The 144,179-nt window shown below is 43.9% G+C and overlaps 4 protein-coding genes and 1 long non-coding RNA gene across 5 annotated transcripts in view; 3 read left to right on the top strand and 2 right to left on the bottom strand.

The window, feature by feature from the left end:
- Positions 1-23,007, top strand: part of LOC149285815 (caskin-1-like) — a 55,288-nt gene extending 32,281 nt beyond the window's left edge. The window contains exons 3-20 of the mRNA XM_089494979.1: positions 2,583-2,680; positions 3,442-3,587; positions 3,729-3,824; positions 4,424-4,554; positions 6,448-6,556; positions 7,951-8,059; positions 8,718-8,812; positions 9,463-9,580; positions 13,638-13,736; positions 14,534-14,649; positions 15,193-15,262; positions 16,367-16,461; positions 17,062-17,172; positions 17,733-17,834; positions 18,164-18,302; positions 18,595-20,629; positions 22,299-22,688; positions 22,911-23,007. Of these exons, the coding sequence (XP_089351105.1) occupies positions 2,583-2,680; positions 3,442-3,587; positions 3,729-3,824; positions 4,424-4,554; positions 6,448-6,556; positions 7,951-8,059; positions 8,718-8,812; positions 9,463-9,580; positions 13,638-13,736; positions 14,534-14,649; positions 15,193-15,262; positions 16,367-16,461; positions 17,062-17,172; positions 17,733-17,834; positions 18,164-18,302; positions 18,595-20,629; positions 22,299-22,688; positions 22,911-23,007 (4,156 nt within the window). The remainder of the gene's footprint in view (positions 1-2,582; positions 2,681-3,441; positions 3,588-3,728; positions 3,825-4,423; positions 4,555-6,447; positions 6,557-7,950; positions 8,060-8,717; positions 8,813-9,462; positions 9,581-13,637; positions 13,737-14,533; positions 14,650-15,192; positions 15,263-16,366; positions 16,462-17,061; positions 17,173-17,732; positions 17,835-18,163; positions 18,303-18,594; positions 20,630-22,298; positions 22,689-22,910) is intronic.
- A 6,258-nt stretch (positions 23,008-29,265) lies between these two features.
- On the bottom strand, positions 29,266-38,832 carry LOC149285814 (E3 ubiquitin-protein ligase TRAF7-like). The gene is made up of 20 exons (XM_089494868.1): positions 38,755-38,832; positions 38,253-38,310; positions 37,310-37,401; positions 36,062-36,178; positions 35,590-35,682; positions 34,312-34,345; positions 33,892-34,075; positions 33,551-33,685; positions 32,957-33,174; positions 32,238-32,311; positions 31,847-31,895; positions 31,563-31,690; positions 31,382-31,464; positions 31,220-31,259; positions 30,977-31,093; positions 30,492-30,614; positions 30,174-30,293; positions 29,852-29,983; positions 29,544-29,663; positions 29,266-29,280 (listed from the first exon to the last, which is right to left on the bottom strand). Exons 1-20 carry the CDS (start codon positions 38,830-38,832, stop codon positions 29,266-29,268), a joined length of 2,010 nt encoding a protein of 669 aa, XP_089350994.1.
- Positions 38,833-46,479: 7,647 nt separating this feature from the next.
- On the top strand, positions 46,480-47,739 carry LOC149285813 (uncharacterized). The gene is made up of 3 exons (XR_016277753.1): positions 46,480-46,521; positions 46,856-46,882; positions 47,651-47,739. It is a non-coding gene; the product is annotated as an uncharacterized LOC149285813 (long non-coding RNA).
- Positions 47,740-50,076: 2,337 nt separating this feature from the next.
- Positions 50,077-50,883, top strand: LOC149285812 (E3 ubiquitin-protein ligase TRAIP-like). Its single transcript, XM_089494867.1, has one exon. It carries the CDS (start codon positions 50,077-50,079, stop codon positions 50,881-50,883), a length of 807 nt encoding a protein of 268 aa, XP_089350993.1.
- A 6,855-nt stretch (positions 50,884-57,738) lies between these two features.
- LOC149285811 (ras-related protein Rab-26) lies at positions 57,739-122,151 on the bottom strand. The gene is made up of 9 exons (XM_089494986.1): positions 122,095-122,151; positions 113,713-113,823; positions 74,178-74,219; positions 73,498-73,564; positions 73,166-73,218; positions 59,256-59,321; positions 58,906-58,962; positions 58,080-58,156; positions 57,739-57,841 (listed from the first exon to the last, which is right to left on the bottom strand). Exons 1-9 carry the CDS (start codon positions 122,149-122,151, stop codon positions 57,739-57,741), a joined length of 633 nt encoding a protein of 210 aa, XP_089351112.1.
- Between the last annotated feature and the right edge of the window lie 22,028 nt (positions 122,152-144,179).

Raw genomic sequence — 144,179 nt, 5'->3', positions numbered from 1 at the left:
ATAGTTTAATTTATGGTATATATATATATATATATATATATAGTTTTAATTTTTGGTAGTTTTGGGAGGTTTTTTGTAATTTTTCAGAAAAGAGAATATAAAAAATCTACACTTTTGACTTCTGCCTATTTATGCTGCTTTTTTTTTTTTAAAGCAACCTGATTAATTACAACAAGATGCACATTTTTATTTTAGATTGATGTTTTAAGGGTTAAATTGCCGCCTCTGTGAGAAGAACCAATTTTGGTTCTTTTGCATCTCCAGACTTTATCTACAGGGATCTTCTGTAAATTGGTCAGTTTGGGAAAAACTTTTTTTTTTAATTGTTTTTCCCTCAATTTCGGATATTATCGTCGATGCTAATGGTAGGGTGAGTGATACACGATGTCTTCTGTAAATAAGGAAGGTAGTTAATAGTGATGTGGGGGGGGTAGGTTTGGATAGAAGTGGAATCAGCAAGAAACTGGCAAGAAAGGTCAGAAAGTTAAAATAATGCATTACGGGAGTCCAAAAACCCCCCAAAAAAGTCCTGACTCGGGTGTAGGAGGATGAGGAAGACTCCTTCAGCCTCCAGATGGTCACAACAGAAAACTTGCTGATCTTTTGGTCTTCAACTAATAATAGACTTAATGACAAGAAGGGAGTGGCTGGCAAAGGTGGTACGTCGGCAACTAGCCCGGGGCTGTTGCGCATGGACTGGGCCAACTGGGTTCTTCTTGATTGATTGAGTGATGCGGCTCAGCTAAAAAGTCTAGTTTGTTAGCTAGACTTTTGGGGTTAATACTTTTATCAGCAAGATATGCTGTTCACTTATTAATGTAAAAAAATAAATATAATCACTATGATGATGTCATAGGACACATGACGTTTCCTGAAATGTCATGTTAGCGTCATGGGTTAATCATTGGAACTTGGACACCCATAAATCTGTAGAGCCATCTAAGACTGTGAAAATGTCTTGGCTTCGGCGCTGATCCTGGGTTTATTTGGTGGATTTCTGTCCGATGCGTCCAGAGCTGCTCTTGATCCAGGCTGTATGTCTGCGACGTCAAACTCTTCATCTTTAAAAGCCACCGGCCTTCCGGGTTTTTTTACCTCAACGTTCAGCTCTTTGGCCCAACGTTCTCGCAACATAAATCGCGTGACTACGTGTTTCTTTGAGGACACTCATGGGATATATGAACCCATCTCAGCCGACCGGTCTTTAATTATTACTATGACTTGGAATAACCACCAGATATTTAGATATTATGGGGGGAAAAAAGAAAATTATTATTCTTTGTAATAAAGTTGAGACTTCCATCTTTCCATCAAGGTTCTGGGATTCTACTGGATTGCTCTGGAACCCGCCCCAGAATCTCCAGCGCTATTAATCTGTCTGGCATTGCCTCCTGGCTACTTAACGTCGAGCGCTGTACCTCCCGGCAGGGCCGTGAGAAATTCCCCGCTTGTTTTCCGGATGGTTTTGGCTCTGACATTACACTTTCAGGCATGGAGGGCGAATTTCCATATGCATTTCCCGCTTGAATAAGCAGCTCGACGTTACTCAGCCGTGGCGCTGAACGTACTAACATCTTCTCTGATGTTCTAATCAGCTCCGGAACGGCAAAGTCAGGTAACCACGGGCTGATTAGTCATGTAATTATCGGCGCTCATCCCATATGCCAGCCACAGAGGGCAACACGAGGTCCAACTATACATCTTTTTCTTCCCCTACTCGCCGGCTGCCACCCAACCCATGACCACCTGCCTTGCGTTGCACGTGTCTTTGTAGCCATTGTTCTCCACGTTCCGTGATAAACATACCTGGGAACTGAGCCGAACCTGGAAATTTACAAATATTAACCCGTTGATAGTCCATCGCAAAGTTTCTATTATAGAGATTCACTAATGGTGGCAACCAAATGGTTTTAATAATGGTCCTCATGAAAAGCATGGTTTGTCGGGCTTTCAAGATATTCTGGATTGTCATCTGTGTTCAAGCAGGGATTTCAGATATGACATACCATTGGGAGTTAGGTACTCCTAATATGCACTTCGAGGAACCGTTAGGGTTGGACCTTGAGTCTCAGGGGTTTTACCCCAATCTCAGGGTCTCGGGGTGATTGGGCAGATCCTGAAGGTGACACAGCATGGAGCGGACGTCTTCATATTCTACTCGGTCCACTTCAATGGGATCTAAGGATACCTGTTTAGTGACCTGACCCGTTTCACACCCATGTGGTTTCAGAAGTCTACGAATAAAAAACTGACACCTCAAGAAGGTTACATCCGAGGTATATATATTTTATATATTTAATTTTTATATTTTATACTAAGTTCTCATATGGAATATAAATTCAGCGTTTAAAAAGATCGCCTAAATTCCATTCCAAATGCTCTAACGAAGGGGTTAAATGGGTGGATATCAAGGCACTTGGAATCTTAAACAAGAATAATAATACAATTGATGATGTTTTCCCAAAAGGAGTATATTTAAGGTCCCGACGCTGCTTATCTGGGTCTGCGCAGCTGGTTTTGGGGAGACAATCACTCAGTAACCTTTTAATTAAATGTAACTCCGAGACTCCTGTTGTCCGCAGCTTCTCGGCTCTCCACCACGCTGCACTTATCGGGAACACGGAGCTCATTACTCTACTCCTGGAAGCTCAAGCTAACGTGGACATCAAAGATAACAAAGGTGAGATACCAACACCAGGGCTTATCACAGCAGCCAGGGTAGTTACTGACTTACCGCTAATACATATACGGACGAGAACTGAATCCCCAAACAGATGACGAACTATAGTAAAATGTAACTTTTATTCCAAAAAGAGGCGATATACTGGAGATCAGAATTCTGAGGAACACATCTTGATCAAAATTTAAATCAAAATTCTGATGGATAAATACAGAAAAAAAAGTGTCCCAAAAAGCTAAAGACCTGAGCCCAAAATAATTATGATTTATGATTAAGAAGAGAAAGTTCACACTCAAAGAAAACCCAAAGTGGGGGCTTTCTGACTCTTTTTGGAGGACAGGAGGCTCAAAATAAAGTAAGATTATTGCCCCCATTTACACCCCCTGTACCAGCCCGACGTGTTTTTTTGCCAACACTCCGTTAGATTTTCCTACCTTATATTTTAGATAAATTAAACAAAAAGTTTGTCTTTTGTTTTTCCTTAAGGAACGATGGCATCAAAATTTGGGGGTTTTTTGGGTCTCCTCCCCTCCAAACATTAAAAAAGTATTAGTAAAGTCGGCGAAATAGTCCCCTCGCCTCATTATGCCAAGTGTAATTATTAGAATTAAAAGGAGAAGGTTTGATATTATTGATAAAAATTAAAAATATATATATATGAAATAAAAAATAATTTAGGCATGAGCGGATAGAAAAAAAAAATGTCCGATTGTTTAAATGTGTGAAGACGCTCGTCTGATATTTAATTTGTTATTCTCCAGGGATGAGACCTTTGCACTACGCTGCCTGGCAGGGCAAGAAAGAACCGATGAAAATGCTTCTGAAGTCCGGCTCGGCCGTGAACATCCCGTCGGATGAGGGGCAGATTCCTTTGCACCAAGCGGCGCAGCACGGGCATTACGACGTGGTAAGGGAGGACCACCTAATTAAAGACGTCGTCATTATGACACTTCTGAAGACAGCCAAAAAAATAGGGTAATTTCGGAATATTTTGGAAAGACGTCAGAAATTATTATTATTATTATTATTTTTTTTTTTTTTTAAATAGTCCGAGATGTTACTCCAGCACCAGTCCAACCCGTGCATCATGGACATTTCGGGGAAGACCCCATTGGATCTGGCCTGTGAGTTTGGAAGGGTTGGGGTAAGTTCGACTCGTCGTTCCGTGTTTCAGCTCCATTTGAAATAAACTCCCCTCCAGTACTTAGTTAAATCCCTTTATGTATTTAAATGTCTCTCTCCCATCCCCTCTTCCTTGTCTCTTCTCCAAGCCGGACTTATTTAACCCTTAGTCTTTCTTCATAATTTTTTTTTCTTTTTTATTTATTTATTTATTTATTTTTTAATTTTTTTTATTTTAAACATATATAAAAAAGTAAAAAAAATACAAAAAACATACAGACAAGTCAATACAGGACAAACATCATAAAAATCAATTCGTCATCTCAATAAATCAATTGATCACGATATCAGAAATAGAAAGGGGTAGCTCTCGGCTAATGCAGGGGCGACCACAGCTATTACGTAAAATATTGCTCTTATTTTCCCTCAAATACTGATTTCTAAATTTTAGATTTTTCTTTCTTTCTTGATAATTTTATCCTCCAAGCTTTTCGCCATTTGAAGGTCCGCTCTTGGGCCAGGTGACTGCATTGCCCGAGACACAAATTGCCAGGACTCTCGGGTGGTCTGAATCCTGTGTTTTTAGTTCATTCTTTTGTCGTTCTGTCTCTAACGTTGCAGGTTGTGCAGCTTTTGCTGAACAGTAACATGTGTGCGGCTCTGCTGGAGCCCAAACCCGGTGACAGCACCGATCCCAACGGCACGAGCCCCCTGCACCTCGCGGCCAAGAACGGCCACATCGACATCATAAGGTAAGTCTGATACCTCGCAGCTTTGGGATTCATAGAAACATAGAAGAATCAGCTGGCAGATTGGCCCCATTCGGCCCCGTCTAGTCTGCTTGTTTCTCCTTCTGTAAACTCTCAGACCTAAATTATTGTAGATTCCGGAGCTGTATGTCTATGCCATGCATGTTCAAATTCCTTTACTGTATTAACCTCTACCACTTCTGCTGGGAGGCTGTTCAACCTAAATACCACTACTCCCGTAAAATAGACAGAATATATTTACAAAATAGCTTAAATGGTAGCTGGGATGTATCATTGTATTTATGTCGCGACCGCATTGCTCTGTTCACTAGTCCCAAGCCGTATGCTTGTAAGTTGGCAACACTGAGCTCTCCGAACGTTCCCAGCTGAGTTCAGCCACGGCCCATCTGAGATCCGCTGCCCGGGGAGCTGCTGCGATGGTGTTTGGGTGCTTTAAATAGCAGCGTGACAATCCCACCGTTCTCAGTGGGCCGCCTCGGCAGCCAGATGTCTCTCATGGGTATAGCTGTGACGCAGTACAAACCAAGCAACCTGTGATCGTATTCCAAAAGGCTCGGTTCCGGGATCGGTGATTAGGCACGTGGAATAAACTCCCCTGCGCGCCACGCGATTACACACGGGTGGCTTTTTGAGGTTTGGTTGGATGTTCACTGCGGAGCACATGTGACTTTTTGTGTTCTTTAGATACGGAAGGAGTCCACAGAACGTTCAGAGTCATTCTTATTATTAGGTGCTTGATACATTGTTGCCCTGCTTGAAACTGGCCACCATGGACAATATTGGTCTTCTCCAAAGATACGCTTGAAAGATGTGAAACGTGAAATGTTTTCTGACCTTATTATTTAGTAATATGTCTTAAACAGCAGGATGGCGGAGTGTCTCTCCTTTGATCTTGGCTACATTGTAACTTGTATGGCTTCATCTCGCAGGTCGTAGACATGCAGGATTATTAGTTATGTGCCGTCGGCAGGCTGTTGGAACATTTTGAAGGACGGCGTTCTTCTGGTTCCTGCTTTCAGCGCAGAGACATTTGGCAACAAAAACAAAGAACATTTCTATTAAGTACAGGTGTTCCTTTATCAAAACCAACGTTCTCGGGTGACAGAGACAATGCCGGTCCTCATACCGCAGGACGGTGTGCGGCCAATAACTGCGATGTGCTGAAAAGGCTCTTAAAGCCCGAGCAACGCGTTCTCTGCTTTGAAAAGTCTTATTTATCAACGCAAATAAGGGACGCATGAATCTAAAATCTTACATTCCCACGTCTATAATTTACTTTTAAGCAGGAAATAGCATATTGTATGATTTTCGTAGGTACATATCTGCGATTGCATGAAATTTAGGTTTCTTTGTCATGCAATTCTATGGCCCTTAGCGGTTGGAGCTGTATAATGTATTATGCTGTTAACAACGGTACAAATTAGTCCCATGCTATGCAAAGTACATAAAATTGATAGTTTTAACCTCCTGTCCCTTTAAACCGGAGGTAGCCAATAGGAAACTCTCCAGCCGTTTGGAACTTTCATATTTGGCTACTGGAGGGCATCTGGACCAATTCTAAGGGAATATTGTGGGTGATATTAGGGAGATTTTGCCAGTGTTCAAGGCCATGTTCTCCATGGTAGGGAGAAGAGGTCCACCAATACTTGGCTGGGCTGGAAGCTGCCAGCCGTCCCCGAGATTCTCAGCCATATCCAAACCAAATACTGGCTAAGAGTCATAAACATTGGAGGGTTCCCTGCTGGCTTTAAGCGAATCACCAAAGTTCTTGCAGAGTTTTTTGGACAATCTCAGGTCACCTTCTAGGCTGGAACCCAAGACAACCGAAGTATATATTTGACTTGATGATGTTGACCTGTGTCTATCTCTTGCTAGGCTCCTGTTGCAGGCTGGCATAGACATCAACCGGCAGACAAAGTCCGGCACGGCGTTACATGAGGCTGCTCTGTGTGGAAAGACGGAAGTTGTACGGCTCCTGTTGGATGTAAGATTTCTTGTGCTTTCGTTAGAATTCTTATTTTCATTTTAAGACGTGGTACTAATCCAGCTACCCCCAAGTCAATGCCAAAGCCAACGTGATCAGTGAGGTTCATGGCATAAGAATGGGCTTTGGGGGCCCACTAGTGTTGGCTTGCCCAGGGCCACATTATCATTAAAGACTGCCAAAGATGGCGGCCCGAAAATATTCCAACCAGGCGCCAAACAGTCCTGCCGCTGATTTAAAGCTACTCAAGTCGGTTAAATTTCAAATTCAGACTCTTGGGGATCTCGTGAGCGCTTTTCTGCCGAGCTCAGTAACTCTCGGGTAATGTTTAAAGCGTAGAATAATAACTCTCAAATTAGCTGCATTTATTTTCAAATTAGTCATCACAGAATCCGCAGCCAACTGAAGACGCAGAGTCTGGAGGCTCTTCCAGCGCTTACCGAAAAATCATTAAGATCATTAAAAAAAAAAGGCACTGGGAGTGGAATTTCAAAAAGACGTGATTTACCCCAAGAAAATGCCAACAAAATAAACAGTACACATTACAGCAAATTAACCCTTTCAGTCTTATAAATGGCTGTTACCATCACTTGGAACACAATCACATCCTGGCTCAGTATCCAGACAAGCTACAGACACGTAAAACCTTGTATTATTATTTTACGACGGATACCCAAATATTTCTCACACCGCATTTTATATTCAATGAGGAATTGTGTATTAATGTGGTTTCTGAACGCACAATCCTTTAGTCTGTAAGGACGGCCCGGGGGGGTTTAAAGTTCAGAAGAGGGAATTTTCTTTTTTGATGTGCTAATCCCAGGAGGGGCGAGATTCCCTCTTGGTACGGGGCTGATGTTCCCACATCAAAAGAAACGCCGGAGGGATTGCAATACACAAAACCATTAGATCTCTCCGTGCAACCATCGCCCAACCAGAGCCAAATACATTTTCTGTCCGGTACTTTTCAGGTTAACACATTTCAGGTCCCCTTATTTGCTCCAAGTTCACAGGGGGGCGTTTCATTTTAATGGTTCCCGATGACTTTGACAATACCCTGTGTTGCTTCCGTCCACCACCTATCCTCCACTCACAAAGGGTTAATCAGGTACCCCATGCGTATGGTTAAAACACTTTTGCACCCCTACAAATCCCATATATTCATTGTGCGGTCATTTAGCTAGGTGTAGCCAAGGGATGGCAAAGCTCCTTTCCTCCAAATTCGGGACAAGGTCTTCCACCTCCTAAACCCACCAACGACTGGATCTAAAAAGCCCACCGATAGCTCCTAATAGCTCCGTTGGGTTCAGAGCCAAAAATAAAACATTCTGCGCACGCGCCGGAAATGCAGCTTGTTATTATGTGTCCCTCGTATGTGTTCTTCTTCTTTGTAGAGTGGAATTAATGCCCATATCAGAAATACTTATAACCAGTCAGCGTTGGACATTGTGAACCAATTCACTGGCACCCAAGCCAGCAAAGAGATCAAGCAGATGCTGAGAGGTGAGGGGTATCTTGTAAGATCACTTCTGTCTATACGTTTCCTCCCCGTTCGACGTTACAGCCCACGGATGGCTTCCTTAAAGGAAATTTAGACCTAAAAGATAATTTAGGCATTATTAACTTTCTAAAAGGTTTCGTGCCCCCCCCCCCTGGTGCCAACCTTATGATGTGTGCAATGGAAACAAATAAACCCATTGAAGAAGATTGGCGGGGGCCGCCATATTGTACTCAATCCCACTCTTATTGAGAATGTTGCTATTTCAACATATGAACAAACTTTATGTCATGTTATGACTTTGAAATGGACTTAAAGCATGACATTTAAAGATTTACACTTATTTCTGCCTAACATACCTTATTTTGTGAATTATATTAACGGGGTCAACATTGAGAAATCCCAACCTCACTCCAAATCAAAGGGTAGAATGGCGCAGGACACGTAACATTTTACAAAGCCAAGTTATGCCTACTTTATTTTTTGGGTTAATTTTCCCTTTAAGTTCTATCAAGGTATGGAAACTTTTACACATACATTTTTGGTTACAATACGTGCTTTTTAAAGCCGCCTCCAGCTGTTTCCCATAAAGGATCAATGAATGACAGCTTCTATTTGATACATTTTTATGTATTTTTTTTATACACATCTCTTTCGTCGTAGATGCTTCCGCAGCTCTTCAAGTCAGGGCTGTAAAGGATTATTGCAATAATTACGATTTGACCAGTCTGAATATAAAGGCAGGAGACGTTATTACGGTGAGTTCCTGCCCACAGAGGCGTTCGTTCAGGTAAAACCACTACTAATATTTGGGGGAAACTGGCTATTGTGATTTTAAAACTGATTTTTTTTTCAATATCACTTAAAAAAATAAATAAATAATAATAATATTAATAAATAAAAAATAATAATAATATAATAATTGTTATTATTATTATTATAATTCAGTATTCTAAAAGCATATAGGTCAACTGTCTTTCACCACCAACACTTACTATATAACAACAACATTATTATTATTATTATTATTTTTAATGTTAAATGTATTATTATTTTTAATGTAAAACATTTTTAGTGACAGGTCTAAATTAACTCATGTTAAACACATACAAGGTGGTACCATAAAGCTTAATTGCAATGGTGTTGGGCCCAGCCGTGTAGGACTAGTGGTCGGGGAAAAAAAGTCACCAACATTCTAAATAGTGATGTCATGGGACATGCAATGCTTCATGTTTCCCTACCATATCCTCAGGTGTCAGCAGGGGAAAAGTAGAAAAGTAATGAGGTATTTCCTTTTACGCCAGCGCGCACATTCCTTAAACACTAAAGTTCTTAAATTAAAGGAGAGGGGTACAGGGGGTGACAGCCCAGCCGTTCCTGAACTTCTCTTCCTCTCCCCCATGTGAAGGTGCTGGAGCAGCATGTCGATGGGCGCTGGAAAGGATGCATCCACGACAACCGGACGGGCAACGACAGGGTGGGATACTTCCCATCCAACCTGGTAGAAGCCATCAGCAAGAGAACAGGCAAAAGCTCTCATTTGCTATTTTCTAATAGTCACTTTATTCAGATTTTATATCTTCATTCAGAGTCATTTCTACAGGGTTCGAAACGAATGTAACCGGATTTTATCTATGATCACTGTCATAGGAGTTTGGTTTTTATGTTAAGTATCAAACAAATCTCCATAGTAACAGCAAATACAAGAAGAAATATTAAATCCTATATATTTATCATTCATTCTGGGTCCCTTAAGACTGAGATTTTCGGCAGGCCTGTCCTAAATGTAGCAAATTAAAGCCTCCACTTTCAGGTGGTGGATTTACTTTTAAAGTAAACCAGAGTAATCTCTAACTTCTGATAATAGTTACAGCCCCTCGGGGGCGGTCCTTAGAAAGGCAACATGATCCCACCCAGTTTATGTGTATCTTTCAAGACATTTGTAAGTATATACGGCTGAAAACCTAGATCAGAGTTAAAATGTCTAAAGAAATATATATAAATGGCACAATTACCTTATACGTTCTCAATATTTTTGTTTTAAAACGTTCCATGAACACAGAAAGAAAAACACGAGCTTTATAAGCTCCAGGGTTGAAACATTTCAGAAATTACTTATACCGTTACCCTTAGTTTTAGATAATCATTTTAGTTTTTTAAATTAATATTAAAATTAGGCATCTCTGTTGGGAGTTTTAGGAAAAATTTGTATTTTTTTAATTTTATTTTAAATACAAAATGATGACAGAAGAACAATTACTTTAGAAGAAGAGGATGGTTCTAGATGTCAAGTAAAACCAGTATTTCTATTATTACAAAGGGTACGTCCAAAAAAGGACAATTTTTGTGTCTGAATAAAATATATCAAATATATGAAAATTTATATCATTGTCCATTTTACATCTCACCCCAAATGCCATCAGCCTTATGCTTATTTTTATTTTATTTTTTGCTGTTTTGATTTGTTTTTATTTGAAAAGCATCATTTTCATTCTGTTATGGTCATATTATGTTCTCTCACCATTAGGTTCTTGGGTTCTATTTCACCAAGAGAACCCGAGGCCGCAGCACGTGGCCCGCAAGGTGCCGGTGGGTAACGGTGACTCGTATTATTCCTTCCACTGCCTGGTGCCACCGTCCCACTCTCATCCACTGCTTTTCAGTTCGTTTGGTTATCATAAACCTTGCAGTAGCGCAGGGGAGCGGCACTATGCACCAGGTAGCTCATCAAACCTCCATTCTTTGGTTTCACTTTTTATTTTTTTTTGTCTTTTTGTGTAATTTCATATTCCTTTTCATTTCTCTTGTTCCATATTTTCTTTAATTTTATTTAAGGCTTAATTATCATATTATAGCTAATATTCAAGGTAGGAAAGCAAGGCTTATGTGTGATATGATTGTCATATTTGACTCTTACTGCTCAGACTGGCTGGTATAACTGGGTCCTCCCCAGAAGGTTTACCTGTGTTCCTTGGGATAGTTTACTGGGTCCTTTCTTGGGCGAGGACTGTATGTTTTCTGGGCTGGTTAACTGGGTCCTTCCTAGGGGTGAAGGTTGTTTTTTCCTGGGTTGTATCCTGGGTCCTTCCTAGGGTCAGGGCCGCATGTCTCCTGGGATGTGTCCTTCCTGGTGTGAGGGCTGTGTGTTCCTTGGCTTTCTATGGGGTTGTTCCTGGGCTGAGGGCTGCAGGCTCACTGAGTTATCTCTGGGATCCCTCCAAGGGTGAGGGCTTTGTGTTTCTTGGGCTGGTTTACTGGGCCTTTCCTAAGGTCAGACTTTTGGGTTCCTTAGGTCCTTCCTAGGGTGTGGGCTGCACATTCCTTGGTTTTTCAATGGGGTTGTTCCTAGCGTGAGGGCTGCATATCTCCTGGGATGTGTCCTTTTTAGGGCTGGTTTACTGGGCCCTTCCTGAGGTGAGAGTTGTGGGTTCCTTGGGTTTTCTATAGGGTTGTTCCTAGGGTGAGGGCTGCATGTTCCTTGGGTTGTCTCCTGGGTCCTTCCCAGGGGTAGGGGCTGCATGTTCCCTGGATTGTCTCCTGGGTCCTTCCCAGGGGTAGGGGCTGCATGTTCTCGGGGTTGTATGCGGGTCCTTCCCGGTTTGAGGGCTGCTTGTCAGCTGGGCTGGTTTATTGGGTCCTCACCATGTTTTGTAATTGCGTGTTGGGTTGGAGAACGTTGGTATCCCTTGGGGCGTGAAATAAGGTCCTCCCAAAGGGCAATGTAGGTAGATGTTCCCTTGGCTGGTATATCTGGCTGTTCCCAGGTTTTTGGTAAATTATTTCAAAGGGGTGAGGTAAGTCCGGAAACACCAGCGTACCTTGATATTTCCAGATCAGTTTTACACAGGTCGGAATAACATAGTCTTCCTCTTGTCAACATACTGTAACTTGGTGAACGGTCTCTTTTTTTCCTATAAATAATTTTCTTAAATAATTTTCTACATAAAAAATGTACATCTTTCCATCAGAATCTTACCAATGAGAAATATCTGTTTGTCCGAAGTGTTTCCATCTGGTGTGAGGGTGGCGGTGACATTGTCTCGGCGTCTGTAAATGGTTTTATCGGACCGTGTAACGAGCTGTGCCTCTGTACTTTGTATCTGTCGCCGTGAAGTGCTGCGCGCTCTGTTTAGTTAATTGTTTGTGCTTAACGTTCACTTTAATGTGCATCGCTTGCATCTGTTAAAATTACCGTGTAGGGAGCCGATAAATGATGTACATATCGTATACAGATGGCTGAAATCATCCAGAACCCTCAAGTGGAACTTTCACTTTAAAAAAAAAAACTTCACCTAAATTAATAGAATCTCACATATTTTATCCATATATCCTTTTTATCCCTGTTTATACCCAGAGAATATATTCCAACTTGCAATGTAGGAAAAGTCATCCTGTGTAGCAGTTTGTTTTGGAATTGTATTTTTTTGTTTGTTTGGCTTCTTGGCTTGTCTTTGACGTTATAATCGGTTGTCCTCCAGGTCTTGTTGCGTTTACTGTTCATTGGGGGCTGTGTAATTAACGGTGGGCTTACCTTGCAGCACCCCCTTTTCATGGATGTTTTTTTGGGGGGTGTATACATGAATGGTCGTGTTTTCCTTTATAAAGCTATCCTAAAGAATTAATAAGTTAAATTGTGATCCAAAAAGTACGGACTGGGTTGGCCAACGAGTTGTCTTCTGCTGTCACTATGTATCTGTAAATCTAACTGAATATTTTCCGCAGAGCTGGATTTTTCGCTTGTCCAGATGGGGTCACAGAAACGTAAGCATAGAATTTATTGGTAATTTTGTTAGGTGGGCCATAACCTGTGCACCTGAATAATATGTTCTCTATAGAACACTACGCACATTATTCACGCTCACCTACAGTATGTTGTTTAATGCCCTAAATCTGAAGTCTTGATCGACTGACCACTTATTTGCCTCGGTGACTAGCTGTTTTTACAAATGACTTGCCATACCTTGCCATATGGTTTCCATACCTTGACAGAACTTAGCTGTTTGAGATTGTATGTGCTGTTTATTTTTTTTTTAGTGCCGTCTGGGGGAACACATTTTTCATTGCGCCTGATCCATTTGAGAACTTCCTGTTTGTTTGGCAGGAAGTGGGAAGTGCCAAAGGAAAACTGCTCCCCTTTGTGTATAGCCTGCTTAATGTAGTTGAGATTTTCTCGTTTAATTGGTCGTTTTCTTGGTGTGCATGACGGATTTTCTTTCCTGCTCGGGATAGTTGGCCGTTTTATCGATCTGTTATACTCGGTGTCTCCTGGTCTTTTATCATTTGCTTGTTTAGCCCTCTGTGACTACTTTTTGTCGTACTTGGTAGCTGCTCGTTCTATCTTTTTGAAGCCTAAGGGTAGGTCACACGTATCTCTCTGGGTGATGCTACAAGGAATGAGTCCCAGTGAGCCTTAAGGTGACGGCTGCTGGGGCGCTATCTGTTGACTATTCCGGTGTATGATGTGTTTGCGTAGGGCTTTAGGACCCCGTGTTTTCCTTCCTATTTTCATTTATTCCTTACGTGCGTTATATTTGCTCAGAGCCAATGCCCTGCCTTCATTCATGTATTTTGTTGTCCCTTAAGGTTCCAGAGGATCCGAGTCCAGCCCATCTCATATGTCTCCAGGCCCAACTGCGATGGCGCCAGCTGAGGAAATATGGGTGCTAAGGAAACCGTTTGCAGGTAGCGAGAATCATTAATGGACCAACCCAAAGAGAATTTCTGATGATCCTTGTATGGTAGACAATGGAGGCTACCCACTTAGCGTGACCATGTGACTCAACTAATTAAGATTCTTTTGGGGTTGATGCTTGTTACTTAGTTGCAGTATCCATTAGCGTACTGGGTTGCATCATACATAGCACAAAATGTATACGTGGTCATGTATCTCTACCCTGGTCCATGGTACCTACAGGCATGATGCAACATGTGGTTCCACCATCTCCAGCCCTTCACCTCATATAATCTTCATAGCTGCTGTCCCGCTATGTGTCTTTCATTATACCACCATTGTGTTCGCACCGGCACTCTTTTATGTAAAATCCCCCATTCTGGACATTGTTACAGACACTGGGCTTACACTAAATTATACCTATGGTCAAGTAGGGCAGGAGGTGTAGGGTTTACCATTGGCTGGAATCTAGATTATGTCGGTCTTGGCATCACCACTAAAACAACCAAGAAGAATTTAATTTACTCTCTTGTTCACAGACCCTTTTGGGGAAAAAAAAACTTAAAAAACATAATTTATATAGATATCGAGGGTGCCTGTGAAGGGCAAACTTATTTAGATTACTTGTTACATTTAGTAGATTTGTGCCAACATTAGTTTCGAAAATCAGACTTAAATAGATTCACGGAGAGCCGGTTTAATATATATAAATATATTTGCACCCAGGCCGACTGGGTACCAACGGGCCCTGGCGCTCAGCCCTCCAACCAACCTGCTTAACGAACCCTTGTTCTTGCTCCTGTGTCAGGTGGTGACCGCAGCAGCGTGGGCAGCACAGGAAGTGGCACCAGTGGGCGGAGCTCTGGGAGCGGCCAGAGTGCGGGCAGCGCCCACGCCATCCACGCTGGCGCCGAGGGGGTCAAGGTATATGTAGGGCGACTCTTTCTGCCCCGAGAAGTGGGATCACGGTTGGTCGTGGCCATGCAAACGGTCACCACTTGTTATCCCACCAGAACGTAGAGTGCCTTTAACATTTCTTGTGTACCGAAATGAATTTAAAGTCAGAAAATGTAAATTAGGGTGATAACCTGGTTGGTTTTAATTCAAGAAGGCTATATTTGGCCTCATGCCATGTCTCCTTTAGACCTCCACTCTCGGAGATGTCTCTTTTGGCACCTAAATGTGAAAACACAATACTTGCATTGAAATAATAAAAAGGGTGAGGTTTACATTTTTTAGTTCCCGACCGTAACAATGTGCTCCCAACCGCCATGACCCTAAAAACACCCTTACGCTCTCCAAGTAGCCATTAAGTCTGGGAAACCGTGATGTAACGGGGGCTTCCGTGGATAGAAATAAAAAGAAGCCCTAAGACATCCTCGTTTCCATATTTTCTTCATCTCTCTCTTTTTTTTTTGTCTTCTACATCCTTTTCTTTGGGTTTGTCCGCTTGTCCTTCCATTTCAGCTGCTCGCCACTGTCCTTTCCCAGAAGGCATTGGGGCAGGAGCCCGGAAATGCCTGCGAAAGCCACGCAGGTGCGTAGTACAAAGAACGTAACCCAAAAGCAACCCTCTGTTTGATGATATGGAGTAACTCTATGCACTTCCACCATCGTTGGTCATGACAGATCTAGCATGATGATACATTGTATACCGACAGCGTATCTTTCACCCCCCCCCATATGCCGCCAGGCATGCACACTAATGCCAATAACCCTTCAATATGTGATAAGTGAGATTAAATCACAGAAAACACTGGCTTTCGGGCTTTGCCATAGTAAATAAGTCAAGGCAAAGGAAAGCAATAGATAGATTTATTTATGGATTAAAGTTATAATGTAGAAAAGTCATTCAGAATGAAATCTGGAATAAAAAAAAACACGTTATTTTCAGATTTAAAGAGAAATTCTATGTAAAAAGCATTAGGATGGGAGTGCATAGTCATACTCAGCGCATTTTGTTACTTACGTACAGAATGCTAACATCGCCCGTATTACATTTGTACGGAATATTAACATCCCGCTTTTAACGCTTCCACTGGATTATTGTCATGCGGGTGGAACTAATGCCTCGAATCCCGGTCGGTAATCGCTTTACGCATTTAACGGCACTGATCCTCCGCTAATCTCCTTTCTTATCTAACGCTGGGTTCCTCCGCCCCGGAACCCGCCGGGTGCCGCAGAGCTCCGGATTTTTTAATGCAGATTTTAGCATGACGTGTAATTCCTGCATTGCTTTGCTTCGTAGTAGGATACCCTGCATCACTTTATGTAGCGGTACGCTGCTTTATAAATGATTATAGCCGTGACTGTGCAGACTGCAGTGCCTCTGCACCTATGTGCAGGCAGGGCTCGGTTTGCCACTAATGCAGAGCGTTATCTTTGATGCATTTTATGGCGTCTCATCGGGGAGATCGGCCAGATCGGCCGTTTAAAATCGGACCCCTATGAATTCTACATACAGCGGCTCGTTGAGACGTGCAGAGTGTCAGCGTGTAGAATGTTATACACTAACTTAATAAAATTATTCCCGGCTCGCATGCAGGAGAACCTTTTGGCATCCAAGATGCCTTCCTTACACGCTGAACCGCACTCCTCTGCTCGGCTCTCCAGTCTCACGTCTTTTATTTGATCGTTTAAGGAACCCCTCGGCCTCAGAGCGTCGCAAGCTGCCCGTACAACGAGCAATCGTATGGCGACCCCACCAAGAAAACAGAGGCGCAGACAGAAGGGAAGGTAAGCAGGTTCGCTCTAGTGTCACCGCGGTTAACGTTGGCTCCTTTAGTCGGTGACCGGTTGGGTCGGCACATAACACACGGCATAAAGGGGGTCTCGGACATAGGTGGGCACGGGGCAAGGCCGGGGATTAAATAAGGTTATACAGAACAGAACAAAATGGGCTGACGCGGTGGGCAGAGTGGATTTGTTCTAGACTGGAATGGATGCATTGATTTCCCAGCTATGGTCACTCGCCTTATATAATGGTATCTGTCTGCCTCCCTTTAACCCTTAGACTTCTCCTTTCATATTCATGTTTTTTTATTTATTCATTTTTCCATGATTTCCCTAAAACTTACAGTTACGTGATGAGTGATCCCTACCCCCGCGTCAGATTCTAGACACTTTAACATCGTAACGAGTTGGAATTTTCTAATAGCATTCTCTTCAAGTTATTGCAACTATTTTTATTTATTATTTTTTGCATCTGCCAGCTGTTCTCTGTTTTGATGATGGGGTTGGATATTGTCCTGGGGGTGACAATAATTTGTATATTTTGCGCAAGCAGTAAATTCCCCATTTTGTGGATCTCCTCCGTTTCTTTTTTCCCCCTTTCAGAGCTCAGAAGCGGTGTTTCAATGGCTGTGCAAATTCCAGCTCCAGTTGTACGCTCCGAACTTCATCAACACCGGCTACGACATCCCGACTATCAGCCGCATGACTCCCGAGGTGCCGAAGCGTTACCGTGGAATGATTTACTCATATGTATCACCCGTCGGGATCCAAAAATAGGAGAATGCTGGGAATTATTAGTTTGTGTTATATTTGGTCTCTTACACCTGATTCCATGATTAGCCAACCAGCTAAACAATATGACCCCATACTTTGCAAGTGGGACAGACATACGACGAGACCAACGACTGATTAAGGTTTGAGTCACGGGCGACTAGACGGGGGCCGGATGGGTCTTATCAGAAGCCTGACTTTGGCATAAAAGCCTCACGGAGGATCTTGGAAGTTATGTTAGGTGGAGATGTTCTTCTTGGATATTCCTGATGTACGGCGTTTAACACATAAAAAAAATACAATTCTTTTTGTGATATAGGATCCATATAATATGGGTCACTTAGTAGGAAAATCCAAGGCATGTACATCTTCAGGTCTACTCAAACTTCTCGTGTAGCCATGATGAAGTAAACATTTGAAGTTGATCTCAGTACCTTGCATCTCCTGAGTCAGGTTTAAATGTAGAAACAAATTGGTTACCATGGACATCTCTTTTCTTTTAGGACCTAACGGCCATCGGGGTCACCAAGCCCGGACATCGGAAGAAAATCTTCTCCGAAATCAACAGTCTGAACATCGGAGAATGGCTTCCGGAGTATAAGCCGGTGAGTTGGCTTCCTCAGAGAGAAACATGTTGAAAGGACAACATATCAACTTCGGGGGTGTTTGCCTCTATGAAATCGGTACCAACCACAAATAGATCAATAGAAGTGGCTGTAGGAACCCAACCTGACATCCCATGAGACATCATACTTACTGTCGGTATTAGGCTGGTAACTGTTTGCCTCTAAATGAACTTTTAAGAGGATTATGAGGATTATATTATTTATGGTAGGGTTTGTATTGACTTTACCTTAGTTACAGACGGGGTAACTGTAGCTTCTGACTCTCAGCATTCACAGCCGGCAACCCCTCCTCTTTCTGTCCTCCTCAGGCAAATCTCTCCCTGTGGCTTTCGATGATTGGACTCGGCCAGTATTATAAAGTACTGGTGGAAAACGGCTACGAGAACATTGATTTTATTACGGACATTACCTGGGAAGACCTGCAGGAGATCGGGATCATAAAACTGGGTAAAAAAAAAAACTTTTTCTAAAAAATTCGAATTTGGGCCGCGGGAAATTAAAAACATTAATTATACTTACAAGATTCCAAAAAGAAGTAGTGGTTTTATGTTGATTATGACATCACTTTATTAGCCTTTTATCCTCTATGTTAGATGTTCCTTTGCTTGTCGTAATAAGAAAGAGGCTCATTTTCTTACATACTTTGCTAAGTGGCAGCTGGCCTTAAAGTGCTGAGGCCGATTTTCATCCCAAGCCCGGACTCGGATCACCCGGTCGCTCACTGTCTTCTCGTTTACAGGTCACCAGAAGAAGTTGATGTTGGCCGTTAAGAAACTTGCCGAGATCCAAAAGTCAGAATATGGCAAGTATGAATCTGGTAGCATGAGAAGGAGAGGACCTCAGAAGAGCATCGATGCAGTCTCCATAGAATCTCCTCCTCCCGATGCAGATTGCCAGTCTCCCAAAATGAAGACCTTTCAGGAGAGCGAGTTGAGTGACGAGTTGCAAGCGGCCATAACAAGCGAGGGCCCTGAGGGTTCTGAGAAGCAGATAAACCATGTGACCCACCAGAGAGAAGGATCTGGATATAGGGGGCCATCAGGGTCCCGTCTTCACCACGAGAGCAGCCTTAGTGGTCGAGCTAGACACATGAGCAGCTCCCAGGAGCTCCTTGGGGATGGAGGCAAAGGTCCAAGTGCAGTGATGTCGAAGAGCCAGGAGTACTTAACAGATGAGGTGAGGAGGGAAGAGGTGAGTCGAGATTCCAGGCCTGGTAGACAAGGACATTCCATAAAGAAAGCAAGTATTCCACCAGTGCCTGGAAAGCCAAGGCAGTCGTTTCCTCCTGCTGGGGCAAAGAGCTACACTCCACCTCAAACTCCTACCAAGGCAACTCCATCATCCCCACAAGCAACTGCTAAAGTGAAACCTACGCCCCAACTTCTTCCACCCTCGGACCGTCCCATGTCCCCCCGCTCACTTCCTCAGTCCCCCACACACAGGGGTTTTGCTTATGTTCTTCCACAACCCATCGAAGCTGAGGGTGCTCCCACACATCTGGTTCAAGCAGTTCCAGTTCTGCCCGTGTCTGTGCCAGTGTTGTGCTTACCGCCTGCAGAGAGCGATGGAGAGGATAATGATGAAGACGCAGGGGAAGGAGAACGCGGGGACCATGTGCGGCCCAAGAAACGAGCGCACAGCCTAAATCGATATGCAGCCTCAGACGGGGAGAAAGAGGAGCTGCTGGTAATAGATGGGGGTCCCTATGGCACTGGCCAGAGACGAGTGGGTAGAAGCCATTCGGTGAGAGGACAGTCAGGAGTAGACAAAAATGTGAACCGCAGCCAATCCTTTGCGGTACGGCCCAGAAAAAAGGGGCCACCTCCACCACCACCTAAACGATCCAGTTCAGCCATTTCTGGGACCAACCTCGGTGATGGATTGTCTGGTGATTACATGGGAGAGGGATATCGGGAACAGCGGAGAGCCAGTGATTTTGGGGGGGTGGTGGACACTGGTAGTGCCGGCAGTGTAAAGAGCATAGCTGCCATGCTGGAACTCTCATCCATTGGTGGTGGGCCAAGGGCACTATCTGGACAGAGACCTAGGGGGTCAGAGGTTTATTGCGCTCACCTCTTACCCCATCCTGGCAGCCCCGAACTTCACCGGCTTCCAGGCATCGTGGCTGGCGTTAAGCATCGTGAAGCTATTGGGTTGGATGGAGAGGTGGTAAACCGCAGGAGGACCATCAGTGGCCCGGTTACCGGGCTGGTACATGCAGCACGACGGGAGCGCCAAGAGGTTTCTAAAGCTCCAGACTCCCCTCGCAGTCCCTCCGATGTTATGCCCTTTGCAGAAGAACGCAAGCAGACCGTCAAATACCGCGCAAGGCCGGCCAGGACGGAACACCAAGACTCGCAGGTGGCAGAATCGAAACAAGCAGACCTTTCGTCAGTCGAGTCCAGCGTGACACTGAAACGTAGGATAAAAACCAGACAAGGCCAGCACTCTGGAGATGTCAAGTTCCTGCTAACAGAATCTGACACGGTGAAGCGCAGACCCAAACCTCGAGACAAGGACGGCGCAAGCGGTGGGGTAGAACCGCTTTCCGTATACCAGAATGGAATGGGTACGATGAAGCGCCGTCCTGTGTCCGAAATGGTGGCAGGAGGAGGCAGCACACGGCAGGATAGCACAGAAAACATAGCACAGACCCCCGAGCGCAGCAACAAACCCCCCGTATCGCCCAAACCTGCCATCCTGCCGCAGGCTGGGAAGGGTCATGCGCCCTCTACGCCAACTATCGCAAAGAAGCCTGGTCCTGCAGGAGGTACGAGACAAATTATGATACAAACGTGTCGTTAACATATGTTACACGCGGGGCATACAAATACTCGCCAAAGAGTATTAGAGGAGTTGTAGGCAATGTGTTTTGAGTTGTAGCACCAGTGTGCTATAATAAATGTGTGAACTTACTTGGGTATAGATAATGTATACCTTAAGGCAGATCCAATAAGAATAAAAAATAATAATGAAAACGATCTGCAAAACAATAATACATACAATAGTGTAGACTGTATAAATAAATAATACTAATTAAGTGAGGAGGGGTTGCACTCACAAAATGAGCGTGGAGCAGTGCAACAAGCAAAGAAATTCCAAAGATGCGGGCTTCAGTTGATAAAAAGATTCCAGAGAGGTTTTAATCTAGAATGATAAATATAAATAAAAAGCAGCAGTCCACAGATCCGAAATATAGAATGCTGGGGGAAGCGAAGAGGGTGTCTAACGTGGGAGAACGCTACAGTCCCGTTCGCCAAAGAGTAGTAGAAATCGCTCCGTCTTCAGCACTTACTTCTTTGAGGAATCAGGGAAACGGGTATTTTGGGCCCAAAGAGGGTAACATAGAAGCTTTCACCACAGAGGATGTGGGGCCATGATTCCCACGCCACTCAAAAGTCATGAATCAGAGGTCCACGCAAACAGCCTCCTCCCCACTCTCCTTTTCTTGTTAAAGAAGGGACTGTTAGAATAAACGGATCACTCCGGGTTCTGCTCATATTAATCTTTTCAACCCGGCAGCCCGTGAATAGTAATTAGATTCATTTAATTGTGCGGCTGCACGTCCACTACGCTTATGGACTCCGCCACCAACAGTCGTCATGCAAGCAAACTGGTTGTTTTGTTGTTCCAAAGGATAAAATAATATTGTTGGACGGGTCAAGCCTCTCCATTTAACCCCTCTGAGTGCCAATGAACTGCTACAATACAGTGAAGTATTAGATAAGGATTAATGTGTCACCTAAGCTGGCAGGAGTACAAAGGGCATCAAACTGTCATCACAATACTAATGTAGCCAGAATTACAGGAGATTGTACATTTTTTGCAGTGACTTTAATAAGGCAAATATGTGTTGCATGTTTAAAGGAAAAGTCTAGTCCCCCAAATTGGGGGCCAAAGTTTGCATTTGCAAATCCCAGGTTAATGATTTTGCGAGTTGCCTGCCTTTTTGTATACTATTACATACAATCCAGGTTGTGAGTCATTTTTTGGGCATGCAATTCTCTTGAGTCAATTCAGTAGTTCAAGTGGTCAATGGAGTTAAGGTTTAACTCGACTGATAAGACTTGGCTCTGGTTACATGCCTTTGTATGATAACACTTGCAAAACAACTTGTGAATTCACCAATCTGTGAGTTGTTTTCAAGTGCCTGCAACTTTACATTTTGCAAGTTAGAGGTGAGGGCATGCGAGTTGAATGTGAACTAGCATGACCTTGCTTGTCACTCGCGAAATCCCCGCTACATGACATCAAATGATTTAAAAAAAAAAAAAAAGAAAGCTAATGATTCCCCCCACAATTTCACCATCCCTTGCACGGTGGGGTGGGGGTAATTAACTCAAAGAGGAGGTATGTGCAAAGATTATTTGTTTATGTAGTGTGAAAGAAAATAAATGTTTACTTGCTTGAAGTTGGGTTTAATGCAGTTTTTCTCCTTCTTATTCCAGAAGTAAAGAAGGTGATGGGGACTCCTCCTCCTGTCTCTCCCAAACCCACTCCTCCTCCAACAGCCCCGAAGCCCACCAAACCTCATGCGCTCATCCAGTCCTCCAGCGCAAGTTCAACCCCAGCACCCTCTCCCGTCAAACAGCCAAATAATGTCAAACCTTCCAGCACACCCCCGTCTCTGTGCTCCAGTCCTGCCAAGCCCCTGTCTCCGGGTCACCCGCTGCAGGTGCCAATCAAACCCCCCAGACTGTCCATCACTAGCTCTTCCATAGAGGGGGGCAGCAGCGAGGCTGCACAGCAGAAGATAGAGGAGACCAGTGCATCGCTGGCGGCTGCACTACAGGCCGTGGAGGAGAAGATCAAACAGGAGGATGCGCAGAAAGAGTAAGTAGAGGCGGGTCGCGTGTGTGTAGAGACAGGCTGCATGTATGTAGAGGCAGGCTGCATGTGTGCTGGGGAGGCTGTGTGTATAGAGGCAGGCTGCATGTATGCTGGGGAGGTGGCATGTATGTAGAGGCAGGCTGCATGTATGTAGAGGCAGGCTGCATGTGTGCCGGGAAGGCTGCATTTCACAAACCTCATTAATCCCGTTTCGCTCTCGCTCAGTACATCCCTGGAAGAGAAGAGCACAGTCAGTATTCTGGATGACATCGGCAGCATGTTCGACGAGCTTGCGGACCAGCTGGACGCCATGTTGGAGTGAAGCTACAAGGCCTGTGTGTGGTGGTAGCCTCACGGCGAGATCACATTGACTGCTTCTTGCCTTCTCTCCCCTTGCTGGGTCCTGTACAGACCATTCTCCTCCTCCTCGGACCCTTCCGCTCTCTCCAGGATCCTCCATGTCCCTGAAAAACACTTTGAAACTCAGCACAAACGAGCAATGCCTAATACCTCAGGATTGTGCCCATACCCTTGGGGGCAGCTCGGGGGGAGGTCTGGACGAGATGTTTGAACGCCAGCTGGAAGTTGGCGGAAGATTCTGGTTTATGCCGAGTCCCGCGTTAACCAAACGATGGGGTTTCCGTGCGGTGTGTAGAGGACCGAGATGGACTTTAACCGCTTACTTGGTGAACACGTAGATGTGCAAAGCACTATGGGAGAAAATGAGGATGTCCGCTAGCAAAAGAAAACCCAAACATATTTACGACTCCCAACGCGCCGAAATCTTCCTGTTATGTTTCAATCTATTCCGTCTCATTGTGAGGTTGTATCGGTGAAAGAAACAGATTTCATTGGATGTCTTTTCATATCTTTTTCTGTAAAAGTGAAATCCTGGTTAAAAAAACTAAAAATGCCCCCAGCCCTGGGTGTAGTAGGTACAATGCTGCAACCCTCAGATTACCTGGTCCGGGGCACCATAGTTATACATTCCAAGGCAGAGCTTTAATCGAAATTCCTTGGGGACCCAATCATGTCTTTAATGGCCAACATCTCTTTTACAACCAGAATTTACCTACTTTTTTAACAACCCCGCCATGTATCATCACGACGTGGCCCTCTGAGTCTAACCGTAACATCAAAAAACTGCAATATATTCAAAAATAATGTTGAAGGGTTAAAATAATCCAAACAAAAAAGCTTCGGGATTTACTCTAAAATTCTACTCCTTCCATGATAATATATTATGATTTTCTGCCACCTGGGGGGCAAATTTAAGCATTTAAGAATTTTCCCACCAAGCGATGAATACATTTATTGACGCGTGGAAGTACGGTGATCGCAGTGATGTATCATAAATCCCTGATACAGCCTGAAACCAACCTTATGAATGTGAAACGCGTTGGAATACAGAGGTGGGGGGGCTGAAAGATAAATTGGCGATCTCGCTGTTGCCAAAATGCGTGTATGTATTTTTTTAATGCCACTAATGATTGGTGTATTTAACAGATTTTATTATTTTCACTTTTTGATCAAGTATAGAGCTGGAAGAAGAGCTCAGGGCAGGACTGGTGGAGGGAAAAAAGAGGCCCAGTCTATGGCCGCACTTTTAAGCCCCCGATCTGCCCCGCAAGTGGCAACAAAATTCATAGACCCGTACTCCACTCACCTTATTGAGTGCTCCAGGGTACAGCTGCCCAGCCATACACTAAGTGGGCAAATAAACATAGCATGCGGCCGCGCTTACGTCATCAGACGGCCTCTGGCCTTAAAGTGCCAGGGCCGCTACATCATCACCAGTCTAGCCCTGCCTGGAAGAGACATCTGAGGTCCTAAAAACATATTTTTTTCTATACTGGCCCCCCCCAAAAAAGGTATCTCGGACTAAAGATCCCATTGATCAGGAACGTCCTAAGCATAAGATCCGCCTAGTGCTTTGAAGCCGTAACTCCTGCTGCTTTTTTCCGCGTCCTGAGATATCACCGAAAAGCACAGAATTAAGGATTCGGGTGGACGAGCCCCAGTATGGATCGATGACGAGGAGGAGGAATGAGAACATCTTGATTTACAAATAATAGGAAATCGTTGAACGTTGTCCTTGTTTTAAATATTTGCATGAAATAAAAAAATAGATTCCATGGAAACGAAACCCAAGAACGGACTTGAAAGCTCGTCCCAGAACGGTTTCTACAGAGACAGAAAAATAGCACAAGTGACAGATTTAAGGCCCTTTCTGTCCATCTGAATATATATATATATTTTTTTTTTAATTAAATTAATATTTATTTTGAATTTTTTTGCTAAAGCCGCATTTAAAATTTGTTGAAATTTAAAAAAAATCTAAAATGCACCCGCAGTAGTGGAGAAAGGGACGAATGAATAAAGTAACCCCTGCTGCTATGGACGGGGTGAAATGTTTTTGAACAGCAGAGTAAGGAGAGGGCAAAATTCTTCCGAATTTTAGGATGGAAAAAAAGAGTGCAAATATATGAGTGGCCAAAAATAAGACATTTTGCCTAATAAAACGTACAAATGAAGACTTGCTGACCTTTTAACGGCTTCGTACAAAATCTATCAAACTGGTCAAAAAATCTTCTTAAAATATGTTTTTGAGAAACGCTTTGGAATTTAGGAAAAAAAATGGAAACCACGCATAGAAAAATTACATTTAAACCCGATATTACGATCCATAGGAAAATTCTGGCATTTTCTACACAGATCTACGTATTTTTCATCAGAATTTTTTTTTTTGCAAAAAAAATATTACAAACCTTGTAATCACAAAAATTTTCATTTGTAAAATGGGTCAAAATTTTAAAATATGTGATCGATAATTTAAAATGCTTGTGGTGTAATCCCCCCCTCCCGGAAAATAACATTTAATTTTGTGAGGGCCAAATCTAACATAACTGTCCTTAAATAACAGTCACAAACGATATACAAAAATGCCCATTTCTGCTGCCTGCGCGCCGTGTGTAAATCCCTTTTTTCCAACATTAAGTCTTTTTTCTGTGTATGTTGAGTGTACTGAGAATTTTGGGTGGGATGGGGAATAAGGGGTATTAGGGGCAAAGCTTGTGAATTTGTTGTCCGCAAAAAAACCAAACCCACGTAAATCGCATTTGTTCTGGATGTGAGCCAATTGTCTCATTTTAATGGTGCTTTTGTTTGCTTTTTTTCCTCCCCCTTTTAATTGCAGATGGTAAAAATGTAACCTCTTTTCTGCTGGGGAGAATCCACAAAGGACCAGCAGAGAATAGGTTTATATTTAAAATAAGATTGTAAAAAAAAAAAAAAGAAAAAAAAATGAAGAAAAAAGTGTTACCGTGATAGAAAAAATGTATTTAAAAAGTTGGCAGCAAAATTAAAAAAAAAGGAAAATATTCATTAAAAGGTCTACATGATTGATACGTATATAACATATATAATATAAATATATATATATATTTTTTATGATTAAGTTAAGAAGAAATCTGTACTGTATTCCTGTTCTGTGAAAGCTATGCATCTTGGTGCTTTTTTCCCAGCAGTGATGTGCTTTTACGGTTAATTAATATTGCATTTAAGTTGTGGTCTGTGACGCAGTATAAATACGTCTTGAACTTTTTTTTCTTCTTCCACTTGTTGTGTGTGCGTTTATACACGTGCATACATCTCCAAACAGACAAAAACAAAGATATCTCTATGGGAAAGAAAAAAAAAGAAAAAAAAAAAAGAAAAGAAAATTCTATTGTTGAAGAGATCTGGAATTCTCCTGCCTCTCTCTCTAAGCACATTTTATTTTTACCGCAGAGATATTGAAGGGGTTCTTCTGTGTTCCTCATCCTCCTGTTGGGGTCTCGGCTTTCTCGGAAGGACCTGTTTGTGGCTGAACCAAAAAAAAACAACAAACTGAATAAATGTTCTGTGGTCAGCCTTGTCGCTTGTGTCACGATGTCGTTCATTGCGTACTTGGTTATAGGTAGAATATACTTTGTAACATGCAAGGAATTTAAGTGGTTGAAATTCCGGGCCACCTTGTAACGCACCTCTTACAAAAACGAGACACGGTGACCTCTCAGGACATGACATCGGATGTTCCGAAAATTATCGGGCCACTTAACTCATATAATCACGTATAACGCATGTTGAGGTCCATGTTGCGTGACCTCCAGTACTATACGCAGAATGTGTTACAATATTTAATATCTGCCTCATGCTCCTCCCCTTCCTGTCTGTACTGAAAGCAGGAAGTGTACTTATGTACACTTCCTGCACATTCACTGTAGCAGGAAACAAAGGGGTGGAGCAGCAGCCAATCTCAGCATTTAACTGCCATACATTATATTAATTGCGGCTACTACCACAGATTGCAAAGCAGGACGTGTTTCTAAGTATTTATCTAAAATTATGGGTAATATTTAAAGATTTGGTGATATAATTTATATTATTTATACAATGGATATTGCACACTTGTTGATTTTGAGCTGATGTAGGTGGGAGGGGCACAGCCAAACTAATTATGGGTGGAGCCATGCTTTAGCCACACCCCCTTTGCAGTGTATACCTGCTCAGTATGCTGTATACTAAGCTCAGCTCTAGATAGTAACATTATAGCTGAATCCCTGAATAATAATCCAGACATATTCTTCATTTGAGTTTTATTGCAAATGAAGAAATAGACAGTCCTTAAAAACAGTAAAAAACAAAAAAAAAAAATTAAGAGGACTAAAAACGCAGGTTTGCATCTGGTGGGTGGCGGAGGACACTATTTCTTAACTTAAAGGTCCAAGTAATCAGCCGTGTACCCTGCATATACAATAACACATGGGTGGGATCAGAGTGGGGGGGGCAGGAAGTGGAACAGCGGACTCCAAATGTGCAAGTTACCGCTCGAGGGTATAATTTGCCCTGGGAGCAAAAATTATATTAAAAAAACAACTCGTACAGTGTATACATTTTTTGTAGGTGTAAAAACATATAATTTGTGAATATCAACATCAGAAGTAAATTACATCAGGTATTCAGCCCACTGAGGTATGATGCCGTGTGTATATGAGCAGCTGTAAGTGGCCTTATTATTAACTCATTCATATAGCGCCATCATATTCTGCAGCGATGTACAATAGGAGTTGTACCAAACTTCCACAATGTCTGGCTATCGCTATAAAGTCAAAAGCCTTAACACTACAGGCGGAAAAGGCTTAGCAAGGTGGTTGTAGGGAGCGTAATGCGTAATTTTTTACCCCCTTCTTCATAAACTCTCATTATTATTTTATATTTTTTTTTACAAAAAACAAGAATCTGATTGGTGGATCATATCATGTAGCGAAACGCATCAGGGTTCAAAAAAGTAATACAAATCGCTCATTTGATTTTATACAGCCTGGCTCCATCTAGAGGTTGAATTTAGGTATAACAATTTAAATTACCTATTTAAAAAGTGATTTTGGTGGAAAAGTTTTAAAAAAAAAGATTTAATGATCTTTTCAGCATGAGCATTAAGCTGGTTGCTATGGTGATAACACCACTTTTCAAAACCTTAGCACCATAACCTCCAACTGTTGCCTTTTAATGCATACTCCGTGTCTGTTTTAGAAGAATAGATTTGGATAATTTTGGTTAATGCTCCCCAATATTATTTATTAATAAGATTTAAGAAAGATCTAGAAGCCTTTGGGTTAGATGGTTGGCACTGGGGAATATTCAGAATTAAAAACAACACGTGGACCGCGTTTATGGTATTACAGGGGGTGTGTGTCGGAAAAGTGTACATGCGCTTATAAATTAAATAATTTTGTAAAAAAATCACATGAAAATCACTTTTTCTAGCACAATATATAGATCGGGATTCTTTTTGTTCATATGACAGGATCCACTTTAATAGCCAGACTAGCACTTTGTGCACGAAAAGCGTCGGGCTACCATACAAGCTGCAGATCCCCGTGCCTCGCGGGACTGTGATCGATCGGCGTTTTTTTTTTTTCCCGTGATTGGAATCTTCTTTTTCTTTTGAATATGGATAACGTATCGGCGAGATTTCAATGTACCAAACATGGACGTCTGAGAAGCTTTAGACTTGGATTCTTGTTTTAGGAGCCAGACTGAAAAGCAAGGGCTTCGTTTGGGATGATCCTTCAACCTGTTGGCAATGGAAGCATGAGGGGATTCTCCGCGAACCGCCGGGTGGCTGAAAATGATCTGCGTGTGCGATTCGACGCGTGCCATGGGGCATTGTTACCATGCTGTGGCCTGAAGGCTCTGATGGCAGGGTAGCCGGTGGCCACCTGAAGGCCACGTGTCTGGGTGGGTGTTAGTGAACGCTCCCTCCTCACTCTGGAAAGTGCAAGTGATGCAGACTATTCACACGCCTTTCACGAGGAAGGTGGCGGGTCTTTCCTTCCCGTATAGAGGTCACAGTTCCTGCATCACTGGGGCGAGAGGGCAGTCCAGCTCAGGAAAGACAAGCGATACCGATTCCACGCCGATCTCCTACTGTAACCGCGCTGAAAGCTCCCCGTGTCCGCGGCAAAAAAAAAAAAAAAGCAGTGGATACTGCCAGTGTATGCTTCTGAAAGCAAGGGGTTAACCCAGCTTGGTTCTGTTAGCAGGTCCAGACCTGAAAGAGAGGTCAGGAAAAAAAAATCTTTACGATAAGAAGAAACCTGTTATAGAAAACACACCCTGCAGTTGGCGTAAGGGCACTAAGTGCTAAATGAAGCGCCACACCAGGCATTTTTCATAAGGTGCCTGTTAACAGTTTGCATACTGGATGTCTCACCGTATAAAGGAATGCACTTTAAGTTTAGTTTATACATTTAGTTTATATTGACTATAAGTGTTGTTTTCCCCTGCAATGATCATCAGGAGTTGCACACGTACCTTCACTGTACTGTCCACCGCGCCGGAGAAGAGGCGTCCCCGGGACACGGCTAACGCTGTGACGCTGCCCTGGTGTCTGAGCAATGTCTGGGTGCAGATCATGTTATCCATGCTCCAAACCTGCGGTGAATAAGCGGAAAGGGTGAGAAACATAACCTGTTCCTTGCACTCATTCTGTAACACTCGCCACAATCAAGGCTGCTTAACATAAACGTATTATTCTTGATAATCCTCTGAGGATCGTAACTATTCTCGGCACAAGGAGAGCGCGTGGTGTTTGGGAAAGGACTGGGTTCACAGATACGTACCCGTAAGGACCGGTCGTAGGACGCGCTGAAAACCTTGGTTTGATCCGGGGTGGAGATGACCGCCAGGGCGTACACTGTGCCCACGTGCCCGGTCAGAGTCCTCACCTGCTCCTTGGATTCGATGTCCCAGACCTTTGGGGAAAGAAGTATTGGTTGACATCACACGCGTCTCGAAAGTGCCAAACAATTTACCAATATTCCATACCGGCATTCATTTCAAGAAATAACATCAACCTAAGCAAGAGACTTTGCAAAGACCGCCGCAAAACCCTGGAAGATGCAGCCGGCCGTCGCAGGAGACGCGATGTAGTCATTAACTCACGTGGATGAGGTTTTCGTAAGTTCCGCACACAATGTGATGGTTGGTGACGGCGATGGAATACACGCTCCCACCCGACGTCTGGAGAACGTGGACACACTCCAAAGTCCGGATATCCCAAATCTAGAACGCAGGAAGAAAGAATCAGCGAGAATCTAGAACAGGAGTAGCCATTTGGTGATTGGCCACCAGCTGAAGGATCACGGGATCACCGCCGGTTACTGAATATGTTCTTACGATCGGTTCCACCACCCATTCTATTGATCATTATTGCAGTCGTTATAGATTATAGGAACCCGAGCATTCATTCCATCATCTCACCTTGATGGTCTGGTACGACCCGCTGTACAGGTAATTCTGTGACGCCACCAACGCCCGCACCCAGTGGTTAAGGCCGGTCAACTCCTTCTTCAGCTTTAAGTCTGTACCTACAATGTCCCACACCTGAGCGGGAGAGAGAGAGAGAGAGAGAGAGAGAGACGGAGGACGGCCGCAAATTACTTCTCCCCATTTAAATTGTTTATTCAAAGCAAATAAATCTTGTGTTAGTTCATGTGACCCGAGTACGTTCTTAATGATTAATAAACCAAATCTCGTGGTTCTCCGTTAACCTGATGCCACAGTAAATGTGCTAGATGTTGCACATGATATAGAACAAATGGTGTACGTTCTTTAATCGACTTGAATGTAGCAAACGAGTCAATGTTCCATAATCTGTACAGCATTTTGGGTCTGTGCCAATTAAATCTTTTAAGAATGTATCCTGTAGTTTTGTACTAAACCCTACGAATCCACCATGAACCAACCTTGATTGCTTTCAAGGAGCCGCTGAAAAGCATGTTGTGAGAGGAGACCAAGGTGCACACAGGGTTGTCGTGGGCTCGGATGGTGTTGACCTTCAGCAGAGTTTGAATGTCCCAGACCTGGATAGGAGGTTAGAGAAGGTCAAATGCTTTTTGGATCCCCTCTAAGCCACCGGCTAGTAACGTGGCAGCGTAAAGCCTTAGATTATGGAGACCAAGTCCCTTCCCCAGGACACAAATACTCACAATAATAGTGCAGTCTGCCGAGCCGCTGTACAACTTGCTTCTAGACAACCAGAAAATGAGGAAAAAAAAAGGAAAAGCGTAAGTACTGAAGATGAATCAATCTCCGAAATGTCAGCATATATAACACCTCTACCGGGGCGAGAAGATGTTGCAGGTTCTTACCCCTGTATACAGAGAGCTAGAACTATTCCATCGTGTCCCTCCAGGGTTTTTTGGCACTTGTAAGTCGTGCAAGTGTCCCACACCTGGAGAAAGGTGAAAAGCGAGGGTTAGCGCCACAGGTCATCAGAGGACCAAGCATGGCGGGACCTCAAAGAACCGGCCAGGAGAACACATTCCTTACCTTGATGGTTTTGTCCGATGAGCCGCTGAACAGCAGGTCCCCGATGGAGTAGACGCACAAGCACCAGACAGGACCTTGGTGTCCCACGAAAGTACCCTTACATTTAAATATCTGCTGCGGGTCGTAGGCTGTGAAATATCAGGAGAGAGAGAAGAGTCGGCCGCTGTAAAGAGGTTCAATGCCAGCATACTGACCGCTATATGCTTCAGTTATATCATCCCTTGCACCACTTGATGTCCAATATAATTAAACAGCCAGACTCTGCCACAGGAGCTTGCACTTACACCCCAGTATGCCCATGTTCAGCCGCGCGTTGATATGAGAGAGTTCGTCCTGTTAAACAGAAGGGGAACAGTCAGAAAATATCGAATGTCCTGCAGAGAAGCCCAAACTCAAGGATGGATTAACACTCGGGGCTATGGCTGACATGTGAGATGAATGTAGGAGCACAGAAACATAGAATATGCCCATCCATCCGCGTTAACCTCTACCTAACTGTATTAACCTCTACCGCTTCTGCTGGGAGGCTCTTCTACTTATTCCCTACCCACTTAGTGACGCACACCTTCTTTATATTACAGATGCATAGAATTCTTCTTACTAAAGTTGACCAGGGCATCTACTAAAGGGACGGAGGAAAGGAGCAAGGAGTGAATAAAATGAATGAACGCTTACATTTAACATCGATGCATCTCTGCGAAACTCCATCAAGTCTTCGCTCAACTTGCTTTGGTTTTCATCCAAGACGTCTGCAAGAACAAAAAGACTGGATGTTAAATATGCAAGAAAAAGGAGCGGGGATGGATGCGGAGCGGGGACGGATGAGGAGCGGGGACGGATGAGGAGCGGGGACGGATGAGGAGCGGGGACGGATGCGGAGCGGGGACGGATGCGGAGCGGGGACGGATGCGGAGCGGGGACGGATGCGGAGCGGGGACGGATGCGGAGCGGTCTTTCAGCCTTGATCTGCGAATCTCCCACCGGCCAGGGGCAGTCTTTGCCATCATGGTCTCCATAATGTGTCTTTGGAACAAGGAACGTTCTGTAGGATGCTCAGTCTTAGACTATGGACTGCAGCAGAGACACGGTGGCTTTAAAGATGCATTCTTATTTTTGGTAAACTACCCCTATGTTATACCGCGGGTCCAGACTGCAACAACAAAGCAGCTGTCTGGATATCGAGTTTGGTTACGAAGTAACTGAAGATGTAAACCAGCGACAGCAGAAATGTTTGTTTACACCCCGGTGGAAACAGCCAAGACCGCGTCACTGTGAAGCTCGGCTGTTCCTACGTTGGGAAGAATGCCCTTGCTGCGTTTCCAGGTTCATCCGCCGCCTGGGCGCTGAGTGCGGAAAGATAAGGTGCAAGCGAGGAGGGGGGTTTAGTTTCCTACCAAACTTTAGCTCCAGGTTTTTCTCCAGCTGGTCGATTTTCTCGGAGAGCTTCCCCAGCATGGAGCGCAGGAAGGCGATCTCCTGGTCCTTTTGGGTCATGGCCACCTGCATTTCATGGAACCGATCGTCTGTCTGCTGAAGGAACTCCTTCAATCCCTCGAACTTGCACATCTCTAGGTGGGTCTCGTAGGTGTCCTGGTTCCCTATGAACGTGCACCTGGAAGCCAAAGGGTGCGACATTGTATCAAGCGCGAAATTCATTCAATCACATTCAGTACAGATCGTACGACCCCCGAAAGCGTTATAGGAACGCACTCAGGACACAACCACCAACCGCTTACTTCTATGGTGGGCTACAAGGCGAGCAGGAGGGTAACAGACCCACAGATGTGCCCCAGTCTAAAGACCCTCAGCCGAAAGTAGCCGATAGTTTTACATCAACAAAGTCAACTCTAAGTCTTCGGTTCATTCACTCATCCAATATGGTTCTCCACCCAATAATTGGACCCTAATAATATGTTACGTTGATCTAAAACGTGTTTGGGGGGCAATAATTCTCTGTTCCAGCTCTACCCCCACAGAGGCGTCCGTACCCGTATTTAGAATGAGGACACTTTATATGTTCACACTCTTTGAGGTGGGCTTCCATGTTCATCTTCAGCAGCGGAGGACAGTTGGGATTATTAGGACAGCGCACCGGTCGGTAATCACAGCTGCCTTCATGGTCCCTGGGAAGAAAAAAAGGAAAAGAAAACACAGAAATGAACTTAACGGAGGCCGACAATAAATATAAAAACAGAGAAAAGCAACCCTAAAAAAAGGAGAACATTACAAAGATGTCACGTTGGCAAAAAATTCTGTTTGCGGGATGAAAAAAAAAACGTAGAAAAAGTAGGAAGACCGCGGCCCCCCCGGTCACACCTCCCCAACTTACTTTCTGGCACTTAGCTTTATGGTGAAGGGGCAGCCGCGAGGATCCACTTCGAAAGTAGCCGGCTTCCCATTGGCTGACGGACGACAGCCGTATTTACAGTGAATAAACAGCTCCCCAATCTGCTCGGCGACAGCGATATTATTCACCACCACGGTAAGTTTAGCGTTATCCACCGGACACTTTTCTGGGGGGGGGGGGGGGGAGTAAAATAACCATGTTAGCCCCACAGAAAAGAGAGTCTGATACTTTTTATTCAGCAAAGAAAAGGATATAAAGTTACATAAGCTCTCAGGGGTCTCTTCTTCACCTAGTCAAGGATGAGCCCTATCACCATTACATCGTGAATAATGAAAATCCCCAGAAATGGACATTTTTTTAAAGAGACAGACATTATCATTGCGTACGGGTTTCTGCACCTACCAGATGTCAAGGCGCACCTCCTGCAAAACGTGTGCTGTGGGGGAGAGAGGGGAGAGGAATTAGTCTCATTCATCCACATTTAATGGATAGCCCCAGAGCTATAAGGATGGAGCGAAACCCAATGCATTTCACATTCTCTCTATGGCTCTGGCAGAGGCACTACAGCCAGGATGATAGCAATCATAGTCCAACAACTCTTTCTCCACTGCAATCGCCTATTTCCAAACTGAACTACATCACCCATAATCCTCAGCACTGGTCAGCGCCGTCAATGGTGACATTGGTTTTAGGGACATGTTTTGGCGTTTATTTTGTATCTCTTCTCGGGGGTCTTGCGGTTTCTGTGCTCGTGGAACGTCTTTTGTTTTTGGGATGTAATTATTAACAGGACATTTTAAACCCCCCGGCTTCTCTCTCACCCCAACTGCCCCGAGCAGTGTATAGGTGAGCATGAAATCACCCCCACGTTACGCATCATCCAGGGACAGCTGGGCCCTTCCCGCAGAATGTAAAGTCGAGGAATAAATGTTCGGCTCTCCTTTAAACTCTCGTGTTAGTGAATAAAGCCCCCCCCAGCCCCCTCCAGAACAGCTGCTTCCGCTAACAAGCCGCGGGCCAAGTTCTGCTCGCTCCGGCTGCTTCCTGCCTGCAGTACTTTCCACGGCTGAGCCTGCGCGGCTGGGGAGTTTCCGGAGCAGAGAGGAGGAGCGCGGCCGACCCCACTCGGCGATCCTCTCCTCCTTCCACCCCACCAAATATTAACTTAATGCGCAGGGACAGCCCGGGAACAGAACTCATTTTAAGGCGTATTAAACTACATTGGGCTTACACTAACAGCCTACAACACGGAGGACGGCAGTGAGCATCCGCAGCTCTATAATAATAATATATAATCCTTACAGTAATGGAGGATAAATGTTAGAACAAAAGGTCATAATCTAAACCCAGAAACTCAGAGGCTTAGATTCAATGTAAGGAAGTGGTTGAGAGGGTGGTAGATAAGTGGAACAGCCTCCCAGCAGAAGTGGTAGAGGGTAATACAGCGAGGGGATTAAACATGCATGGGATAGACATACGGCTCCTGAATCTAAGACGAGACCAACGACTGATTAATGTTTGAGTTTTAAGAGGAGGAGAAAAGGGTGACTAGACGGGGGCCGAATGGGGCCGATCTGCCGGCAGACCTTTAAGTCGTGATCCACGATACACGGCTTACAAAACACACGCAGTAACAATGTTAAAAACAGTAATAAGAGCGAGCTCAGAACGGACACTTACCCCGCAGGTGGTGATGACGGGATCTTTAAAGACGCCACAACACAGCTGGCAGCAGAGCTTCACCGACGGCTGCTCGGCAAACACTAGAGGGTCCTTGATCGGCACGGAAGAGAAGAACAGGTGTCAGGGGCGCGTTCCCCGGGGGTCCCTACGGTGCGACCGCTAGGCATGACCAATACATTGCAGATAACGGGAGCCCTTCATTCCCGCACACCGCGGACGTCCTTATAACGCCGGTAACATTAAGTTTGGATCGTTCCCGAAGGACATTTCTTTCTGAGAGTTAAATTCTAGATTTTTTTTTCTATTACCAAGTCTGTCCTTCTTTAAAACAAGCGCAGGACTCGGCGGTGCGGAGAGTTCTTTCCATGGAAGGACAAACGGGTGCCGGTCTACTAACAGCTCCCTGCCGTGCTCTGCGCCATCTTTACGCGTTACTCGCTCTGCGCCATCGCTCTGCGTCACTCCTTACCGGCTCGCCTTCTTCGTCGTGGAGAGAGAAGGTGGAGCGCAGGGACATGCTGGACTCTGAATGCAGGGAGCGCACGGAGATGGCAGAATCCGAGCGCCTGGGAGTGCTGATGGGAGGCTACAAAACGACACCCCCCGAAAAAGAGAGAGGTGAGAATCCGTCAGACAGCCCGCCGGCCGACATCCACACGCAGGGCTCCGGAGCGTCCTTCAACAATCCATCACACAGAAAGAGGCGGCCGCTCCGGGAAGCCCCGCTTTCTACGCTGCTCATTCTCTGCTGACCGTCCGCGAGGCTCCTCTAAGTCAGGGCGAGTGGCCGGTACCTGGCCGTGTGAGCGCACTCATGAGGGTGAGGTGTGCCCTGTGGTAGCGACGCCGGGTCCCCCCCGAGGTACGGAGCCGGAGCCGAGCGTGCGCGGCCGGTTGGCTGGCTGTCTGGCTCCTGCCAGCTCTGTATACGCCGGGACTTCCTCCTATTGAATTGCGCCGCTCGGCTGCTTCCTGCCGGAGATGTCAGCGAAGGGCATTTATATCGACGCTGGAGGGGGGAGGGGGAAAGGGCAACATATACTGGAAATACAAATAAGGGGTCCCTATTAACCGCTTGGTTACTGCTGGACTGCAACACCCACGGCGCTTAGCCAAGCGCATCGTGGCTTTCCTGGTTTAAGCAACGACGATGCTCTCCAGAACGGATGCAATTCATGCGCAGGTGACTGCTTCTATTATAAGCTGGGGTGCCGGACTATAACTGCCCGTCAACGCGCCCTCAGTGCTGCTGCTGTGAAATAGAACAGCCTCCCAGCAGAAGTGGTAGAGGCTAAAACAGTGAGGGGAATAAAACATGCACGGGATGGACAGGACCCAGTCATGATTACAGGGACACTCCAGCCATCATACACGCTTTAATGCATATGATACATGCGCGGTCGCTATTTTTGTGTGGTCTGTTTTGAAAATGCAGGGGGGGTTCTGCAGAATGCCCCCCCCCACCCCCCAGCTAAACACCCTGGAGGCAAAGCATTCGGTCTGATGTAAGATCCCGTGTCGGCTCTGCTCAATCCGGCGTGCCGGGAGTAAAGTCCTCCCATTGATTTCATTGGAAGTACTTTCCTGCCACCGATTGACAGCTTGAACAGCCAATCAGTGACAAGAAATCTCGGATCACGCAGGAAGAAAGAAGCTTTTGGCTACAAATACTGTGCCAGGCAAGTGATCCACTCGATCACTTTTACGGGACACTCACCATGCCGTCCTCTTCATCCCTGGGGGAGAAGGTCAGGGCGCTGGAGGAGGATGGGGTGCGGCGGTGCTGTTTGAACGTGTTGGTCCCGTCCGCTGCTAGAGAAAGAAGAGATGCGGTCATGTAGTCTCTGTACGTTCTCGGCCTGGGCCAGCGGAGTACTGCTGAGGGCTACCCGCTGCGTGCCCAAACCCAGCCCCCGCTCTGCATGGCTGCTAACCTTTAAAGCCTCTACCTGACCTCATCCAAAGAGGAAGGTGGCCTAACCTATCAAAGGTTCCAAGCTGGGAAAGGGGGTGACTAAGTGGGCCTAGCGCTTTACGGCCCCCCCGGCAGTAATCGGTAAAGCATGGGGGCCACTAGGTATCCGCCTGGTGAGCCATACCCTGTTCAAGCTGTCCTCAGCGCACCGCTAGGGTGTGAGCATAAGGTCTTAAAATTAAAAAAAAAATAATGTTCATCAATTAATCGTTAAGAAAATATACGCGTTTTTTACATCCCCCCCCCCCAAATCTACATTTGTAAACATGCTTTTATATTAGATTTATGTAAAACTCATTCTACTAGAGATATTTCAGGAAAATGTGAGTCTAATTAGCCAAAAACGAGCAGCCAATCAGGATGCGGACACCTGGTGCATTGAGGGAATTGAAGTGCTAAACACAAGAGCTAAGCAACTATGCGCGTACGTGTATATAGGGCTTTATAGTTTCTAGGCAGCGATCTATCAGCGCCCGCTTTTGTGTCACGTTACAATTAAGTGTTCCCGGCACAAAAAGAATTCTACACAATTTACAAATTATTTTTGGGGCAAATAATAAGGAATGATGCATTTAGTTCTAAAAATGTGGCATTCAGCAGAGTAGGCAGAAGCGGAGGCAACGTTATAGAGAATTGACGAGATTACTAGAAAAGGGTCACTTCTCCCCGGGCTGCCCCCGCTCACCTTTTGTAATAGTCGTGACGGCGGAGAAGGCAGGACCGAACGTGGTCTCCATTCTGGTCTGGGGGAAGAAAAGAAATGGGAGCCAATGCTAAAAAACATACAATTTCTCACTGTCCTGAAAAGAGAGAGAAAGACAAAAAAAAAAAAAGAGAGAGAAAGAAATAGTAAGAGAGATAAAAGATCAGCAGAAAGATCCGAAGAAAAGAGTGGAGCGAGAAGGGTTAAAAGGGGCATTCCAACCATCACAAGCACGTTAATGATATCAGAGTATATGATTCCTGTGTGGCCCCTTTAAATGTCCACGGTGTCCTGCAGACACCCCCCCCCATATTTACCCCTTTCCCCAGCTTTATGCCGAGGAAGAGATGGCTTTAGCAAGGCTGCCAGGGACTGTGCACCGTCCCTTTAACTCTCATCTGATGTTGATGTTGAATTACAACTCCTATGACACCGAGCCCAGACCCCACCCACCCACTATGCGAAGCACGGAGAATCCGGTTACCCCGTTGGTGTTCTCCGTGGCGACGTTCGTGGCACCAGCTGTAAAATGATTGAAGCGTGGATTCTTGCCGGAGGTCATACTCTAATCCGGCATCAGCGGGCTGTGTGACGCTGGCCGCCGGAAGGAGCGTCTGGGAGGCGTTAGACCCCGGCAGCGGCCCTCTGACCCCTTCAAAGGGAGACAACACAGAAGGATTCAGATCACGGAACGGGATAACAACGGGAAACACCGAAGAGCGAACGAGCCCCGTCCGCTCTGACCTAGAAAAATACATACATAGCTTTTCTGATGATATGGCAACAGAGACTTTCCGCCGATCACTGGTAATACAGCGAGGGTTATAAACACGCATGGGATAGACATACGGCTCCTGAATCTATGACGGTTTGAGTCTTTACAGCAGGATAAACGGGCGACCAGACGGGGGCCGACCTGCGATGCATTCCTTACGCTGGAGACGATGTCTTGGCTGCGTGAGGTTTAGCAGCTGGACGAGGCGAGGGTCCGGACATTACGCTCGCGCTCTAGCCTCGGGCCCCCTGTTTCCACAGCTCGGTTTTATTAAGTTTACTTGGCGACCGGAGCGAGAAATAAAACCGTTTCCATGACAAATCTAAACACCGTTTAGCAGGCGATCCCCGATCACCAAAGAGTAATTCACCGAGGGGCATTTTTCATATACAAAAGCCCTTTGGCGTCGGCCGAACCAGCGCTGGAGCCGACCGGTGCCAAGTATATCACCCGCAGCAGGACATCTTCAGCACAGAAAATAGATGGGGGGGGGATTCCACAAAAAAACCTCCATACATTATCCACAGCAACAGCCATCACATGCGTTAAAGTCTATATGGCGGCTGGACCTGCAGTATACTCCTCACTGCGGGGCTTTTACTGCTTCGCGTTTCCTCCTCCCAGGATTGGGTAATATTTTTATTGCCTCGCTACGTGCTTCCTGGATATGTCACACGATGAGGTCACAGCGATCCTGCGCAATCGATAAACATCCGTCGCCCCTGCTCTGCATAACAAAAGCACGCAGAAAGCGTTTAGCTAATAATTCCCTAATATTTCGGAAAGTCGTCCCCCCCCCCATGACTCACAAGATGGGGGAACTTCCGCTATTTCTTAGAATCCGCTGCGGAGGGCAGGTACCGGCCAGGCTCTGCGCTGCGCATGGAGGAACCCGTGGGGTCAGGCGGAGGAGACGTTAAGGAAAACTTATTAGAGGGGGAAGACTTTTCGTAAGAAAAAAATCAAATACAGGTTTGGGGAAATATACATCATTTAGGGGCCGCTAAGGAAACTCCAGGAGCCAACTTGAAAAGGAGACGTCGATTCCTCTAGATTGTAAGCTCTTGCGAGCAGGGCCCTCTTTGTCTAATGTATGGGGTCTGGAAAAAGCGCTGTTGGCACTAAATAAATACCGTATTTGCTCGATTATAAGACGACCCTGATTATAAGACGACCCCCCAAAATCTGAATATTAATTTAGGAAAAAAAGAAAAAGCCTGAATATAAGACGACCCTATAGGAAAAATATTTTTTTGTTTTTATTTCCTTGTATTTTCCAACCTGCCCCCCAGTTACGCACATCTGCCCTCAGGCTTGCCACACCAATATGGCACTGTGGCCCATGATATGCCTTTTAACCCTCTATATGCCACTGTGCCCCATGGTATGCCTTTTAACCCCCTATGTGCCACTCTGCCTCCAGAAATGCCTTATACCCCTATATCCCATTCTGGCATTTAGGGGGTTAAAAGGCATATTATGGGGCAGAGTGGCACATAGGGAGGTATAAGGCATTTCAGGAGGCAGAGTGGCGTTAAGAGGGTTAAAAGGCATTTCACAGAGCACTCTGCCTCCAGAAATGCCCTATGCCCCCCCCCCCCACACACACACACACACACACACTTACCGGTGCTTCCAATTTCCTGTTGTATTGCCGGGGCAGCGGGTTGACGTCTACGCGATTCGCTGCAGCCGGAAGGAGGTGGAGTTGGCAGCGGGGGTTTGTCTGCGTCCATCGCGCAGACCTTCCCCGGCTGTCAGAGATCAGAGTTCCTAACACCAGTGCAGCACCGGCACTGGTGCGGGGAACTCTGATCTCTGACAGTCGGGGAAGGTCTGCGCGATGGACGCAGACAACCCCCGCTGCTAGCCACGCCTCCTTCCGGCTGCAGCGTAAATTGTATACGCAGATCGCGTTAGTCTCATATTTGAGGTCCGATTATAAGACGACCCCGATTAGAAGACGAGGGGTATTTTTCAGAGCATTTGCTCTGAAAAAAACCTCGTCTTATAATCGAGGTAATACCATAATATTAATAATGCAATAATAAGAAAATAAAAGCTATAATAAAAAAATTATATATTAAAAAATAAAAATAATGCAATAATAAAAAATAATATATATATATATATTAAAAAAAATGCAATAAGAAAATAAAATTAAAATTATAACAAAAAATTATAAAAATATATTAAAAAATAAAAAAGTGCAATAATAAAAATAATGTAATAAGAAAATATAATAAAATAATATTAATGATTGGATGCCGCTCAAAAGCGTTAAGTAGCAGTAACGAAGGGATTTGGTTCAGCAACCGCGCACAGTAACGCGACTCGTCATTTAGTCGAAGTCTCACTCTTTACAAAAACACTGGGATAGAAGCCAAGACTCATCCAGGTACAAATCCTGCTGCACGAGTCTTTCCATTACCACGTGAAACGGCACCAAGGATCCCTTCTGGGGCTAAACCGCTCCGTAACCTATAGATACGATCCACGGGCAAACGGGCCGAGAAACCCAGAAACTTTAAATAAAAAAAAAAACGACACTATATTAACCCCTTTGCTCCCAAAACCCAGAGCCAACTAAACCAGGCCCCCCCCGGCACGCTTCACATTTACACGCAGGATAATCTGCTGCGGGATCAGTTGTGCTTCTGCTTTATAAACGGTCCCGTCGGGGCAAACTCTGGGCGTCCTGCCATTAACCCGTAGCATGCTACGGATAGGTTAAACAGGGCCAGGTTTTTCCGGTACCGGTTCTTTATCTTATCGCTGCCCGTGGTTTTATTACCTTGTCTCAGGCTCCGAGGTCTCTTCGGTTCATTCTGGAGGAAGCTCTGACGCCGAATGATTTCACAAGGTCCCCATGTCTGTGAGCCGCTCCGTGCTGCCGGGGAGTGATGCAAACAGAAAGGCATTTAAAGCAGGGGGGGGAGGCGATTAACTTTTTTTTTTTTTTTTTTTTTTATACTGGAAAATCCCTTCTCTCATCCAATCAGCAGACTGTAAACTACCCCCGGTGCATTAACCCCCTCTGAAATCCACATCCCTCTGAAGAGAAAACATTAAACATACATAGAATGTGACAGCAGATCGGCCCACTTGGCCCCCGTCTAATCTGCTGTAAAGACTCAAACCTTAATCAGTCGTTGGTCTCGTCTTAGATTCAGGAGCCGTATGCCTATCCCTAGCATGTTAAAATTCCCTCCCTGTATTACCCTCTACCACTTCTGCTGGGAGGCTGTTCCACGTATCTACCACCCTCTCAGTAAAGTGAACATGTTTCTATTTTAATGTTTTTAATGTGTTTTTCCTGTCCCAGTTTAGTATTAAGTTCGGTACAGCGGGTGCAACTGCACCTTTAAACCACAAAACGGGAGCCATTTAAATATTCACTCGGACAGTGATTAACACGCGTGGCCCATTAACGAGCCCCCTGCCCATACACGTAACACGCTTATGTTTATTCCTTGGCTTTATAGCAGACAGCGTCCGGCAGAAGTATGTTTCTTTACTTCATATACGACGGCCCGGACTGGCCACCCGGCACGCTGGGCACATGTCCCGTAGGCGTTGCTGGGGGCTCTCGGGTTTGCCCCAGAGTCTCGGAGCAGATTCTCAAGGTCACACAGACTGGGACGAATTCCTTCCTATTCTATGTTGCTGTGATCATACACAAGACTCCCAGTTGATATCCCTGCTTGAATGCAGGTGACTCAACTAAGTGTATCTTTACATAAAGACAAGTCCGGGTTTCCACGAGGGCCGGTATTAGAGCCGTTTGGGGGGTAACTACACAGAGTATTAATGATGGGATATTAAAGGGTTAATCTTTGAAGAGGGTCGGCTCCTTTAGACAGTTCCCACGTATGCCGGTGATCGGTAGGGCCAGCCGGACACGCACAGCCGGATACCGTGGGGGGGCCGGACATTGTATGATGGCCACCGATGCCCTGGCCCTATAATTAGACTGTAAGCTCTGGAGCCTACCCCGCTTTTTACATCCATAAGTCCAACAAAGCACTATTTGATTATGTCCTGTTTACCCGTTATACATCGCTACGGAATATGAGGGCGCTATACAAACCAATAAATAATTCTGCTTTATTTGCAAGTCTATCCATATAAAGCGATCCCGCTAATTAACATTATTGTTAACGAGATACATTAATGCGATCATTCAGTAACATATAACATTCTTACACACGCACTGCCTGCATTGGAGCGACAGGAAATGATGTCATATCCCCGCGCCCAGACGCCGTGTGCTGGGAGCGATTGAGCGCGGTATGCCCGGCCCTGCTAGATGTGTGAAACATACTGCCCATTCTGGCACGAGGAGGGATGAAGCCTTCATGGTTTGCCTCGAAGCCCCCATTCCAACCCAAAACAAGTTAAAGGTAAAGTTCCACCTACTCTGCGGACTCTCGGGCGTCAGGAAGACGATTATACAGCGAGACAAACAACCAAACATCAGCCCACGGAAAACATAGCACTTCTGGGTAAAAAGTCTTTTGTGTTAACGGCTCATTCTTATCACACTGACAGGGAACAGATAGGAGCAAAACCTGTACATGTGAAGCAGTCACCATGGAAACCGGCAGAATCTTCCTACGGCATACACCAGAAACGTGCTTTATATTCTCTAATAATCAGGACTCCCGTTATCCTCGTTCTTCAGAACAATCTGGTGGTGCTGTACGCACACCCCTCAATCTCATGCCATCACCTGTACCCCCTTCTATCTCCCTCCCCCCACACTCTCTACCCCTCCGCACCCCATCTCATCTCCCTCCCCCCACACTCTCTACCCCTCCGCACCCCATCTCATCTCCCTCCCCCCTGCACCCCCATCTCATCTCCCTCCCCCCACACTCTCTACCCCTCTGCACCCCATCTCATCTCCTTCCCCCTCTGCACCCCATCTCATCTCCTCTCCTTCCCCCTCTGCACCCCCACCTCATCTCCCTCTGCACCACCATCTCTTCTCTCTCTTCCCTCTGCACTCTCTCCCCCTCAACCCCCATCTCATCTCCCTCCCCCTCTGCACCCCCATCTTATCCCTCTCATGTCATCCCCCCGCACCCCCTCACATAAATTGTCAGCCTCATTTCCCCAACTAGTTAACTACCACAGCCCGTCGTATGTGGCACTTACTACCTCATACCCTCCTGTCGGGTTATCGTCGCATCTCCTCCAATAACTCACCAACTCGCAGACATGTTTTCCGGCTTCTACTAACCAAACAAATGCCCCTCCCACTGACTGCCACATTCCGGGATTTCTCACCGCCCCGGGAACTCTGGGAATCGTAGTCCACCCATTGCCACATTGGCGCATTCATTAAACAAACGTCACATTCATGGACTCCAAATACCACTATGCACCACGAGAAGCACTAAACAGCCAATATGATAGCGCTTCTCCTCGTCTGTCAATCATTATCCGTCCCAGTGGGGGCGGGCGGTATAGGAGCCCAACCCCTTTTACGCAAACGATCTCAGCGATAGGCCCAAGCCACAATGTTTGTGATAGGGCGAATGGAAACCCACGTGATCACAACAACCAATCATAGCGCAGTTCCTTCAAGTACTTAAGTCGGCTGCAGGACGTTTTATTCCTTTCTTCTTGTCCTCAGGTAAGTTGGAGCATGGTGGGTTCGGTACTTGGCACGCGCTTTCTTCCCTCCTATGCTTGTAGTCAGCGTGCTGTTTAACCCCTGATTCCTCGTCAGTCGTCTCTACTTCTCTTAAATCTAATTATATATATATTTAAATGCGCTAAACTACGGCTAGTGATAACACTACGCAAGTAAAACCTCGGGCTCTTGCGGTGAGGTCGGCCATTTTTCTTCTGCTTAGTATGCGAGCAGCTGCTTTTGAGGCCTGATGGGTGTGACAGGCTGCAAAAGGTGTATATTTCCCCTAGCAACCAACGAATGTTCAGGCTGTCTTCAGTATTTCTTTTTATGGCTGCTGTGGTACAGGGTGCTCTTCCAGCGAGATGCGATTCCCTTACTGTATCTTGGTGGTTCATCCATTAAAGTCTGCTTTATGATCCCATTCATTCGCTTCAGCGGAGAGCATCTCTGACAATGTGAATGGCTTTTTTGGTATCGATACTATAACTTGGTGTTGCTTAATATTTGATATATAACTTTTTTTTTTTTGTCCATAGTCCGCTATGTTTCCGGGGGCTCGACTGCTGTGCTGCCTGGCAGCAGTATGCGATTATCGCCCTCCTTAAAGAACAGGTTAGTTTCATTCTCTTGTGTCGACTGACTTTGCTGTGCGATGCGTCTAATGCAGACCTGGGCAAAGCACGGCCCGCGGGCCACATCCGGCCCGCTGAATAGCTCGGACCGGCCCGCAAAGAGTGTCCTGGTGACTCACCAATGAGTCCGGTGTCCCCCCCCCCGCCCCGGTCACTTACCTTAAACTCCTGTGTTGGAAGCGTTTGTCTCGGGTGCCGGCGCTTTACGCTGGGCGCCGGCATATGACGTCAGACGCCGGCGATCAGCAGTGAAGCGCCGGCACCCGAGACAAACGCCTCACGCTTCCAACACAGGAGTTTAAGGTAAGTGACCGGGGCGGGGGGGGAGATCCTGAGAAGGGGGGTTAGGGAGTTAGAGGGGAGATACTGAGAAGGGGGGGGTTAGGGAGTTAGAGGGGAGATACTGAGAAGGGGGGTTAGGGAGGGGTGTCTCACTGTGTCTGTGTGTGTCTCACTGTGTCTGTGTGTGTCTCACTGTGTCTGTGTGTGTCTCACTGTGTCTGTGTGTGTCTCACTGTGTCTGTGTGTGTCTCACTGTGTCTGTGTGTGTCTCACTGTGTCTGTGTGTGTCTCACTGTGTCTGTGTGTGTCTCACTGTGTCTGTGTGTGTCTTACTGTGTCTGTGTCTTACTGCGTGTGTCTTACTGTGTTCATAGCTTATTCAGTTATTGTAATAAATATTTTAGCCCATTTTTTAGCTCAAAATATTTTTTCCTTTTTTTTCTCCTCTAAAATCTAGGTGCGTCTTAAAGAGCGAAAAATACGGTATGCACTCCGAAGCCTTGTTCATTTTGTTCACTTCTGTGCTGTGCTAATAGTTATTCAGGCCTTACTTATTCAAGCACCTCTACCAATGACGTAGGCTTGAATAACTTTATTAAACAGCACATAAGTTAACAAAATGGACAAGGCTTCGGAGTTTGTAGTTTGTAGAGGTCTGGCCCTCTAAAACCATTCCAATTTCTCATGTGGCCCCATGGGAAAATTAATTGCCCACCCCTGGTCTAATGGCTTCGTGATTTGCCTGATTTGGCTAAATAGACTTGTTACAGTAACTGCATGAGGCTGATAATGTTTGTTTTCTTACAGCGATACTTGGTGGTAAAATGAGTAAAACCTGATTGGTTGGCACTGAGCTGGAATGAATGAGTCAAACCTGATTGGCTGGCGCACTGTGGGAACTGTCCTATAAACAGAAAGGTAATCAACTTTTTCTTTACAAACTGGTGCATCCTCAACATCTGGTCACTAAAGGCTTAAAGATCTCGGAGCTGAGTTCTATTATAAGACAACGGAACCTAAATCCCCCGTTATACTGCTGCGCTAACGAGACGGCTTTATGTAGCTAAGGCGGAGGGGGGCAGGGGTGCTATGCGTGTTATAGGATGATATTTAAACTTCTGACACCTCAAATGAGTATTGCTCGGGCAGTACCTGATATCACTCAATATCTGAAGACGCTGCACATGACGCTATAGACGTTGTTACATGAAACTCCGTTCCAAATCTCACAGGCTCTTTATGATCTCTTTAGGTCATCGGATGAGGCTGCGGATTTAAGGTAAGGAACAGTTTAAGAATCTTAAATTAGATTTATTTATTCTCCTGCGAGCCGGTGATGATACAACAAAAAATTTTCTGACACCTCATCTGAGTGCGTTTTACGCATTTGCTGTTACGACGTGTCTGAGGCTCCTCCAGAACGAAACTAAACCAGATCACGAACGGGCTACTTGGAACCAAAGCTCCTAAAGTCTTATATCCAGGAGGTTAAAAGACCCTTCATACCTACAAAGCTATTTACATAAAGGGGTAACAGTGCAGCAGTTCATGGGGGGGGGGCCCTATTTATTAACTGTGTAATAAGATGAATTACCTTATTCACACACTTCTGGGTTTCTGGGTTATCTGTTGATGCTGTGAGGTGACATTTGGTGTAAAATGCTGTTCTAGAACAGATGTAGATGGCCATTGTTTCCGTGGTTTTAAGCCATAGACATGGCAGTAGCTCTTAACGTGCAGGGACTCCAGCTGAAACATGCAAGCCGTGTCTTCCAATAATGCAGGGAAGGATTCACGAGGATCTCTGCTTATGTGGTTTCTCTGCCCAATCTTAGGCTTGCAGCAGATTCTTGGTTAAACATGTCTCCTGCACATGCATGCGATACTCCCGGGGCCAAGCGCATCTCCTATGAGCCTAGGTGATGGGAAGGGGTTCATGTTACAGTAGCGGGATTGTGGCTTCCAATACTGAATTTACCTGATGTTGGCGTAGATGGGGCAGCACCTTGTAATAGCACCCCGTATAATGCAACTTTTACTGTTACAGGAGTCTGTCTACTGATCTCTCCCATGGTGGACAAGCATGAAATCTGCTTCGAGGGGTCGATGTGGAGTCATTTAAAGAGACGATCTCATGTAATGGAGCACTTCTGTTTATTGTGTGCTATTCTGACTGTACAATATCTCATTGAATAAAGGAAGAACTTATTACTACCTACGAGACTTGTGTCTTTCAAATAAGTACAGCCTTTCTATAGTTGGCAGGGATTCTCCTCTGAAAAGAAGACAAATGTTAGAAAGCATAACCTTTATTTAGAGGTGTAAACACTGAGCGATGTCTGGAGCCGTCATCACTGGAGGAACTGCTGCTTAAACCCCTTCCACGGCAGGTGGGGTTAAAAGGACTGAATACTTTGTAATATAGAACATGCTGGTATGAAGTAAGCTGCTATATTACATATAAAAGCAACTTAATGGGTGGAAATAACCATAGATCCCTTTAACCCCTTAATGACCAGTAACTGCCTCTTAAAGCTATTTTAAGATTGCTTTTTTTTTGCATGCAGTGTTTCTATAACAAGCAATCAGTTACTGCTGTGGTGGTGTCCTTTAAAAACCAAAAACAAGCTTCCAATGGGCTCTCCAGACCCTCATGAGGGTGAATCCAGGTACTGGATTCAATCATGCAAGTCAATGGAGCCCACAAAGTGATTAGTAAAATAGAAAAATGGAAGAAGTTAGAAAAATGTACATGTGGTAACATAAAAAAACTATGCAAGAGATGTCGCCATCCAGTTTCAACCAAACATCAGTTCCTGGCATGGATATAGTTGGCCTGCTATCTGTTTGGGGCAGATATCCAGCATACGAGTCAATGACGCCTAGGATCCGGGGCTGTGTGTGACCACATGTTTTCTTATCGTATAAGCCATGGAAATGCCTATCAATTGAAGAATAGGACTTGATTCAAATATATCTATAGATACAGAGTGAGACTGCAGATCGGCCCCATTGTAGCCTCCCAGTTTTTCCTTTAACCAGTCGTTGGTCTCGTCGGGAGAAACAATGCCTATCATGTCTACTAGTACTAAGCTCTGCAGAGAAAATGCAACACCTTTTAACCGAACACAAATATATTTCAAGTTAAAATGCCAGCCTTCGAGAAGTAACAATTCACACCAGGATCTTAAACCATGAAGATTTCCTTGACTCACAAAACCTTCCAGTAACACGATTTTCAACTTCATCACTGACAGTTTAAGTGCCGGAGTAACCCATCATACGCCTTCACAGAAACGTCTACCTTGATTCTAACCACAGGTGTTGGATATTGTTGGGATATCGCGCCTGACGGCCGGCAGCTTCTTAGCTTACCTGCAGTATCCCAATTTGGCCACTTGATGGCAGAGTAGATGCAGCGACCCAAAATCCTGCTCTTTCCTTGAGTTACAGATATCCATAAACACACATGATTAGGAAGTGATATTATTTATTTGCACACCGTCAGGAGTTTTATCCGGGACATATAGTATCAGTGAGAAAGAGATCATGCAGAGTAAAGCCCGTACCAAAACCCAAACTACAGAAGAACATTTAAAACTCTCTCAAGTAGGAAAGATTTAAACAAAACCTGCATTAGGAGCTAATAAAAAGTCAAGAGTCAAGGAAATCGACTTATGCAACATTTTTAAGACAGCCCTATATTTAGGCTCCTAAATCTAAAACAAAATTAACGATTACGGTGAGTCTTTACAGCTGTATAAAGGGGCAAAAAAGAGGGATTGCTTTTGGGATTAAAAGAAGTGATTTACATTTATTTATTTTTTTAACCTGGAAACAGTGTTCTCAGCATGGCAACCAATGTATTTTTTTTTTATAAAAAAGTACTCTTTACTGTAATAAAAAAAAAATGATAACAATTCTAGCAACTTCATTGATTTGTAAAAGTAAGCTATAATGAGCCTTATGTTCTATGACATCACACACCTTAGAACACTCACTGGTAGGCAGTTCAGCATATTTACATCTAAGTCATGTGACATAGAATGGTTGCTCTATGACATCACAAACCCAAGGACACTCACTGCAGGAACAAGAGAGGAATGTTCACACATTTTACTTGAGGTTTGGAGGTGACAGTGTGTTCGGGGATTGATTCAGACGAGTGCAGCCATGCCGATTCGGGCATACTGCAGTATCTGCATAGACTCGATTGAGAATGCTTCCAGTGTCGCAGCGATCTCATGTGGTCACATTTTCCATCTGGACTGCATACTGGACTGGTTAGTCTCTGCTCCGAGACTAACGTGCCCACAGTGTAGAACTGATGTGGGCTGCGGTGTCGTAAAATTGTTCTTTGACTTTGGAGAACATGATGGGCACACGCTTGATGCCGAATGGCTTAAGAGGGAAGAAGATAGATTGAATGCTCTTCTTCCCTTAAAAGAGGAGCAGGAGAGACAATGGGAGAACATGGCGCGTTCTGAGCAGCACCTGTTGGATTTGGCCAACGCCGAGATAGAGGATTTGGAGAAGCGCATAAGGGACATGGAAGCCTTGTATTCAACGCAAGAAGAACAACTAAAGCTTCTAAATAAACACCAGTTGGAAAGAAAGGCTTCCATGGAGGAAACTGCGACTCTAAAAGAGAAACTAAAATCTATGGAGAAAGTGGAAAAGGTGCTGCAGTCTCAGAGACCAGACGTGGAGGCAGTGATGAGACAAATAGGATCATCGCCAGAAGCTTTGGCACAATTGGCCGAATACTGTGTGTCTGCAACAAAAGAATATCATCGTTTGAAGGAGGCACACAAAGAATCGGCAGCGCTGAACGACTACCTGAAAAGGGAATTGGACGCTTCTAACAACAGAGCGCAGACGGCCGAGGCTGAATTTCAGAGACTACAACAGGAGCTCAATGCCACCTTGATGGAGTTTAACACCATTCAAAACGAGCTAAGAGCCACCCAGCTGGAGGACCAGAATGCACACCATGAAATGATGGACCTTAAAAGGAAAAACCATCTCCAGCAGGAAACTAGTCACTCAGCACTAGCAGCCAATGAAGCCATCTGTCGTCGGCTATTTAACATCCCGGCTCCCATCGGTCTCCAACGACCAAAGCTTCGCCTCCCTGGCGAAGTCTTCACAAACTCTTTTGATTTCCCTACCGCGTCCAAGGATATCATCCGTCCTCCAGTATTTCAGAGGGCTGCTCGCATTGGACGCAAGCTTACAAAGGTCCGTGCCACTCGTCGCAGGGCACAATATGGACCTTGATTTCACCTTCCCATGTAACATCTGAACTTCTTCTGGGTTCTGGGTGGTGAGAAGCTTTATAGTTAATTATAGTTAAGTTAAGTAAATAAATATCTTTAAATCCGTTCTGTGAGTTGTTCATTTTCTACTTTTCTCATCCAAAGAAAATCAAAAACTGGTGTAGACATGCTCCCAATAAAGTCTGTTTGCATTAGAAGCATTAGAAGACACTCTGGAACATTTTAATTGTTACAATATGGAGCCAATGTTGCATGGTTAGGCCATTGGCTAAATTAATTGAATAGATTGAAAGAGGTAATATGTGACATCATATAGTGGAACAGCCTCTCAGTAGAAGTGGTAGAGGTTAATACAGTGTAGAACTTAAACATGAGGGGGAAGGTATATGACTCCAACAAATTACATATGTAACATTTTAACACTGTGTCTATTCATATTACAGGTATTATAATTTGTTAATTTATATCGCACCATCATATTATGCAGCTTTGTAGAAGTTCACTTGTGCCAATCGATTATAAATTCTTGATACAAGTCTTTACAATAGAATATAAAACAGCACTCTCAGATGGCACTGGATTGGCAGATACAAAGTGGCCCTGGCACTTTAAGGCCAGCGACTGCCTGATGACTAGACTTGTGCATTCGTCTTCGGGCGAACATGAAAACGAACACGAAGAGTGCATTTTCGTGTACGTTCCGAAGACACGTAGAAGAGAAGACAGTGCCGGTAAAACGTAGGCGAAGACGAAGACTCACACACGAAGAATCTTCGCCTTCGTCTACTAATCTCCCCGGTCCCTACCTTAGCTTCACGGCATCGCGGGAGTTGACTGAAGCGGAAATCCGCTGTTCAGGGGTTACAGGGCAGTGTGAGTGAGCTTATTGGTCACCTGCAGGGTCTTCCTCTGCCATCAGCCAATGGTTGATGCCAGAGGAAGACCCTGCAGGTGACCAATAGGCTCACTTGCACGGCTTTTTTAACTCCTGATTTCCGCTCCCGTTAACCCCTGCGATGCTGCGTTGGATAACGGGAGCAGAAATCCGTAGGGTAAAGAGCCGTGCAAGCGACCAATAGGCTCACTCACACGACCTCTTACCACTAGTTGCTATGCAGAATAAAGAAAAGAAAAAAAACCTGGGACCCTGCTGCAACAGTTAAAAGTCCGTGCCAGCGACCATCAAAGTCGCTGGTACGGACATTTAACTTAGTATAATAACTTATTATAACTTCGGACAGAATGCTGCCCTCTGTTGGTTAGATACATTGAGTAGCTTAATAAGTTATTATGCTACTCAATGTAAAACCAACAGAAGGCAGCATTCTGTCCGAACATATATTAGCCATATGTGGTAGTGTGTTCATTTTCATTTATTAATTATTTAAATAAAATATATTCCCATGATCCGCTGGTCTCCCGCTGCAACAGTTAAATGTCCGCACTCGCGGACATTAATTCTGTCGAACTTGCAAACTCTTTTTTTCTATTTATTTTGGGTTTTTACACAGAAGGATCATGGGAATATATTTTATTTGAATAAATGCACATGAGCACACTGCCACATATGGCTAATACCGTATTGGCTCGGATATAGGCCGCCCCCTAAAAGTTTGGTGCTTTTTTAAAGAAAAAGCACCAAAAAAACATGCTGCCACTCTGTCTCCCCCCCCCCCCGAGATATGCTGCCACTGTTCTCCCCCCCTAGATATGCTACCACTGTCCTCCCCCCCCTGAGATATGCTGCCACTGTCCTCCTCCCCCCCCGAGATATGCTGCCACTGCCCCCCCCCCCCCCGGTGATATGCTGCCACTGTCCTCCTCCTTCCCCCCCGAGATATTCTGCCACTGTCCCCCCCCCCGAGATATGCTGCCACTCTGCCCCCCCCCCCCGACTTACCAGAGCAGACTCCCGGGTGTCTTGCGGGGCCGGCGGGGGACATCTACGCAATACGCGTATACAACTTCCGGTGCCGGGACTCAGCGGATGTGCCGGCACCGGAAGTTGTATACGCGTATTGCGTAGATGTCCCCACTAGTGGAAAAGCTTAGTGGATAGATCTCGTTCATTTGACTTAGGGGTGAACATAATCCAGATACACCGGTGGGATCTGACTGTATGCATGTATGTGTATATATATATATATATATATATATATATATACTATATATAATCGGGGTAATTACATTATCTGGTGTTTAAATAACAGGTGAAAGTCTGGGTGAGGTGATGACATCAAGGCATAGATGCAGTATCTAACACCTATTATTATTATTGTTTTGTATAGCACCTTCATATTCTGCAGCGCTGTACAATGGAGCACCTGGATTTAATCCCCTGGAATTGCCGGCTTTTCTGCGTTAATTCATACAACATGATCCGCATTACAGTATAGAAACCACAACGTGCTTCATCATCTTTCGTGTATTTGTTGAGCGCACACGTTAACCATTCCCGGTGCTGGGCGAGTAAGAGAACCCTTGGATTTAATAACCCGCCAAACCTCAAACAAGCGCTTCCGGTAGCTGCGGATCCGGCCCGTGCAACGTTCAGGAGTTTTGGACCGTTCTTCCTTACAGAAACGCTTAATCTCAGCCATATTCCTAGCATGTCTGGTGTGAACGGCTCTCAAGGTCTTTCCGCAGCATCTCTATGGGGGCTACGGTGTGACCTCCGACTGGGCCGGCTACCAAAAGACGTATTTTATTTGGCAAATCAGGTTGGCAAATTATATTGTTTTGGTATACAGAACGCTGGATAGGCTGGGGATATACAGCGCGGGGTGCAGTGAATCTATGGCATTGTACGGGTTACAGGAGACCCCTTATAGACCCCTTATATACTCATTCATAATGTATATTTTATGTAATGCAGGCTGTGACGAGGAACTAATTGTTCAAGGTCTTGTAGAGTTGGGGACCTGTCGGTGTAACACTGCCTGATGACATCACTGGGAAAACAGGAAATCCCACTCAAATGAATGGGAATGATTTCTATTGGCTGTTTCTGCTGGGGAAAAAAAGGCTCTCTCGCAGCCAGGGTGAGCGGGCGCCCCCGCTACCTACAAAAACAAAACTCTGAAATAGTAAATTCCCCAATGGAACAAGAAAAATAGGCGCTCAGGAGAAATTGCTCGTGGTGTCCCAACTTTAATTTGTTGTTTTTGGAGGGTTTTGGTTAATTTTTGGAAACTCTGATGTATGTCATCGCTATACCTTGGGAAAACTCTGAGTTTGCCCTTAAGACTCAGGGTTTTTGCCCCAGTCTCGGGGGCAGATTCTCAGGGTCACACAGTCTGGAGCTGACTCTTTCCTATTCCCCCTCCCCCCGCCGCTGTGACATATATAAGACTCCCAGTTGGTGCTTTTGCTCCCAGTTATGGTTGATATCCCTGCTTCTGGGTTAATGGAAATGAAGCCCACCATAGTACATGGATAGTTAACCCTTTCCTGGTCAGTTTTGTCTTTCAGTTTGCAGACATATTTTGCAGCCTCTCGTGACCAAGCCAAAGCCCCTCTCGCAAAGCCCTTCCCTCCCCGGGAACTCTGGGAATTGTAGTCTGCCCATTGCCACATCGTTGTATACACTAAACACGCGTCGCAGTCATGCAGTCCAAAGCCTACTATGCACCACGAGAAGCGCTATATGTGTAACGATAAACCCTAACCAATGACCATAACTATATAAGTGAAAACTGCAAGCCTGGTGCAATAGGAGATGTCTTATTTTTTTGTATTTTCATGTGATTATTTTTGAGGCCTAATAGAAAAGGACCAGGTTGGTTGCTATGGGAACTGCATCACTTCTTCAAAGGGATGTTCAGGCTGATTGCTCTCCTCATCAGCTACTTTATGGCTGACATGTTTCAGAATGCTCTTCCAGCGAGATGTGATTCCTTTATCGGATAATAATGGACGAACAATGAAAGTGATTTATTGTCATGCTCTACAGAACATGTTTATATGCATAGCGTTTTGGTATTGTGTTTAAAGCTTCAGATTGGCATAATTTAACATTTTTAACTTTTGCACCCCCCCCCCCAGTGGCCGCCATGTTTCCTGGGGCTCAACTACTGTGCTGCCTGGCAGCGGTCTGCGATTATCGCCCTCCTTAAAGACCAGGTGAGTTTTATTCCCTCTCGTGTTGTTCTTTGTCAGTGATGCGCCTAAAATCCTTATACCTCATATGAAACGGCTTCGTGATTCACCTGATTTGGGTAAACAGACTTGTTACAGTAACTTTGCATGAGGCTGATAATGTTTCTTTTCTTACAGCGATACTCCGTGGTAAAATGAGTCAAACCTGATTGGTTGGCACAGAGCAGGAACAAATGAGTCAAACCTGATTCGGAAACCGTCTCGTAAAGAGAGAGGTAATCTATAATCTTTTTCTTTAAGAAACTAGAGAATCCTCAACTCCTGGTCTGTAAAGGTGTAGAGATCTCGGAGCCGAGTTTTATTATAAGATAACAGAACATAAATCCTCCCGTTATACCGCTGCGCTAACGAGACGGCTTTATGTAGCTAAGGCGGGGGGGCTGTGCGTGTTATAGGATGATATTAAAACTTCTGACACCTCAAATGAGTATTGCTCGGGCAGTACCTGATATCACTCAATATCTGAAGACGCTGCACATGACACTATAGACGTTGTTACATGAAACGCTTCGTTCGTAATCTTACAGCTCTTTATAATGTCTTTAGGTCATCGGATGGGATGAGGCTGCGGATTTAAGGTAAGGAACAGTTTTTTAAGAATCTTAAATTAGATTTATTTATTCTCCTGCGAGCCGGTGATGATACAACAAAAAATTTTCTGACACCTCATCTGAGTGCGTTTTACGCATTTGCTGTTACGACGTGTCTGAGGCTCCTCCAGAAGGAAACTAAACCAGATCATTAACAGGCTACTTGGAACCAAAGCTCCTAAAGTCTTATATCCAGGAGGTTTAAAGACCCTTCATACCTACAAAGCTATTTACATAAAGGGGTAACAGTGCAGCAGTTTGGTGAGAACCCCGCATGCTGCTCCCTTTGGTGTGTTGTGGTTAGTGAGCAGAATGAGGCTGATGTGTGGCCCTTATTTCTAAATCGTAGAATAAGAGAAATGTACCTGTGGTGCATTAAACATCGTAAAGGTACTCCAGCCATAACCTACATGCAGATAGTGTCTTGAAATAATGCGGGGAAGGATTCATAAGGATATCTCTGCTTATGTGGTTTCTCTGCCCAAATTTAGGCTTGCAGCAGATTCTTGGCTAAACATGTCTCCTGCACCACTGCACATGCGTGCGATACTCCCGGGGCCAGGCGCATCTCCTGCGAGCCTAGGTGGTGGAAAGAGGAAGGGGGGTTTGGGTTACAGTAGTGGGATTGTGGCTTCTAATGCTGAATTACCTGATGTTGGCGTAGATTGAGCAGCACCTTGTAATAGCCCCCCGTATAATGCATGTTTTACTGTTACACGAGTCATAATCCATCATATATTCTGTTTACGGGATCTGGCACTGCCGATCATGTTAAACACAGCATGGAGTCATTTAAATAGAAAATATCAGGTCTTGGACTACTCCTCCTTATTAACACGCTATTAACGTCTGATGCTGTACAATGTCATCTCCTTGAATAAAGCAAGAATTTATTACTTCCTACAAGGCTTGTGTCTTTCTATAGTCGGCAGCGATTCTCCTCTGAAAAGAATAAGACTCAAAAGTTTCAAAGCGTAACCTTAATTCAAATATTACAAAAAAGTGTAAACACTGAGCGATGTCTGGAGCTGTCATCACTGGAGGAACCGCTGCTTAAACCTCTTCCGCGGCAGGTGGAGCGGAACCGGTGGACTGCAAGCAAACGCGGGGTTAAAAGGACATAATTCTTCGTAACATAGAACATGCTGGTACGAAGTTAAGGGCAGCCAGTAAGGATTTTGTTCAGGTAATTGTAGATCTCGGCATCGAGACAGACAGGCAACAGAGGCAGTTATTTTTTCCCATGATCCTCTAGGAAGCCTGTGGCTTTTAACACTACCCAGTACTGCTGATATCACTTTACCCTGTCGTGCTCAACGGTATTGGCTTAAGGGGGGGGATATCCAGCTTTGTTGTTAATTTGGAATCTGCCTATTCTCCGTAAATTAATTTGGAACGTTTAACCGTTGATCGAGTGAATACAGAAGCCGTGAACCCAGACCAGCGATACAGCTGCTTACGCAGTCAAAAGGACATCTTCTAGATAAGCAGAGACTTATGTCCTCTCGGTCTCGGGTGCCCCAGATTAAATGTCTACGGCTCCGAAATTGCTGCGTCGGATGAGTTCCGTTTTACATTCATTGCTGAGATCCCTGGAACCGTCCGTTCCTGTCTCTACCTGTAAGCTCCAAAGGTTCCGTTACGCCGGCGTATGTCTTCTGCTGGAGCGCAAGTCTAGAATAACTCCATGTTTCAGAGCTGCCGCTTGGCCAGCGGTATGTTTCAAAACGCGTTGGCTATGCTCTGGCGTGAAAAGCCTTACCGCGAGGACCGCGTTGCATGCATTTAGGCAGAATGTTAAACGAAACAAGAAGCTACGTCTAAAGAAACATTTAAACACCACGGCAACGAGATATATCAACAGCTGTGCGTTTTTTCGGACCTATGGTCCAAGCCGGATTTACACGTCCTTTTGCTCAACACGTCGGATTTCTACCCTCACAGACTTACAAACACAGACATGCACAGACAAGAGATGATCTCCACTGGGATAGAGGCTGTGCGCGGTGGGCCGTTTCAGAGGCAGACCACCGCGGCAGATGCTGAATGTACTCGTCAGTCTTTGTACAGAATTCCAGGTCCCTGCTTCTCCATCGGAGTCAGAGAAATCAGGATTTGCAGCACCCTGACCCTTTTACTTCTTTTTTTACGTAGTCGTGGAGTTTGAATTTGGGTTCGTTGGGTAGCCTCATAGACCGGTGCCTCAGTTCCCTTGTAGGAGAAGACGATAAAAAAAAGGGGGGAGTAAATAAAGAAAAGGTCACTTTATTAAGTTTTGGCTCTTTACAGCAGGAATGGGCCGACTAGACGGGGCGGAATCGGTTTTTAAAATAAATAAACCCCTCTCCCCGCATTAGATTTGGATTCGTGACGCTCTTCACACTACGCAAAAGTACAGAGCAAAGCGCCACAAATCCCTCCACACAAAGCCACCAAATAATGAACTTACTTTGCAATAGCTGTGAAAGCCAACTCCACGTTCAGCCCGTTCTTGGCACTGGTTTCCATAAACGGCACACCGTATTCCTGCAAAAACACAACGTACTTTGGTGGTCGGCATTTTCAGCGCTGTACCGTAGCCCCCCGCGTTCATGTAGAATGCGTGCTGTAAATGCTCTAACCCCCCCTATGTTGGAGCAACAAGTCAACTTCTTTCCTGAGGAACGTGTCGGCCGTCTCTGGCATAGGATTAAGATTACGTCCTATGGGACCTCAGAAGTCCTAAGGAGTCTCTTTACTGGGAGGCGTTAAATGGCCTGGTGACACCCCAAGGTGACTTTAAATTTAAAGGGATAACTCAGCCCTTCACTCAGGGAAGTCGCTTGGAAGTCCGGTGAGTTCCATGAGAAGGATGTTGTTGAAGAACCTGGGTAACGTGGGACAACTCGGGTAAATCACAAGTTTCCCTGGTTCTCTATTAGTATGCAGGTCCTCGAGAGCGAGAACAGAGTTCCTGTATCTTTAAAGAAAAAATGATTGTCGCAGCTTTTGGAGATAACTATATTTAAAATGAACCTTATGGACGCTGCAGAAGGTGGCAGCCTGTGGCAGGACCAGTAATATCTAAACAGTTTCCTGTATACCTTGCGTGAACCAATCAGCAAGAGAGATATCAATGGGGAGGAATAACCATATAGATCCCAAGAACAGGGGATTAGGATGGCTGTTGCCATGTGGGCTTTTAATATGTGTTTACTCTTCTGCCCGCTAGCCAAAGCTATGAAATAAACAGTAAACTATTTGGGCAAGCGACAGATCCATTTAAATAAACCTACTTTAGCCAACCTCTCCCCGTCTTCCATCTTCACCACTCGCTCGTGAGTAGAGTCCACCTGCAGCAAAACACGCAGAAAAAACTTACGTAAACGCAATGCGGAACGGACAAACTCTTAACTCTTTAAGTGTAAGAAGCCGAAACACGTCTTATATTTTAGAAGAAAAACAATCCTCTAGTCGTCCAAAAAAGGATTTGGGTTTATCTTCTCTTTCCCCTTTCGTTACCTGCTTTCTCTAAAATGCAATTTCTTGCACCAATAAAAAGCATTTCTATGAAGGCGTTGCTGACTTTTGAATCTCGCTATAGAAGAAAGGACTTTTCCATGTAGAATATAAGCACGGAACTCACCTTGTTTCCTAGAAGCATGATAACCACGTCTTTCTGCGCATATTCGTGAATCTCTGTTAACCAGGCCTACAGACGCAGGAGACAGAAGGTTTAGACATAGCAGATCTGTATTTTTATTCGTTCTTCTAAAGGGTTAATAAAAAATTTAAAACGGCACTGAAGCATTTTCAGTTTCTATGGCAACAGCCTATTCATTAATGCTTTTTTTGTCACTTGACAAACATTCCTTTAAAAGATTCTAAATGATGCAAAGTTTAACATGAATAAAGAATGACTCTAGAAACATATAAACGTAGAATTTGATGACAGATCAGACCCATTCGGCCATTGGCTGCCTGTATGCCCGTCCCATTTAGTCAGGAAAATGTTAAATTCAGTGGAGAAACTGGAACAGCATCTTTAACTAGGAATGCACGTATGATAAGCTGAAATGCCAGCCTTCCGCCAATCAGTCCGACAGCACTCTGCCGGGGTGCTAAACATTAGTATTAGCAGGCAGCGAGAAGTAACAATTCACACCAGGATCTTAAAGCGTGAAGATTTCCTTGACTCAAAAAACCTTCCAGTAACACAACTTTCAACTTTATCACCGACAGCTTAAGTGCCGGAGTAACCCATCATACGCCTTCACAGAAACGTCTACCATGATTCTAACCGCAGGACATTGTTGGGATATCGGGCCTGACGGCCGGCAGCTTCTTAGCTTGCCTGCAGTATCCCAATTTGGCCACTTGATGGCAGCGGAGATGCAGCGACCCAAAATCCTGCTCTTTCCTAGAGTTACAGATCTTCCATGATTAGGAAGAGCTATATATATATATACTGTCTAATAATAACTATATTACCTATATACTAATGTCCTTGTATTATTTACCAGGCTCCTTTTTCTACGCTGTGGACCAATATATTTAAGAATGATAAGGAGAGGTAGAGTGTATTGGCTACTGACACAATGTAATGCAATATTCCAATAACCCTGCTAGGTTCTAGAATGGCATACGGCGTCAGGATCAATATTGGTTTACGTTTCACCAAATACAAAGGATACATCATATTCTTGCCCTGTGGTTCGAGAACAGAAACTCTTCTTTGGAACTGAAGGCTCCTGCTTTGTTAAACTGGTAACACGGTCCACGTTTGGTTCTACATGTCTCAGCGCTGGTTGTCTCTTGCGGTTTAAGTTGTAAGTTGTTAAGTCTCTCGGGCAAGGATACATGTTTAGGTCCCTAAATCATTCTTTGGATATTTCTTCACAACTTAAGAGGTGGTCTCCAGAACTAGAGTGGACATCAATGATCTTCAAAGTGATATTCGGTAGGGTTTTCTTTCCGTGAAATGGACTCATTCGTGACCTAATCCGGCATTTGAACATTTTCATGTGATTTGCTGCACTGATGTCATCAAAACATCACAACTAATTTAAAGAGATTAGTATGCAATCCATAAAGCGCAAAGTGGATGAGCTGGATGACTGTGCTTCTTATAAGGCCACCAGGGGGCGCTAAACATGAAGATACTCCAGGGGAGGGTAGAAAAATACAGCTCAGGGGGGGTCAGAGTGAAAAATAGTATTTTGTGACACCCCCCAAAACATACAGCACACAGGGCTTGGAAAATGTTATAACAACATATTACATTATATGAGCTGCAAAACTAAAAATAACACAATATAAATTGGCTAAATTAAACCGTTTTATCAAGTATTGATCTTAAAAAAACACATAACTCATGGACCTCGTTAGTAGTTATTTGTACCCCTTATACTAGTCTAATTGTGCGTTGTACGTGCTTTACTACTCCCTACTTAAATTTTCCAGAATTGCTGAATATATTTCCTTTTTACAAAAATAATAAAAAAGAAAATAATTATATTAATAATCGTCGTTCATGGGTATATTACAAGATTTTTTGCTGTTGTTGTGAATACTGTTAGGTTTTTGATAAGTTTAAATGAAACAAATTAACCAGAACATGTAATAAACCAAAGCCAGCCCCCCCGCCCTGGCACCACACTAAATAAAACATGACGTTTACATAACGTCCCATCGATAAACAACAAAGATACAAAAAATAATTACTGATTATTGTGTTAAATGTTGTTTTGTTTCAGAAATTCTATAAAAAAAAACTTTTATAGGACTGTATTTTTCTGCGCAGCACAATTTTAATTATTTCATTCCAATAAAACCTATTTTCTGCCCGTGACAGCGGTATATTTAAATATATGGCAGCAATGAAAACATGCAAGCCGCTGCGTTAACGTTCATTACCACGGCAAAAAAAAAACAACATTATGAATTTCAGTAATAAAATCACATATAGATAGATAAATGTTCAACCTCTTGTATCAAATAAAACCACCTAATTATCACAGCTCATTTAAAAAGAGAAAAACAAGCCGGGAAATAAATTCTAGTTTGCATTATAATTATAAAGTCCTGTAATGCGTCCAGCGAACATGCCGGGGTCATCTATTAGACCCACTGTGACAGATTAAAAAATTCACTTGAACAAAAATCTTATTTATTTTTAAATAATATATATATATATATATTATATATGTGATATATTTGTATATAACATGCATTTTTCTCTGATTGGGCCAATAAACTGCACTTAAAACATTTAAAACATAAAAATTCATAGATAAGTCAAAAAAAAATAAAAAAATCCTGAAAAGATAATCACAAAAAGGGAAAAATTTATTTGCAGATTCCACGTATTTATTAACCAACTGCTAAATGCAAAGTAGCAGAGGAAATTGCGTAAAGGGTTAACAGTCAGAGCATAATTAAAGGGGAGCGCCCACCAAATTTAGTTTTAATCACTAGTACCAGATTAAAAATACGTTTTTCAAAAGTGTTTTTTTTAATACACTTATAGTTTTCACCCCATAATATAATGTGTTCAAGCAGCCGCATCTTAGACATTTGTATTTTCGTATTTGGAGTTCTTGCTGGTATCTGAGCCACAATCTACTAGACAAACCCCCCCGACTCCTTCTCATACTGCCTGTGGGGAACAATAGAATGGCTCAGTCTTAATCATCCAGCTGGACTCTCTGACTAATGAAAGTCTATGGAGGAACGGACTTCATTAGCATTGCCATAAAGCATCAGCTTAGTGTTGTGTTTGAGCCTGGAAAGTCACCCAAAATATCACATGACTGCCAGCAACCAGCGGCTCCAGATCTGCAGATAAAGGGGGTTTATTGGAACAGAATGGGAATGACATCTGTTGTCAGTTTCAATGTACCCAGAAGAGCTTGCAATCTGGTTCCTCATACGGTACTAGCCAAAAGGCTAGTTAAAGTTTACAGGATGCTTTTTTAAGCCCAAACATGCCCAATGAAAGATAATCGGTTAATAATAGGTTTCAATCACACTTTTTCTAGGGCACCGTAAGCCCCTCTGTATTCATTTGGTTTTGAGGCTTCACCAAAAGATTTTTGCCCCACACCCCGTTGGCGATGGGTACGCCCTCGGCAGCGAGACCTCCTCGGGGAAGAAGCTGCGAGTCTGCTAATTACACAGCGCGGTGAGAACAGCATCTCACCTCTTAATTAAAATGATGCGCTAATTACAGTGTGAAGTCAGACGAAGGCCGCTGCATGCGCAGACCACACAGCGAAGCAACAACCCAAAGAAAACCAGAACGGGAGGACGCGACGGGGCGAGGGAGTCGCTGAGACGAGATCCATGTCCCAGACCGAAAAGGCTTCTTAACTCCACGTCGAAGCAGCATCCAAACTACAAGGAGGTCACCGAGACCGCCAGGACACATAGTATCAGTAATATGAATATCGTTCAAATATATTATAACCTTCAGCTGTCCTTTAATTCTCTCCACTTATCATACCAGGACCAAGGTATACCTCACAAGTGTCCCTCTTGAAGAGTGACAGTCCCTCTTTGCCCCCAAAAGCTTCTGTCCTCCATTGCTCCCCATTGCCTTTCTTTCCCATATACCCTTTTAATTTGGCCAGTTCCTCTCTGGGCCCCAAATCCCTGATGCCCCTCTTTCCTCCCCTGATGCCCCTCTTTTCTAGGAGCTCAGAATGTTTGCTGGGTATGAGGATATCGCAGGGTTCTACAGCCCTAAAAGCCCCAATAATGTGCATAGAAACAGCAGGAAACGGCTTTATAAATTAAACGGGGTAAATAAAACCCATTATTATTCTTCTAAATGCCCCTCTCAGTTACACAAATACCCAGCAATAGGGTACAAAGTGACATAAAAAGTCTGAGTAAAGCCCCACCCCAGCCACGCCTCTAACCACACCCCTACAGAAAATGTGCCCTAAAAGATGGCGGGTGAAGTTTAGGACGGCAAGGTTGACAGATATAACATATATATATAATATACCCAGAGAAGGGTGCCGAGGTACCTACAGACATGCAAGTGAATATATACACATATAGAGAGTGATTCTGGTGCAAAGTTCTTAGTGTGGAGCAATTACCATGGAAACCAACAGAACGATCCTGCTGATTGGTCAGTATGTATCACTCTCTTAAAAGTCAGCTCTCATTCCAAGACTGATGCCCAAAGAGGCTTTTATAACTAGAAGGCTTTCTGAGATCTCTCTGCAATTCTCCGCACTTTAATTTCAAGTTAATAAAAGTGAAATAATTTATTAACCACGAGAGCCGAGCCGGCAGCCGTACTGCCACGTGATCAGCAGCTCCAAACCCCAGCACCTCCGTACTGCCCTTGGTGTTATTTTTTATTGGTGACTCCTCAAACTCTAATGAAATTTCCCCCCTTCTCATCAGACACCTGTCCCTCCACCCCGTCAGGCACCCATCCCTCCACCCCGTCAGGCACATCTGCCGGCAGGGACCCTGCACGTGACAGTCTCTCATATAAATGATTAATCTCGCTCGGTTGGTTCCTCCTATTGATCGCTAGACATTGCAAATGTCACGTCTGTTTAGCTTCGACATTAACCCTTCCTGTTCTAGTGATATACCGTATTGGCTCGAATATAGGCCGCACTTTTTCCCCCCACTTTAAGTTTTTAAAAGTGGGGGTGCGGCCTATATTCGGGCGCCGGACAGGCAGCGGGGTTTGGATACAGATCCCCCGCAGCGGTGCAGGGGACCTGCATCCTAATCCCCGATACGCTTAGACAGCCTCCCCTGCCAGCACTTTCCACGGGGGGGGGTGTCGGCACGGGAGGTTGTCTAAGTGCATCGTGCGGACCGTCCGCACGATGCGTTTTACCTCTGCCCCCCCCCGACCTACCGGAGCAGACTCCCGGGTGTCTTGCGGGGCCGGCGGGGGACATCTACGCAATACGCACATCCGCTGAGTCCCGGCACCGTAAGTTGTATACGCGTATTGCGTAGATGTCCCCCGCCGGCCCCGCAAGACACCCGGGAGTCTGCTCCGGTAAGTGAGGAGGACAGTGGCAGCATATCTCGGGGGGAGGGAGGACAGTGGCAGCATATCTCGGGGGGAGGGAGGAGGACAGTGGCAGCATATCTCGGGGGGGGGACAGTGGTAGCATATCTCGGGGAGGGGGACAGAGTGGCAGCATGTTTTTTTGGTGCTTTTTTAAAGAAAAAAACTTTTTCTTTAAAAAAGCACCAAACTTTTAGGGTGCGGCCTATATACAGGGGCGGCCTATATCCGAGCCAATACGGTATGTGTATATATATATATATATATATATATATATACTCACTTGGACCTTGATGCTAATAATGTGAAGCACTGGCAGAAGAGAGCACCGGCTGCTAATCAAAATAAATACTTTAATAAAAATACTTTCATTTTAGGTGGCCATATTTTCTTTTTAAACAAGGTCAAATATGGCTCACATATACTGCGGGCCGCATTAAAATCATTGCATTTTTTTTTACTATGGTTGTACATGTCCCTGGTTTAAAGAGCCATCTGGTTGCTGTCACTTTCGGTAGGTGATAAGGATCATGTCCTCTCGTGCCCCCAGCTCGTAATCGCTCTTTACCCATCGCTCTCTAGGTCTTCCCATAAGTGCCCCAAGGCATCGGAGTCTATTTTCATGTAGATTCGATCACTTGTAGCTATCCCTCCCCGGGAAGTAATCTCTGCGTTAAGAACATTTCGCAGGGTGTGTGTTTCACACAGTGTGTATGTGTGTGTGTGTTTGCGTGACCCCCGTCCGTTACGGGTCTGACGTTGGCATCTTCCTCCGAAATCTAATTAGTATTTCACACAATGGGTCAGAATGCAACAATATAACAATGTGCGTCCTCGGGGAGGCATGTAATGGTACACATCAACACGTATGCACACAGCATAGCAAGCGAACCATAACTTCAGGAACGCCGAAGGGGGGCTTCTATGAACCAGGAGAGCAGACCCTTCCAGCTGGGGCAGACTCGTGTCTCGCATACTATATTTTATAAAGCACACAAAGTATGTGGAGTTTCTAAAGATAAATTAAATGACATTAAATCCGAGTCAGATCAACCTTAAATGAACAGGATTCATTTTATTTTGGGGAATGCGGTGGGACTCTCATAGTCAGTAGGGCGCGTTCTGCCGGATGGTCGGACGGGACCCCCGCTGATGGTGAGGATGTGCATTTAGGTCGGGATCTCATGGAGTCAGACTCCAGGAATAGAGACAAGGCTTCTAACATGGGAGAAACAGAGATTATTCCAAACTCCACCGGCTTTCCAGTGGGATAGACAACTAGCTCATAAATCTAAGACGGGACCAACGGCTGATTAAGGTTTGAGTTTCTACGGCTTTGAAGAACGGGCGACGGGGGCCGAATGGGTCTGATCTGCTGGCAAATTCTGTTTCTGTTACCCACATTCTCCATGTATCTGAAGGAAGCTTTACTCATTCCCTGATTACTGAGGGTTCCACCAACCGACCTCCATGCTCGGGGCTTTGTCATAAAAACTCTGCATAAGTCGGGTTCCTTGACTGTTTTTATTAACTTCTAAAGCAGATTATTAAAAATCTTTATAAAGTGCAATGCTTACTCTTCAAACCAAACTTTTTATATTTAGCAAAGTGGGAAGATAATTCATTAAAATTCTTGTTACAGGATATTTTTTGTTGGATTGAAAAGGAAGTTCCTCTGAATAACAGCTGAATGTCTGCAGGAGGAAAATCTCTCCAAGTTTCTACCTTCTAAAAAGTAAGAAGAGAATGAAGCAGCCGGGAAAAGTTATACTTAGATTTTGCCTCCAGGGGTTTATACTTTCAAGGCGACGCAGGAAATTGGTAACAGAGTCCCCAGGCAATCGGGGGGTGGGGGGGGGGGGGGGGGAGCAACCTGCGTTCCAATTAGTGCCAAAGAAACATTTTAAACCCTTAAATAGAGGAGCCAGGATTCCTGGTCATATATTGTCACATAAACTCTCAGCATCAGGCCCTGACTTGCCATTCTGGCACAATGGGTTAATGCCAGTGTCTGATAGCAGTGGTGTATTTAACCTGGTGCTGGTTTGGAAGAAGCCTACAAAAATGGTGAATGGTTGTCAGGATAAAAATAAAATTATCGGGATAGACTAAGGGTTCTCCACGTTGGGTACGGATTGGGAAGAGAAGAGAGGAGACGGAAAAGAAACATTTAAATACACAAAGGGATCTAACAAAGTGCAGGAGGGAAGTTTATTAGAAGGAGAAACGGGAGAACACCAAGCCATAGTCTAAAACTAGAGTCTTAAATTGAATGGAAGGAAACTTCACTGAGTGGGTGGTAGATAAATGGAACGGCTTCTTAACAGAAGTGGTAAAGGTTAATGCAGTGCAGCAATTTAAACATGCATGGCATAGGCTCCTAAATCTAAGACAAGAGCAACAAATGATTATGGTTTTAGTATTTATAACAAGCAGCATTTATAACAGGCGAGCCACTAAAAATAGTAATTTACATTTATTTATTACTTCAAAAGGTCTCTTTTTCTGTAATAAGAATTTACAATAATACTAGAAACGTAATTTATTTAAAATACAAAAGTAAGCTATAATGAGCCTTATAAGTGCTTTTTACATCCTAAGACATGGGACATACACTGGTTGTTCTATGACATCACACACCTTAGAACACTCACTGGTAGGCAGTTCAGCATATTTACATCTAGGTCATAGGACATCGAATGGTCACTCTATGATATCACAAACCCAAGGACACTCACTGCAGGAACAAGAGAGGAATGTTCACACATTTTACTTGAGGTTTGGAGGTGACAGTGTGTTCGCGGATTGATTCAGACGAGTGCAGCCATGCCGATTCGGGCATACTGCAGTATCTGCATAGACTCGATTGAGAATGCTTCCAGTGTCGCAGCGATCTCATGTGGTCACATTTTCCATCTGGACTGCATACTGGACTGGTTAGTCTCTGCTCCGAGACTAACGTGCCCACAGTGTAGAACTGATGTGGGCTGCGGTGTCGTAAAATTGTTCTTTGACTTTGGAGAACATGATGGGCACACGCTTGATGCCGAATGGCTTAAGAGGGAAGAAGATAGATTGAATGCTCTTCTTCCCTTAAAAGAGGAGCAGGAGAGACAATGGGAGAACATGGCGTGTTCTGAGCAGCACCTGTTGGATTTGGCCAACGCCGAGATAGAGGATTTGGAGAAGCGCATAAGGGACATGGAAGCCTTGTATTCAACACAAGAAGAACAACTAAAGCTTCTAAATAAACACCAGTTGGAAAGAAAGGCTTCCATGGAGGAAACTGCGACTCTAAAAGAGAAACTAAAATCTATGGAGAAAGTGGAAAAGGTGCTGCAGTCTCAGAGACCAGACGTGGAGGCAGTGATGAGACAAATAGGATCATCGCCAGAAGCTTTGGCACAATTGGCCGAATACTGTGTGTCTGCAACAAAAGAATATCATCGTTTGAAGGAGGCACACAAAGAATCGGCAGCGCTGAACGACTACCTGAAAAGGGAATTGGACGCTTCTAACAACAGAGCGCAGACGGCCGAGGCTGAATTTCAGAGACTACAACAGGAGCTCAATGCCACCTTGATGGAGTTTAACACCATTCAAAACGAGCTAAGAGCCACCCAGCTGGAGGACCAGAATGCACACCATGAAATGATGGACCTTAAAAGAAAAAACCATCTCCAGCAGGAAACTAGTCACTCAGCACTAGCAGCCAATGAAGCCATCTGTCGTCGGCTATTTAACATCCCGGCTCCCATCGGTCTCCAACGACCAAAGCTTCGCCTCCCTGGCGAAGTCTTCACAAACTCTTTTGATTTCCCTACAGCGTCCAATGATACCATCCGTCCTCCAGTATTTCAGAGGGCTGCTCGCATTGGACGCAAGCTTACAAAGGTCCGTGCCACTCGTCGCAGGGCACAATATGGACCTTGATTTCACCTTCCCATGAAACATCTGAACTTCTGGGTTCTGGGTGGTGAGAAGCTTTATAGTTAATTATAGTTAAGTTAAGTAAATAAATATCTTTAAATCCGTTCTGTGAGTTGTTCCTTTTATATTTTTCTCACGCAAGGAAAATTAAAACTGGTGTAGACATGCTCCCAATAAAATCTGTTTGCAGACGATAAAAATGTCTGCAAGATGGCAGGTATTCCTGCTGGAATAAGCCAAATGGCTAATGTTCTATGAAAAAAGGATTCTATTCACGTTCTCCTTGCCCCTCGGAGGCTGATCGGCAGCACTGAACAATGTCTTTTAAAGAATTTTTGGTTCCTCTTAATGAAAATGCTCTGCTACTCAATACAATCTGTGTTTGTAATCAAGACGCTTTATATTCGGATAATACAATCACACGCAGCGGCCATAATGAGCGACTCTGAGGCTACACGTCCTCCTCCTCATTCATTCATTCTGTCTATATTGTGTAATACCACTCTCTCTCTCTCTATTCTGCCATTATCTTTGGAGTAATTATATATCACAAAACGCTCCTAAATGTATTATTCCTATAGGCTATTGTCTATATCCAAGTGACATAGGGGGAAGCAGGCGGGATCTGTACCCTGTATTAAGCCGGGACACCGCGGACCTCCCGGTTACAATATGTTTTGGAAGAAAAGGCTTCCAGTATGGAATCTGAAGAAGAAGAGATGTTTGGTCCACACGTTCTGCGCGCTCGGACTGATATTATTTTTGATGAAGTCTGTCATCTTATATTGCACACAGATCAGTACCCGTCTAGAGACAGCACACACCGTCAGACAATATGAAAGACAATCTAATGAGATTATACATGCTTCATTTTCTTGAATTTCCCATGATTAAGAGGGATGGACGATACACAGCATCTTGGTAATCTCGGAATATAAACTCAAAGACAAAAATATACAAGTACAGCACTGTATACAGTAATAACCCCCAGTGCTGAATACAGTAATAATCCCCAGTGCCATATAGAGTAATAACCCCCAGTACTGTATACAGTAATATAACCCCCAGTGCTGTATACAGTAATAATCCCCAGTGCTATATAGAGTAATAACCCCCAGAGCTGTATACAGTAATAACCCACCAGTACTGTATACAGTAATATAACCCCCCAGCACTGTATACAGTAATATAACCCCCAGCGCTGTATACAGTAATAACCCCCCAGCGCTGTATACAGTAATATAACCCCCAGCGCTGTATACAGTAATATAACCCCAAGCGCTGTATACAGTAATATAACCCCCAGCACTGTATACAGTAATATAACCCCCCAGCGCTGTATACAGTAATATAACCCCCAGCGCTGTATACAGTAATATAACCCCCAGCGCTGTATACAGTAATATAACCCCCAGCGCTGTATACAGTAATATAACCCCCAGCGCTGTATACAGTAATATAACCCCCAGCGCTGTACACAGTAATATAACCCCCCAGCGCTGTATACAGTAATAACCCCCAGCGCTGTATACAGTAATATAACCCCCAGCGCTGTATACAGTAATATAACCCCCCAGCGCTGTATACAGTAATATAACCCCCCAGCGCTGTATACAGTAATATAACGCCCCAGCACTGTATACAGTAATATAACCCCCAGCGCTGTATACAGTAATATAACCCCCCAGCACTGTATACAGTAATATAACCCCCAGCGCTGTATACAGAAATATAACCCCCAGCACTGTATACAGAAATATAACCCCCAGCACTGTATACAGAAATATAACCCCCAGCACTGTATACAGAAATATAACCCCCAGCACTGTATACAGTAATGTCAGTTTGCAACCACCCTTTATATGCATGGAGCCGCCATTGCTGTCAGTCATGTGATATTTTGGGAGAATTTCCCGGCTCAAACACCACACTTATCTGATGCTTTATGGCAATGCTAATTAAGTCTGTACCTCCATAGACATTCATTAGTCAAAGAGTCCAGCTGGGTTCAGATAACAGAGCTAGATACAAAAGGCTAATATGCAGCTGTCGGAAAGCATTATTTTATGCAAAAATGACAACTGTTTTGAAAAAGAAAACAGCTCAGAATTCTTGAAAATATATATTGAATCTGATGCTAGTAGTTAATAATTATTTGGTAGATTTTCCCCTTCAACGAGATGCAGAATTTTAAGCAGAGTTTGTAAAAGGAAAGAGTATTTACCTCCCTGCTGGACGGGTTGAGATTTACAAATATTGCTGAAAACGTCACTTTTTATTCTGCCCATTAAAACATTAAATGTTTCTTTCTCCGCACAAAATTAAAACGTTCTCAACAGCGAGAATCAGCATGAAGTTTCAGGAAAGTCAAACCCCAAAACATGGCCCATGCTTTTCCACGTTTTTCATAAAACTCCTCGGTGTCTTTTATTTCCTTCTCCTGGTTACTTAACGTGAAAGAGGTTTCCTCCTGGGTTCAAAGAAGACTAAATATTTTGTGTCATTGGCCGGTGGGAATATGGTGTCCATACCTTGGATACCTCCATGACTCACCGTGTGTCCTAGATTTTTGACTGCAGTCTCGTGGAAACGGTCCGGGTTTAGCCACATCCTCTTCCCTCCTACTCCCCGCCTATTGAAGGCTGTCGGGGGTAGCCCTGCCCTTATGCATGGCTAGACACACCTATATATGTCGCTAGTCACACCCCAACGAAGCCACTCCATGAGAAGAGGGAGAGCTCCAGGTGGCCCACCTTGGGAAGTTCTTCTCAGGTTCCTGGGGTCAAACACTTAGTCACATTTCATGTGCTTTTGTGGTAGCTCATCCTTTATGATTATTCCTTATCGTCTTCTTCTCCATGTATATGTGTCTTCCTATTGACCGGACTTTTTTGCGAACAGCACAAAGACACCAGCAGTTGACCGAGACCTTCAACCTCCAAACTGATCATGATTGCATCCCCTACCATTCTAAACCATCCCACAAAACCTTTTAATTACCCTTCCCGGCAGGCAGCCATGTGGGTTGTCCATTTGATGAGATAATCTTAGTCTCTGGAAGGGAATGAGTTTCTTAGACAAGCATTTAAATGTGTCAGCTTTCATCAGGCAGATCCAAACACCATCGCGCTTAAAAGAAAGTAATTGCTATATGTCACAATTGCTCGGACGCAATAGAAGACACTCTGGAACGTTTTAGCAGGCGCTCGGCGCTGGCGGTCTGTTCTGCCGCAGACCACTTTGGTAAATTGTGAGAAAATTAGCGCTTACATATTTCAAAACCCAGCAGATGCAAAACCTTTCCATTATGTTAGACTTTATATGCTAAAATTACAGACACTGGATTTTAGGACACTGCTTTTTTTATACTGATTCCAACACAAAAATGATATTAACAGTGAGGGACCTAAACTGTTTCAATATGGGGCCAATGTTGCATAGTTGGGCCGGTGGCTGAATGAACAACTAATGACTCTGGACTAACACGAAAGAGGTAATAAGTAACATCATATAGTGTTCTAAGTGGAACAGCTAATACAGTGAGGGTATTTAAACATCCATGGGATCTAAATCTAAGACGAGACAAAGGACAGTTTAAGGTTTGGGTCTTTACAGCAGGAGAAACAGGCAGGCGAGATGGGGCCAAATGGGTCTGACCTGCCGGCAAATTACATATTGTCAACTTTTAACATTGTGTCTATAGAAATGACAGGTATTATTATTCATTATTCATAGATTTTTAGCGCACCACCATATTATGCAGCTCTGTAGAGGTTCACATGTTACAATCGAAGAAGAATTTTTGATACAATGTACAATCCAGAATAAGGAGTTAGTCTAGTAAAGTCTTTGTCAACTTTAACAACTGTGGAATGGACCGTCTCCGACGCAACCTATTCTAGTCTATACGACGGAATATAGAAATGCAACATTTGTATCAACGTATCTCCACTGCGCTCTCAGAACGGACCGGATTGGCAAAGACAAGGTGGCCCTGGCACTTAAAGGCCAGCAATCGCCCGATGACGTAAGTACGGCCAACCTCTGCATATGAGAGGCCGCAGGCTATGTTTTATGCTCATATAGCTTGTGACCGGGTATAGCCAGCTGCTGCCCACCTGCTGTACCTCCCCACCGAATTGTCTTTAGAATTAAAACAGATGATAATACCTTTACTGATACAAAGACACAATAAGGAGTTTCGAAGCAGAAGAAAATTAATTATTAAAGAGCCTCCGGAAGCCAATCATCATTTTTTTTATTATTCCTTGTCATTTTTGTGGCTTTCTATTCTAAAACACCCCAGGCACCTGTCAACCACAGACCACGACAATTACCAAGTCTAAATAAAGACAGTTTTTATCCTTCCTATTAAGCCGTACATTTGCGTCATTATGATGTATGAAGACCTGATCCAGAATGGCACCCATTCACTGCCAGCGTACGCGTAGCATTGAGGGTTGTCGCTCAGCAGAATTTGCGAATTCACACTTGTTTTACTAAACAAACTTTATCTGAAAACTTTATCATCAAAGAAACACATTTTATCTGATTTCAGCACAGTAATCTCTTACCTGGATATTGTCAAATGATGTTTTATTTGTTATATCATACAGTAAGAGCAGGGCTGTAAAGACACAATCAGGGTGCATTACATGACAGTACCTGGATTTAAAGGTTTTAATTACTACTAAGCAGTATTTTATTTTACTTTCCCGTATTAAAAAAAGGTGAAATATCCCCATACCCTTAAGATGTATTGATATATTAGCAGCTATGAATCCCAGATTCCCAGCACACCACCAAGAACAGTCCATGGCTGCTGCAAACGGTGACCTGTCCCATAGTCTGACATCTTGTATCCTAACACTAACCCATTGTAATGCTTGTGGACCAGGCAGCTTACCATGAGCGTCCCGATAGTAGGCGTGAGTCACGCTGCGGAATCGCTCCTGGCCGGCAGTGTCCCAAATCTGGGGGAAAAGGGTAGAGTTACGCCATCACGGCTGATGTGATGATGACAGCAGATTCACACTAATTATTCCCAATAATATTATTACCAAGTTGCTAGAGCTTTTACAAATTATAATATTAATTGTATTTCCAAACTGTTGATGAACTGCAACTCCCATAACTTTCCGGCGGATACGGGCCAAACAAATATTGCTAGGAAAATCATGGCAGAAGCGGTTCACCCAGGCCCGGACTGGCCATCAGCTGAAGTGGGCAAATGCCTGGTGCAACAGTGGCTGATGGCACCTCCCAAGCACCTTTATTCCTACTTGTGCAGATCAGATCCTTCAGTGTGCAGCCGCTGTCTGGATACACACAACCACCAGGTTCAAACATGTAAGAGTATATCGGGAAGAAGCGTGTATCCAGCAGGTGGATGCACATTTCATCAGCCACTGGCCTTAAAGCACCGGGCCCCAATTTTAATCCCTGTGTGATCAAGAACACTGGGTGAGCTGCCTTGCAACTACCCCTTTAACAGCCCCTTTAATGGACCACTATGAGATCTAAAAAATGACAAACAACTAGTTAAAAGTAGGGAAAGCTGGAACAAATATACAAATCCGTGCTTACCTGTAGCTTGATTTTAATGCCATCTACATTCAAAACTTTGTTCTGAAAGTCAAAACAGAGAAATAGCAGCATTAGTCTCATTGATCCGTGGTGACCTTTAAATGTACAAGTAACAAAAACAAAACAATGAATTTCAAATATAGAGTCCTTTTCTTCTGCTGACCTCTAGAAAAATGCTCTGGAAAAACCCTGCCATAATCTAAGGGGCTGTCTATGCAATAATAAAGAAGATTTTTTACATTGGTTAATCTACACTACAATGCTTTATCCAAACGGTGTCTCAATAGTAATAAATAATACAACTCTATATTATCATTATTATTTGATGTAACATGGAGAAGAATTTGTAATTTTTGTGTGTTACAGGTGAGGACATGCAAGTTCGCATGCTCTCGCCTGTAACTCGCAAAATTAAAAGTCTCACTTTTTTTTACTTTACAGAGAGGGTGGTAGATATGTGGAATGATCTTCCAGCAGAAGTAGTAGAGGCTAATACAGTGAGGTGATTCAAACGTGCATGGAATAGGCATATGGCTCCTTGGTGACCTTGGAGTCCTCTTTTTCTGCTGACCTCTAGGAAAATGCTCTAGAAAAACCCTGCCATAATCTAATGGGAGAAAACGCATAGCGTGTGAAGGGACTGTCTATGCAGTAAAAGATTTTTGCATTGCTTAATCTTCACTATAATGCTTTATCCAAACAGTGTCCCTATAATTATGATGCAGCTACGAAGACTAATTTGAATTGTTTTTGTGCGTATGTGTCTGGGTATTTTTTTTTCTAGACGTCCACAGGTCAAAGAGGACTCCCAATTTGCAATTCATCTCTCTAGGGATGTAACTCGTTAGACTCTTATTTGGATAGAGAGCTAATTAGGTGGTTTGTGTTTTTCCTTATGTCATGTCAGGACGTTTCAGAGCATTTTCACAGAGGTATGAGAGGTAATAATCTAAATCTAGAAGGTCAGGGGTTTAAATGTTATGCAAAAAAGTTTAACCTTACTGAGAGGGTGGTAGATAATTGGAACCGCCTCTCATCAGAAGTGGTAGAGGCTAATACAAAGAGGGAATTTAAACATGCATGGGATGGGCTTAATGCTCCAACAACTGATTAAGGTTTGAGTTTATCTGATGGCAAATTCATAAACTTATTTTCTCTTTCTCCAATTTTAAGATCAACCTCGAATGCATGAATGCATGAGCTTTCCTATATTATCCATCACATTTATCTGTTCACTACGCCAAAATTCTCATATTATTGAAGAAATTGAGACTCGTTATATCTCACCTGAGCCAAAAATGTTTTGTTTTTTTAAGCACGACGTACGGTGTTTACACTACAAGCCTGTTAGATCATTATGCTAATTTCCAAGTAAGACTCTCTTTTCTCTAAGTGGTATTACTAATTTCCTAATTAGACTTAATGTGCCCCTTGCTAGATGTGACCTTAGCTCGCTGGTGTATCATTCCGAGGCACACAAGAAGAAGGAACACTGTGAAAGCCAGGGGAGTAAACAGAAACCACAGGGCCCTGGTTCGAAAATTGCCCTGGAGCCCTCATCGTCACAGGCAACATGTTCCACACTGCTAGCTTTTTCTGCAAACAGATGTGAGATCCACATTTGCCCCAAAACAGTTAATCAGTGCCATCTTAGCCCCCAAGCAGCTCGTCTGTGCCATAGCAGCCCCAAACAGCGTGTCTGTGCCATCTTTGCTCTAAACATCTTGTCTGTGCTACCTCTGTCCCCAAACAGCTTGTTAGTGCCCCAAAAAAAGACTGCCTGTACTATCTTTGCCATTCTTTGATTAAATACTATATTTTTGATGAGAGGTCTTTGAATGAGGCAGGGTTCATCGCAATCGGTGGAACAGAGTTTTGCAGGAATGCTTAATTGGTCTTTAAGAGAATGGAGACAAGACAGGGGACCTTGTGTCTGTTAAGGGTAAAAACACTGTATTTTAAAGGTTTTTAGCTGTGTAATTAGCTGATGGGGGTCGGGAAGACATAGAAAATGGGAATTGTTAGGAGGGAATCAATGAAAGCCGATCAATCTGCTAAATAATCAATTTTGATGAATTAATCTCTTTGGACTTTTATGCAAAGTGACCGGTCCAAGCGTGCAACCATAATATGCAGAGATCCTTCTGGAACTTGGTTGAGGAGGTTCCTTGTAGATGTTTCCATCAAGTTAACATTTAAAAATGGCCACCTTGTGCAACATCTGATTAGATGAGCCAGCTTTCATGCAGATATAGCTACAACTATGTGACCCTTGAAGCCAAATGGCTTCCTGTCCTACAGGGGAAAATGGCGCAACTTCTGGCCAATATGTAAAAGAAAATTAAAGATTTGAGAACATCTTTTTTTTCCCCACTCACTTCATTGTACAATTACAGAGATATAAGAGCGTTAACTCACAATGGCAGACCAGATCCAAATCACTACGGATGTCTCGTTCCCACAAGGTATCCTACAGATGCCCCTTTCTGTGGTAAGGCCTGCAGGAATGAGGACACCTGCGAAAGTGTGGAGAGGCCTCCGATAGCCATGTGGCGTGAATGGCTGTGGAAATTCTGGGTGGAAACACAATTTTTTCCACTGAAGTTTCCATGGGGTAGAATTACTACTTTCCACTGGTTTTTAGAACATGGGCAACAGTTTTCACCCACCTCTACCCTTTGACTTGGTGGCCACAGCTGGGTGAACTCCAGCCAGCTGACCAAAAGTGAGGAATGAAACAGGAATGCCAAAGAAGTGAGTGGTCGTGATTAGACCCACTGCATGAAGGTAAGTGTGAGTGTTAGGATGACGCCCCCCACCTGGACCCCAATGTCCTACTACTGCTGTCCATTACCATGACTTCATCGGCCATTGCTGCCCTTGAGACTGTCTGTTTACAGCGCGGAGTAAAATGCAAAATAGACGTTTAATGCACTAATTAAGTTGTCTGCTTGAGAAAAACAAAATGTAGGCGACGGGCACCCCGCGGGATCACATTTTGCCCTTTGAAGAGTTTTCGGCAGTCCGGCGTTTGTGAAATGATAGCCCCAACACTGTTTTGAACGCATTGTGATGTCGAAGGTTTGGAAAGACACGTCTGGGATCGGAGCCAGAATGAGCACCTCGTGAGCCAGCAGCACTTAGCAAATTGTTTGCCGTGAGCTCTTGGATTCGTTACAGATGCCCCCTGACGGCTATTTTTTGGGGGGGGTTTTTTACGCTCACTCCGTGAAGCGAGGTCTCTGCTATGAGTGAGATTTAGTTTCAGACAAAAACTCTCAGCCGGCCAAGCACGGCAGGGATTACGGCTAGCAGTGAGTAACTCCGCACCTATTGCAGGTAGAAGTGCATAATGTGTGATTTCAGGGCCTCATAACGAGCTGATGCTTAAACAAAATAAGATGGAAATGCACAGCCAGTTTCAGCCAGGTAGCAATATGTAATTCTATTCTGAATCTCTGGGGTAGTGAATACATGGGACTGCCTTCCATGGAAGCCCTACCTGTACATGGGAAATGTTGGAGACCACCTGATTATACTTGTATATAAGAGAGGGATTATACTTGTATATAATGACCGCAGCCCAGCGGGGACTCAATGCACAGACCCCCTAATCCCACTTTAATAAGCAGAGAGCGGCTATGAGTGTTAAGGTCACCGTGACCTCGGCTGGTGATGGATGGGAGATTTAAAACCCCATGTTGGCTGGAGCGGCACGGCTCTCGCTCTGTATTCTCCGGGCGAGGAAACCTTAAATCTTCTGGTTTTTACAGAAAAAAAAAAATAATAATAATAATAACTTCTTTCTAAAGCTGGATCGAGATGTCTGAACTCAATCATGAAATCATCAGTAACGCATTCTGTATTTTGGCGCTGCTTCTTTTTTGGACCACGAACGCGTTGATCCCTCACCCTGTAAGTGGCTTTCGAGATCACTTTGTTAACCATGTCAGTGCCAGCAAGGTAGAACGCACAGGTTGCTGCGGATATATATTTGCCGGGAAATCAGACGCATTCGGCCCCCGTCTGGTCTGCCAGTCTCTCCTGCTGTAAAGACTCAAACCTTAATCAGTCGTTGGCCTCGTCTTAGATTCAGGAGCCGTCTGCCTATCCCATGCATGTTTAATCCCCTCACTGTATTACCCTCTACCACCTCTGCTGGGGGGCTGTTCCACTTATCTACCACTCTTTCAGATTAGCATCGGACCCTCTAATTTAAGATTATGTCCTCTTGTTCTAATACAGTTCCATCTCTGACGACCATCTCAATGGAAAATACCAAAGTTCAGAATTTACACAGAAATTTTAAAATGCCCCCCACAACTTTTCAGAAGCGGATTCTCCGTCCCTCTCCTTTAATAGCACTTCTGCAGAGGAAAAAACGGAAATTACAGTTTAAATTTGGATTTCCTGCCACGCAATAATTTCGGAGCCTGGATCGCTGCGGAAAATGTGGGATGAAATTTGGATGAAAAGTTTAATTAAAAAGGCTGCATTTCGCGGGGGGGGGGGCGGAGAAAAAGGTGTTTCATTAGCAGGGTCTGCGTATTTTATCATACGTGCAAAATCTGATAGCGCTCACATCACTGCTTCAAGACACGTGATGGCTATGCAAAAGAGTAGAAGGTGCATGTTACCGCTGCTTGGCAGAGGTGTTGCAGAATTCAAAACTGCTTGCAATAGAGCCCCGTCTTTTGGGGCAAATTCTGCCTTAGAAGACTGTAATACCTCCACATTGGTATGATGTCATGACCTTTTCTACATGGATGGCATATTACTTAATTATCTCACCATTCCCGCTTTGCATGGGAAGGCTGACCTCATATCACGTACTCCCATGATGAACAAAACACGAGTGCCGTTCTAAGGACTGTCTTGATAAAATTGAGAATGTTGGTAGCTCTATGATAATGGTATAGTGGACAGGAGACCTTTCTGGAGACACTTGACATGAATGAAGAGTGAGTGATCAGACCTCTTGAGTAAAAGATGAAGAATATTTGGAAAACAGGCCATCCCTGGACAAAGGACCTCAGTTGGTGACCTCTGCACATTAGTAGTAATTACCTCTTAATGGAAAAGACATTTTCTATTCACAGTCAAGGATCTTAAGTTGTGTTGAGTGACACCGATCACGATAAAGGGAAAGATTTTAGGGAATAAGAACCAAAATAAGGTCTGAGATTTGTAGAATGGTTATTTGCCGTCACATTCTATGTTTCTATGTCAGAATGTTAAAGTCTTCTGGAGTGAAATGTAAGATCTAGCGAGGACCTGTCAGGGATGGACTTGTTCCTCTGGCCTTAAGGCCGTGGAGCCCAAGGTATATTTGGGGCCCTTAGGTTAGACCCTGGGACATTTGGCATGCAGGTGTGCTTTTGTGAGGGATGAACAAAATCACGTTCGCTGTCTGGGCTGGTAAGAACATCAAGTATCTCTTTGGGGGGTCTATGACCACCTGCTCTCCTTCAGTGGATCCCCCATAGGTGTGTGAGGAGTCCTAGAAGATCAAGCCCTCCCTTAGGCTTCAGCTGGGGAAGGAGCTGCATATCCCCAAAACTTGGGGGTTGGCTGGTTGTCTATGCTTTTTGGTGTCCACATCTTCTCCAAGACTTCAGCGGGTCCCCCTTCACAAGAGCTCCTAGAAGATCTGGCCCTCTTTTGGCCTAGGAGGGAAGGAAGGGGCTGAATATTCCCATTTGGGAAGTGTGGCCCTAGAAGAGGAAGAACTGGGATCTAGGCTCCACTGTGGCCCTACCGCCTGTCACCATCCTCATATGACTGGTGGAATCACAAGATACCTCGAGCATATAAAAAAAAAAAAAAGGATATTGGGAAAAATGAATTTGGAGAAAATCGGAGCATAAAGAGTACTTTGATCCATATCCTGACACGTACCCTCGTTTGTCTTCTGTTCGAAGTATCATAAACCACGCCGTAGCCAGCCAGTGACCTTTCCAATGATTCCAGCATCCGGAGACAGCCGCTTGTAAACGTCGGCACCTGTCAGTGTTACAACGGTTCATGCAGCATTCCGGGTCTTTTTATTTTTAAAGTACAGACCAAAGAGTGGAAAATGACATTTTCGGCGGACTGTTTTCCTATCTAAAAATAAAAATTCTTACTCACGAAGTCACTCTGGAAGAAGAAATGTATTTGTTTTCGGAGCAAAAATGTTGTTGTGCATTTATGATCGCCTTCCTATATTGTTACAGGGAACATATTGGAGGAGATAACATCATAGTAACCTCTCAGCCAATAGGAAATTGCATGTTATTATCTATATCTACAACCATGCAAAAAGAGAATTGGAAATTCACACAAAAAACGATCCACAGATCTAATTTTCCCAAGTGTCCCTGTTCAGTTTGTTCAGTCCCTCTGTGAGACTCAAATCCTTTTGTGGGAGCTCGGAATGTTTGCTGGGTGTGAGGGTATCTCAGGGTACTACAGCCCTAAAAGCCCTGATCATGTGTATAAACGTTATAATAAATACATTTATTAAAAATAATATTGAGATATTGAGTAAAAAACACCAGAAACTAATTGTTATTGTCATAAAATCTCCTGTATCCTATGTAGAACATTTCTACTTTTTTCTACTATTCTGCACCGCTTCTAGTTCCCAAAATCAAGCTGACCGAAGCAAATTTCAACCGGTCTCTGCATTTGGAAGCTGAATTTATCATACCGTCCATTGATAGCTTGGAACGCCAAACAAACAGCAGATAACAGGCCCTCTGCGGCAGGTTATCCATTATGCTAGAAATTCAATACTCGAAAAAATAAATTCTGCATAGGCAGCGACACGGGAATGAAGCCCGCAGCCTTGCCGCTGCCGTTAAAAGAAGATGAGTTGCCATGAAACAAAAGGAAGTCTTCTTCTCGCTTTTAAGGTGTCTGAAGGTGTAAGCCAATGAAATAGTAAAAAAAAAAAAACTATTCAGCAAAATAAGGGTTAATAAGAGAATGACAAATCAATAGTCTTCTGTATTCTAGGAAGAATAGTTTATTTTTAATTTCACTTTGCCTAAAATGTTAATGAATCCTTTATTAAAAAGACATTGGGGGGCTGCAAGTATCAGATCCTTGGCATAACTGCCAATACTCCCGATTTGGTCAGGGCAGTCTCAACAGCAAGTCTTATGTCCCATTTTGTGCTCAATATCCTAATCATGGGATCAATATCCTAATTATAGGACCAATTATATGAGAGCTCTTGCAGGCACACTTGCATGAAATGGGTAAGCCATCGTTTTATGGTGTGAGGTCATGATGATGGCATCACAACCCCACTCATATAATGTGGCTGGAGCCGTGTCATTCAAAAAATTGGTTAAAAAACACTACCCCCATGTAAATACAGCTCCGAAATCCTATTTTCGGCTCAGGACCTTGAAATATAAAGTCTGCGCCGTTGGGTTAAAATCTTCCTGGGCATTGTCATCGTGTGCCGCACATAGAAAAATGTTCGACATGCACATTAGCCGAGCGCGGAGACTCGTGTGCTTGATTGCTTTTTAAATACTCGTGCTGGCCGTCCCTGACCTCTTCATAAAAGAAGGTTTTTGAAGACAAAAGATTGCATGTGTTCGGAACGATGCTATAGAAATGCACGAGAACGGGAACGAGAGGGGGGGGGGTAAAAAGCCAACGCAGGGCCCAAGGCTTTCCTGGTAACGCCATCGACATCATTAGAACTAAAACCTATGCTGATGTATTCAGTCGGGCTCAAGGTCTTGTTCCAACGACCGATCGGGATGCTTCGCGGCGCTCAACAGCAGACTAATGCAGCCTCTTGGGTTTTATTGATTGCGCAATACCTGCGGCTCGAAGAGAAAGCAAGAGTGGCAACCTATGTGAATGTGATTTTGAGCAGACTCAGATGCTGCATGACTTCTTTAAAGAATGTCTAGGGATCATGCATAATTTATAGCTAAGATTGAATGCCAAGGTCAGATGGGTGCAACAATGTCTCGAGGAATAAGATATTATTAGACATCTGCACAGCTTGGAGGAGAGAAGAGAGAGGGGAGAGAAACATTTAAATACATAATTATTTGAAAGGAGGAGGAATGTTAGAAAAAGTGGTCAGAATCTAATGGTGGTAGATAAATAGGACAGACCCCCAGTAGAAGTGGTAGAGGGTAATACAGTGAGGGGATTAAAACATGCATGGGATAGACATACGGCTCCTGAATCTAAGACGAGACCAACGACTGATTAAGGTTTGAGTCTTTACAGCAGGGAAAATAGGCAGAATAGACGGGGGCCGAATGGGAGCCGATCTGCCGGCAGATTGTTTGTTTCTATGCTTCTATATTTAAACAAATGAAAGGGATATTATCTAATGAAATTAAAAAGGGGGACAGTCTAACTGGGCTGGTTACAATGGAGATCTGATCTCCCCAACGTGCCGCTGCGCATCAGATCTCCCTTTTATCCAGCCCAGTCATGTGTTTTCCTTAAAAAACGTTTATCGTTTTATACCCTCGAGTAGGAGACGTTTCCAGAAAATGATCATAGATCAAAGATAAAAAAGATGGATCGTATAGCGTATTGTAGCAGAAGGCAGGCCATTTATATTGAGACCCACGTACAAAATAATAAACACATAGTATTCAAGCATTTTACACTGTCTTCCTAAAACCCGAAGAACGGATATTATCTGTGAGATCCGCATAAAACTCCCAGTAAAATGGATGGTTTCAGGGATATAAGTAGATTTAGCAGCTTTCCACTGGCGAGCGGTGATGAGATGCATCCCACCTACGGAGTTATGCTCTGCAAACAAAGACAATTAACTTAACTGGGGTCAAAAACACAATTCGGACTGTATTCTGAAAATGATTTCCACCATCCACGGCACCACGCGAGGGTACTCGGGCTTAACCTAACAGCAGCAGGCGTGTGTTCCACCGCTGCAAGTTTATAATGGGTTACTGTCCTCAACCAAATGATGGTTGGCTGTCTTCTGAGCCTAGAACTATCAATTAAAGTAGGACTTTAATAAAACGATATGACCGCTTTTTTTTCTGCGACCTTCCGGCTAAATTTGGACTTTAATGACTCTGTTCTGAGTCAACAGCTTAAAGGCCAGTGGCCCACCCAGTAAACCCAGTGCTACTTAAACCTATCAAGTCAAGACAATATTTTCAAGATAATTCCCAACGATGGGGCCAGTAGAATGAGGGAGTGGGGGCCTCTAATCAGCAGGCAAAGAGCTATCCGAGCCTCCAGTCCAGTTTTGTTTATGGTTCTGGGTGGCATGTTTGACAATACATGGGATGGTCTTGGGGTTTGGGGCAATACAAAAGCCTACTGGATAGGCTACTCTCATGGAGTCGAGTTAACAATGTCCAAGCCCTTGGGCGACAAGGTGAGTCAACTGGTTGTCAGACTTGTTCCTCCACTTCACTCAACTCAAATGAGTTGACCTTATTAACGCAACTCAACTCAACTGCCAGCTCTCTTCAGCTTGACCTTTCGATAATAACCCCTTGTGTCCTCATCTTTGTGTTTTAGCCTAGAACCATACGTCGGAAACTATTTTGAGATTCAGAAAAGTATCTCCGGACATACCTGCATTGGCGTGTTATCTTTTTCTTTTATATGATATGCTTATTCACATTATTTCTATTTTTTTTAGACATAACATGGACTTCCACCCCTTTTCCGAGAAGAGGATTTAGGAAATACAGTGAATTCCGCTTTCTGGGGCAAAAGTTCCAAATGTGAAGCTATCGGCATTGAGCATTCTATTGGTTTCCATGGTGACTGCTCCACATTTAGAACCTTGCCCTCGGAAATCGCTCTTTACACAAACGGCCCATTAAGTTTACAGGAATCTCAGCCGCGGCTCTCGCAGGTGTCCGTATCTGCATGTTATATGTAATATGCCTTCACGGCTGGTTAATCTGAAACGGAGTGCTGGCGTTTCGTTGCAACGTGTCAGAAATGCTAATTCCCCATAAATGCGGCGAGAACGTACCTATGGTGCAATTAGGCAGAAAGCCATCCCCTGCCTCTGGCACCCCTGGCACGTGCCCCCTCTGCTATCAAAGTCATTTAATTGCAGAGATGGAGGGGGGGGGGAGTAACAGCGGCTGCCTACTAAATGCAGCGTTCACTTCTACCTTGGTATTGACACGGAAGAGGCTTCCCGCATACACTATAAAATAACCAATTTAACATGACTTCCTATAAAACAAGAACGCCGCTTTTTTGGGTGGCCAGCGGGGACAAAAGGAGGACTAAACGGTAGGGCAGGGCACGCTCATAAATTAATGAAATAGCAGAAATAAATAATTACTCATACTACAGATTTCACATAAAAAATGCATTTGGCATGTGAAAAAATTTATATATTTTTTCTTTTACACTGGAATTTTTTCTGATAGAAATTATACAAAAAGAAACCACAAAAACGTATGAATGTGGAAAAACCTTATCGTACTACGTAGGGCTGTATTTTATATAATAAAAATATTTATGGTAATTTCGAGAGAAATACTGCATTTTCTGGGTACAGGTAGGTGAATTCCCATCATTCTTGGTCTTTATTTTCTATGTGTTATTATACGACAGAGTACAAAGCATGGTGGGAATTGTAGTCCACGGCAGCTGGAGCGAGAAAGGTCACTTGAACGGGTTTTCTTCTTCTCTACAAAGGGGTTAATACGGCTTTGTTATAGAGGCCGAGCGGTACGAACGGTGTTATAGTTTCTGGCGGCCTCCCGGCGCTGGTTCTTTGTTCTGCGTTGTAGACGTTGAGTGAGAGGGAAGGACGGAGACGTTTAAAAGTCTTTGTTCCGAGTGACAGGAAGAACATTCTGAGAACAAACCAGACCGTGTGTCTGTAATGAACTCCACAATCATCTACAGAAGCTGGTGTGATATCTAGCTGGTTACGATGACATATTTCTGACGCATTTCCAGGGCAGCGAGCCTCCAAACTAGACGGCCCGCCGAACAGAATTAATGCGGGCGCCAGGTGGATCTGAGAGGCCAGGCGTTCGGATAAAACCTCTTCTCTGCTTCTACTTCTTGTACCCCAGTGAGAGCTGGAGGTCTTTTACCGACAAAAAGCTCCACAGAGACGTCATGGCTCAGAAGAGCAATTCAACAAAATCACCCTATGGTCCTCTTCAAGAAGACAACAAATATACATTGCTAGGCCCTTAAATCCAGTAGCTTTACTGACTTTATTTTAAAAAGTGGAACTCCCACCCTTTATATGTTTTCAAAAATATTGGGCTGTTTTTTAACCCGGTTGTAGTGTTTTGCCCCAAAATATAATGTTTTCAGGCAGCTGCATATTAACCATTTGTATGAGTTCTCCCTCTGTTATCAGATCCCCAATCTACTAAACACCCCGACTCCTTATCTGTCTGGGAAACAATAGAATGGCTTAGTCTTAGGAATGGACTTTATTAGCATTGCCATAAAGCATCAGCTCAGTGTGGTTTTATGAGCCTGGAAAGTCACTGAAAATATCACATGACTGACAGCGATGGCAGCTCCAGGTCCGCAGAGTTTATTGAAACAAAATCAGATAAAACCAAGTTTTTTGCCACCGACTGACATTACTGTATACAGCACTGGGGGGTATATTACTGTATACAGCACTGGGGGGTATATTACTGTATACAGCACTGGGGGGTTATATTACTGTATACAGCGCTGGGGGGTTATATTACTGTATACAGCGCTGGGGGTTATATTACTGTATACAGTGCTGGGGGTTATATTACTGTATACAGCACTGGGGGGTTATATTACTGTATACAGCGCTGGGGGTATATTACTGTATACAGCGCTGGGGGGTTATATTACTGTATACAGCGCTGGGGGTTATATTACTGTATACAGCCCTGGGAGTTATATTTCTGTATACAGCGCTGGGGGGTTATATTACTGTATACAGCACTGGGGGGTTATATTACTGTATACAGCACTGGGAGGTTATTACTGTATACAGCGCTGGGGGTTATATTACTGTATACAGCGCTGGGGGTTATATTACTGTATACAGCACTGGGAGGTTATTACTGTATACAGTGCTGGGGGTTATATTACTGTATACAGCGCTGGGGGGTTATATTACTGTATACAGCGCTGGGGGTTATATTACTGTATACAGAGATGGGGGTTATATTACTGTATACAGCGCTGGGGGGTTATATTACTGTATACAGCACTGGGGGGTTATTACTGTATATAGCACTGGGGGTTATATTACTGTATACAGCGCTGGGGGGTTATTACTGTATACAGCACTGGGGGGTTATTACTGTATACAGCACTGGGGGGTTAGATTACTGTATACAGCGCTGGGGGTTATATTACTGTATACAGCGCTGGGGGGTTATTACTGTATATAGCACTGGGGGTTATATTACTGTATACAGCGCTGGGGGGTTTTACTGTATACAGTGCTGGGGGTTATTACTATATACAGCACTGGGGGGTTATATTACTGTATACAGTGCTGGGGGTTATATTACTGTATACAGCACTGGGGGGTTATATTACTGTATACAGTGCTGGGTGTTATGCTTAGGGATAAAAGTTTGTATTTAAGAAATTATTTCATTTGTTTTAGGCCAAAATGGTTTATTTTCAGGGATGTGCTTGTTGCCTCTATACAGCCAAAAGGTCCTTGTTTTAACCTTGAATATATGTTCAACTTAATGACATCGGCTCCCATGGGTCAAAGGGAGTGCTATAGAACTAGGCTGGGATACATTAAGTGATTAAAGGCAGAGACAGAGGAAAGAATGTAACACGAAAGCCCCAACGCACCGAGCTTAGATGAAAAAAGGGATTCTAGAAGACAGAAGAAGGTTTATCTCATAAGGGGAATAATGGCTATGAAAGTCCACATGGCCTGTCAATATATGAGAAACAGAATTCTAGGTGAGTGAATAATGCTGTCGCAAACCTCCCAAGTGTCCCTGTTTAGTTTAGCCAATCCCTCTTTGGGCTCCAAACCCCTGTGCCCCTCTTTCCTCCCCTGATGCCACCCTCTCAGTAAAGTGTACAACCCTCTCTTGGCTATTACAGAAATAAACACACATACATATACCAACGCAATTCCAATCTCAGATTCACTGCAAAACCTATGTATTCCACGCATTTCGCCTCCCACCTTTCCCCACTTTTGTTTATTAGACCTGTCTGTATCCCTCTCGAGATGCTCTATACCGTTCCCTCTTAGGTTTGAGAACAAAAGGAACATTGCTATCGCTATTCTTTTTCCGAGTTGGAGTGTTTGACAGACGAGCTGAGAGCTGCTAATTACTCCCAGGGTACAGCCGGGGGGGCGACTCGCATTTATGGCACATTGTGTCGTTCTGCTGTAGGTGTTGAACAATGCAGCCATCAAAAAAAAAAAAAAAATGTAAAAAAATAAATCTTTCTCGGTTCTGACAAAAGTACGGAGCGATAATCCTTTCACTGCTGAATTTATTTGACGCATATTACTAACCCGTTGGTCTCCAAACATTTCTTCTCCATCGTGCTAACTCTACGACGGCTTACAATGCAACGAGAAACTAAAAGTATTGTAGACCAGTCTCTAGATAATCCTTTAATTAAGTCGCATCACATTGGCTGCATTCATTCTGCCAGTTGGGCAAAGTTGTTGCCCACGAACTTAGCAAATGGTGAAGACCAACCACGGTCCATAGACAACTAATCATGTACAGATACCCATTAGCGAAGTGATTGTAATGGGCATCAGCCAATCCAATCTGGCTCATTTTCTTAAATGTCCCCTTTCTAAGCCAAGTATGGTAGACCATGGTCTACTAGCTGACATGCACCAAGTTTCCATTTTCTAAACAAAATTAATGGCTAAACATTATAAGAACAAGAGTCCACCAAACGCAGAGGGATAAATCCCCAGGTAGCCATGGATTCTATTATCTTACCATTGCCTTTTTTAGCACGGTCTAAAACTGGTATATATAGATTTCTCAGCTGGCTTGTCTTGCTGTCAAGGTTGAGAAGTTACAAGCTGGAGTCTTCAGTCCAGGTCATAACTTATCCAGACCCCACAACCACCAAAACTGCTAAGAAATGACTCTTCATGGAGCACACAGGTTTCATTATTTCTAGCGGTTCTTGTAAAATGAATAACGTGCGGCACCGCTGACTTTAAGACTACAATGTACGTTGCAGTAAGTAAACTAGCTGGGTGAACCCGTACTGGTTCCATCTAGGGGTATGTTACTAGAGTATGTTACCAAGCCAAGCTTATCGGGCCAAGACCTTGTGCAGATGGTTTCTAAAATCAAGATGGCGGCATTCCCTGGCCCAGTCTGTTACCTATGGGTTCATTCTCCAAGCACAAGACGGCCATGTACTCAAAGGGTTCACTGCTACTCAGTCATCACTGACAGTTAACGCTACAACCTAGCCAGAACTTCAATCACTATTTAATCAGTGATACTAATAGTCCGTGAGGAGTCCTACTATTCATGCATGTGTACCCTGTTATTAAACAGGCTGGTTCCACTGGGAGAAACCTATTGGCTTCTCAATTTATTGTAATGTCCCTTGTTAACTGCCTCGAATATTTTTTCCTCCCCTCCCCAGTGTACGCCAGCAGGCAACCCCCTTCCTTCCGCATGGTGAATTTAATTATTTGATTATCTAATTGCACAACTAATCAGTTTTCAATTTGTAGACTTCTACTTGCCTTTGCAAAAAAAGGCAATATTCTACAATATACCACAGGGCACAATGCATCTCAAGGCTTTCTGGGCAGGGAAGTGTTAATCTTCTCAGTTGGCGCATATAACCCAATTACCGCTTTTCACAGTGTGGTTACATTTGATTAACATGTAGGCAGATGAAAAATAATCTGTGAATTGGAATGGAATTAGCAGTATGTAATGTCAAGGCGAAACCATAGTTGGGTCCAAGAGGAGAATACAAAATGGCGCGTGGAGCTACTGACGACCTTAGCGCTTTAACACTTTGATCGCGAGAAGGTATTGATTTCTAATCCATATATTTATAGAGATACGTCAATATATTCTTGCAGTTTTCCCGCAGGTTTATAGGGTCCCACTTGAATGGCCGCTTTAGATGAGGGTTCCAAGATCACGCGCTATAAAACAGAATCTTATATTGTCCCATATTTTGCTTCTCCAACCCATGACAATAAACACAGTGCGGAATGTAGACTGTAGACAACTTCTAGCCGCGCATGTGCCACACACATCACTCCGTGATACTAGTATTGTATGTAAAGCAGTTGATACACAAAAAAACGCTGGCCTGGAACATGTAGAATCCATGGAACTCTGGATTTAAGACCAATCCATAAACCCTTAGCTCAACACGAAGATGGTCTTGCATTTGTGAGGTGTTCAAGTCAATTATATGCTTGGCTTCTACTCCACAGCTACTCAACAGTCTGCGAGTTCAGCTCTATGTTGGTAGCCTATGACTTAAGGTGTGGGTTGAAGTCTATGTTTTAATCAATTATGTTGCATGGAAATCTTGTCGATATCCAGAAGCTCCATAAATACCTCTTCAACAAGTCAACTCTTCTTTGGATGGACTTCTTGATGACTCCGGTGTCCCAAACTTGGATTATTTATCGATCTTGACCCGATCTTGACTTCAAATTGGCCAAACATATCTTGCCCTTTAACCAGTAAATGGTATCATCTTCGAAGATCCCATCTTCTGTTGGGCTGATCCTACTATACCCATGTTCCATATCCTCCCCAAACCAACATATAGGTCCTTCTCTGGATTCCCTAATTGGCCATGATGACCTTGAAGCTCATCGTTTGGCTTAAGGAAGCTGTTGTAAAGTCATACATGTGGGGTTAACATGTTTTGCTTTTTGCTTCCATCTCTATATAAATTAATAACACAGGCCATCTAACCTTAATCCCTTTATTTCCAGATCGATAGACAACCTTGCAAAATGTGCTCTCGCAACATACGGGATCAATGAGGTTCAGCTAACGTTCCTTCAGCGAGAAGATGGACTGTTACGAAAATTAAAAGGAGCCTCCAATAAAAAGACCAAACAAATATCCATTTTTTTTGTTTCTGTGCGGAGATGATTACAAGCTTTCCTAATTATGTACAAACATGAAAAAACGAGAGAGCTGTGTGCGCCGGAAAATCAATTATTTCGCAGCGCAATAAGACGTCGCTAGGGATTATCCCGCAAAGCATCGGACCGGGAACAAAAAGAGGATGTGAATCATTCTCCAAACTGTGGCTGGCAGGGCACATTTCTATTACGGTCTTATTTACAAGTTCTGGGCTCCAAAGATTAGGACCCCCACCTTAAGTGCTCAAGATTTAACCATCTGGATGCCAGAGAGATACACAGCAACATAGAATTTAATATGTTCACTGTATTACCCTCTACCACCTTTGCTGGGAGGTTGTTCCACTTCTAGGTGGGCAAAACTATGATGTGATACTTACCCTCACTCAGGATATTATTGTCGTACGACTCTAGGTCTACAAACTATACAAAGTTCACAGGGAATCCTCCAAAATGTCACAGGCCAGAAGAGTGCAGACGTTTCCCTAACTGGAGAGTCCACATGACATCTCAAACTTGCCAAGTAAAATGAAAGGCTTGGCTGCATCCTGCCCTGACATACACCATGTCTCCATGCTGAACAGCTTCTCAATGACTCGCCTGAAGGACACACTTAACCAACGACCCCGTGGCAGGCCGGTCCTCCATATGGAGTGCTACCCCTGCAGGGAAATGTTTTACAAACCTTCATTCTCCGGGGTCAGCACCGGAGCTAAATCAAGCTAAAAACTAGTACAGAGAGGTCGTAGGTCAGGGCGGGAGATGTGCAGTAAGCGGATCAGAGCTTTGCACACCTGAGATAATGCAGGTTGGTCTACCATTTGTCTCGGGCACCGTATGGCGTATGCACAGTTTTTTCTCCCCTTTTCCACAAGTGGCTTTGCGTTTGGCAGATCAGCGCCTATCCTATTGGGAGATAATAACGCTATCGGGCTGCCATCTGGCTTGTGAAATGATTAACAGCTTCTCCTGCCAGCGCAGGAAGCGCTCACTGTCATCCCAGCCGGGGAGAAAAATACACAAAATTCCCGATAGAATCCTCTCCGCTACGGATCTGCCCACTGATCGGAATTCTGACAGAGACAAGTTACCACCTTCTATATACCGAGGCGCCAAATACCCCTTTCTGCCCCATATAACACAATAAAGAAATCGGTCCTGGGTCTCGTTTCAGATTCAGGAGCCGTATGTCTATGTTTAAACCCCCTCACTGTATTAGCCTCTACCACTTCTGCTGGGAGGCTGCTCCACTTATCTACCACCCTCTCGGTATGGTAAAAGATGACATTGGTTCTAAATTGCAAATAAACCACTTGTCTCTACAGAACATATGGATATCAAATAAAAATGCAGGTCTTTAGTGGAAACTTTTACAAAGAGATTTTTTGCTAAAAATAAAGTGCTATGTTCTCAACTTTTCTGCGAGATATGATTCATCCCAAAAAGGTTGTTTTTTTTTCCGTTGACAGATCTGATGGAATTCAATGGCAAAAGAAATGTTTGATGTCCAATACTTTGATATTCTTATACTTATTGATATCCACTGGTTATAGAATCAAACCTGAGGGTACAATTTCAATAATAAAGGAAAACTAATATATATATATATATATATAATAAGTATATATATAATACATATAATTAATTTTAGGGAGAAAAAACACAAATTTTTTTACTTTCCTTATGCCAGCAGTGCATACAGGTGTTTATAAGATACCAGAGTTCATGTCTAATTATTAATTTAATCCAATTAAGCCTCGGCGGCATACCTGGGAACCTTCTTAATGAGCCGACCCTGAGACTCATTAAACATTAACCCTTTAATAGCCAACAGTGAAGATTCCATGCAGCGAGCTGCCAAAAAGTATTACCCGAATGGCTCTAATCCCGGTCCTCATGGAAAACTTGATTGTCGTTATTTTAAAGACGCCCAGATTTGAGTCACCTGCATTCAAGCAGGGATATCAACCATAACATAATAGTAGCAAAAGCACCAATTGGGAGTCTTATATATGATCCCAGCGGGGAGAATCGGATGGCGTCGGCTCCAGACCGTGTGACCTGTGAGTCTGACCCTTTAACCTGAGACCCTGAAATGGGGGCTAAACCCTGAGATTCCGGGTCAAACCCTGAGGGTTCCCAGAGGAGGAAGGACAATGCCTGAACATCTGGACTGCCCCATGAAAACCAGGACTGTTGGGATGTATGGTTTTAATTCATGAATTGAACATTGTTTCATCAGGGTTCTACTTAAAGGGTAAACCCAGCTCTCTCAACCAATCTGTTCCCCTAATTCTCCCCACTCTTCCCCCGACCCCTGCTATACAAAGGGTTAAATGATCTGAAATGACGCAGATTAAAACCAATTAAAATTTCCATCTAGCGACTTCATTCCGCGTAATGTTTAATCGGGGTGCTATAAAACAATCTGGATCCTAAATAGGCCAAAGTAATTATGGAACTTGTTCGGTTCACAAAATATTGCTGAAAATGTCTTTCAGTCATAATTTCAGAATCACTTTTTGAAAGATTTTTGGGTGAAATAATAGAATAATAAAAATAAATAAACATTCCCCTGCGCGTTTCACACTCGCATGTCCTTACCCTTAACAATTAAACAATTGGCCCTCTTAATAAAACTTAGTAAATCTGCCAGTTTACTCACACTTATTCACTTATTCACACCAAAACAGTTTCCATGGTAACAGCTCAGTGTCTTCTTTGTTGTTTTTTTTTGTATCACATGACAATTAAGTGTTCCTGGCAAAATTATGATTAATGCCAACATTTTACATAATCAAACGATTATTACTGGGAAGGGTTTGAGCAATGCGCAGTACTATCGATATTTCTAATGCTGCATTTAGTCTTAATGTCATCCATGTTTAAATCCCCTCTACCACTTCTGCTTGGAGGCTGTTCCACTTATCTACCACCCTCTCAATAGAGTATACCCTTACGAAAAAATTACTGCAGTTTTTCTGAAGTAATACTGCAGTTTTTTAGACATGAAAAAACTGCAATACTGCACTTTTACTGCAGTATTACTGCACATTTACTGCAGTTTTACTGCATTTGTACTTCACTGTACTGCACTTTTACTGCAGTTGTTTTTGTACGGAAGTACAAATTCAATAAAGCTGCAGTACATTGAAGCACAACTGTAGGTTTGCAATATAAAAAAAAAAAGCGCAGTAAAAGTGCAGTACAGAGAAGTACAAATGCAGTAAAACTGCAGTAAATGTGCAGTAATACTGCAGTAAAAGTGCAGTATTGCAGTTTTTTCATGTCCAAAAAACTGCAGTATTACTTCAGAAAAACTGCAGTAATTTTTTCGTAAGGGTATTGAACGAACCGGTTCTCATTAACAAAGGTGACAAGTATAAATATTTACAATTACAAAATTTACCACCAGGCGATCTCGCATCTGCAACAGAAATTCTTAAAAAGGCTGCTAGTCGCGTTTATTAAGCTGCAATAACGCTGCACGTTCACAACCTCTCGGCCATGTTTACTGCGGACGCTTCAGCCATTTTTATTTTTAACCCTACCTGTTAGGGTTAAATTATCGCAGGGAACCACAGGAGAAAATGAGAAAAAAAAAAAACACTTTTCATTTTGGGGGGTTTTCTCCCTTTTTGCACATTCTCTCTCGGCCGCGACACATTTGGCAGGCGTAACACATTTCACACTTTGGATAAAACGCAGGTCGTGTTCGATGGAACGTCTGAGGACAGGGCCTGATCCACGCTACAATTTAACCATTCATCGGCCGGACATCTACCTGATCCCCTGAGACCTGCTGTCCCCATGTTTGTCTCATAGAAGTCTGGGACGCCAGTTAGCGCGGCCCTGTCGGACAGGCCTTTTCACGCAGCCGGATTTTTAAAACCTTTACAACCTTCCTACTCTCCAACAACAACAACAATATTAAGGCTTTTACTAGGAGAACGCCAGGAAGGGAGGAGGGAAAAAAAATAAAAAGAAGCAAAGTGGTTGCCATGGAAACACGCACGCAAGCAAAACTGCAAACACACATAGGTGGACGGGGGGGGGGGGGTGATGGGATTTGGTGAGACGTGTGACTGGCACATAAACAGAGGACACGGAGAGAACTTTAACTCCTTCCCTCCTGGGCACGCAAGCGCCAAACCCCCAAATAAAATAAATCATTTCTAAATGTGGAATCAACCCTAATATGGCAGGAAAAAAATATTTTTTAAAAAAAATTATGTTAATGCGCCTGTATGTCCATAAAATTACAAAAAAAAAGGTGTAATATGGTATATATTAAGGACCCGATTTAGAAAGAGCGGATGTGAGACAAAGAGACGTTCTGTTGGTTACCGCGGTAACTGCTCCACATTTAGAATGTTGCCCAATAATTGTTCTATTTTTAAATATCGCCCTATGCTTCCAGTGCACCGATTGGAGGCCAGTCTCAATCAAACAGGAAAACCGAGGGCAACAACAAGCATTTCAGAGGCTTTTTAAATAGTAAAGCGGACATTGAAAGGCACCAAAGACCGGCTCTGATACCGGAGGCAGAACTGATGGCCATAAATTTAAAAAACAGATCAGAAAGATGATAAAATACTGTTGGTTGTATGAAGGCCGCTTGTCTCTAAATGTTTCATTACCTGACGGGCTGATCCAAGGAAAGAGAGCTGAGAGTTTAGGGGGCACCATTATATGTACTTTAATGCAAATGATAGTGGCCCCTATGAGCATTTGCTCCTTTTCTTATCTGGTGCTACACCATCCTCCCCTTGCCGCCGGGTATTTAACATATGCACTGGCACACATATTTACACATTTCAAACATACATACATACATACTAACATAGAAACACACACTTACACTCCTAATACACACTTACACACACATAAACACTCATACTATCACATACACACTCATGCTGACACAAATGTTAAAACACATTTCCTCTAACACACACATACACATGCTAACATAAACGCACATACATATATACACTCACGCTAACACACACTCATACATACATACACTCCCTAACTCCCTCACTACATGCTTCACTCCATTATCTTCTCCCTCACTCCTTCCTTCCACCCTCTCTCCCCTCACCCCTTTACCTTCCCGAAGCACACAAGTTGGACTGGCCCTTTTTGCAGAATTTTGGACCGCACCCCGCACATTATATATACTCACCTCCAGTCAGCTCACGTGCTGCCTCGGCCCATATTCCAGACCACCATGCACACGCGCAGTAAGTGCCCCCCATTGAGCACTTTCCGGTCACAGAATCGTGCAAAACCCCGGACTGCAGACAGTGTGGGGATCTGCAGCTTCTCCCTAACATGGGTATTTTTGTTATTTATATATGTTTTTGTTATTTATTTTATAATTTTAACCATCTTTAGGTTAAATGAATGCATATGAAGGTACATTTCATGTATTGTTCAGGGGCTCCCTGGGGCCCTGGAGTGTCTTTTTACCAGACATGAGGAACAGGGTATAGACTCGCCAGATGTAGCAAAGTCACCTGCTACGTATCTCCAGACATTACAAACATGAGAGCGCTGGGGCCATCTATTATTAGGTGACTTTATCAGCTATATTTAGCTTTTTATTTAACTAAGATATTCAGAACAAGGCCGGGGTGTTATATTTACACCAACAGATTTACACTCTGCTTCCACACATAGTATCCTAGATTGTAAGCTCTTTTGAGCAGGGCCCTCCTCACCTTTTGTTTTTGTAAATCCAAATTATTATACGATGCACTGCTTGTTATGTCCTGTTTACTCATTGTACAGCGCTGCAGAATATGATGGTGCCATATAAATCAAAAATAATGTTCCGTTTTATATCTTTGGCGCACTGAACACTCCTCCATTGCAGCTCCCATGTGGCCTCCTTGGAAGGTTCTGCCGCTGAGGTCACCATGGTGACTGTTTAAGCACAGCCATGCTCCTCCTGGGTGTCGCCATGCCCCTCCACGCCTCCAACCATACCACCAAGCGCATGTGTCCCTATTTGAACACCTGAAATGTTGGGGTATGCATGTTTAACACCTTAGGCCCTTACCTACAGAGGAGGAAAAGCCAAATGAGGGCAAATTGCCCATAAAAAGACCCCGGTGTCCTTAAAAAGGCATATGAAGTCACTAGTGCCTATAGGGATCTTAATAAAATGGCCACCATAAAGGCGATTTCCACCAACCCAAGGGCAAACCTTATAGACCTCATTCTGTAACGTCTATCACCCTTCACTAAGGTTTACAGCCTTCTCTCCTGTGCACTGAACTCCACTTCAGTAACGCGGCTAATGACAGCACATCCCAACGTGTCATATCCAGGGAAACCGTAAAGCTTGTTGCACATGTATGCGTCTGTTTGAATGTTTCTTCAAACTGTAGTATTTTCTTGATCCCCAGTGAAGGCAGCTTTGATTGAGTTGTCAAATTTGTATTCATAAAAGCATCTGCGTTTCCGGTTGCTTATGTATTCGTCGCCCGTAGATATTTATGTACCGGGTTGGTATACAAGCGCCACCGACTGAACAAATGAGAGACTGGCTATGTGACCAACGATCTGTTAATGTTGTTTGTCCGACAATAGAATTTTTCTACCCTGAGGCTTATGGGGTCTGAAGCTCAGCGTTCTGTGAAATAATCAGGAATAAAAGATACCGTTTTAACTTCGGAACGTGACGGAATGGTAGGTAACATTTTAACAGGCATCTCCTTCTACTAAACATGTCACCGATGACTTTAATATGCTTGATCCTCCAAAGTGAACGGCCACCCAACTATACCTGTAGACCACTTAGACCTGTCTAGGATTCTCGTCAATTAAGGGACAGAAATCAGACTAAGTCTGATGTTCCCTGTATACAAATGAGACAAACTTCCCAGGAGAAAAGGTTCATCCATCACGGTTTGGATGATAAAAACACTACTTTCCTTCTTCTCATTAAGAATATTCAGAGCAGAACTGATGGACTCGTGGAAGGAAGTTCTGGTCGGCCAAGAACGACGGAGATCGTTTAATTATACTCACAGATCACATCACCATAAACAGTTTATAATCTGTTATCACCGCGCCTGACAGAAAGAGATATCAAGACAATTACTTCGAAAATGTATTAACGTTTGCTGAAGAACATCCTCGATAATGAAAAACATCCGAGCTTGAAAATATAGACGGCGTGGCACAAGTCCCATACCGCTAGTACCATCATGATCCATCTTAATTGGGCTTGGACATTAAACACATGGTAACGTCCCATGACCATCTGGGAAATATCTCCATTCGCTTCGTTATTAATTGGTCCTAACGCATTCCAAGATCTGATTACGGAAACTAGGCTTGGCTTTGGTGATTATCGGAAGTCGCTTTTCGCACAAGCATAATAGCAACATGTAACCATGTCACGCCGGAGATGGAGCTTAAAAATGTTTCGCTCATCCCTCTGGCATAGAGAATTTTCCGATTTCCTGAACGTTGATTTATGTTTATATCACAGCCTTCTTGACTAAGTGATGTCTGCTCCTTCCTGAAAGCTCTATAATTCTGAGGGCTGGACACCATTAAATCTTTAGGGTCTTCAGAATGGATAGGGGCTGCGCAAAAGTTCTCAAGGACTTCATTCCACCTGGTCCACCAGTTGGTCAACAATGGTTCATGAGGTATATCCTATTGTATGCTTCTATTTCAGATATCTGGAAGAGCTGGAAGTTCAGTTATTCCCAGAAGCACATAAGAAAGGGGTTACCTCCTAAACTATAACAGCAAGAAGTCTAAGAATGTTTGATTTCATGTTTCTTCATCAGGTCCATACCATAAAATCCAATCAACCTTCAATCCTGGGGTGTAAATCTCAAATGCACGCAATTTCTTCATGGTCAAAAGTCAGTTGTGTCAAACACGAATACTTGAGGGTCACATCTATACTCGGCTCCCACAGCAATTCTTAGAATCTGGATCTTACGCAAGACTCAACATTTAATAATGTGTTAACCCGAGAAGTTCTAGAACTACGGTTTTTGACATCCAATTTGATGACAAATCCAATGAACGTAAGTAAAAGGGACAACATCTATGTGATTACGATGTGTGATAAAACCCTGTTGTGGTTACACCTCGTTCATTAATCTAAAGGCAAATTATCACTTTACTGTGTTATGCTAATTAATCTCAGTATGTAGAGAATACAGGGTGACATACACCCACGGTGGAACATACGCAACTCTTGGTAATACGTTCCGGGCCCTACAAGGGGATGAAAACTTTCATCCATATTCTAAATATTCCACCCTTCAGCGATGTTCTTCCGAAGCCCATGATGTCATACGCACCATTAAGTTTACATAGAAAACATACAATGTTTCCAGAAGCAAATGGAATTGTGTGCTTCATGATGTCAGCGAGCATTTTACTTCCATAAGTGTCTGTGATCCTGCAGGCAATCTTGTAGAAAAGTTGCGGGTTATTAGAGAATACTTTCTAATCGCTCAAATTCAGTACTTTATGGCAAATCATGCCATTTACGCCCCTCTAAAGGAAGAATACATCTATTTATCGATAAATAACTTGTCATCAGCTATGATAATGACCCAAATGCGGAATATTTATCCACACAGTGGGGGGAGCAGTGACTAATGTGGGAAATAGATATGAATTCATTCTCAATATATGTTGACATCGCTGTTTCGAGGTTCACTGGCCTGGATCGAAACTCCGTTGAGGCGCATTGTTAATGAAAGAACAGCTGAATTGATGCAGCAGTCATTAAGACCGCCTCCCGTTGCATTTTATCCGACGCGATTCACAGTGGGACGAGGTTCACTTTACCCCTGCGAGGTTACCATCGGGAAAAGAACCGTCACAGAGGAGATAAAAACTATTGAATTCAACAGAAAAAAATATTATTATTTTTAATAAATCATCCATGTCTATTATTATTCAGATTTATATTTTTCCTCCTTTCACATCTGCTGATTCCATACAAATTGATCTTCACTTCCATACCTGGAGACTTCTGGGTCCCGCTGACTTTGGTGGGCACGCTAACACCAGGGGCAGTCCCGCTGATGTCAGGGGCGGGCCCGCTGATGTCAGGGGCGGGCCCGCTCTCATGGGGGCGTTCCTGCTGAGGTCGGCGGCGCTCCAGCTGACAACACAGGAAACACCTTCATTTAAAGGGAAAATGGGCGGGGTGTGGGGTCTGTCCAATCCCTGCGACCCGGAGGATTCGGGTGTTGACCCAGAGAACCGGTGCTTCTCCTGGAGTTCCCCAGGTCAAACCCGGAGAGTTCCCAGGTACGTACATTTCCCACAATCCTTCAGTGGAATCCGACACTCAGACCAAACAGGAAGTCCTAACCCACTTCCTGGATTCTACCTGCGTCGCGCATGAGCCTCCAGTGCTAGAGATTAAAAAAGTCTAAGCTACTATGATCACACAGATTTATTGGAAAAGGCCCAAAAAAACCACTTTTCTCCACAAAATTACACCCTTCTGTCTTGCAAAATCCATAAACAGACCCTTTCTGTCCTCGTAATAGCATCTTTTTAGGTGAAAGTATATGAAATATGCATGAAAAACCCCAAGTTACCTCCTATATACAAATATATGTAAAATGCGACCTTTCCATTTTTTTTTTACGGGTTGTAAATCACAGCGTTCAGTGGTTTGGCGGCAGCCGTTCTCGGCACAGAAGGAGCCGCTTTCGTGATTAAACGGCATTGAAGCGGCAGGAAACACTTTTTTATGTCTTAAGAAAATGATGAAGTGAACGTCACTTGTATCAAAAGTAAGGTTTGTAGAATAATTTCCGCAGCCACCTTGTCCCTGAAATTCACAGCAAATTGGGTCTCAACTGTGTACAAAAAAAGTGCACTTTTGGACACGGCCAATGAAAAAGGCTGAGTCTTAATGGGAAGGAATAATCACCATAACTGGGATTGGGGTTTTTCCCCCCCAATCTCAGGGTCTCAGGGTGAAGGCGCAGATTCTCAGGGGTCACACAGTCGGGAGCCGACTCCTTCCTATTCTCCCCCTGCTCACGATCGGCGCTTTTGCTACCGCTATGTTAAGGATGATATCCCTGCTTGAATGCAGGTGATCCAATGAAACGTATCTTTAAATAATGTCAAAGCTTCCATGAGGACCGAGTTATTTGGGCGAGTCACTACATAGAATCGGGATGAGCGAAGGTTTAAGTAAACAGGACGCTCTTCATCTCCGTCTGCAACAAAGCCGAACTTATTTTGCAGGCTTCTAGCTCTTAAATTATGTATGGGCGCCACCGCCGCACCTACCTACGGGAGACGGGGTGTCACGCGCCGGCAGCTTTTTAATTAGGCAATATGCTGACAGAAGGCGCAGAACAAAAAAAAATAAATAATAAAATAAGGGGCCTCGAGAAATGGGGGAAGAGTCAGCACTGAAGATTCAGACTCTAATTCCAACTTTCACCAAACATCAAAGCATCAATCAGATAGCGGAGGAGCCGTGAATGGATCCTTCCCAAGCCATCCTCTCCCCTCCATCATATCTCAAAAACCGCATGGTACATCTGTCTGTGCTGCTTACATACATATAGTTGCCAGCTGTCTGTAATTTGCCAGGACAGTCCTGACAACATGGGTTGGGTCTCAGAGGTATTCTATCAAAGTCAGTGTCCTGATGATTGAAGCTCGAAGCATACTTTACATGCTTATTGAACAAAATGGCAGCTATTTGTATGCGATGAGGTATTTCGGTAAAAGAAGACCCTGTGATGCTGCTACCCATCTAATGTGTGGAACCCGTGACTTACATCATGGACCCCCCCAGGTATCTTCTAATATTTCAAATGTCCAAAGAGGGGCATCTATGTATTAAGGGCTGTGTTTAGGCATTCTTCACCAGAGGAAAGAGGGGCATGAGGAGAAGAAAGTGGTACACAGGGGAGGAAAGAGGGACACAAGAGAAGAAAGAGGGGCACGGGAGGAAAGTGGGGCACACGACGGACTGAAGAAGCTAAACAGGGAAACCTGGGAAGTATGTGACTCTGAATCTCATACATAAGCCGCGTAGAACGTTCTTTATTACCTGTTTTTTTCCCCCAACAAGAATTATCGCAAATATCCCGCTTTTATTCCATCTCCCCTGCAGCTTTGCATCATTACAGACACTTTGGGGACCTGGGAAACAGATTACGAAACTGCCGCTGAATATAGTAACAATAAACACACAATCTTTGGGACTACTGACGCTGTAACTCGGTGAAGGATTGGAGGGCAATAACTCTGGTTCTCTATGGGTTAAAATTCCTTGCCACCTGCTCAGCACCTCCTCCCATCTCCATGCGCGGCATCTGTTTTCTTGTTCATGGTGTATCCTGTAAATAATGCTTCCATCAGCTATGTGTTTACATTATGCAATCTGTTTCGCCCCTGGGCCGGTGTCTGTAGCGGTGGTTTACAAGGATTTCCGTTTTTCGGGCCAACGCGTTAGGACCCAAAGGACCACCTTCCGACTCTAAGACATATGCAGTCATCGAGAAACTAATACATAAAGATAAAAATACACTGCTTTCATTCAACGTGAAAACTACAGTCAGGCAACTGCTCTTTTCTACTTAAAGATAGTGGAACAGCCTCCCAGCAGAAGCGGTAGAGGCTAATTCAGTGAGGGGATTTAGAATGGGATAGGGATACGGCTTCTGAACCAACGACTGATTAAGGTCTTTAGTCTTTACAGAAAGAAAAAGGTTTTACTACTAGAGAAGCGACGGGTTAAATTTTAAGCAAATTATATTCTTCACAGGGAGGGCTGTAAAACTCTGGAATCCACTCAATACAGAAGTCCACTCCACAGTCACTGGGGAGGTTTTTAAGAATGAACTTTTTTTTGGAAAATCATTTATGGGTGCGATTCTTAATTTAAAAGTATTTTACCCCAGGAGTTATTAAAACTGTCCTTGGAGTCATTAAGCACCCCACCCCCACCCACTAACCATAAATCTGTTATTCTCCGTATATCATGTACTACGATATATGAAGACTGGAGAGTATTATTATAGAAGAACTAATCAATATTAAACCCCGAATTAGAAAAATGCAGACTCTAACTAATGGTGAGAAATGGCCCCTGCAATGTAATAGGAGTGGTGGATACAAGGAGTGTACGTTAGGGACAGTCCGCTTCACAAACAGATACGTTCTAGAAGCTCCAGAGTTAGAGGGAATCTGTTTTTATTTTTAAGGATGAATACATGAATGCAAATTACATTTGTATTAATTTTCCATTATTTCTAGAGTAGCATACGGCATTTGTAATATATATATATAAAACTAAATATACTTTTTACAAAAATATATATTTTTTATTATATTTTTATAAAATTATTATATTTTTTTTAAAGTAATATAAGACACAGATTTTTTATTATTTTATTATTATTTTTTCTTTTTTTATTATTTAAAGTCCTTTAAAAAATACAAAAAAAGGTGTTTGTTAAAAGAATAATACACCTTTTGCACTTGGCGCAGACAGGGTTAACAAGTGATGTCATGAGATTGGCCAGCAGCCAGTGGGGGCTGTTTATTCAATTGATCTAGAAAGGAGCAGACTAGCTGGGCCAGATGGTTCTTATCTGCTGTCAGATTCCCTGTTTTTAGCCCTCTAAATATATACCAGGGACGGCTGTGCTCATTAATATTTTCCAGAGCAATATTCTTTAAATGGAATCTCACGCGGATATAACCTATAATCGTATCTCAATACGGAATGTAACGATGTGTTGTCATTTTAGATTTGCATCATCATACCTCCCGACAGTCCTGGTTTTTACAGGACCAGGGAGCAGTAAAATCAATTGCAGTTCCAAAGTGGCCACCGTAGAGTCTATCCATAAAGGTCAGAGTTATATTGAGTTGAAAGTAATCTTGACTGATTCCAGTCAACTTTTTCTGGCTAAAATTAGCACTTAAATTTAACAGCCAGGTCAACGCAAGTTAACTGACTTCAAGCCGTTATAAAAAGCTCTTTGCAGGACAATAAACTCAACTGACAGACTCGACAACAAACTCAACTATCAGACACATCAGCCAACTCAACTATAAGACTCATCAACCAACTCAACTATCAGACTCATCAACAAACTCAACTGACAGACTCGACAACAAACTCAACTATCAGACACATCAACAAACTCAACTGACAGACTCATCAACAAACTCAACTGACAGACTCATCAACCAATTCAACTATCAGACTCATCAACCAATTCAACTATCAGACTCATCAACAAACTCAACTGACAGACTCATCAACAAACTCAACTATCAGACTCATCAACCAATTCAACTATCAGACTCATCAACAAACTCAACTGACAGACTCATCAACAAACTCAACTATCAGACTCATCAACCAATTCAACTATCAGACTCATCAACAAACTCAACTGACAGACTCATCAACAAACTCAACTATCAGACTCATCAACCAACTCAACTATCAGACTCATCAAAAAACTCAACTATCAGACTCATCAACCAACTCAACTATCAGACTCATCAAAAAACTCAACTATCAGACTCATCAACAAACTCAACTATCAGACTCATCAACAAACTCAACTATCAGACTTATAATTATAACAGGTCCATAATTCACAAGGCGAGGCTTATAAAAATAATGTTTCTTCCTCTATCATTTTGGGCTCTTTTTTTAAAAAAATAGCGAGCCCTTGAAGATTCTAATTATTACCTCTTTTTCCTAGAATCACATTTTCGTCCCCTACCCCCCAATTTTAAAATAGTTTTTCCATCTTTTATTTCTTTAATAACGTGCATTAAGCTACATGGATGCTGTTTTATTTCTCTTGAGTGTAATTCTCAGTGGCTTGAACCAGTTTATAAACGTTTCAATTGCATTTTTTGGGGAAAAAGTACCTTTCTTTTAATTTATTTAGGGAAAAATAAAGTTTAATCTATTTACTGGAATGATGACTTTGGTAAAATACATTTTTAAAATTAAGATATTGTTTAGCCCCATATCAAGCAGACATTCTTTTGCTATTGTTAATGTATAAAACAATATATATGATTTCATGTCCAGGAGCCGGCCTGGGGGGCTGCCGGGCCCGTACGATATCAGGCGGCCGCTGGCTTTAACCCCTTAAGGACCGGGCTCATTTTTCGTTTTGTACCCTGTGGGACCGAGGCTGTTTTGACACTTTTGTGGTGCTTGTGTTCAGCTGTAATTTTCTCCTCACCCATTTAGTGTACCCACATAAGTTATATATTGTTTTTTTCAGGACAAGATGGGCTTTCTTAAGATACCATTATTTTGATCGTATCATCTTATTTACTATAAAAAAATTAAAAAAACATGGTGAAAAATTGAAAAAAAAACACATTTTATGACTTTTATTTGAAAAATCTTTTACTCACCTAAAAAAGCAAGTAAAAAAACTAGCTAAATAGATTCTACTACTTGTCCTGAGTTTAGAAATACCCAATGTTTTTATGTTTTTTTGCTGTTTTTTGTAAGTTATAGGGCAATAAGTACAAGCAGCGTTTTATGATTTCCAAATCTTTTTTAACAAATCTGGTCAGTCTGCCTCCATCTCCTCTTTGGAACATCTTTGAAGCCGGTTAACTCAATTTAACCCATTCAAACCATATATTTTTGAAAACTAGACACCCCAGGGTATTCCAAATGCTGTTATTTTAACCCTTTCCATGCACCAATTATAGAACTACACTTTGTCAAACTTTGTAATAGTAATTTTTTTTATTTTTTTTTCACACAAATTGTACTTTAGTTATAGATATACAGGTCCTGGTATATGCCACTGTCAAACAACACCCCAATGTGTGTTCAGGAACATCTCCTGAGTGCAGCGATACCCCACATGCATGGGTTTGTCGGGTTGTTTCAGATTTAAAATGCCACATTTGGGAAGTGCGCTTTTTTTCTCCATTTTGGTCAGTCTGTACCTATGCCCTATCTTTGAGCTAGGCCACTCCAATTTACCCCATCAGCCATTTTTTTTATATATTAGACACCCCTTGGGTATTTGAAGTGCTTTTTTTTTAACTCTTTGTTGAGATTTTTGAGAAATTTTAGCACTTGCTCAAAATAATAAACTTTATTTTTTAATTTTATTTTATTTTTTTAATACTTTTTTTATATTTTTTTTTACACATTTTTCTGGTACTGGATGGTTCATCTAGTGACATCACTGCATAATAATTTTTAAATGTTAGCACATTTTTTTTTAATTTTTTTTTCCATTTTTTATTTATTTTTATTTTTTTTGAATATTTTACTAATCACATAGTGATTAGAAAGCTGGGCTCCATTGACTTGCATGGTTGAATGCAGTACCTGTATTCAACCAGCAAGTGGAGCCAGTTCTCTAGAGGGTCTGGAGACCCTCTAGCGAACTTTTTCGTCTTTATTGTTTTATTTCCCGGGCCGCCGCCATCTTGCTTGATGGCGAAGATCACCGGCAGCGGCGGCTGTGACCGCTCTCCGGAGCGGTCACAGCCCACCCAGAGGTAAGTGTTTGGTGTCGCTGGATGCCTCCTGATCGAGGCATTCCAGCGACACCATTTAAGTTTAGGAGGCGATCGTTGATCGCCTCCTAAACGCTTTTAAAACGGGCATCCGCCGCCATACAATGTATGGCGGCTGTTGACGCCTCCGGGAGGGGCCAGACATGGCCCCCGATGCCGATCTCGGCCTTGCTGAATGCCTCGACATCGAGGCATTACAGTAACGCCGTTTAAGCGAAGAAAGTGATCGTTGATCACTTTCTAAGCTTATTTTACTTTTTGACGGTTCAGGACCGTCAAAGGTCATTTAGTGACCTTCATGTCATGACGGTCCTGAACCGGCAAAGGTCGCGAAGGGGTTAAAGCCCTATGGTTCTCTTATCACAGAAACATAGACTTTGATGGCTCATAAGCCCATTCAGTCTGCCTCTTTTTACTGTAAAACCTTAATCCGGTTTCTTCTTTCTTTCTAACCTCCGCTGTTAAAACCTTCGCACTCTGCGTTCGCGCTGCACACACTGCTTATTTCACAGGTTTTTCAACTGTTGGAAAGCATGCTGTTAACCCCTTAATGGCAACATAAAATAAAGTTCTCCAGCCAAAGGATTGAACAGTCAAGTCCCTCTTCAGTTTGGACCATACATTTTTGGGACCCAAATTCCTGATGTCCCTCTTTCCACTCCCAATGCCCCCTCTTTCCTCTCCTGATGTCCCTCTTTCCTCTCCTGATTTCCCTCTTTCCTCCCCTGATGCCCCTATTTTCTAAGAGCTCAGAATGTTTGCTGGGTATGAGGGGATCGCAGGGTTCTACAGCCCTAAAAGCCCCGATAATGTGTATAGAAACAGCAGGAAACAGCTTTATAAATTAAACGGGGTAAATAAAACACCATTGTTTTTCTTACATAAAGATCTTACATCATACAAGAACTATCAATAAGGGATTAAGTTGGTAAATCCCCACCTCTTTAAAATGCCTTCCTGAAGCGTGTCGGGAAGGCACGGGCTTCTGACTGGGAGTGATAGGAATTTAGCAGGGTACACGCACATTCTATATTAGACGTAAGAGGCAAATGCTTTCCCTAGAAACGTAATTAGCTCACAGATTAGCTTTGCTGGAACTTGTAATTGTATAAGGATCAGCCAGCACTAACATGACACATATTCAAGGAAAGAATTGGAAATATACAGTGTTTTCTGTTTTAAAACATCGTATAACAATGACCCTGAGAAGTCCCATGGCTGTATCTTTGAAGACGTGCGCGGTAAGCAACTCTTTGCACCTACTCAGGAGAAAACTCTGCGGATCGTACAAAGTCTATTACAGATAAAATTGCCAACAATATAAAAAAAAAGTGGCAAGGCAGCTGGCACCCGGACCCTCGGGGGCAGATGAGTAATCGGGTGGCTACACGGTAACGTAAGTCCATTTCTGTATCCCGCATGCCCAAGGCTGCAATCGGTACGTATATTATGTTACAGTGACTCATATAGAGTTCATTAGGAATTACGGACAGAGAATTCGGATCTAATATTGCAACGCGGCTGTTTCTTTATTAACAAACTATGCATTTGTGAACAAAAATAATAAATGTAATAAATGTGCGTTCCATACCAAGCGCGTCAATAAAAAAAGATCATCGATGTACGGTATTAAATGGCCAGGTATGAATTATTTGATTGCCAGGGTATGTCCAATCCAATGGAACTCAATGAGTTAAAGGGATTTTGTGCCCAAAAATATCTTGGGACACAATTGCTTTTTCTTTTTTTATGCGAAATCAAGAAATATATATATATGAATTAAAACTTTTTACATGATACAAGCATGGATTTAACCCTGTCCGCCAGTTACCCTCCCGGAGACAGAAGCTTGTGACAGGTTACTTTATTTATATATTTTAACTTTGTGGAGTGTATGTTCCTTGTCCATAATAACCAGGAACCCCCGTCGGGTTTGAGATATTGCACACAGCGGGTATTGTCAACACCGAGAAAATTCAACAAAAAAAAAAAGGCACTGCATCAGACCACCGGCCAGAAGTAAAGGAGCTACCGAGTAGATCCTCCCCGTAACCTTTAATAATTATTCTTATCATTATTAGTATTATAAAATAAATCAAATACTTGATTTAATAACCCCCAGTATTCTGTATTCTGGGCCGTATTAAATGTCATCTGGCAATGAGCAGATCAAGTTGTCAAAGTGTACTTAGACACTGCTGTGTATTATCATATCAGTTTGTATCAAGGGGATCTGGAAACATTTATAAGGGTAATTTAGCTCAATTGAACCTTATTGGTTTGCCTTGATTTGGCAAATTTTTTTAAATTGAAGATAGCATGCGTTCTGAAGAAATGCAAAGTATTACAATTTCTAGATGTGTTTTTGGGTTGTCTATAAAATATGACAAGAATTTGGACCCCGTTTTTTTCCTACAGTGAGCACAGGGCCATTCCGTAACTCTATTCCTTCCACGGTGCAATGCGCAGTGCCGCAGAGTATCTTCCCCTCTCTGGATCAATTCAATTAACAAATGTTATTCATAATTAATAGTCATTCCTCCAAACCTCCAAACCCTTCCTTGAAATAATTATTTCGAGGACTGCTTTAATTGTCATGTGACGTCAAAGCGGCCCCTGATAGGCTGTTACCATAGAAACTGAAAAATCTTCCTTTTTTTCACGTGATTATACCTTAAAGAGGAAAGCAAATCGGCGACGGTTTATTTGCTTAACACGCTCGAGAGCTTAGGTAATGTTTTGTGGAACGGCTCAATTCAGCCGTTGGAAGCCCGAGATTCGATTATTCCATAAATCTGTTTTATTTCGGAATTATTTTTTTGCCTCATTAGGTTCGCCGGGATGCTACCTATACTCTGCGGCCTGCTTAATGGGATATATTATAAATACTGCTTCGGGGAGTATTTCTTTACCTCTCCTGGTAAAAGGAATTGTTAGCATCCATGTCTTCTTCTCAAGCTCTCAGGATATACCAGCTTCCATCCATGGACAGCAATGAATGGGGAGGAATAATTGGGCAGAATAGATAATTATAATAATGATTCTTTTGCGGGAGGTTGACACAAAAGACCGGTATGGAGGAGAAATGTTAGAAGCGGAGGTCATAATCTAAAACTAGAGGGTCAGAGACTGAGATGGAACGTAAGGAAGTTTTAGTTTACTGAGATGGGGTAGATAAGTGAGAAATGCAGGAGAAATGGGCAGTCTAGAGGGGGCCGAATGGGGCCAGTCTGCTGGCTGATTCTATGTTTCTAAGTTTAGGTACGGTAATGTGGGACCGGAGGAATCGTGAGGGAACTGCATTCTATGGCATTTTAGCTGCCAAAGGCAACAACTCTTGGCCGCCTGGACCGCAAAGCATCATGGGAGAGAGAGAGAGAGTCCGCAGCCGCAGAGTTTCTAATGCTGTTTTTGGTGATTTCCGGTGTTTCTTCTGCACACCGCGAGCCGATAGGAGCGTTCATTGTGTCGCGCAGGCTGGCAGGTTGTCTTTTGAGGAACGTCAGTGACAGAGCGTGGCATATTGCTGTACCTAAATAAGAGCCCACGCCATCCGGGCTGGGGTGTGGGGACCATCTGGCGCGTTTTAAGCTATTTACTAACTCCTGGCTGAAAATGCACTTGCAGCCGCCCCGGGTTACGCTTTGAAACCTGGAAAGATGGATTCGTTTTTGTTTTTTTTAAAAAGGAAGGAACTACTTTACCTCGTTTCCATGGCAGCTGGGGGCAAACCCTGTATAACTAATAACAACTTTTTCCCGAAATTTGCCCCCAGCCTTCGCTGAGTCTGCTAAAAAAGTAAAGCAAAAGCAGGAGTGACGGAGACTGCTACACCTTATGCATACCCCCCAAGTGCCTCTCTTCAGGTAGATCAGTCTCTCTTTGGGTCCCAAATCTTTAAGGCCAGCGGCCACCAAATTCCGCATGTGCATCCGCCGTGGATACGCATGGCCGCAGGTTATGGTTTTTATACTTTATACCAGCCAGCAGCCACAGACTATTCCCTCACCCTTCCCGACACGAGAAAGATGGTGGAGAGACGTTCCAATCAGAGACTTCTGAGATCAAGCCAAGGAAAATAGATCTTCGTGCTGCTCAAAACACGGCTATTAAAGAAAAGCCAGGTGTGAGAGTAAATCTGATCCCCGCGCGGGGTTAATCTCCGTGTCCTGCTGGTCCAGCCGCACCTGTTTACCTACCTATACTGGTAATACCGGAAAAATCCATCTTATTACCCCACAAATAAAACGTACAAACTGAGCATTCAGCTTCTTCCTAAGTGTCCCGGTTTAGTTTGGCCAGTCCCTCTTTGGGGCCAAATCCCTTTGTGTGTCTCTTTCCTCCCCTGATGCCCCTCTTTTCTAGGCGCTCAGAATGTTTGCTGGGTATGAGGGTATCGCAGGGTTCTACAGCCCTAAAAGCCCCGATAATGTGTATAGAAACAGCAGGAAACGGTTTTATTATAAATATTTTATCCTGAGCAGTACTAGAAACTCACATCCCGGGACATCACTTACTCTCCAGACCCCGCACACGGCCGCTCGGCTAAAATATTTGCCGATGGGCTAACACCTGCGGACCCCACCTTCCCCATATGTCAGTTCATGCAGAAAATAGCGGATTAAATAAAACCGGCCAGAAAATAATAGTTATTACGAAACCACAAACCAGGAAATGTATTTTGTAAGAAGCGTAGATCTGATTACCTGGGAAACGTCCTTTCTTGTTACAGACTTTGTCATCGGTGAGTTCGTATGCCATTTAATGGGGGACCCGCTCATTAGGGTTTAAAAGGGGTCCTGATTTATATGTTAATTCATATATTTATTTTATTGGGCTATTGCAGCAAACACAGTAGCTGCGCATGGTCATGCGGACTTCCTAAACCCTTCAAGCTCCAGGTGAAAGAAGAGTTCCTTTAACGACATTACCGTTCGTTTTGTAAATCCCAGAGCCCGTCGGTGCTAATTAACGTTTCTATTAAGCACAGAGTGTTGGCAGAAGGATACGTGCCGTCACATAAAAAGATAAATGGTACCCGTCGGGATGGCGAGAAGTTCTATGGATGCGCGATAACGGAATCCAAAAACATGACTGTAACCAGAACCGGGATTTATATGCCGGGGACGCAGCCACGGGCAAAATGTTCTCAAAACGCGGATAAAAGACAGAATCTTACGATCTCTGCAGATAAAGTCTGTCTTGTCTAATCAGGAACGTGAGCGCTTCTCGCATCCGTTTGAACGCGGCACTCTAAAGGCATGTTACATCAGCACAAAAAATCTTATCTGATGATGCCGTCTACAGAGCGGTTTTTATGCCGTTAAAATGGTACAACCGTTGTCATTTTAGCAATTTTCCTCCTTGATTTCTTCAGTTTTTCACTTTTTTTTTTGCATAAAATCATACTAATAAATTGTTAGATTTGAACATTTTGTGTTAAACTGATTATAACCGCAGAATTTAAATCAATTCTAATTGGTGTTGGAGAATAACTCCCAATGCTGGCATTTTGGTTTAAACCTTTACAGCCAGCAGTCAGATTCCCAGCCATTTATATTACGCTTAACAGGGCCGGATTGGTGATGACAAGGCCCGGGGGGGGGGGGGGGTCGCAGGTAAAGCCTCTGGTAACTCACATATGCACTAGCACACACATTTACACACACTCTCACACATACACACTCATGCTAACACACACATTCATGCTAGCACACAAACATTTACATATACACATTCATGCTTACACACAAACATTTACACACACACATTCATGCTCACACACACCTTCACATACACATTCATGCTAACACACACATCCTTATATACACAGTCTCATTCTAACATGCATACTTACATACACACTCACTCCCTCCCTTACCCTGTCACTTACTCCCTCGCCTCACCGGCAGCCGAGGCTTTCTTTCTGGCAGCTCACACAGTGCGTGCATTGAAGCAGGGATAGCAATCATAACATAACGGTATCAAAAGCACCAATTGGGAGTCTTATATACGGTCACAAGATTCTGTAGCATTATGAAGGAGTTCCTGAGACCCCGAGAATCTACCTCTTCACCCTAAAACTCTAAGATTGAGGCAAAAACCCTGAAAATCATGATTAAATATCAAGAGTTTCCAGGATTGGTTATCAGAAGCTAAGATTCACGTTTCAGCTTCATGAACATCTTTATATCCTTCATTCCAATGTTCTAGCGGAGTGCAAGCGAATGTACTGCTCATGAGAAAATGAATCCCTAGAGTAATTATTATCATTGGCATGTAGTGCTGTATGATGTCATATTATATAGTACAAGGGTGAGGTCACCGAATTTAATCCCCTCATTTCTTTCTCTGCTCATTTGCATACAGGTCCATAATCTCAAATCATTTTTATACCCCGTGGAAACTTTCCACATCATTTCAAACTAATTAATTTGAGACAGACACTCATCATGTCAGTCAGCTGTAACAAGCAACACCTTCTGTATCAAGAAAGGGAATTAAACTAGATAAAGCCCAATTTGCCGGCCCACAAGAGGGTTTCTCATAAACCCGGTCGCCAGCGACTGATCCTCTGACACGAGCCGCACCGAAAAGTAATTACATTGTTAATTATTACAAACGATGCATTGAAAAAAAATAATCAGACATGAGCTGTCGGCAAGCCAAATTACTCTTAGAAACACAGGATTTGCTGGCAGATCGGCCCCATTCGGCCCCATCTGGTCTGCCTGTTTCTCCGAGATCAAACTCCAAAGTATGAGAAAGGTGATGGCAGAAGTCCGGTGGATTTGTTAATTCTACATTTTCAAATAAGAAATATTTGTGAATTATAATAAGAATGACTTGGAAGAGAGATTAAACCCCTGTCTTTCGATGACATCATGCAGACCTCGCATGTTGACGATTCTATGCCTGTGACCGAAGTCTATGACATCAGACGTTATGGAGTTGGGAGTTTGGGACTCTGATTACAGAAAAAAAAATGATGTCACTCTTTGATATCTACGGGGAATGAAAGGTTTAAAGGGAACAAACTCATACCTGGCAACTACCTTAATAAGCTGACGCTGAGACTCGTTAAATATTAACCCTTTAATAACCAATCATGCAGCGACTCATCAAACTTGTTAACCAAGTGGCTCATATTATTTGAAAATACACTTAATTGAGTCACCTGCATTCAAGCAGGGATATCAACCACAACATACTAGGAGCAAAAGTACCATTTGGGAGACATATATGATCACAGCGGGGAGGATAGGAAGGAGTCGGCTCCAGACTGTGTGAACCTGAAAATCTGCCCCTTCACCCTGGGATTGGGGCAAAAACTCGGACACTCAGGGGGCAAACCCTTAGCGTTTCCAAGAATGAACATCTACAGCTCAGTAAAACAGCCCCCAACACCCAACAACATTTTGGGGGGTCACGAGATGAGCATTAGAGGCAAAAGTACCCCAAAGCTGGGCACCCCCCCCCCCCCCCCACACAGCTTTCACTTCTTTTGTAGACATTTTTAATAGCGTATTTCTTTCTTCACCCTACAGGGTGGCTACTGTGAACTTAAAGAGGCAAAATGCTTCCGAAATTACTCGAAAAATAACAAACCATTTGATTTTTCTTTCACTCCTTTTGGGATTTCTTATTTCGGGATACATTGTTTCCTTTATAATGAAAACCCAGTTTATTACTTCTCTCCATTGTGTCTGATGATGCCATCAACGTGGCAGGATCTCCAAGAGGCAGCAAATTACAATCATACATTACGAGGACGCGAGGAGGATAATAAATACACACCGTGGCAAATGACGTCTGTCCGCTGGTTTTTTAAACGTGTAATTAGGATCTTGTGGCGCGCAGAGCAATCCAATAACTGATGAAGCCACTTACCCGAAAGTCGATGCCGACCGTTGAGATGAAGCTGCCGGCGAGGAACGCTCCATCTTTGAATCTCACGAGCAGGCAGGTTTTTCCCACTCCGGAGTCACCGACGAGCATGACCTAAAAGGTGAACAGGCGTCGGTTTAAAACATTAATATTTATCATTTTTTCCGCAGCGCTCTACAATATACACATACTTTGCATAAAAAAATACTTGACTCTACCAAGGTCAATCAATAGAAAGGCAAATTTTGTACAAAAATTTTTTTCCACCTGACCACCTAAATTGGATTTTACTACAATTTGTGACCCAAAATCAGATCCAGTACTAAAAAATGATGTTGCTATTATTTTTTTTATGTATCTTATTTAGAACTTTAATAATAATATTTTGGGTTTTGTTTATTATTATTTTATATATATATATATTATATATATTTTTATTATTTTATATATTATATATATATTACATATATTTTATTATTTTATTATATGTATATATTATACTTAAATATAGTGCTGTGGAATATGGTCGCTCTGTAAAGCAATACCAAAAAATAATAAAAATAATAATATTAAATAAATAATAATATGTAACAATCAGGACTGGGGATAATCAGGAATCTTATATTTCCCTTTTGATCCATGCATTCACCGAAGGGGTTAATCACAGACCACACAATTTCATTATCGTTCTGGTTTCAGGAACACATCGGGTTTTAAACCACATGCAAATGAATCATCGTACAGCAGTCTGGCAATAATAAAATATCCTTATGGGACCTGCCTCAGCACTCCGTACGCTATTATTACCGACTTGAAGAGCATTTAAATAACCCTTTGTGAGTGCATACAAATTACCCACACAAACTTATTTATTTCCCCCCTGTACAGACCCCATAATTACATCTGCCTTCTAAAATAATAGAGTAATATTTGGAAATGTTTCTAAAATCCCACACTTTACATTTTTGCCGTAGTAATTACAGATTAAAATCAGCGATTTCTATGTATAAGAAAGACGCTTTATGTATTAACACCTTAACTTGTTGTTCTCGGGATGTGCATGATTATTCCTCCCCAGTAAGTTCTATGCCTCCTGTTGTGAAGTTGCTGATTGCTGTTGATTGGTTCAGGCAGCCTTTGTAAGGGTCGGTGGGAGAAGATGGGAGAGAACGTCAGGACAGGAAATGGATTAGATAAAGCTGGATCTGCCACGCGATGCCTCCGGCTTCAGCCTTTCAAGTCCATTATTTTTAAAGGTTAAATATCTCTTAAACAATGAAGCTGATTGGCTGAAGGCCGATCACGTAAATGAATCCGCCTCTGCTAAAGGCTGTAAAGGCGACAGGACCTTTCGGCTGGAGCGGCAGTCCTCGGGAGTCGCTTCTTGGAGTGGCTTTACTGATTAACCAGCCATAATTGAATTTGAATCCGTTAATTATCATCCTAGGGTTTAGTGAACAGACGGTTATCAGAGTTTCACAGAAGGAAGTTTTAAACCGCAGAGGTTTATCCTCCATCGACACGGGCAGAAACATCTGACGCACAAGACAGAAATATTAAACTTTGTCATCCCATTTGTATGGAAATATATATATATTTTATACTTTATTGTGATTTTCAGGGCTGTAGAGCTCTCACACCCAGCAAACACTCTGAGCTCCTAGACAAGAGGGATATCAGGGGAGAAGAAAGGGGGCACCTGGATTTAGGGAGGAAAGAGGGACTGGCTGTCTTAAACAGGGACAGTTGGAAGGTATGCCTTATTGTGACTGTATAGGCCTGTAGCACTCTGTGATACCCTCATACCTAGCAAACATTCTGAGCTCCTAGAAAAAGAGGGGCATCAGGGGAGGAAAGAGGGGAACAAGGGAGGAAAGATGGACATCAGGCGAGGAAAGAAGGGAACAACGGAGGAAAGAGGGACATCAGGGGAGGAAAGAAGGGAACAACGGAGGAAAGAGGGACATCAGGGGGGGAAAGACGGGAACAACGGAGGAAAGAGGGACATCAGGGGAGGAAAGAGGTGCACAGTGATTTGGGGAGGAAAGAGGGACTGGCTGTCCTAAACAGGGGCTTTTGGGATATTTGCATTATTATGACTTTAGAACCCTGTGATTCCCTTATACCCAGCAAACATTTCGAGCAACTAGAAAAAAAAGAGCATCAGGGGTGCAAAAAGAAGCACAGGAGTTTGGAATTTAAAGAGGGACTGGCCAAATGGAACAGGGACACCTGTAAGGTATCCATACTCAATACTAGAGTGCGGTTTTGTCATTTTAGCTCCCTGAGAACCTGCAGCGTTGAATACTCATAAACAAATCTCTAAATCCGCCCAAACAGACTAAGGAGCAAGTCAATATTTATCTTTATCCGGCTCGTGTTTGTTGAAGGAAAAGTCTTGTTGTCAGAGACATGTATCCGACACTCCTCAGCACTCCGGCCAAACCTTACAGGGCGGAAGAATACAGAGAATGTACACGGATAGAACGCACACGCGTGTATAACATGTAGAGCTTTACACTCGCTTACATGTATAATACTCACCCATGTACTCACACTCACACATGCTGACACTTCTACACACTACATCTACACTACATCTACACACTCCATGCCTTCACACGCTTCTACATTTAGGACCCCCTCCTATCTACCTTTGTAACGCCAGGAGGCTCGTCCCTTGTGGTCTAGCAGCCGGTGAAGGGTCTCTCTCGCCGTCCTCACTCGCTGCCTGCGCCTGACATCTGGTCTAAGACTTAGTCAGCGTGCCGGGATGTATAAGGCTTTGCCGGCGGCCCTGCTCAACCTATTGGTCAGTATCCGACATAGATAAGCAAGGACCCCAAAAAAGGTCTCTTTATTGTTGCTCCCTATTATACCCACATTTTACAGAAAACACAATTTTTTTCCTTTCACTGTTATCTGAGCCCCAATCAACTGAGCAAACACCCAGACTCCTTATCATACTGCCTGAGGGAAACAATAGAATGGCTCAGTCTTAGTCACCCAGTTGGACTCTATCACTGCGCCAGAGGTATGATCGTTCTGTTTGTACCAGTAGGCCCCATACGATATTTTAATTTATGATGCATAACCTCCAAAAAAAAAAAAAAATACATAGAAAATTGAAGCAAATATTTTCTAGAATTCTTTTTTTTCTGGAGAGACTAGTCCTAAAAACTTGTTCTGGAACACTTGATGTCTTTTACAAACCATAAAATGACATCACGTCAGCGAGAATGACGCAAGCTCCCGCTTACACTTGTCAATCAGTGAGCGGTCATACCAAGCTACGGTAAGGCAGCCTCCCACTCGAAAGCCCTAGCTAGAAGATCCACAGGAAAAACAGGTGGGCTAGACGGGGCCGAATGGGTCTGATGTGCCGGCAAATTCTATGTTTCTGTGGAAGACCTGAGCCAAGCTAGTCACATGCTTACCTCTATGTGTCTTTAGTCTGAAGAAGAGACCTGCGAGGTCCAGAAAGCTTATATGGGACCACCCACCAGAATCAGCCGGAACGCCTACCAGAGTCAGCTGGAACACCCATGAACACCAGCCGGAACACCCACCAGAATCCGCCGGAACACCCACCAGAATCAGCCGGAACACCCACCAGAGTCAGCTGGAACACCCATGAACACCAGCCAAAACACCCACCAGAATCAGCCGGAACGCCCACCAGAATCAGCATCCAAAAGGGGTGTAGTCTCCATAGCAACCAATAGACTGGTCCAACCAGAAAATAAGAGATAAGATTTCATTGGTTGTTAAGGTGATAAGTTCAATTGTTCATTTTTCATACACGTCCATCTATATGTTCTCCACCTGCCAGTTCCGTCCGTCCAGCTGCCTTTCCCTTTTCTGCCATGTCACATGTTGCGAGACGTGGCAACCAATTGGTTCCCAGGTGCTTGAGATGATGTCAAACACACGGTCGACAACAAAATGGATTTTGTTGCCATAGCAACACCTTACTCTTACTAAACCATTTGTGTACGTCGATGGCATATCGTTCGAAGCCTCCAGGATTTGAATTAAAAGCTATATTCTCGTCACAGAGGGACATCCGCCCACCAATCACAGGTGACGCAGGGTGGACCCTATTTTAGGGGCAAATAGAATCTGCCCCTACCCCTCCAGCTCAATTCTTAACCAGATAACCCACCACTTATTGAGTATGGCGGGGCAGGGGTCATATCTCGCAAGGGCCTTTCCTCATTCACTCGAGTTAACCCTCCGAGAGTTGCTCCGTGCCTTATTATCATGCATGCGCGGTACCTCTCCAGCGCTCAGTTCATTTAATTTGTATGAAGCCATCTGTCTACTTAGCACTTTGTAAGAGAAGACATTATACGCAAAGTGATTACGCTGAGCTCTGCCTCCTGTGGTTTCCGAGCTGTACAAAGATATGGGGTTTAGGAGCGAAAAATCTGTATTCCTCCTCCCTGTGCTCAGTGCCATAAAGAACGACCATTCGCTATATTCCGCAGCAGCAGGGATTATATTTCCAAATGCAGGATAATCCGGATTATAAAATATTTATATTTTTTAAATTAATATAGGAATATAAATTATTGTACAATGCATGGATCCTGTAATATTAAATTATGATTTTTTTTTTCTCCATAAAATGACTTTAAAATATATAATGGGGAGAGATTATGGGGTTTATTCACTAAAAAGTAAGTTGCGGTGGCAGAAAAGATAAAGATTTAAAAGTGTGTTTTCTCGGAATTGTCGATGTATCTTTAAAAAAAAAAAAGTAATGTTGCTTCCCTAAAAGTCATGAAATAAAAATTAAAAAAATAATTTATTTTTCTACTGGAAAAGCAGAAGTTATAATTTTTTTTCTTTTTTTTACAGTTCAGCGAGTTTAAATGAACAAGGCGTACAAACGACTCAACAAAGTATGACCAGGAAGCATTTGCCCGGAGAATGACCCATTTACCCTCGGAATCTACCCACAGAGACATTTTCGGCCACGTGAATTGCTTAATTTGCTTAATTTATGTATCAGGAAGTCCATCGCTTTCGCTTCAGATAGGCCGACATCTTACAGCTGGGTGCTCCTCAAATTGTCAAGTTTTACTTGACTGAAAGGGTGGTAGATAAGTGGAACAGCCTCCCAGCAGAAGCAGTAGTGGCTAATACAGCAGGGGGTTTAAACATGCATGGGATAGGCATATGGCTACTGAATTTAAGACGAGACCAACGACTGATTAAAGTCTTTACAGCAGGAGAAACGGGCAGACTAGACGGGGGCCGGATGGGGCCGATTTTCCTTCTTTCCTTCTAGTGTAATAAAAGTTCTAAGTTAATATTCAAGGCGTTTTTATTGTTCTAATAAAAATAGTCAATGTAGGCACCACGAGAAGCTGACAGGAAGGAACTGTGGTTACCCAACACGTTTTGCAAGTGAGAACTCAAACCCAGTTATTGCCTCGCCTCTCACTAACATCAAGTGTTACTTTTATTCATTTTTGGAACGCCGATAGCTGCCATTTAAGTAGATCCAGCCTCAAAACCTTAGAAAACGCCAACAAATTAGCAAATCCTCAACACTTGGAGTGATACGAAAACTTTGAAGACAACTGACGGTTCCTGGTGGTGGACCTCACTTGCGTTGGCTTCCAGAATGATCATCTTATTAGCTATATGGAAAAAAAACCCACATAATTAACCTTTCCGTTCCATCTGCAAGAGCTGATATTTTTAGATATAGAGTAAATCCGGTTCGACTCGTTCCCCTTCTTTTAGCTGCTCTGATCTGGCCAGCATCGTTCTTCCGAGTCTCCCGTCCATCCCTTGCTGGCAGCAAATTCTCTTTTTCTTTTTTTAGACTGACACCCAATAATGCAATTTTAAACGAAACTCGTCGTCGCTGCTTTCTTAAGCCAGCTTTTTAGAAGCTCAACGTGAAATTCCATTTTAATCACTTATTATATGTTTTTTTATCTCATTAGATCCCGACGGCAGCCAATGTTCCGAAGATGTTTTCTGAGCTAGATCGTAAGATAAGATTTTCTCATCTATGACAACTGTAAAAATTCCCTCAGCTATTAATTCCAAGATTCTAAAAAAAAAAAAAGTCCTCAAACCCACTTTAACATCAAAAGTTTTCGAGAGCAAGATGGGGATTTGACAAGATGCTATGATAATTTTGGTTTCTACACGAGACTGAGCTCCGAAGCTCCTTGTAATCTTCAAAGTCTGCCTCCTCGTTCCTTGTCTAATAAAAAAAAGAACGTGGCGTGCAATGAATCATCAATCTTAATTATCTTATCTATTGTGGTTGACAGTAAGAAAATCGGGTCTACGTTCTTTCATCTAGGAAGACAATCTTCTCTCTGTACCTCTACGAGTTGTTGATATGGCCCAGTTACACCTGAAAAGGAAAGCAATTTACGATACATTGTGTTGGCCAGGTTGGGATGTGGCCAATGGTATAAGAGGCTCTATGGAATGATGAAGATGGACAGGATACTTTGTAACAAAAGGATAATCCTGACTTCGGAGGAGAAACGTTAGAACAAGAGGCCATGATCTAAAACAAGAGGGTCACAGGCTTAGAGAGGGTGGTAGGTAAATAGGACAGCCTCCTAGTAGAGGTGGCAGTAATACAGCGAGGGGGTTTAAACATGCATGGGACAGACATACGGCTCCTGAATCTAAGACGAGACCAACGACTGATTAAGGTTTGAGTCTTTACAGCAGGGAAAATGGGCAAAATAGTTTTTTTGGGTTCTGACACATAAACTGTAACTCAAAGAACAAAGCCAATAATCCTGTATCTGAGGTGGATTTATTGGGTAATTAAAAAAAAACAGGGGAGGTAGAGAAGAACCCGTAAATGGTGGGTTGTCTTCTACTTGTATTTCAGCACCACGGGCAGGGATAGCGTCACAAGAAAGATGAAACTCTTGACGTAAGATCCAGAATTAGGACGGACATTAGTCAACAAAGGCTCTGCTACCCAACATACATGGGGAGGAAAAAAAGATGGTAGATCCAGAATAAAGATGTGATCCCATCTTTCAGCATTACATGTAGGAAAAGACGTTGGACACCCAGCAGCATATGAGAGTCATTCGCACCTAAACGTCTATATGCCTGGAAGGTTCATGGTTCCGGAACCCAAACCAAGTCAGGTGATATAATGACTTCCTCACCACAGCAGAGATAAGATGTTCTCATGGATGTCGTATCGAGGGTGACAAGTCTACATTAATGTTTGGGTCTTCACACACAAACCAGGGCACAAAAAAGAAGTGTCAGATGTTGGCCACCATGTGTCAAGTTTTGAAGACAAGTTATTAAAATTAAAATACAAATATATCGCAGATTCTGTAAAGCAAAGTTCCAAATTAGTCAAACACCACCTATAACTTCTGAAATGAGAATATATTATTAATAGGCCCAACACCAAGTGTGACAAAAAACGAGAAGAACCACAGAACTTTCCCAGTTCCCATAAATTGAATCAATAAAGCTGAAAGAAGGGATAATGGATCAGAACCAGAGTTGTGCAGGTAGGACCAGTCCTGGACCACATGGTAGTCCAGGCATGGATGCTCTTCGGTTCTTCGAACCCAAAAGCGCGATCTACCCCTAGGAAAGCAGCCCAGGGGCTGATGCCACCACAAACATCGGGACCCGTAAAGCCTAGAGCCTTGGCTCTTGGACAAAATCCAAATTGATAGGTCTTGTCCATCTTGTGGTCCAGGGTAGCATGAGGGCTGACTAGCCTGCATCTGTTTCAAAAATGTGGTTGCCGAAGACAATAGGAGTTGCATTTAACAAGCGCCTCGAAGGTCATAAGCTCTTCTGGACATCCCCTACACCCAAGCATCGACTGGCTATTCCCAGTAACACCAGTCTTGTCTCAGCTGGGAGATGGACGTTAATGGACCAGCCAAGGTCGGAGAACGCTAACTTCTACAATAGACGAGAAGCAATCAAAGACCTACCCAACAACAGCATTTTAAAGCAAAACTGGAATGCAAGAGATGGTTGTGTCATCAAGCATAGTGGATGCCAAGAACAGCTAACCAGCAGAGGTGGAAAACTATAGTGCAGCTCAGAATCTCATAAAAACACTTGTGAACAGGGCCTCTCAGCATATTAGAGAAAGTCAAGGATCAATTTGGTCTACAACATGCACCACACTCAATGCATGACAGGTAAAAGGTGTTAAAACGGAATCTTGTCTCCGATTCTATGAAAATCGGTGTTCCCAGAAAAGAACGGTACGGAAGTCACACAATAAACACCCTATCATCTCACAGCCACCAGAAAATAATAGATACAAAGTTCCCATTAGTTCTGAAGAACACAGAGATAGATAGAGAAGAATCTCAGATACATTAAGTGTATTGGGGGTCTCACCTTGAAAGCGATGTCATAGAACTCTCCGCTGCTGCTGAGGGATGGGCGTCCGGGCATCACCGTGCCATTTGGGTGGCAGTCACTGGCCATCTTGCCATCCACTTTAGGGGTAGGAAAGGTGCAGGGAGCAGGCGGGTTACTGCCCTTACCCTTCTGGCTTTTCTTTCTGGACATTCTGGGCGCCAGAGTGTTCCCGGGAAGTTCCCAAATATTTGGGGGAAGGAGAATATCGGGGAGTTCCGGAGGTAAGCAGGAGGGGAGCGAGTCGCCAGGCTGTCACAGCTACAAGAAGCAAAGCATTTGTGTCTGGACTTTGAGGTCTCCCCAGGTGTGAACGCCTTTCACTTCGTGTACCTCACACCGACAGGTACCTCTCTGATACTCTCCTCTATCGCTCTGACCCGTACCTCTCTTTTTCCTCTATTCTTTCTCCCCCTTCTTTCTTCTCTTCCCTCCTGCTTTCTCTGTCACTGTGTTCTCCTTTTTCTACTCCTCCTTATCAACCTTTTACTGTCACCTGGTATCTTTGTCTTATTTTCGCAGCGATCTCTCGTTTTTATCTCTCTCTAGCTCTGTTTTTCTGTTTATCCCTCTCTCTCTCTCTCTCGTGCCCGTCTCTGTTCTCTCTGTTTTTCCTTTTGTCTCTCTTAGTTGCCCTGTCTCTTTTTCCCTGTCTCTCTTTGTCTATGTTCTCTTGCTCTGTTCTGTCTATGTCCCTGTCTCTTAGTGCTCCCTGTGTATGTCTCTCATTCTCTGATCTGTAGTTGAGTCTCTTTTCTCTGATTTTCCTCCTCTCTTTACTTTCTCTCTCTCTCTCTCTGCTGTCTACAGTCTGCTTCAGTGTCTGTCTCTGTCCCTCTTTCTCTTTGTATTCTCCTCTCTCACTCTCTCTATATGTAAAGTCTGTCTCTCTCCTCTCCTGCCCCCAAAGTCACACCTTGACCCCCAAATCTCTAGAGATCCCCCTCTTCCATGTAAAAAAACCCCAAACCACAGGTTCCTTCTCCCCAAACCAGCACCCTGATCAAAATTAAGCCTTTCCCTAGTGACCTTTATCTCAGCCCAACCCACAGCCCTGTCCAGACTACTCCTATCAGTCTGACAGCTGCACCCCTCCGGCGTGTGCTGCTCCTGCTGGGCTCTGGCTCCTTGTGTCCGAATACTGAGTCCCCTGTGATGCTCTGGTTCCGGTATAGTGCCGGTACGATTCGGTACCGATAGTCACCCCTCGGTTGCCGCCTCCTTCAGTGCTAGAGTGCTCTGCTTTCCAGCGCCGGTATCAGCCCTTCAAGGTAGGCGGGACTCCATCCATCACTGACAGCGCAGGCGTCCAACCACCGCGCCCCAACTATTCCATTACCGGCCAGCTAAGGAATAAACAGCCAATAGGATGCTTGGGGGCTGGGTTATGTAAATAGAGCAGGACAGATGTTTGCTGCTTGGTCGACCCCGGTGCATCCAGCGAGCTGTCATCTGCGTTACCGGCATTATCCCTCCATCCTCATTATCTGCACTCACAGCCCTCCCCACCCTCAACCTCCACTCACAGCCCACCTTACATGTCATTATCCCTCCATCCTCATTATCTGCACTCACAGCCCTCCCCACCCTCTATCTCCACTCACAGCCCTCCAACACTCCTCAACCTCCACTCAAAGCCCTCCTCAGTCTCCACTAACAGCCCTCTAACACTTTTCATCCTCAATCTCCACTCACATCCTTCCTCACCCGCCATCTCCACTCACAGCCCTCCTCACTCTAATTGTTCAGGAATACAAAATGACAAAAGGAAATGTATCAGAAACTGCAGTTTTTCCATTCATTTTGTCTATATTTGTCCAAAATGAATTTACCGGAAACAGCAGCAGGCCCCGGTAACGATTCCGGCCACTGTCTGCGCAGGAGTCCTCGATCTCCGCGGTAACGGTTATTATATGACATTTAAAGTGCTGTCATGGCGTAATGCGGTGTAACATCACACGGTGTGCAATTGCAAGCTGCGCATGCAGCCCCGTCATTGCAAATTGCGTTAATTAGGGCCAGACTGGGGATGACTTAGTGACCCTGGCACTTTAAGGCCAGCAGCCGCCAAATGACGAAGTACAGCCGCTGGCCACTCACTACGTTTATCCAGGCGGCAGCTGCAGGACCCGATCCGCCAGAGTGGCACTATGGGCAAGTATGCGGCCCTATCGGCCACTGAGCATTTGCCCTGCGTGCCCGATGGCCAGCTAGGGCTTAATAAGGGGTAACACAAGCATTTTGGTATTTTACATTACGCAGAAGGCTTTCATTTTCCGGAAGCTCTGGTGTGTGGCGTGTATGATGTACACTAACAGGATACAATTTGTCTACAGTTGTTGCCCTTAAGCGCTCCGCACCTGGGTTTATCTGCCCCGGGTCTATGTCTGGATGAGCGTGATAGCAGCGTGTCCAGCTCGTGGCCCTGTCAGCTGATTTCATTAACCTATTACTGTCCCGCGGCTGCCTCTTGTCCTCGGGGTTTAATCAGAAAGGATGCAGCGTAGAAGCAGAAGCCATCCTTGTTCAGCTCTCCAGATCACCAGCAACGCGGCAGGAGAGAAGAAGTCACAACGTGATCCAAGGATGGAGGTCACTGAAGGACAATGTTTGGCCGATTCACCTAGAAGGGGTTAAGACACAAACATAGAACCAGCCGGCGGATCGGCCCCCGTCTGAGTAAAGACTCAACCCTTAATCAGTCGTTGGTCTCGTCTTAGATTCAGGAGCCACACGCCAATCCCATGCATGTTTAAATACCCTCTACCACGTCTGCTGAGAGGCTATTCCCACTCCTCCATAGGCTTTCATCAGTCACACTGTCAGGACGGTGATTAAGACTGAGCCATTCTATCTATTGTTACCCACAGACAGTATGATAAGGAGTCAGGTTGATTAGGAGATCATGCAACTGCCTGAAACATTATATTATGGGGTGAAACCTACAGCAGGTTTAGAAGAACTGCCCAAACACTTCCCAGTCCCAATAATTCGTTAATTTTTGTCTCATTGATAAATTTTGTTTTTACTCCCATATATTTCTTCAGGATTAGGGATGTTTCTCTTGGATTTTAAGGGCGCTAATATTTTTTCTTTATAAAATATATTTCTTTGTATAATTATCTTTCCTGGTGTAAGTGTTAAAAATGACGTGATCGGCATTCAATCAACATTCATCATTCATGGTCAACATTCTATTGGTTGCTATAGTGATTGTACCGATTACTATTATTATTGTTCTTTATATATTATCCTCAACGGTCTTCAGAAAGGGGCATTTATTTTGGTTTCAGAGCAATTCTTTGTAGCTATATGGGGCAAGTATCTCCAGGTTTCATGGTGGACATCTCACTCCATGAAGATACCAATGATCTCCATAATTCTTCTCGCTGTTACAATTCAACAACATCGCTCCTTCTTCTTTCTTCGCCCCACCAGCCGCTAGAACCCTCATTATCATAAATCATTTCACATTATTTCCCCTAATTACATGCATTTTCTATGATTTATTGCTTGGGATTTAATATTGATTATTGATTTGCGTAAATGCTTATTTTCATTATGATTCAGATCGGGGTCAGTCCTCAGGCTTCTCAATATTGTCATATAGTTTAATATGTAGATTGACACATCCGTTATTTATTTCCTTCTAAGGTATTGCCGGCACGGAGTGACTGTCTGTCGTTATTGAGGTGTAAAGGGTTGTATGTCTTCATTTCACATGCTCTATCGCTGTTCCTTCAGTGGTTTAGGATAATCCAGGGTGTCAGAGTATGGCTTTGATGGCCCCAGTTGACAATGTCTGGGTTTAACCTGCTACATGGTGACACAGTAGCCCATCATGTCCTATTTCAGATTCTATCCTTGAAGGACTAAAAGACTTAAAACCAGAGTTTTGGGCTCAGTGGACCAGAGGCATATCTTGGCTGAGCGCTGTCTTGGGTCAGCCGCCCTTAACCACTTACCCTCATGGGCAACTCGGAAAAGGTCACCATGGATGCTGTGCTCCATAATGTATATGGGCTGGTTACAAGATCTCTGATCTCTCCTCAACCAGCCCAAGGACAACAGGGCGATCCGCCCCAAGTCATGTGGCGGACTTTTAGACTGCATGATGGGAATTGAAATCCATGTCATCCTTACTTCCAGGGGCTTCCTTAAATATTGATGTTGATATATTTATTTCTGCCTGAAGGCTGCATCAGAATATAGAACCTGAATAAAGACGACAAAGACCTCTGGAAGGCGGAATATCACATTACAGGTCAGGGGTGGGCAATTAATTTTCCCATGGGGCCACATGAGAAATTGGAATGGTTTTAGAGGGCCAGACCTCTACAAACTACAAACTCCGAAGCCTTGTCCATTTTGTTAACTTATGTGCTGTTTAATAAAGTTATTCAAGCCTACGTCATTGGTAGAGGTGCTTGAATAAGTAAGGCCTGAATAACTATTAGCACAGCACAGAAGTGAACAAAATGAACAAGGCTTCGGAGTGCATACCGTATTTTTCGCTCTATAAGACGCACCTGCTGATAAGACGCACCTAGATTTTAGAGGAGAAAAAAAAGGAAAAAATATTTTGAGCTAAAAAATGGGCTAAAATATTTATTACAATAACTGAATAAGCTATGAACACAGTAAGACACACGCAGTAAGACACACACAGACACAGTAAGACACACACAGACACAGTGAGACACACACAGACACAGTAAGACACACACAGACACAGTGAGACACACACAGACACAGTAAGACACACACAGACACAGTGAGACACACACAGACACAGTAAGACACACACAGACACAGTGAGACACACACAGACACAGTGAGACACACACAGACACAGTAAGACACACACAGACACAGTGAGACACACACAGACACAGTAAGACACACACAGACACAGTAAGACACACACAGACACAGTGAGACACACACAGACACAGTAAGACACACACAGACACAGTAAGACACACACAGACACAGTGAGACACACACAGACACAGTAAGACACACACAGACACAGTGAGACACACACAGACACAGTAAGATACACACACACACAGTAAGACACACAAACACAGTAAGACACACACACACAGTAAGACCTCCCTCCCTAACCCCCCTTCTCAGTATCTCCCCTCTAACTCCCTAACCCCCCCTTCTCAGTATCTCCCCTCTAACTCCCTAACCCCCCCTTCTCAGGATCTCCCCCCCCGCCCCGGTCACTTACCTTAAACTCCTGTGTTGGAAGCGTGAGGCGTTTGTCTCGGGTGCCGGCGCTTCACTGCTGATCGCCGGCGTCTGACGTCATATGCCGGCGCCCAGCGTAAAGCGCCGGCACCCGAGACAAACGCTTCCAACACAGGAGTTTAAGGTAAGTGACCGGGGCGGGGGGGGACACCGGACTCATTGGTGAGTCACCAGGACACTCTTTGCGGGCCGGTCCGAGCTATTCAGCGGGCCGGATGTGGCCCGCGGGCCGTGCTTTGCCCAGGTCTGTTACAGGTGTTCAGTTGAATCCGCAAGAGAATCCTTCCAGTTATAAAGAGGAAAGATGTATCGGTTAAATATCACTGCCATACAAGAATGTATCATCGTCCCATAGGGTGCTATACATCTTTGTTATCTGACAGGTTAGATCCCCTGTACCTCCTATATAAGGTTCTACGTGGCAGTTCCTGAACGCGCATTCATTCACCGTGATGCACACTAAATGTTTAGCTCGGGCATGTATCATCCTGCCAACTATCCTTATCAAAAGTGTCAGTGCGCATCTCCTCTGATAAATAATCACTCGAGGGGCTATTCATCAATGTCTTTCGGATGAAGAACCATGCAGGATTGTTTTTTTTTTCTTATTCCAACATAATTAGAGATCGTTGTCTAGTCTGCTCACTTTAAACTCCTGTCTTCACAAAGCTACTTACTATGCAAATATTTAGTTAGAAAACAATTGGATTATACCTGCCAACTGTCCCGGATATCCATAGCCACCGCATACTTATTCTTGTCCCGGAAGAGGGGATGTTTCTGCTCAAAAAAAATTTATTAATATATTCTATATTAGGTGATCAATCACAGGCTACATGCCACAAAAATATTGTAAAATATTGTAAACCTGTGTTTAAAGGAAACGGAGTTTGCATAAAGGAATGATCTCATAGTAATGCACACTTAACCTCATGGGATAGATCAACATATATATATATATATATATATATATATATATATATATATATAATATATATAATATATATAATATAAAACACAATAGAACACAGACAGGTGTATCTGGTCAAAGGTTGTTCAAGCATTAGGTTAATAATAATACCAATAATGCTGGTGCTGGGGGAGCTTTTATCCTGTGCACCAGGAGCTCCCTCTAGTGGACAGAAGTGGAATGACAAAAGCTCAAACATTGTGATTTTATTTTACTGTCAATTACACTGTATGTTATTAAAGGGGGTCTTTCACCACCCCAGCTCCTAGGCTTTAAGTTTTTAAATGCATTTATTGCAACTACTGATTTGTCAATGAGTGTAATTGTTTTGGAGGTATTAAGTATTTATTAAAGGAGCCAGCAGTGAAGTTTGTGTGTCAGTGTGTGATGTTAGAGCGTTTGGGGTGAGCCATGGGTTAGTGGTGCGAGTGACAGGAGGGAGATAGTACATGTAAGTGTATGGTATTAAGGTGAGTGGATGTTAGAGTGAGTTTGCTTGTTAGTATGTAAGCATGTTTTCGTTATAGGGGAGGACAAAAGCAATACTGCAACCAAGGTGGTCATAACCCTAGGCCTACCCATGAGACACTTCAGTGTCCCATGGAACCCCCATATAAACAATGCCTATGAAAGTACTTATTGAAAGCATTGTTTAAAAATCTACCTACGTTAGAGAAATGCTGCAGCTTCACACCTCCTCTGTGTCCTGATGTTTTGTGCTTTGGGTAGCAGTGGCCGGTCTCGTTAGACGGGCATATGGGGTACTCAGCAAATACATCTTCCTCCTCGCACACCAACACTCGCACACATAAAAACACCAAATACCAATACACACACTCATGCTAACACCATACACCAGCACAAACACACACTCTGTCATGAAATATTGTCACTTATGCTAACATCTTACATTAACACACATTCTAACACCATACGCTCACACACATGCTAATACTATATACTCACACACACACTAGCGCCCAACATACTCACATGCACATTACCTCCATACAGTAACACACACTCTAACACCATACACACACTCACTCTAACACCATACACATACTGTACACATGCCCAGATACCCAGGTCAGCACCCTAGGCCGCCACTTACCTCCATGGTTGTCATTCTCTATGCCGAGCACCAGGATACGATACCATATCCTGACCCACAGGTACGAGGACATCACTGCGGCCAAGTGGACTTTGTATTTGAGTCAGGAGTGTCTCAGTATTTTGGGGAATGTTAGATTTGCAAAACTGTCTTTTACTTTGCTTTTTGGCCTTTTTTTGTCCCCCATGCAGAAAATTGCCAGCTCTCCGCTGAGCTATTGGAAGAAAGTAACGCCGCCTCAGGTGATCCTCAAATAAATGTAAATAGCGTGTGTGTCTGATACAGGTAATATTACCTCAGAGAAGGCAAATTTATAAAGACACGGAGGCTCCCATTATGCTTATCTCTTTTCTTTATTCCCTCAGCAGCAAAGAAGAGGAAAAAAAATGTTAACAAGAACAAATATATGTAAAATAGGTAAATACACCAATCACAACACATATGAGCATCCAATGAGGGGCCTCCATGGATACCCCTCCTCTTCCTATATAACAGCTTAACTCCATAAACCTTCCTCTTTTCTTTGCTGCTCCCTCAGATAAGTACATCAGTTCTTTGCTCTTCACAGCGATTTTACTCGTTTATACTGTGCTTGGTCGTTTTTTCCGTATTTATATGATTTTTTCCTTGTCCGTTGTCCCGGTCAGGGGGCGGTTGTGCCTACCTCGTCCGTGGTGCCTATCGTATTTCTCCGTTTCTTTTGTGTCTCTCCCGGCCGCCTGTTGCACTGGCTTCGTGTTCGGCGGCCATTTTTCCTGTTTGCAGTTTCTCCTGTAGTTCCTTTCTCGCGCATGCGCGCGTCGGACGTCGGACGCGCGGTAGCCATCTTGGATTAGGTATGTACCCGCTTTGCCAGGTCTTCGTGCGTCATTAATGGTACGTATTGCGGCGGCCATTTTTACTGTTTTACCGCGCGGTTTGGTGCCTGTACCGTTTCCCTCGGTGCTTCCTCGCCGTTTTGTGGGGTTTTTTCGTCTTTTCCCACTCGTTTCTGCTCAGCTAGGTGGGTTTCTTTTGCTGTGATGCTCCCTCACAGGTCTGTTTCATCTGCTGAGCTGCCGGCATCTTCTGGCCAGCATAAGGTTGCTACCCATAATGAGGCTTCGGTCCTGGGTGAGTCACAAGGGGATGTTATTTCTTCGGAGGAGTTCCATACCCTCCTTGATGCTACCATGACAAAATCGGTTACCCAGGCCTTGCAATCAGCCATGGGACTTATGTCTTCTAATATTACCCAATCTATTTCCTCTGCCATTAAAGCTGCTCAGGTTCCTGCCATGCCGTTTAACCCTGTTTTGTCTGGGCAGGAAACTTCTGAGGTTCCCTCCAGGCGTAAGGCTTCTGCGAAATCGCACCACATTTCGCGTTTACCCTCCAAAATTGTTATGACGGACAAGGTACGCCCTGTCACTGAGGACGTGGTCGCACCACGTAAAAGAGCCCACCATCGGGCAAAATCGATGCGTAGATGGAAGAAGGCTAAGTCCTTTTCTGACTCGTCCGACTCTGAGTCGGCATCTGAGGAGGTTTCAGAAGGGTCCTCTGATTCGGACCAGGCCGCTTGTTCTGCTTATGGGGAGACGGTGCCCGGTGACGGAAGCCAGACGAGCCCCGTCCACCTTCCTTCTGATGGGGATACCCTTGTGGACCCTCAGGGCGAGCCCCCTTTTTGATCCTGATTCTCTGCAGAATCCCAGATCGGCGGAATGGTTTCCTACGCCTCATGTGGCTCATTACGTGGCTTCCAGGGTCCGTAAGCCCCTAGATAAGGCGGCTAGAAATAAGTTACGGGCGGAATGTCCTAGGCCGTCCGTACCCGATGACGCCTGCGCCACTCCTGAGGTGGACCCCAAGATCGCACAATTTTTGGGGAAATCGGGATGGAAGTCGAAGAAGGGGCTGGAATTTTCCCTTAGGAACTGTCAGGATAAAATCCTGGACATCCTTGGCCCGGCTACCAAAGCTTTTGACATGGTGGAGGCGGCCCTGTCCGATAATGTCCCTGTGGACCTTATGGTGCTGCGCGGCTGGTTACAACGTGCCATTTGCCTTATCGGCAACGCCAATACGGCTGTGGCGTCGGAACGGCGCAAAGCCATTTTACTTAAAATTGAACCTAAACTGGTTAATATGGCGGTTTCGGAGCCTGGCCCACAGGCAAAAGGCCTCCTCTTTGGCGACTCTTTCGTCAAAGATTTGGGGTCCTTCGTGCACACCTTTACCGCCCTAGATAAAGCGCAGTCCAACATGCGTAAGGTGTTTAGGGGACAGGTTTTTACAGGGGCCAGCAGACACAGGGGCCGTCTGCCTGGCCGCAACTCCAGAGGACCATACTCCGGTTCCCGAGGCCCCGGTTTATCCAGGTCACACTTCCAGGACCACAAGCAGCCGGCCGCGCCCTTCTTCCCCCAGCGATCGCGTCCGTGGCAGAACAGAGGAGCTAGAGGGTCCTACCAAGGCAGACGTCCTTATGGTGAGTACACTTCTCCCTTTTTTGCCTCTCGATTCTCAGGTCGGAGGCAGGCTCCGGTTTTGTTTCAGTGCCTGGAGGTCTCTGACATCAGATCCTTGGGTTCTAGACACGGTGTTGGGTTACCATATAGATTTCGTTCGGGTTCCCGTTCAGTATCAGCCCCCCGGGGTGATACAGTTTTCCGAGACGGACAAGGCATTGGTGTCCGAGGAAGTTCAGACTCTGTTCGCCAAACGGGCCATATGCCCTGTCCCCAGCGGGGCGCCTGGGTTTCTCAGCAACCTGTTTTTGGTGCCCAAAAAAGGCGGGGGAGTCCGTCCGGTGATCAATCTTCGTCCGCTAAATGCTTTTCTCACGTACCAGCATTTCAAGATGGAGGGCATTCATTGCCTACGAGATCTCTTGCAGTTGGGGGATTGGATGGTCAAGCTCGATCTACAAGATGCTTACCTGACGGTCCCGATGGCGACAGAACACCAGGACTTTCTCCACTTCTGCTGGGACTCGCGGAGGTGGAAGTTCACGTGCCTACCGTTCGGCCTGTCGTCGGCTCCCTGGTGTTTCACCAAGCTCCTGAAGCCGGTAGTGGGCAAGCTACGCGAAAAAGGAGTGCGTCTCATCATTTATTTAGACGACTTGCTCATTATGTCTCAAGACATAGCATCCCTAAGGCTTCATCTGTCCTGGGCGGTATCACTCCTACAGTCTCTGGGTTTCCTGGTCAACTGGAAGAAGTCAGTCCTCATTCCATCTCAGTCCATGGAATTTCTGGGTTTCCTGATCGACTCGATTCACGGATCCATGCATCTGCCGCCCTCCAAGGTGAAATCGATCAAGAAGGAGATCAGGAGGGTGCTGGGACGTCCAGTCATCTCTATCCGACACTTGGTGTCAGAGTCCGATGCCAGCCTCGAAGGTTGGGGAGCCAGATGCGGTCACCTTGCCACGGGGGGCAAGTGGTCGCTGGAGGAAAAGAGGCTCCATATAAATTGTCTGGAGCTTCTGGCAGGTTCATTCGCCATTCGAAGTTTCTTGAGGGATTCTTTAGGCTGCTCTGTTCTCCTTCGTCTGGACAACGTTTCGGCGGTCAGGTATATAAACCATCTGGGGGGCACAAGGTCCCGGGACCTGTCGGGTCTGGCCATGGAGTTTTGGCAATTTTGTCTGGCGCACAACATTGCGGTTCAGGCAGAGCATATCCCCGGAATGACCAACCTTATCGCCGACTGGAATTCTCGTCACCTCAAGGATTCCGGGGATTGGCGCTTACTCCCGTCGGTCTTCGCGCGGATCGCGGGTCTTTGGGGCCCATTGGAGGTAGATCTGTTCGCCTCTCGGCTGAACACCCAACTTCCCAGGTTTTTCAGTTGGAGGCCGGATCCGGAAGCTCTCGCCTCCGATGCGTTTCTGCAGGATTGGTCTTTCCGCAGGAGTTATGCCTTTCCGCCCTTTTGCCTCCTGGCGCGGGCGTTGCTCCATCTCCGACGTTGCAAATCCTTGCTCATTCTGATTGCCCCGCTATGGACCACTCAACCGTGGTTCCCGACTCTTTTGGAGATGCTGGTGGATGTTCCACGATTGCTCCCGTCCAGCCTGGATTTGGTGGTGGACTTGGAAGGGTGCCCTCATCCTCTTCTACAGCAGGGCCTGTTGCCCTTGATGGCTTGGATGGTTTCAGGGGACCCTGGTGTGTCCAGGGCGTTTCGAGATCGACTCAGGACCTCTTGGCAGGTGCTTGGGCTCCAGGAACCAGACGGGCTTACGGTCATGCCTGGGATGCGTGGGAACGTTGGTGCGTGGGACAACGTGTGGATCCCGTTTCGGCTTCTGTAACGGTGATTCTCCGCTTTTTAACGGAATTATTTGACGGTGGTTTGGCTTACCGCACGATTAATGTGTATCGGTCTGCTATCTCCGCTGGTCATGTGGGCGTTGCGGGCGTCCCTGTGGGGAAGCAGGCGGTTATATGTCGTTTGCTTAAGGGCATGAGGCTTGTAAGCGTGTGTCTGATGTGCGGGCTTTAGATATCTCAGCTAGATCGTTTACTCCGGATGGTGTGCGGTTTGACATCTCTAGGCGTACTAAGACGTCTATTACTTCGGTATTTTATCCTTCTTTTCCTCACCAACTTCAATTGTGTCCGGTGGCATGTTTGAAGGAATACGAGGTGAGGACGGCCCCTTTAGGGACCTTTCTTGTCCTGATCTGTTTTTGTCTTGTCGCAGGCCTCATTCTCCTGTGGCTACTACGACTTTGGCTCGTTGGGTTAAATGGTTGTTGGGGTCTGCGGGTATCGACACTTCTGTTTTCGGCCCCCACTCTACGAGAGGGGCCATGGCTTCTAAGGCTGCATCGCTGGGTTGTCGGTTGGAGGATCTTCTTAAGACAGCTGATTGGTCCCGAGAGTCTACGTTTCGGGAGTTTTATTTCAAGCCTCTGATCCATTGTTCTTCTGTGGTTGTTGGCCAGCTTTGAACTAGCATAATGGGAGCCTCCGTGTCTTTATAAATTGCCAGATTTTACTAAATTATGACGTAAAGTCATGATTTATAAAGACACGGAGGCGAGCATTATTCCCACCCTAGGTATGTATTTTGTGTTTCGTTTGTTTTTCCCACCCTGTCGTTTTTATGCGATGTGATTATGTGATTTTACTGTTATTATGCTTTATTTTGTATGATGTTATATCTATATATATCTATATATATATTTTGACTCGTTTTATGATATCAGGTGATTTACTGTGCTTTGTCTGTTTCTGGTTCAATTCTCGTCTCGGTCTCTCTCTTTTCAGCGTGAGGTCTCCTTGGGGTTCTGCTGTCGACTGGATGATGTTTTTTCCGTCCGTTTCGGTGGTTGAGGTGCGAGTCCTTTTTCGTTCACCGGAGTTCCTGTTTTTGTTCGGTTATTCGGCTGTTCTTCGGTTCCAGTTCAAAGAAAAGAGGAAGGTTTATGGAGTTAAGCTGTTATATAGGAAGAGGAGGGGTATCCATGGAGGCCCCTCATTGGATGCTCATATGTGTTGTGATTGGTGTATTTACCTATTTTACATATATTTGTTCTTGTTAACATTTTTTTTCCTCTTCTTTGCTGCTGAGGGAATAAAGAAAAGAGATAAGCATAATGCTCGCCTCCGTGTCTTTATAAATCATGACTTTACGTCATAATTTAGTAAAATCTGGCAATTATCACATCATTCGGGACAATAGAAAATAGGGGCCCTAATCTGTGTATACTCTGGGCTCTTGGCAGTCACCTGCTCATTGCAACATGTCAGCTCCCACGTGTGACCGCAGGTTCCTAGGAGTAAGGATTATCTCCGTTTGGTGCCACAAGTGGGAATAACAATATTATTGTCGGTTCTTAAGAACCTATTTAAAACAAGATTTAAATATACCGGAGAAATAATTCCTTCGGGGGCAGCCGTCACAGAGACGCGGTCTGAGGTAATGCGTTCATCTCCTTTATGGTCCTGAAGATCCGGGTAGATCTGGAAAAGACATTCACCCATATCCCAAAAAACCCCGGCGCTGTATAAACTAATAACCCCCAGTGCCGTATACAGTAATATAACCCCCCAGCACTGTATACAGTAATAACCCCCAGCGCTGTATACAGTAATATAACACCCCAGCGCTGTATACAGTAATATAACTCCCCAGCGCTGTATACAGTAATAACCTCCCAGTGCTGTATACAGTAATATAACTCCCCCAGCGCTGTATACAGTAATAATCCCCAGCGCTGTATACAGTAATATAACCTCCAGCGCTGTATACAGTAATAACCCCCAGCGCTGTATACAGTAATAACCTCCCAGTACTGTATACAGTAATATAACCCCCAGCGCTGTATACAGTAATAATCCCCAGCGCTGTATACAGTAATATAACCCCCAGCGCTGTATACAGTAATAACCCCCAGCGCTGTATACAGTAATATAACCCCCAGCGCTGTATACAGTAATATAATCCCCCAGCACTGTATACAGTAATAACCCCCCAGCACTGTATACAGTAATAACCCCCAGCGCTGTATACAGTAATAACCCCCCAGCGCTGTAGACATTAATAATATTGTACATGGGGGATATAAATCCAGATATTATCACTTTCCTTATGTCTCTGCAGATTTCTAAATATCAGTTTATGGGTGTCAGGTAAAAGCGACGGTTCAGGGACCGCCCCAAAAGCGTTCGGTAAGCCTGGTACCGTTCCAGTGACCCTTTCTGGTTTTGTGTCACAAGGTGCTACTGAATATCCTCGTACGTACTTTGGTGAATAGACCCCTGTATCTGCATCAAGGTTCCAAATTAGAACGTTGGGCAGAACTGATCATGGTGAAGTCCCCATTTCCCACCGGTCGCGCATACTACCACCAGGAACCCGAAATTTCACTCTCGCCTCCCTCAAAATCCTGAAATTTCCGAAACCTTCCTTTCTGGCCAGCCTCATACAGACGCAGCGCCGCACCCAGTTAAAGAAGGGCTATTTTTTGCTGGTTTAAAGTAAAACAAAGATAGTTTTATTTATTTAGTGCTGCCATGGCAGCGGACGGCTGGAATGCTTTTCACCAGCTCTTTCAGAACTTGGAAGAGGCTTCTGATGTCCTGACCACAGCACAAAAACCCACTCCTGCCTGGATCCCGATGGACCCCACAAAAAAATATAAAATAAATTATATATATAATATATTTATCATCAGTATTGCAATTATCACTTTACATTGTTAGTGTACAGTAGAGATCATTGCTTTGTTGCATTCCAAAGGGACAGACACATGCAAACCCAAGAGCTTGCAATCTAAGCCGAGGTTCCTTGCATTGTAAATCTAAAATACTGTTAATTAAGATGAGAGGCAGGTTATATTCTGTTTCAGGGAGACAATGGTTTAAAATTGGGTTTCATTAAAAAGGTATTTCAGGTGATTGTGTGTGTCAGGATGTTTGTATTTCCAAAGCTCTTGTTTCTTTATTAATTGTTACACAGTAACGCATTTGTCTAGATTGTAAGCTTGTGAGCCGGATCCCCTTCCCCTAATGTATCGGTTCGTCTTAGTTGGTCAGTTCTAGTTTTGTCAGATCCTTGAAATATAAGAAGTGCTGCGGAATTGTTGAAATTAATAATAATAATATAATAATAATAATGTTGTTTAATCCGTATACTAAATTGTAAACTCGTTTGAGCAGGGCCCTCTTCACCTGTTGTCTCTGTAAGTCAATTTGTTATGTTACATGCTACTTGTTATGTCCTGTCTACCCATTGTACAGCGCTACGGAATTTGATGGCGCTATATAAAACAATAAATAATAATAATATCTGATGATACCAACTGCCTGTGCCAAAGCTGGAAGCCGAAACGTTGATCCCATAGGATTGTTCTGCGTGCTCTCCAGCGCCCCCCAGTGTTGTGAATGAGAAGTGCAAGCTCCCTCCTCCTCTATAGCGCAGAGACACATCGAGCCACACAGAGACAGCTCCCCGTGAGGATGAGAGTGCCCAGCTGCAGCTGAGAGCTGGGAAGGGCCACCAGGGTCTGGATTTTGGGGATCTCCGGTGTCGCATGCTGTGGGGGGCAGCCTGGGATCCCATGCAATGTGAGTGAGCTATGCATTTTGGAAATGACCAGGCTGCAACCCAGAGAAAAGATGGCGCCTCCCCCCCTGCACTGGGACTGCGGCTCTGCCCCCTCTTCCTGGTGTCTGCTGGGCTCCTGCTGGGGCTCGGATCGGGGGCAACCGCTGGATGGTGCCAACCCTGCCCGGACAACTGCACTTGTACCAACTTCACGGTCAATAGCCCCTGCTTGGTGAACTGTTCTGCAAGGGGGCTCCTGGAGGCTGCAAGTGCCCCTGCCAGTGTCACCACCCTGTGAGTATATGTGCCCTGCATGCTGCTCCCCTTAACCTCTTCAGTGCCATGGTGCCAGACTGGCAGCAGAAAGGTTAATCGTATTCCTCTAGCAACTTGTAAAAGTGATTTAAATGAACTTTTTCCCCTGTTGCTCATGGAGGTGCAGAAGTTTCTTTAGAGCAGTCATTTGTTGGGCCTTGTGCACTCAAAGTGTTAAAGATGTCTGCTGGACCCTCTGGGGTTCCTCTGGCAGCTAAATGTTCACATATTAACCATTTCTTTGCTGTTCGCGATGTTCAGCGGTTTTCTTGATAATTCTTCATCTGCTTCAGCAAGCTGGTAAGAGTTGTTTTGACATTAAAGGGTTAATTAACTCTGTAGTCTAATTGTACTGGAAGGGTTAAAAGTCATTTGCCTGTGTAGCCGGGTCAATGAATGGTTAACTGGCTTACACTAACTAGTATGAAGCTATATATATTGCCATTCTCATCATCCTTAGACAGTACATGGATTAACTTCTTCCATGCCAGAGGCATGGTCCCAAATTCCTAGATCCATGTATCTTGGTGTATGTTTGTGAGTCCCCCCCAAAATACCTGCCCCAAGGAGGGTCTGTGTCCAGAAAAACCCCTTCTGTCCCATGTGATGTCAGTTGTGACATCAGATCAAGCTACTTTGATGTCATTAGGGTGCGATGCTGTGGAAGCGAGAGAGTTAATGCTTGTTACATTGTAACACTTGGAGTTTTCTCTTCTTGCAATAGGATGACAGCTGCCCTAATACCCCTTTCCCCACCACCCCTGTATTCACAGCTGCCCCCCACTTCTACTTCACTACAGACAGAGATCCCATTTCTAACACAGTCCAGGACTAAAAATCCCCAAAATCTGTGATTACAAACAAAAAAGGCAAACTATTTTTTTTTACTATCATTCCATGCACCAGTCTCTTCCACATCACATGAGATGCTTGGTTACTCATTAACCCCTGCTAGTCCTGCCTTACCTCACTGGAGGTCATTGTATTAAAGGCTTACACCAGCGTTAACCCTTTCAGCACCACAGCTGCTCACCTTCCCATGGTTGGGCAGTTTTTGAGGGACTTTTAACAGGCTATTAACCCCTTGCTGCCCAAAGGGTTAAAAGAATACTCAGAAGCCATTACTTCACTTAGGGCTAGCGATACCCTCCTTCCCAAATTTTCTCTCCAGATCCGCAGCATTCTTCCCAAATGAAACCAGCGACAGACAAAAAAACGCAAAAACATTTTATCCAGTTGAATTCTCTCCATGGTAACCCACGGAGTGGAATGTGAAATATGTGCTAATGTGTTAAAGGAATACAAGATGTCTGCTGGTTTAGGAGGACCTCAGGACCAGGAGAGGACCAAGCCGGAGAGGAACTGGCTTAACCCTTGCACGGCTGAACAGTTCTAATCCAGGCCTTCCTTATCCCAAGACTTGCGCAAGGAATTATAGTTAACATTTCGAGAGTTGCTTTGAGAACCGGATACGGAAAAGTTGCCGAGGTCCTTGTATACTCAAATGCAAAAACGTAACATTAACCCTTTCTGTGCCAGAGATCATAACAGACCTAATTGCACATCTTGTGCTGTTTCCAGCATGGAAATCTATGTGAATTTTAGGATTTTAGGTTCAATTTTTTAAAGCTCATTTATAGCGAGTCTCGTACGGTATAAAGGATGTTTTTTTAAACACAAAATTAAAAGATCAGCCCACGCATTTCTGTGTCCACCGAGTAGTCTCCACGTTCAGCAAATAAACACTCAGCGCTGGTCTTTTCACCCAAACCCTGAATTCACGTCCCGTTTTACATCATGCGTGTATACATTATATAGGACATTCTATATAGCATGTAAGTAACATCAGGAACTCGTCTCCTTAAGTCATTAACTTCTCCGCTCACGCTCTATTTTAACCTTCCTGTATTCACATTTTCCGTCGATCACCCTTTTATTTCCTTCGATGTTCGCTCCGTCAAATACATATCGCAAAACTGACATTTCTGTCCAAGAAAATGTAGTAAATATTTGCAAATGTGAAAGACGTTCCTACGTTGACGTTTGTGATAATATTGTTTATAAATTGTGGCAACAAACTATTAGGTCATAATTTGCTGCTTACAGGAAATTCTGTAAGAAATGTTGTAAATTATTAGAATTCCTATCATAATTCTAATTATTATAATTTCTATGAAATAATCCCTTCCCGATCGCTATACAAAGGGGAACAGCTAAATACAAATTTTGAATATTTTTTAAAATTTTTATAATTAGCGTGTAGTTATTTTGCGGGGTATCTTATGGGGTATCTTGTCTATGGTGCATTTTCCTAATTTCTATATATATGTATTGTCTAGAATCCTAAATTTGAATTTTTTTCTACCTTATCCACGGGTGTTCTTAAAAATGTGTCCTCCAGGAAAAGCCACTTATTTTACATACTAACCAACTGGTTGGTCTAATTTACCCCAAGTGGTGGGGTATCCAGTCTAGTCACTTTGCTACTGTCTGGATACGTATTGCCCGGAATCAGAAATTTGGAACATTTTCTGTAATTAAAAAGAACGGTAGGGGTTCCCTGTGCTACCTTCTCCCTTAATGATGGGTACTTTGTCCTCCAAAGTTATGTTTGACCTGGTTGAGCCATCGTAACCAACCGGCCTGTCGAATTTACCCCAACCTAGATTTCTTTCATTGCAGCCTTCTCTATATAAAATATCATTCATAAAACAGATATCTGCCACGTATTCTGAAACCTTGAACACATTTTGGCCGATTGTCATCAAGATCTAAAAAGTCTAAATTCCGGTAGGCAAGTAGTTAGCAGGTAGGTTTGGAGACATGCGTCCGACTCACAGAACAATCCCATCAAGACTGGGACTGTTGGGTACTTTGGAACTTCTTTCTTCCTTAGTTTTACCCACATCACTTCATTCATGGTGTCCAAAGTATCTAAAGAGTTTGGAGGACCTTCTGTAGGACCTTTTTTGGTGGCTGGTCTCCTTCTTCTTCCAGATGTTTCTGCTTCATGACCACTTTTGCTATTACTTTTCAAAAGATGAGCTGTGTCCCGTTTCTCTCAATTTACTCGGTTTACCTTTTTACCAAATTTGGTTCTGAAGCCCAGGGTGGGTAACATCAAAAATGTACGATGTCTTCATGCCAAGGAATTGTGGCAATAGGAGGAATTCATGGTAATGGCGGTGGGATCACAATGTATGGAGGAAGACGTCCAGTTAACCGTGGGGTCTGTCTGTAACGGTCTCAGGAATCCGTAGGACTAATAAGAGGCATTGGCCGGGGCTAGAGACAGGCTTTGCCCCTGGAAGAGATTCTGTTAAGTTCTCCGAAGCCCCCGTTTCAAGTCCTATGTTGGGTAAACCCGAGATTCAGGCGAATCCCATTGTACAGCGCTACGGAATTTGATGGCGCTATATAAAACAATAAATAATAATAAAGTATAGACGTGTTGCAAGGTGTTGACTCGAATTTTCAGTAAATTCCACATTCTAACAGCTTTTACTCCAAAAATCCATCCTGGTGCCGGACTCACAATATGTTTGTTGGCAAAACTTAAAAGGGATAAAAATTAAAAAAATAGGTTTTTTTAGCAGGTTATTAGTTTAAAGTTTTTGTTTTTTAAAAAAAATATATTGTATGAAATAGAATATTCACCGTTATAGAGAATCATTAAGAAAATTTAAAAAATAAGGAATTTTATCATTATGATTATACTTCCACAGAGGTAGGAAAATCTTCTTTCTTATTTTCCCACCAGTTTTTTTTTTTAATTACTAATAATCAGATTAAAAATAGTTTTGAGAAATATTCCGCCATTTTCTTTTTTTTTGGTTTATAGACGGCCCCTGGTGAATGAAACAGCGCGGGAAGCGACTTCATTTCACATCGGATATATTGTTCGTTCAGCCGTTTCCAGCGTTTGGTGTTGGGAGTTACTCGTACGGATAAATAGCGTTGTTAGAATCGGCTGTGCGAATCCAAGTGCAGGTCACGGGGGATTCTAAGTTCTGGTTACACCCAGCAACCACAGTGTGAGACCCTCCGCTGCGTGGATTTCAGCCCGAAATCTTCTTTATCAAGGTGTGATGCGGAGTTACGGTTGAGGTTTCGGTTGGGGAATTCATTTATACACAAGATACGAGACGTCAGGCTCATGACATCACATTCCGCTGCAGCTTTCTCTCCTCGATGCCGTTTTGTGTGCAGAATTGGGTTATCTGGATACCGTGATAAAAACATAGAATCTAGTCTGCCTGTTTTCCCCGAAGCAAAGACTCAAACCTTGATCAGTTGTTGGTCTCTTCTTAGATTCAGGAGCCATATGCCGATCCCATGAGTGTTTAAATTCCCTCACTGTATTAACCACTACCACCTCTGCTCGGAGGCTGTTCCATTTATCTACCACCCTCTCCGTAATATTGGGTTGGCCCTTGGTTTTCTGATATTCCAGGTGTTCAGGGCATTCTTTTTGTTGACTGCAACATCTACCGCTCCAAATGACCACACACATTCTCTGGTGGTTTCCTCCGCCAACCTCGCTCTCTGTCCAACACAGGATGATCGATACAGATACATGTTGGTGATTGTTCTTTACAACTAGTCGTGAAGGACCCCCTGACCAAGTAGCTGTTTGGTCCAACCTGTCCATCACCCAACATGTTCTTACCATTCCCCACATGTCTCAGCCTCCATTGGAGGCCAGGTCTTCCGGCTTTGACCCCCCCAACCCCTGAACCGTATCAAACCGGTCTGAACCGTATCAAACCCCCGGTAAACTGCTACTGTTTAAGACATCTACGCCGTCTACAGCCCAGTCCTCCCCGCGCACACGGAAGATCTCCGGAGGAGGAGAGCACAGTGTCAAATATTAATCTTGATAAATCTGGAGTTATGTGCAAAGTACAAATCTAGTGGAAACTGGTTAAAGTGGAGCGGAACATTCCAATGATTCTTATAATTGTTGATCCCTGTTTACCACTTTGCACCTAAATTGTCTTTTTCATCGTGTTAAGTCTTTTCTGTATCACCATCTAGATTCGGTGTAAGCCATTTATGTCACTCCAGCTCATGGAGGACTGCAAATCTCATCATGGTTGCCCAGAAGAAACTGGTCAAGCCTGATGGGAGTTAGGCCAGTCCTGGCCCCCTAGATGATGTCTGAAGGTCAGCAACATTCTCATTTCTAGAGAAAGTCTTTGTTGACTATCATGCAGCTACTGCCTGGGGTTGATGGGAGTGATGGGTGCGACAATAGATGCACTGACATCATTTGCCCAGCACTAGCCTTGTTCTTGTACACCTGCTCAGGGTTTCAAGTTCTCGACCAACCCTCTCCAGAAAGCTCCTCTCCGTCTTTCCTGTTGGGATGTCTGTACATTTAAGGCTTTGCTAACCACATGTGAAAGGATTGGCTCCCTTAGCAAATGCATCTGGAATCCACAGATGTTTCCGCCTTTCTCCAGCAGGCTAGAAGCATCCCTTCCAGTTGAGGGCCTACAGGGGCAGCTGGATCTCAGGTCTCTGCGACTTGGACTTTGTGTTCTAGAGAGAATTCCAGGTGTGAGCTAGAAATGATCTTTTATCCCCTTGTAATGATCGTAATATGTTATTTCCCCCGGTACCAACAAAGCTGTTCTTGCCAGCATTTAGAAGCATTAGACGTCCTGCCAGCATGCGGTTAAATCACAGAAGGTCCCTAGATTTGGACGAATGAATACATTGTATCTTCTTTATGGAAAAGATACTGATCGCTCCACAATACTTTGCAAGATCATTCCAGAATTCAGTAAATATGGTTAGGAAACTGGTGGCCTGTTATTAACCCTTTTATGACAAATGTACAATGAACAGCTCTGGAGGGCTGGTTAGATTGTTATGGCAGCTTAACATACCTTAACTAGGAACTTCTCAGGTACGTCTTTGGACCTGAACTCCAGAATAGCTATTCTAGACCCTACCCTGAGAGGGCAATCAGAGTTTTTGGGATTGTCTATTTATTAGCTTATAGTCTTACCACATAACCAAGTAGCCATAATTACAGTTTTAAAATGTACTTTATTATCGCTGTCCCTCTAAATGTGTTCATGGGCAGCTTCTTCTCGTTCTAGGAGGACCTTTTCTCATCAGTTTTAACTCCAGAGCTTCCGGGAAGCGTTTCTAGTTTCGTATCAGTGGGATAAATAATAGACACTGTTGTTTAAAGGGTTAAAAATGGTTGGAAATTCTAAATTTACAGAATAATGTGATGCTTGAAACGAACAAATCTTCTAACACATCTCGCCCCCTGTTCCCCACCAAGTGACATACGGGCACACGATTTTAAGAGGTGTAAGCAGGCGACATGATGTCTGC

This window comes from Sceloporus occidentalis, unplaced genomic scaffold, assembly GCF_023333645.1.
Source record: "Sceloporus occidentalis isolate IW3139 unplaced genomic scaffold, rSceOcc1.0.p SCAF_76, whole genome shotgun sequence".
In the NCBI taxonomy this organism is placed as follows: domain Eukaryota; kingdom Metazoa; phylum Chordata; class Lepidosauria; order Squamata; family Phrynosomatidae; genus Sceloporus; species Sceloporus occidentalis.
The sequence above is the reverse complement of the archived record's forward strand: the minus strand, read 5'-3'. Positions and strand labels throughout refer to the sequence as shown.

Bases quoted from the DNA above. Each gene is read 5' to 3' on its own strand.
- LOC149285811 (XM_089494986.1), bottom strand. From the start codon at position 122,151: ATGCCCGGACGCCCATCCCTCAGCAGCAGCGGAGAGTTCTATGACATC. The intron at 58,157-58,905 runs GTAGGTTTATTT...GTGTTTTTGCAG, and splicing joins ACGGGGAGAGGTTGGCTAAA to GAATACGGTGTGCCGTTTAT. The intron at 57,842-58,079 runs GTAAGTTCATTA...TTCTCCTACAAG, and splicing joins GCTTTCACAGCTATTGCAAA to GGAACTGAGGCACCGGTCTA.
- LOC149285812 (XM_089494867.1), top strand. From the start codon at position 50,077: ATGGCGCGTTCTGAGCAGCACCTGTTGGATTTGGCCAACGCCGAGATA.
- LOC149285814 (XM_089494868.1), bottom strand. From the start codon at position 38,832: ATGACCTCCGGCAAGAATCCACGCTTCAATCATTTTACAGCTGGTGCC. The intron at 32,312-32,956 runs GTAGGAAACTAA...TTGTTCTTGCAG, and splicing joins AAACCTGGAGCTAAAGTTTG to ACGTCTTGGATGAAAACCAA. The intron at 30,615-30,976 runs GTTGGTTCATGG...TCTCCCGCTCAG, and splicing joins GCTCCTTGAAAGCAATCAAG to GTGTGGGACATTGTAGGTAC.